Source organism: Nerophis ophidion, linkage group LG23 (assembly GCF_033978795.1).
Source record: "Nerophis ophidion isolate RoL-2023_Sa linkage group LG23, RoL_Noph_v1.0, whole genome shotgun sequence".
Taxonomy (NCBI): domain Eukaryota; kingdom Metazoa; phylum Chordata; class Actinopteri; order Syngnathiformes; family Syngnathidae; genus Nerophis; species Nerophis ophidion.
Window position 1 is genome coordinate 225,787 of NC_084633.1, and position 144,179 is coordinate 369,965.

At 39.0% G+C, this 144,179-nt stretch overlaps 2 protein-coding genes and 1 long non-coding RNA gene across 4 annotated transcripts in view; 1 reads left to right on the forward strand and 2 right to left on the reverse strand.

Annotated features, from left to right (window-relative positions):
• Positions 1–5,893: 5,893 nt before the first annotated feature.
• LOC133541457 (uncharacterized) lies at positions 5,894–8,338 on the forward strand. Its single transcript, XR_009803881.1, has 2 exons — positions 5,894–5,942; positions 7,985–8,338. It is a non-coding gene; the product is annotated as an uncharacterized LOC133541457 (long non-coding RNA).
• Positions 8,339–9,699: 1,361 nt separating this feature from the next.
• Positions 9,700–118,752, reverse strand: LOC133541584 (transient receptor potential cation channel subfamily M member 5-like). The gene is made up of 28 exons (XM_061885072.1): positions 118,640–118,752; positions 97,592–97,653; positions 90,695–90,881; positions 82,590–82,770; positions 77,813–77,982; positions 73,034–73,211; positions 65,609–65,673; positions 63,386–63,619; positions 62,383–62,482; positions 58,508–58,626; positions 55,892–56,194; positions 53,432–53,533; positions 53,203–53,334; positions 48,263–48,392; positions 45,955–46,100; positions 41,736–41,848; positions 37,050–37,160; positions 36,928–36,974; positions 36,611–36,846; positions 28,675–28,790; positions 25,014–25,146; positions 23,761–23,935; positions 19,459–19,624; positions 19,184–19,365; positions 15,819–15,951; positions 12,915–12,987; positions 11,492–11,585; positions 9,700–11,402 (listed from the first exon to the last, which is right to left on the reverse strand). Exons 1-28 carry the CDS (start codon positions 118,703–118,705, stop codon positions 11,386–11,388), a joined length of 3,771 nt encoding a protein of 1,256 aa, XP_061741056.1. The 5' UTR covers positions 118,706–118,752; the 3' UTR covers positions 9,700–11,385.
• Positions 118,753–135,551: 16,799 nt separating this feature from the next.
• Positions 135,552–144,179, reverse strand: part of LOC133541052 (protein arginine N-methyltransferase 1) — a 9,771-nt gene continuing 1,143 nt past the window's right edge. Inside the window, exons 2-10 of one of the 2 annotated variants that reach the window (XM_061884116.1) lie at positions 142,144–142,239; positions 141,897–142,052; positions 141,740–141,803; positions 141,491–141,633; positions 141,208–141,295; positions 140,231–140,346; positions 139,994–140,144; positions 139,431–139,552; positions 135,552–137,328 (exon numbers count right to left, since the gene is read on the reverse strand). In XM_061884116.1, the coding sequence (XP_061740100.1) occupies positions 137,245–137,328; positions 139,431–139,552; positions 139,994–140,144; positions 140,231–140,346; positions 141,208–141,295; positions 141,491–141,633; positions 141,740–141,803; positions 141,897–142,052; positions 142,144–142,239 (1,020 nt within the window). In that variant the 3' untranslated portion in view covers positions 135,552–137,244. The remainder of the gene's footprint in view (positions 137,329–139,430; positions 139,553–139,993; positions 140,145–140,230; positions 140,347–141,207; positions 141,296–141,490; positions 141,634–141,739; positions 141,804–141,896; positions 142,053–142,143; positions 142,240–144,179) is intronic. The other variant, XM_061884117.1, reaches the window with a different exon arrangement.

Genomic DNA, 144,179 nt, shown 5'->3' on the forward strand with positions numbered 1-144,179 from the left:
AATTAACTCATGTTATGTTTTGCATATGGTGAATGTTTATATTCATCTTGGAGAAAGCAAACCACCAATTTTAGGTAAGTAGTGGTAGTTCCGTGTGGTATGCGTTCGTTACGTCTCTTCTCGATTACTGTTACGTATTATTTTCCGGTTTCCCTATGTCTAGCATTAAAAGATTACAGTTGGTACAAAATGCGGCTGCTAGACTTTTGACAAGAACAAGAAAGTTTGATCATATTACGCCTATACTGGCTCCCCTGCACTGGCTTCTTGTGCACTTAAGATGTAACTTTAAGGTTTTACTACTTACTTATAAAATACTACACGGTCTAGCTCCATCCTATTTCGCTGATTGTATTGTATCATTTGTCCCGGCAAGAAATCTGTGTTCAAAGAGATTCCCAGAGCCCCCAAAAAATTCTGCGGGCTATAGAGCATTTTCTACTCGGGCTCCAGTACTCTGGAATGCCCTCCCGGTAACAGTTAGAGATGCTACCTCAGGAGGGATCCCCACATTTGGGGTCCCCTCCAAGTTTTCTATTTGCATCCCATTGGGTAGAGGTTTTTTTTTGCCCTGATGTAGAATCTGAGCCGAGGATGTTGTTGTGGCTTGTGCAGCCCTTTGAGACACCCATGATTTAGGGCTATATATACAGTAAGTAACATTTTATATATTGATTGATTGATTGATTGATTGATTGATTGATTTCAATTTGAGCAGATAATAAGATGAAGCCCCTTAGTTGGACATTTGCAGGTGGATTGGATCACTTCACGAAGGAAATAGGCTCTAATTGGGACTTCGGCATGCAAAAGTGATAGACCTATCCTTGAGAAGAGACTACAAGTTCTGCTCAACGTCAACATCTAAGTTTTCCAGACACTTACACACAAACATCTCCTTTTATGGTCAGGGTGTATTCTGCTGACTTAGCACACACCCAGAAACAGGAAGGAGGAATATAAAAATGATGGTTTGGATTGTCCAAGAGAGGGGAGACAGAATTTTTGATTTTACGTCCTCCAGGTACTGCAGTCCTGTATAATGACGCTTGCTTGTAACAAAGCGACTTTTAGTTAAGTAAAGTGTCTCCGACGTCTCTTTTGATCCAGCCACACTGCCGTGTCACCCTTCTGTAGGACGAGGATGACAAGACCAGAAATACACATCAATGGCAACATTGTCCCCCATTGCACTTTATATGCAAAGGAAAACGGTTAATCTTTTTCAGTATGCAGATTTTCTCGAGGGTTGTGTTTATATATAAATTACTTCTTGGACTGGTTCCCCCTTATTTGTGTTCTTTTGTGTGTAGAGATTCCAGTCTCTACGGCGTAAGGTCGCAGATCATACTTAGAATGTTTGTTCATAAAGATAACACAACTCTTGGAAAAAAAAAGTTTTGAGATATGCTGCTCCATGGTCATGGAATATTTTACAGAAGGATGTGAGGTTACCTGAACTCATCACTTTGGGGGAATTTCAGGCCATTTTAAAAGATCGAGAAACTGTTTCTATTGGGGATTGTACTTGTCTCTACTGAAACATTTTATACATTGTTTTGACCTATCACATGTTTTTATGTTTACATATGTAAGTAATTGAATTTTTTAAATGTGGTGTGTGACTGTTGCTGTTTTTGTTGTTCTTATATGTATTCTGTGTCACTTTGTTTTGCTGAATACAAACGTTAAATAGAAAATATAAAGCTGGTGAAGGCGTGATGCGGTTGGTAGAGTGGCCGTGCCAGCAACCTGATGGTTCCCTGGTTCGATCCCCAGATTCTACCAACCTATTCACGTCCGTTGTGTCCTTGAGCAAGGCACTTCAGCCTTGCTCCTGATGGGTGGTGATTAGCGCCTTGCATGGCAGCTCCCGCCATCTGTGTGTGAATGTGTGTGTGAATGGCTGATTGCGGAAAAAGTGTCAAAGCACTTTGAGTATTTTGAAGGTAGAAATGTGACGCTTGTGTGGCATTGTAATGCCGGATTGGTTCTTCCGGGGATGCGTCGAAGCGATGAACACAACAAGGTAAGTTATAAATGGATTTATTAAATAATAAAAGGCTAGGAACAAAAACACTGCTGTAAAGAGAAGGCAAACCAAAAACAGAAAAACAATTCCTCAGCATGTGAGCTGGAATCAACAAATGGCTTAGCGTAAAAGCTAGCGAGAATATACATACAAAGATGCAGGTCGAGAGTCGTCACTGTTGCGCGTGGGCAAATTAGGATCCGAGACTGAACAAAGAAAAGAGGAAAGCTTATATAGGGAGAAATCAAGGAGAACCAGGTGTGTAGAAAACGAGGAGCAGGTGAAATCAATGTGTAACCATGGTAACGGACTAAACAGGAAGTAAGTGGGTCAGAAGAGAATGAAACAAAGATGGAAAAATAAACATGTGAAGATCTGAGTCACAGATCGCAACAGTATTCCCCCCCCCAAAAAGACAGATTCCAGATGTCTCAAAGAAAACAAAAACAAATAAGAAACAACTTGAACCCCCTCCCCAAAACCAGAAAGTCCACAAACGAAGGGAGGGCGGAGGGAGGCCACGGTGGAGGGTCGCCAGATCGCATGTCCCCGAATCCACCGAGGACACATCATGTGGCGGCGGCGGGTGGAACGCTGCTGCCGAACAAGTTTTGGCGGGCGACCTCGAAAAGGCCACATTAGTGGCCGCCTCGCAGGATGAGGTGCCCGGCGAGGCGGACGACCCGGGCACGGCCACATCCGTGGCCGACATGGAGGAGGGAGTGTCTGGCGAGGAGGATGACCTCGCAGAGGCCACGCCCGTGGTCGACGTGGTGGACGACGCCTCAGCACCGAAATCCCAGCAGGCTTGGAAGCAGCAGACGAGGGTGCGGGGACTGCAGCCAAAGCAGGCCCGAGTGCAGCTGGCGAGGATGATGCGGGTGCTGCAGCCGCCGGAGTCGTCGGAGGCGGCCTGGGAGCCGCCGGAGTCGTCGGAGGCGGCCTGGGAGCCGCCGGAGTCGTCGGAGGCGGCCTGGGAGCCGCCGGAGTCGTCGGAGGCGGCCTGGGAGCCGCCGGAGTCGTCGGAGGCGGCCTGGGAGCCGCCGGAGTCGTCGGAGGCGGCCTGGGAGCCGCCGGAGTCGTCGGAGGCGGCCTGGGAGCCGCCGGAGTCGTCGGAGGCGGCCTGGGAGCCGCCGGAGGCGGCCTGGGAGCCGCAGGAGTCGTCGGAGGCGGCCTGGGAGCCGCAGGAGTCGTGACTGGTGTGAGCTCCAGCCTCATCGTCGGCGCCGGTGTGGGCTCCAGCTTCTTCGTCGGCGGTGCTTGGCGGCGCGGAGCTGGTACCGGCGCTTGGCGGCGTGGAGCTGGTACCGGCGCTTGGCGGCGTGGAGCTGGTACTGGAGTAGGCTCCAGCTCTGGAGCTGGTACTGGAGTGGGCTCCAGGCTAAAGTCTGTAACTGGTATGAGAACCAGTTCTGGGTCGGAGGCTGGTGTGAGAACCAGGTGGGAGTCTAGTGCTGGCTTGAGAACCAGGCTAGCAACATTTTCTGGTGTGAAAACCAGGCGAGAGTCATGTGCTGGTGTGAGAACCAGACTGGGAGCAGTGCAGAACACCGGTGGTGGAGGACGTGCTGGAGGTAATGACCTCGCGAGTCCGAACACCGGTGGAGGAGGTCTACAAGGCCGTTGAGACTTGGCCGGGGGAAAAACAGGTGGAGGAGGTCTACAAGGCCGTTGAGATTTGGCCGGGGAAAAATCAGGTAGAGGAGGTCTACAAGGCCGTTGAGACTTGGCCGGGGGAAAAACAGGTGGAGGAGGTCTACAAGGCCGTTGAGACTTGGCCAAGGGAAAAACAGGTGGAGGTGGCCTAGGAGGAGCTAGCGGTTTAACGGGCCGAAAAACAGGTAAGGGTGGCCTCATAGGAGGTTGCGGTTTGACAGTTTTAAGAAATGGTAGCGTCTGCGCTACCTCCGCAACACAGCTATAGGCCATAGCCCCCCCCTCCAGACGGGAATCCCAGACCCGTTCCCTGTGGTCAGGGACTGACCATAAGGGAGGGTGGTGGGAGGTTTGGAGGCGGGCAGACTCCTCCCCTCTATATTGTCCAGAGTGTCCCTTTGAAAAGGGAGAAAAAACCTTGGACTTGGGCTGGGAATGAGGTTTTACAGGTGGAGTTGAAAAAGCAGATGGTTGGGATTTACCAGAATAATAAAAAGAAAAAATGTCCTGGAAATTCTGTATTTTATTATTAATGTTATTGTCATTTGAAAATGGATGAGAAAGAGAATCTTCCAAAAAAAATTCCTCATTGATGATGTCATCAACGGAGGACGGGTTTGCGTTACCGGGAGGCGTCGACGAAATGACGTCATCTGCGCGGGACACAAGTTGAGAATTTGCCCAGTCGGTAAAACTGTTAGCAAAGTGTGTTATTGGGTCCCCAAACAATGGTGTAGGGGTTTTGTATGCGGACTGTAGGTTGCTGTGTTTATGAGGAGGGAGGCATGGAGTGGGAAAGTCACTGTCACGGGACGAAGCCATCGTTCGCGGCTTCCGCCTACGCGGACGAGCGCGAGCGCTGCGGGAGGGAAACTCACCGGACCGGGAAACATCGATGGGGATCAGGGTTCCATCCGGACCCCACATGATACTTTCATCCGGGTTGCATCGGAGAGTCTCTGCCTCCATCGCCCGAAACATAATCCATGTACCTTCATCGAAGGCGTCCTCGTGGTTGCCAGACGCGAAGGAACCATTCTTTGCTCGGATCCTACTGTGACGCTTGTGTGGCATTGTAATGCCGGATTGGTTCTTCCGGGGATGCGTCGAAGCGATGAACACAACAAGGTAAGTTATAAATGGATTTATTAAATAATAAAAGGCTAGGAACAAAAACACTGCTGTAAAGAGAAGGCAAACCAAAAACAGAAAAACAATTCCTCAGCATGTGAGCTGGAATCAACAAATGGCTTAGCGTAAAAGCTAGCGAGAATATACATACAAAGATGCAGGTCGAGAGTCGTCACTGTTGCGCGTGGGCAAATTAGGATCCGAGACTGAACAAAGAAAAGAGGAAAGCTTATATAGGGAGAAATCAAGGAGAACCAGGTGTGTAGAAAACGAGGAGCAGGTGAAATCAATGTGTAACCATGGTAACGGACTAAACAGGAAGTAAGTGGGTCAGAAGAGAATGAAACAAAGATGGAAAAATAAACATGTGAAGATCTGAGTCACAGATCGCAACAAGAAAAGCGCTATACAAGTATAATCCATTTAAATAAAACCTCGGCCTCATTTTTAATGAATACTTAGGCCCTACTGCACCATTGTATTTCGATGTCGGTGGTTTTTGGAGGGCCTAGTGTTTTCTGAGGTCGTATTTGGTGGAAAAAAGCTTGAGGACCACTGGCATACAAAATCCTAAAATTATTTTTTATTAAATACTGGAAAATAACATTTGTTGCCTGCCTTGCTTGTTAAAATTAGACTTCACCATTCAATGTAAAATAAGTACCAAAAATCTTTTTTTTACTCCTTATCCCACCATATACTTATGTTGATGTTCCTTAAAAAATACTATTTAGGTAAAAGTTGAATCCTTGAATTTAGTTGCTTTTTGCCTTTCTGTCATTTGCATGTTATATTCTGCACAGCACTTGGGTCCACGGTGGTTATTTTGAAATACATGTCCTAAATATCCAGTACCACCCGGAGACATCAAATATCTTCATCTCTTTATCTCCATCGCTCATTACCTTCAACCCCCCCCCCTCATCTCTGGTGTTTGTTGTGAGCTTCCTGTCACAGAGGAAGTGCCTCGCCCGGCAGCCTCGCTCCCTATTGGCTGCAGCGCTGATCAACATTGATTCTGACCCACTGAGGGGTGGGGGGTGAATGAAGATAAAAAAAGGGGCAGAGGCAGAAGACGGTTCAGAGGGGACGAGGCTGCGGGCAGAGGAAACACCTCAAGGAGGTAAGAAGACAACCTTGGTGACTTAGAAACAGGGAAATCCTTTTGTGATATTCATAGTTTTGCTTATGTTATTGCACTGTTAACTTTTATTGGGGTTTACTGAAGTGAATTATGTTTATATAGCGCTTCTTTCCAGAGACTCGAAGCGCTTTACTTAGTGAAAATTGTTATCTACATCTTTAAGCTACATTTAATCCAACAGGTGGGTAAAGTGTCTTGCCCAAGGACACAACGGATGCGGGGATCGAACCTGGAACCATCAAATTGCTGGCACGGCCATGCTACCAACCCGAGCCACGCCGCCACATTGTACCATTTTTTTCTTGTTACGTAATATACAGTACAGGCCACAAGTTTGGACACACCTTCTCATTCAATGCAATGTTTTCTTTGTTTTCGTGACTATTTACATTGTAGATTGTCACTGAAGGCATCCAAACTATGAATGAACACATGTGGAGTTATGTACTTAACAAAAAAAGGTGAAAAAGCTGAAAGCACGTTTTGTATTCTAGTTTCTTCAAAACAGCCACCCTTTGCTCTGATTACTTTTTCGCACACTCATGGCATTCTCTCCATGAGCTTCAAGCACACCTGTGAAGTGTGCAGTGATCCGAGCAAAGGGTGGCTATTTTGAAGAAACTAGAATATAAACTATGTTTTAAGTTATTTGCCCTTTTTTTGTTAAGTACATAACTCCACGTGTTCATTCATAGTTTTGATGCCTTCAGTGACAATCTACAATGTAAATAATCATGAAAATAAAAAAAACATTACATTGAATGAGAAGGTGTGTCCAAACGTTTAGCCTCTACTGTGTATATTCTTTTTACCTTGTATATTGTTTTAATGTCGTTTATTTGGCTTTCAGGAACTTTTATTTCCAAGGAAACATGTTTTTTTTATACTGTGCACATGATTAAGATCCGATAAAACATGCCGCACTCAACAAATTGTTTCGCTTTCCTACATAAAGTACTGTCACAAATACTGCTAAAGTAGTACCTCAGTTTTTGCGCGCCCCACTTTTTGCATATTTCGTTTTTTGTAAATGTTTTTGCCAACTTCATCCAAAATGTATATCTATTTTACATTTTTTTTTTACATGTCAAACTATATATTACTCTTATTTTTTCATATTTTTGTCTGAAAGAGATTCATTTGATTTAATTTATTTCTTATAGTAATTAATTGCTGCAATTTTTAAAGATATTTTTTAAGATATTTTTTTTGTGAGGAACAGATTAATCTTATTTTAATTAATTCTTATAGTAATTAACTGCTGCAGGTTTTGCCTGACTTTTTTTGGACAACTGAGGTATCATTGTACTAATGTGTATATAATAATAATAATAATGTTTGTTTTATAATAATAATATAATATGATATAATATAATATAATATATATGTATAATATAATATATTATATAAATAATATAATATAATATATTGGCCCTGCGATGAGTTGGCGACTTGTCCAGGGTGTACCGCGCCCTCTGCCCGATTGTAGCTGAGATAGGCACCGGCGCCCCCCGCGACCCCGAAAGGGAATAAGCGGTAGAAAATGGATGGATGGATATTGGCCCTGCGATGAGTTGGCGACTTGTCCAGGGTGTACCGCGCCCTCCGCCCGATTGTAGCTGAGATAGGCACCAGCACCCCCCGCCACTCCAAAGGGAATACGCGGTAGAAAAAGGATGGATGGATATAATATAATATGATATAATACAATATAATATGATATAATATAATATCCATCCATCCATCTATTACTACCGCTTGTCCCTTTTGGGATCATAATATAATAATATATGTGAGTTATTCATTTGAATTAGGATGGTCAGAAAAAACCTCTTCAACATAAATATGCTTGAATTAGCACAAAAGCCAAATTGCATCCAATGTACTAACCCAGGTAGACAAACACAACATGGACACAAACGACCAAGAGAGAGTCCAAGGAGAGATTCATATATGATTGTATTATTATTGCATTGACTGACTATAGAAACTGTAATCCCTGACTTGCTGTGTTCTTACAGGCTAAGCACGTCTTGGTGCGGTTACTCCCAATCCTTGTACCAGTGTCTGGTTTTCCATGCTGACGCTGGACTGGTTTGGGGGAAGCAGTGCCAAGTACTAACTGCCGGTGAGAAGTGCAGCTGCGCAACAACCCGCTTCTTCCGGGGCGGATAAAAGCAATTAAACGAATGATTTGTTGACAATCTGAGACGACGGAATGAGAAAGTTCACAAGGGCAATATGTTGTGCTAGAATGTGAACAAAGCAAAAATGCCGGACTGTACATTGTCATGTTGAAAAAAAGCCTGCTAGAACTTGTGCTTATTTTTCACACACAAGTTTATTAATGCAAAAATAAATAGTTTTGCCTGAAATCCTTGTCCTTCTGTGTTTTATTCTGGTTGTGTTCCTGTTTGACAGATTAAAGGCACAATTTAAATAACATTTAATTAACCTAAAAGTGTTCTACCATGAATTGATTAACGTGGACCCCGACTTAAACAAGTTGAAAAACTTATTCAGGTGTTACCATTTAGTGGTCAATTGTACGGAATTTGCACTGAACGGTGCAATCTACTAATAAAAGTTTCAATCAATCAATCCTGTGACAAAGTATCCGTGTGTGTATTGAGAATACTGACCCTATATTTACAGTATGTACTGTACATGTTGTTCAATTAATGCCAAAATGTGCGGCATATATATATATATATATATATATATATATACATACATATACATATATATATATACATACATACATATATATATATATATCCATCCATCCCATCCATTTTCTACCGCTTATTCCCTTTTGGGGTTGCGGGGGGCGCCTATCTCAGCTACAATCGGGCGGAAGGCAGGGTACACCCTGGACAAGTCGCCACCTCATCGCAGGGCCAACACAGATAGACAGACAACATTCACACTCACATTCACACACTAGGGCCAATTTAGTGTTGCCAATCAACCTATCCCCAGGTGCTTTATGCATATACATACAGATGTCCATGCATTAAAAAATTATGCAGTTTATACATTTTGTTTTATTCAAATTAAAAAAAAATAATTTAAAGCTAACACATTTTCCCAAGTAAGTAACAATAAAGTAGAGCATCTTAATTCTCCTGTATTCCTTTGTAGTTTTTGCTCTTGTTGACTTTTTTTTTGCATTATTGACTGTACAACACTTTGTATGAAATTATAAGGAATAATTTCATCATTTTGTTAAGGTGACATTATATTGTTTTCATGTGTTAATTATTAAAAACGTGTAATACCCTCATATGCCCTGTGTTTTGTTTGATTTTAATCATGTACAATATATTAAGAAAATTACAAGTAAAAAGGTTCGGTATCAGTATTGGCAATGCTGGCACTGTAATTGTTTGGTATCGTATGAATACCAAAATGTGCCGTATCACCCACCTGTGATTTTAATGTCTGTGTTTAGGCATTCAGGAGCAAATAGGACGTAGATCCTGTGAGTCATTGGTTAACGACGCTTTTCAATCAATCAATCAATGTTCATTTATATAGCCCTAAATCACTAGTGTCTCAAAGGGCTGCACAAACCACAACACAAACCACTACGACATCTTTTGAGTATTTCCAAAGTTACCTCAATCGTATGACGGGAGAGTTGTGTTGTGAACACCTGCATTTTGTATTTCTGGTTTGGTGCAACTCTCCTCATTCTTGCAAGTAAAACAAAACAATTCAACAAAGAATACAATTGATGTTTTACACAGTTTATTTGAAATCATCTCTCACAACATTTTCTCAAAAATCTTCTCATCAAGAACAACAGTGTTATCGGCAAAAGCAATGATTGGTTTCGGTTTGGACCCCGGGATGCAGAGACTTAGGCAGCATGTGCAAAAATTACATTCTTTGGTTGACAAGCTAAGCAGAGCAAATGAAATCATTAAAAATATGACTAAGCGGGTCGCCACTTGGACAAGCATTCACCATACTGAAGCAGAATGAGTCTAATGCCAGCCATGAATGTTTAGATAATACATTTATCCCTGAAAATACAGAAATGTTGCTGATGGCGTGTTTGACGGAGAAGCAGCTTAAAGTAGATACTGTAGAAGTGTGCTCCTCAAGGTAAATGCTGTACAATATTATTATTATTATTATAAGACTTCAAAAAATAGTGTAATTATTTCCATAATTCTTATCTAAATGTATGGCATGTTGCGTGTTAAAATTGTGCTGTTTTGGGGGGAACAAGCCCCAATTAAATTCATTTCATGGTTAACTTGAGTGTTTTGAGTTAGGAGGTCCGTCACAGATCCAAATTAAGGTTGTCAGTTGAGGCATCTTATGAGGAAACAAAAGACGGACAGGAAATGCAGGCGGAAACAGGAAATAATAACAAATAAACAAAACCATGAACACAATTAGGGAAATACAATTTTAACTCAAACATTTTATGTTGAACACATTGTTGCATGTCAACATCAACCCAACTTAAAGAGCAATTTAAATCATACTTGACTCTTGAGTACACTGTGTGTGTGTGTGTGTGTGTGTGTGTGCAGTTGTATTTCCACCCTTCTTGAGACATCAACAAGGAAAAGTACCTTCGATATGAGGACTGGTGAACAAGTTAGGACCGAAATCATGGTTCCAATACAGAAAACCATTGCATCTATTAGAGAATGGTGATGAAATCTATCAAAATTAGGGTGGTCCCAAAAAGGTGGGATTTTTCAAATTGACTGTCGGTTTTTAAAAGTGCATGGTCAATATATGAAATAACAAGTGTGTGTAAAAATCTGAAGTGGCCCCCCCCCTCTGGCCATCATATGTAATAACAAGTGTGTGTCAGAAATTGAAATGCACCCCCTTTGGTCAAAATGTATTTAGAAAAATAAATAAATATGTACAGTATATAGCGACATACTGTAATAAATTGAAGTAAATATCCATCCATCCATTTTCTACCGCTTATTCCCTTTACGGTCGCGGGGGGCGCTGGTGCCCATCTCAGCTACAATCAAGCGGAAGGCGGCGTACACCCTGGACAAGTCGCCACCTCATCGCAGGGCCAACACAGATAGACAGACAACATTCACACTCACATTCACACACTAGGGCCAATTTACTGTTGCCAATCAACCTATCAAAAAATGAAGTTTAAAAACCAATTACAAACAAAAAATAATCAAATAAAAAAAATTCAACTAAAAACTTACGTTTTTATATTTGCATAGTATGTATATATTAGTAATATTGTAAATAAAAATCTTTATAAATCTAGAAAGGTTGTTCCTAAAGAGGTAGGCCTTTTTCGGCGGTCTCAAGAAGGTAAAAAATACAAGATTGTGTGTGTGTGTGTGTGTGTGTGTGTGTGTGTGTGTGTGTGTGTGTGTGTGCTCACACATGTCTCTGTGAGGAGAGTTTAGGAAGTTCAGCTTGGAGACAGGTCTACACAAGAGAGGAAACAATGAAGCGGTAAGTATGCGTTCCTATAAAAAGATGGACGTACACGTGACAAGGTGGGAAGGATCATTTACCTCTTAAGACTGGAGGGGAGCGGTTGGCTTTGATGATGTTACTCTGAGACATGGCCTCCATCATCCAGGAGAGGGAGTTGCAGCAGTACTCCATCTAGGAGCGAGGTGATAGAAAAAATTCGAAATATATTTTTGTAAAAAATAAATTGACTCAATGAGAATTTGTGACATGTTGTTCCCACTTGAGAGAAGCTGATTCATCGTCTTTGGTCACAGTTTTTGATCTACTGCTTCATAGTTGGGTACTTATTTGCAGGATGAATACTTTTTTCCAAGCCACAGTCTTTTATATACAGATACAGATATTTAACACTTCATTCATTAGACTTAGGCAAACTTTATTGATCCACAAGGGAAATTGTTCCACACAGTAGCTCAGTTTCTAAGGATAAAATGTACCATAGTAGCAATATTAAATATAACATACAGTGGGGCAAAAAAGTATTTAGTCAGCCACTGATTTTGCAAGTTCTCCCAATTAAAATGATGACAGAGGTCTGCCATTTTCATCATAGGTACACTTCAACTGTGAAAGACAGAATGTGAAAAAAAATCCAGGAATTCACATTGTAGGAATTTTAAATAATGTATTTGTAAATTACGGTGGAAAATAAGTATTTGGTCAACCATTCAAAGCTCTCGCTGATGGAAGGAGGTTTTGGCTCAAAATCTCACGATACATGGCCCCATTCAATCTTTCCTTAACACGGATCAATTGTCCTGTCCCCTTAGCAGAAAAACAGCCCCAAAGCATGATGTTTCCACCCCCATGCTTCACAGTAGGTATGGTGTTCTTGGGATGCAACTCAGTATTCTTCTTCCTCCAAACACGAGTTGAGTTTATACCAAAAAGTTCTATTTTGGTTTCATCTGACCACATGACATTCTTCCAATCCTCTGCTGTATCAATCATTTATCCATTTTGGTATTCAACCATAAAGCCTGCAATACTGTATGGGTGTGATTTACTAAAGGTGTGCGTGTATTAAAACATGTGCATACTTAATAGTGCACGCAAAGCAGATTTGCTGAGCTTGTGCGCAGATAATTGCGTCTCTTAAGTGAGCAAATTAAGGAACATGATTGCGATTTGATATTGTGGAAAAAAGGAGCAGATTATAGATGAATGCTGCTTGTTCAACATCATTGCAAAACAGGCCAAGTTGGGGAGCATGATAACATGAATGAGGAGGGAAATAAATGTTTCTCTGGGCACATAATGCAAGAAGTATACACAAAAACCTCATTTATATAGGGGGGTATGCACCACTTTTTCACTTCTAATCATTTGTAAACGCAGTCGTAGTAGATCCTAGTCCCCCTTATACTAGTCGCAACTTTATCGTTTGCACATGCTGTTTAGCGGGTGGTATTTGGATCCTAGTCTGAAGTGAATATGGAAAAGAATTGATGCAGTACAGACCTCTGTCTCCAGGAGCTGCAAACGTTGGTCGTGGTCATGATGTGCGTTCATTTTCTTCAGCACATTGTCCACCCTGCAAACAAACACATCAAATTATTATTTGTCAAATGTGTGAAAAACATCATGCAACACATTAAAACCAACAGTATATTTTATGCTAAAGTCTAACATAACTCAATAGGGAAGGGCGATTCGGCATACTTGGTATCAATCCACGTTATTAATCTAGTATCGACTAAATACAGGCCCAGTTTTGCCGATACCAATATCGGTGGCAATATTTATTCTTGCAATTTTTCAAGATCATTGAATGATTTTGTGGTTTTGCCTCCATCTTGCTGATCGTGATCATAATCAAAATAATAAAACATGACAAAGATTTTTAAAAGACGTTTTTGTGAACAAATGAACAATGTGTACTGTAAAAACAGCAAAATAAGACAATGTGACGATAACAACAAAATAATACAGTTATCGTGGTTGCCTTGGTTTTTGTACGCCCCGCTTTCCGTATGATTTGGCCTGATGAAAACTTTCGATGTGTTTGAATTGAGCATGACTGCAAAAAAATCACTCTTAAAAAGAAAGTGGCAAACATTGTTGAATACAAGAAAGAACTCGCAGCAATTTACGACCCTTCACTTTTCTACTTAGCTCACAGCGTTTCCCAATGATTGACAAGCTATTTGTGACAGTGGGGCGACGGGGCAATATGATGTCATCAATAATTTTCATGATTGGCTGTGATGCATGTATTTTCTTTTAAAAGGCTAAAAAAAATGTCTACATATACTTACAGACAAATCTATGGTTAGTGTCAGAAAATATGTTTGTTCTTATTATATATTGTTTTGCTCTATTTTTCAATTGTTGGTGCTTACATATTTGCTATAAAAATATATATACATATACACACACACACACATATATATATATATATATATATATACATACAGTATACACATACATATATACATATACATCTATACATATATATACATATACACATGAATACACACACATACATATATATACACATATATACATACACATATATACACACATATAGAATATAGATATATATATATACAAATATATGCATATATATATATATATGTGTAACCAGGGACGGCGTGGCGCAGTGGGGAGAGTGGCCGTGCGCAACCCGAGCGTCCCTGGTTCAATTCCCACCTAGTACCAACCTCGTCACGTCCGTTGTGTCCTGAGCAAGACACTTCACCCTTGCTCCTGATGGGTGCTGGTTAGCGCCTTGCATGGCAGCTCCCTCCATCAGTGTGTGAATGTGTGTGTGAATGGGTAAATGTGGAAGTAGTGTCAAAGCGCTTTGAGTACCTTGAAGGTAGAAAAGCGCTATACAAGTACAACCCATTTATCATTTATTTATCATTTTATATATACATATATATACACATATATATATATACACACATATATATATATAAATATATATACACACATATACAAATATGCATACACATACATATACATATATATACATAAACATATATAAATATATAAATATATATATATATATATATATATATATATATATATATATATATATATATATATACATACATACATACATATACACACACACACATGTATATTTTATTTTTAACTTTTTACGGCTTGTAAAAGAAAATGAATCCTGTAGGAGGCAGAAAGGTCATACATACATACATACATACCTACACACGTACGATAGATAGATAGATGGATAGATGGATAGATAGATAGATAGATAGATATACATATACACACAAATACATATATATATATATATATATATATATATATATATATATATACACTTTTATAAATATATATATTAGGGGTGTGTGAAAAAAAACATTAGAATTTGAATCGCGATTCTCACGTTGTGCGATTCTGAATCAATTCTCTCTCTCTTTTTTTTTAATCAATCCAACAAAACAATACACAGCAATACCATAAAAATGCAATCCAATTCCAAAATCAAACCTGACCCAGCAACACTCAGAACTGCAATAAACAGAGCAATTGAGAGAAGACACAAACACGACACAGAACAAACCAAAAGTAATGAAACAAACATTAATATTATCAACAACAGTATCAATATTAGTTATAATTTCAGCATAGCAGTGATCAAAAATCCCTCACTGACATTATCATTAGACATTTATAAAAATAAAAATAAAGAACAATAGTGTCACAGTGGCTTACACTTGCATCGCATCTCATAAGCTTGACAACACACTGTGTCCAATATTTTCACAAAGATAAAATAAGTCATATTTTTGGTTCGTTTAATAGTTAAAACAAATTTACATTATTGCAATCAGTTGATAAAACGTTGACCTTTACAAATATAAAAGCTTTTTACAAAAATCTACTACTCTGCTTGCATGTCAGCAGACTGGGGTAGATCCTGCTGAAATCCTATGTATTGAATGAATAGTGAATCCTTTTAAATCGGGAAAAAATCGTTTTTGAATCGACAATCGTGTTGAATTGAAAAAAAAAAAAAATCGATTTTGAATCGAATCGTGACCCCAAGAATCGATATAGAATCGAATCGTGGGACACCCAAAGATTCCCAGCCCTAATATATATATATATATATATATATATATATATATATATATATATATATATATATATATATATATATATATATATATATATATATATATATATATATATATATGTATATATATGTATATATATATATACATATATATGTATATATATGTATATATATATATACATACATACATATATATTCTTAGGTATGGAGTATATTATATACATACATATATATATATTCTTAGGTATAGAGTATATACAGAATAGGGTATTGGATGATATAAAAAAATAAAAATTAAAAAGAGTACTTACTTGAAAGATGTACGCTTGAGGCGTTCCGTGTCACTATCTCGATGCCGCTTATTCTCAGCTGAGAGGAGGTTTTCTTTCTGGATCGCCTCCCACATGTTGATCTGGCTGGCTTTGATGTCCGGCAAATCCAAAACTGACAACAGAGACAACGGTCATTCAAGCATCTAACATTGTTCTTTTTGAGGTGCCATGTCTTAGCCTGTGTAATTTTAACATGGAACTGCAATGTAATCAACGGTAGAGTGGTGCCAGGATTTTTAGACACCAGCCGTCTCTCCGATAATTGGCGTGTTTTCAGTCACAAGCAAACATTTTTGTTGATTTGTTGGCGTAGAAAATGTGACAGTGAACCCCATAGGAAAGCTCAAACACAGGCGCACTCTTTAGCTTGGAAATTACGGTGAACAGCAGACATTTATCAATTTAAAAAAATGGGAAAGCTGCGGATGGTATGTTTGACGGAAAAGCACATTCTGTGGAAGCGCAATCTCCAAGGTAAAAGCTGCACATTATTATTACATTACTTCATAAAACTTTTGTAGTTGTTAGTAGTGTCATTTTGTTTTCATCCAACATTTCACATCTAAAAGTTAGTTTTTTTTTTTTTAAAAGGCATGTTAGATGTTAAAATGTTGCTATCTTAGCGGGCAACACCAATTACATTGATTTCTATTTATTTAAATGTGAGCCTTTGAATTGAGTGTTTGAGTTAAAAAGGACTCATTATGCAAAACCAACTTTTCTTACCTATTGGTATCGGTTTTTGTGTGTTTAGGATCTACATAAGTCCCGAAAATTTAAATTCAAACCATGGAAGCATGGAGTCTTGCCGTCCTTCATACTTCCTCCTAGTGTTGTCCCGAGACCAATATTTTGGTACCGGTACCACAATTATTTTGATACTTTTTAAAATAAAGGGGACCACAAAATATGGCATTATCGGCTTTATTTTAACAAAAAAATGTTACGATACATTAAACATACGTTTCTTATTGCAAGTTTGTCCTTAAATAAAATAGTGAACATACAAGACAACTTGTCTTTTAGTAGTAAGTAAACAAACGAAGGCTCCTAACTAGTCTGCTGACGTATGCAGTAACATGTTGTGTCATTTACCAATTTATTATTTTGTCAAAATTATTAAGGACAAGTGGTAGAAAAAATATTATTACTCTACCTGTTCATTTACTGTTAATATCTGCTTACTTGCTCTTTTAAAATGTTCTATCTACACTTCCGTTAAAATGTAATAATCACCTATTGGAATTGGGGGTCAAATAAACAAAAATGATTCCCGAGAGCGGCTACCGCTGAGCTCACTGCTCCCCTTACCTCCCAGGGGTGATAATGGGTGATGGGTTAAATTGTTTGATTCTTTACATCAGTTTTGGATGATACTTTTCATTATGGTACTTTTCAGAGGCGGTATAGTACCGAATATGATTAATTAGTATCGCGGTACTATATAATACTGGTATACCGTACAACCCTACTTCCTCCATTTGCCCAACTAGTTTTACCCAAAGATCTTGTAGTCAGTAAGATACTTATTTTTCTCTTGTTGTGGGGGCAGACTGGCTCGTACATGCACATGAATCCTCCGCTGTTGTCATTTCTAATACAAAGTATTATATAGTTCAAACTTATATCTGTGTGTAGATTCGCTATGGAATTGCTCAACTACAACATGGCTGAGGGGGAGAGGACGCTGTCGAAGTGGAGGCATGAACGTAAGACCACCCACAAAACGGCGCATCCTGAAGAGACGAAAAGGAAGAGGCTTGAAGATGGTATGTAAAACATAATCTTTGCCACATTTTGAACAAAGAACCACTATTACATGTTATGTAAACTGCAAAGAAGTGTTTAAATATGGAAAAAACAATTACACAGAAGCAACTAAGCTTTTAAATTAGTTACCACTGCACTTTAAAATCCGCAGTGTACCGAGACAGCAGTAAGTAAACCGCAAAGTAGCGAGGGATTGCTGTATTAATAATTAATGGGTGTGTGTTTGTTACAACGAAACATCGTAAAACAGATCAACTGTTTTTATAGAAACAGATCAACAGGTGACCTCGTTAGGTGTCACATTTTATGTTAACATCAACTTAAAGGGGAACGTTATCACCAGACCTATGTAAGCGTCAATATATACCTTGATGTTGCAGAAAAAAGACCATGTGTTTTTTTTAACTGATTTCCGAACTCTGAAAGGGTGAGTTTGGCGATTTAAACGCCTTTCATTTGATAGGCCTGTCGGAGCGATGACATCACAACGTGAAGCGGATCCGCCATTTTTTCAATCTCATTACACGCACCAAGTCAAATCAGATCTGTTATTTTCCATTTTTTTGACTGTTTTCCGGTACCTTGGAGACATCATGCCTCGTCGGTGTGTTGTCGGAGGGTGTAACAACACGAACAGAGACGGATTCAAGTTGCACCAGTGGCCAAAAGATGCCAAAGTCCCTCGTTTGTTCTGCACACTTTACCGACGACAGCTATGCTACGACAGAGATGGCAAGAATGTGTGCATATCCTGCGACACTCAAAGCAGATGCATTTCCAACGTGCATGAATGCACAAAGGTGAGTTTTGTTGATGTTATTGACTTATGTGTAGTGTGCCAATCAGACATGTTTGGTCACGGCATTACTGCAAGCTAATCGATGCTAACATGCTATTTAGGCTAGCTGTCTGTACATATTGCATCATTATGCCTCATTTGTAGCTATATTTGAGCTTTCCCCTGCATTCACATTTAATGCCAACCAAACACATACTAATCGTTGGTTAGAAGGCGATCGCCGAATTCGTCCTCACTTCCTCCCGTGTCGCTGTCTGTCATGTCGGTTTCGCTTGTATACGGTTCAAAGCGATATGGCTCAATAGCTTCAGTTTCTTCTTCAATTTCGTTTTCGCTACCTGCCTCCACACTTCAACCATCCGTTTCAATAAATGCGTAATTTGTTGAATCGCTTGCGCCGCTGAAATCCGAGTCTGAATCCGAGCTACTATGATAGCACCTTTCTGTGCTATCCGCCATGTTTGTTTCTGGTGGCTTCACGCAGTGACGTCACAGGACAATAGACGGGTGGATATAGCGATGGTGTAAATCAGGCACTTTGAAGCCGTTTCTCGGGATATTGCCTGATGGGTAAAATTTTTAGAAAAACTTCGAAAAATAAAATAAGTCACGGGGAACTGATTTTTATTGGTTTCAACCCTTCAGAAATTGTGATAATGTTCCCCTTTAAGCGGATAATTTTTAGGAATCAGAAGAGTTGATCAACTACGACTTGTTGGCAGGTTCCGTTGTATTAACTACTCATTATTGTTTTGGTGGATAGTGCTGCTCTCACCAAAGTGTTTTGTCTTTTCCGAGGGTATATGGCGGACGATTCTCTTGATGAAAAGAATAATATGTGAAATGATGATGAATGGCGGCGCCATGGAAGGCCTGGAGTGGTATTCCACGATCAAGTTGTAACGTTGGAATTTCCAGTAGATGTCACTGCGCTCCTGAACTTCGTTGAAGGTGAAACTGCGGGCGGGAAGCAAAAAATAATTTTTTGGGTTTCTCGTGTCAGCAGGATTCACTCACAAACATAGCTGAAAGGAAGGATTTTGAGCGCACCTGAACATGGCGATGAGGAGATTGATTAGCAGTATGTTGGTAACCAGCAGATAGATGACCAGAAGGACGATAACCAGCCAGTTGACGTCGGCGTTTGTGCAAGGCTCGTGTCCCGCTTCGATTAGCGTCACATTGTTGGTACAACTCTTGTCCCCGATCAAATCAGCTGCATGGAAAAGTGAAGTGAAATGTGAAGTGAATTACATTTATATAGCGCTTTTCTCTTGTGACTCAAAGCGCTTTACATAGTGAAACCCAATATCTAAGTTATGTTTAAACCAGTGTGTGTGGCACTGGGAGCAGGTTGGCAAAGTGTCTTGCCCAAAGACACAAGGGCATTGACTAGGATGGCAGAAACGAGGATCGAACCTGGAACCCTCAAGTTGCTCGTACGGACACTCCACCAAACGAGCAATGCATGCTTTTACACTGAAAAATCCTTCACACTCTAGAATTTGTCAGCGTTCATGACACGCACACTGAAGTCCCTAATATGCTACCTTGTATAATCCCTACAAAGTGATCGTTAAAATGGTGCTGAAAAAAAAAAACGCAATTATTTTGTATATATGGCAAGTTTTATCACATGTTTAGTCTGAGATACAACAAATACATCAAAATAGGAATCTAAAGGTTGAATTGGTGTCATGATCTGTGGTCTAGATCATGTTTTGTTTAGTTATGTTCTGTTAGTTTTGGACTCTATTAGTTCCTGTTTTTGTGCACTCTTGTTTGTTTTAGTTTCCATGACGACTCATTAGTTCAACCTGCCTCATGTGTTCGGATCACGCACCTGCTCTAATCAGAGACTATTATATAAGCCTGTTTGCCAGTTAGTCGTCCTGGCGACATTGCTAGTTTTCATACGAGACCATAGTTCTTGCTGCTCCTTTCACGCTTAGTTCATGCTGCTCCGTTTTGATCGTTTCATGCCATAGTTCATGTTGTTCGATTCATGCCGTGTCCACGTACGTTTTGTTAGCTTGCCAATAAGTCTTGCTAGTTTCATGCCGCAGTTCCATGAGTGTTCCAGGCCATAGTTTAGGCTAAGTATTTAGCTTCAAGTGCGATTGGCACCTTGTTCCTTCGCCTTGTTTTCCATTTTTTGTAACTCTTTGAGTTTTTGTTCAAGATTAAATCATGTTTTTACCAGAATACTTTGTCCTGAGTGATCCGTTTGCATCCCGGGGGAACAAACCTTGCATAAAAATGCGATCCAAACATGACAATTGTGACTCTAACCATGTGGGCTACCTCTATTAAAAACATTTTTTTACATGTCTTTATTTAATTGGAGCAATTTTTATACTTTTTTAAATCAATTTACTGTTCTTTAAATCAGGGGTGTCCATTACGTCGATCGCGAGCTACCGGTGGATCATGGAGGGCGTGTCAGTTAATCGCCAGCCAGGCATTAAAAAAATGTACCTAAAAATTAACGATCATTAATTTTCATTCTGACGTCACTTTCGTCACTTGATTGACATTCACAGCACCCGAGGGTCTTGTGAGGTGACGCTGGCTGCTGCAAGCTCATTATTAAGAAAAAATTACCGACAGGAAGGCGAGAAACACTTTTTATTTCAACAGGCTCTCGCGCTATACCTGCCGTCAAACCTCTAAAAACCGACTGCACAGTTCCTGTTTTCACAATAAAAGCGCTGCTTCATCCTGCCTGCACTAATAAAAAAAAAAAGAGTTTCAGAAAACTGGCATGCTCAAGCTAGCAAGCTACAGAGTTTGCCGCCAATTAATTTCTTGTAAGTGTAAAAAAGGAGTATGAAAGCTGGACAAATAAAATGCCAAAAACCAACCACTTTCATGTGGTATTGGACAGAAAGGAGGACTTTTATCTCTTAAATTAATAAATGTGGACATTATCAGCACTACTGTCTGATTAAATCAATGCAATTTATCAGAATCAGGTAATACAACAACTTATAATTTTTTCTTCATGAAAGAAATGAATCTATATGTTAAACATATTTGTATTATCATTAAACACCTTTAACTTGTAACAAAAACGTATCTTTCATAAACAAATAAAGATAAATTATATATGCCCGCGACCCCAAAGGGGATAAGCGGTATAAAGTGGATGGATATATGAAGGAGGTAGATCCCCTCTACTTTACCAATTGAAAAGCAACTTGCCTGCAGAAAAAGTATGGGTACCCCTGCTTTCAAGCATTTTTTGTACTAAAAGAAATTGTTCAGTAATTTATGTTTCTCGTCCTAAATAAAACATTTCCCAATAAAAAAGCAAAGTTGTGCATGTTCCTGGCAGCGCCCTGCAAGATGCGATCCCTGTATGTCAAAAGTACCAGCCCAGCACTAAGGCTATGCACTCGAGATCGACTGATAGTTTTTTTCAGGGCCGATACAGATACTGATTATTAGTAGTCAAGGAGGCTAATAACCAATATTTGGAGACAATTTTGCAGAAAAAGTTAATTAAACATGAATATTATATTTGACAAGGACTTAAGTTATTTTTTTAACATTATTTTTTAGGAAATGTCAGACCAGTAGCGACCTAATGTTTAATGCGGCGCTAATGTTGTGGTTAAAAAACACCAGAGGATTTCTCAAACACCTTTATTATGGGAGTCTAAAAATTTGCATTTCAAAATATGGGAAAATTGTTTAAAATATGTGATTTCTCTAGATGGCAATAATTCGCCATTTACTCGATTGTACACAATTTTATAGCACATAGACACGAGGAAACCTGAAATATTGCGAACAATTCTGGGCTCCTTCACGTCGATTATAGTTGATACCTGTTTCAAGCTGGCCGACATCCTCTTGTACGTTACAGAAAGTATGAGAATGTGAGCTGCTGCCTAATCTTCTTTACTTATTACTGCAGTGACAAAAAAGAGAATTTTTCCCATGCACAGCAAAAAGGGCTGGTGCTTGAGCAGTAGTTATTACTACTATTACTTCTACTTTACTAATTATTTATTTCTTAAAATACTAATTACTGGCATCATATGTGTATATATTGTATCTGTTGATGCAGTTCTGCTGTAGGTGACGAAAAAATGACAAATGTCTATACATGCACCATGGGAGACGATACAAGCAATCTGAAAACAAGCCATTATATCATTATCATTGACAGAACAGTAAGGGGCTGGGAATAAGTTTGCAGTAAAATTTCCGTACTATATGAAGCACTGTCATTTTTTATCGACATTTGAGATGCACTTGTCATGCAAAATGGGGCACCTCACGGACCGTAGTACAGCTCGTGTTTTGCCTATAGGTAGGGCACACTAAAAAATTAATTTAGGACCATTCTGCTTTAAAAAAAAAAATGTAAACAGGCTTAACCGATACTTAAAAAAAACAAACAACTGGCATCTTGTGTTATATAGGTGACAAAGCATATTATTATATCATATTAGTATTAATTTTAAGCCTTTTTGCACATTTTATGCAATGCATGTATTCAAAAGGTCAAAGCTGAACCACGTCAACACTGTTTTTAGAATCACATAGCAGTATTGAGTTATTGTAAACACATTATTCTGAGCAAATTGAGTTATGTAAACCCAGATAAATGTGATAAAATGTTGTTCAGAGGAAAATGGATGTTATTTTTTAAAGTTTAACTATGGAAAAGTACAGAGATTCAAAAAGTGTCTACTTCTTCCCATTACCCTTTTGAGATATGTTTAATTCAGTTGTATTTTCTCAATTTAATGTTATTGTCTTTATTTTGTGAAATAACAATAATATTGCCATTAAGCACATGATTGTTTCCTGGAAATATGTATGTATATTATGTATCACATGTAAATTATGGAACTGACTATAAAATACTCAATAAAATAAACTGAAATTGATTCCCTACCTTTCAGATTATTGTGCTGTAGGAAAAATAAATGACTTAACCACAGTGTCACTACTACAGGTGGGGGAGAAATATGTGATTTTTTGATGCATCGCAATTCGGACATGGACGAAAATCGATTAGTAAACGTCAATGATCGATAATGGATTTATTTATTGTAAAAGAAATGCAGGGGAGTGTAATGTATTGTAGGGCACTTCTGTTCCACACATTGCACACATTTCCATTAATGTAATAAATGTGATTGGAATTAATTTAACTGAATCTTTTTACAAAGGCACCGTTTTTTAAAAGTTGCAAGTGATAGACCATTATTTAGTGAAAAGAAAAGAAATGTAAAACTGCATCAACATACATAAATTAAAGATGCATTAATAATTGATTTTTTATCAAATTGAAGCTCCTTTATCGTAATTGTAATCCAATTGTGAGCCACTTACCATCCACTTCTTGTACGTCAATGAGTCCGAATATATACAGGTAGGGTCTGTAGAAGACCCGGCGAAATATCCAGTTGGGACGTGGATCGTATGAATAGAGGAGCGCCTGGTTGGCTACTCCGTAGGCGATGACCCACACAGTCAGGAAAAAGAGGAAGAAGAAAATGTCTTTCATCTGAAGGAAGCAAACAAATTATTGTTTGGATTTGCTCTTGTGTCAAATTCAAACACATTTTGTAAGTGTCTATCTTAGTTGTATTAGCCTACTATCAAAATGACTTTAGAAGTCATATATAGGTGTTATAATGAGGACAAAACATGATGTAGGTGTCTATATTAGTTATATTAGCCTACTATCAAAATGACTTTAAAAGTCTTTTATAAGTGTTATAATAATGGCAACACATAATGTAAGTGTCTATATTAGTTATATTAGCCTACTGTCAAAATGACTTTAGAATTCTTATACAGGTGTTATAAAGAAGACAACACATGATGTAAATGTCTGTATAACTTATATTAGCCTACTATCAAAAAGACTTTAAAAGTCTGATATAAGTGTTTTAATAAAGGCAACACATGATGTGTCTATATTAGTTGTATTAACCTACTGTCACAATGACTGTAGAAGTCTTATAAAGGTGTTATAATGAAGACAACACATGATGTAAGTGCCTATATTAGTTATATTAGCCTACTATCAAAATGACCTTTGAAGTCTTATGTATGTGTTATAATGAAGACAACACATGATGTGTCTATATTAGTTATATTAACCTACTCTCAAAATGACTTTAAAAGTCTTATATAAGTGTTATAATGAAGACAACACATTAAGTAGGTGTCTATATTAGTTATATTAGCCAACTATCAAAATGACTTTAAAAGTCTTACATAAGTGTTATAATAAAGGCAACACATGATCTAAGTGTCTATATTAGTTATATTAGCCTACTGTCACAATGACTTTAGAAGTCTTATAAAGGTGTTATAATGAAGACAACACATGATGTAGGTGTCTATATTAGTTAAATCAGCCTACTATCAAAACGACTTTAAAAGTCTTATATAAGTGTTATAATAAAGGCAACACATGATGTAAGTGTCTATATTAGTTATATTAGCCTACTATCAAAATGACTTTAGAAGTCCTATATAGGTGTTATAATGAAGACAACACATGATGTAAGTGTCTATACTAGCTATATTAGCCTAATATCATCATTAATTTATGGTGTGATTGTGTGAGTCACCATTTTGCCAACGATAATAATCTTTGGCCCGAGTTGCTTGTGGGCGGCAAAGATGTGGATCAGACGCAGCGTGAAGACCATGAAATCGATTGCCATCAGCGCTCGGCCGAACTTGAACGACTGCGGGAACATTCTGAAAAACAAAATGCTAATGTCAATGCAATAAATGGTATATAATGTGCAGCAGCAGCATGTATGTGTCTAACAAAAGCATTTGACACAATTAATCATAATATCTTAATTAATAAATTACAACAATGAGGCACCTGAGGGATGGTCAGGAAGCTACTTAACCAACAAGAAGCAATTTGTGAAAATAGGTGATCGTACCTCAACAGCACTGGCAATATCTTGTGGCGTGCCCCAAGGATCAATACTGGGACCAACATTGTCTAAGGTTTGTATCAACGATATTTGGAAAGTTACAAGGACTTAAAGTTAGTATTATTTGCCAATGATACAACTGCTTTTTGTTCAGAAGGAAACACACAGAAGCTAATACAAATAATAACATAAGAAATGAACAAATTAAAAAGATGGTGTGAAAAAAACAGACTCTTTGAATCTCAGTAAAATTAAAATAATACTATTCAGTAGAAGAGAAAGTCTAACAAAATACAAACGGACGGAATATATACTGAAAGGGTAACAGAAATAAAAAATTTGGGTATATTAATAGATGATAAAACGAACTTGAAATCTCTTAAAAATATACAACACAAGGTAGCAGAATATTACGTCAATAATGAATAAAGCAAAACATGTTCTAGACCAAAAATCACTCAATATTATCTACTGCTTGCCAGTGTTACCATATCTGAGTTATTGTGTAGAAATATGGGGAAATAACTATAATAGTACAATTTATTCATTAACAGTATTAAAAAAATATCAATCAGAATGATACATAATGTTTGATACATCCATCCATCCATCCATCTTCTTCCACTTATCCGAGGTCGGGTCGCGGGGGCAACAGCCTAAGCAGGGAATCCCAGACTTCCTTCTCCCCAGCCACTTCGTCTAGCTCTTCCCGGAGGATCCCGAGGCGTTCCCAGGCCAGCCGGGAGACATAGTCTTCCCAACGTGTCTTGGGTCTTCCCCGTGGCCTCCTACCGGTTGGACGTGCCCTAAACACCTCCCTGGGGAGGCGTTCGGGTGGCATCCTGACCAGATGCCCGGACCACCTCATCTGACTCCTCTCGATGTGAAGGAGCAGCGGCTTTACTTTGAGTTCCTCCCGGATGGCAGAGCTTCTCACCCTATCTCTAAGGGAGAGCCCCGCCACACGGCGGAAGAAACTCATTTCGGCCGCTTGTACCCGTGATCTTATCCTTTCGGTCATGACCCAAAGCTCATGACCATAGGCGAGGATGGGAACGTAGATCCACCGGTAAATTGAGAGCTTTGCCTTGGTTTGATATAGAGAACACTAAAACCTTTTGTTTGCGCCTTGAGTGGGAAACGTTGCTTGGATTGGGGCATGTAAGTGAATGCTGTGCTATGTTTCCTGCAAAGTAGAGTACATTGTCATTGACCGGTTTCACTCACACTGTCCACAAAATAGCTGCAGATTTATGGCAATTTCTGTTACTTAAAATAAAACTGTTGGCACCGCGTGGGCCAAATTCCTTATTAAAATTGTGACGCCTCGAGGGGCCCCACCAAGCCTTCGTACTGTCCGATATTTCCTCCGTATGGGTAGTTTTTCCTTGCCGCAGTCGTCGAGCGCTGGTTCATGTGGGGCTCAGTTTATGTTCTCTGTATTGTATAAGAAGCATGGTTCTCGAGCTGCAGCATGTGTAAAGTGCCTTGAGATAACTTCTGTTTTGAATTGGCGCTATTGCAAACAAAATAGTATAGAATTCTTGCTAATGCACGCAAACGTCAATGTTTAACATGACAGTATTACAACACAGATTTTTCCTATAATGACCCCTTTATAGCCAGATTTTATGTTGACGACAGCAGTCAACTGTCTGTTGACGTCGGCTTAAGCAGGCACTTGTTTGTAGTAAGATGGGACTTGATAAGTTATTACTTTAACTTTTTGATGCCTATTCTGTACAGTACCTTAAATTTTTTATCTTAAGTTAATCCTGCCGTCTTTATGCTTGAAAATGCTTAATTTAGGTTAATAACCAAATTTGCTCTAATATGCATATTTTACACTAAGAATAGGTCATAGTCCAACCCAAAACCTATTTCTTCATGAATATATTTTTGAAAAACCTCAATAGAATAAAGCCTCAAAATATGAAGTACAAAGTGGTGTACTTAAATATAAATAAATATTTCTCTATTGCTGAATCGTCCAAAACTGTGTTCATGATCAACTAATTTGATTGATTGATTGAAAATGTTATTAGTAGTTTGCAAAGGAAGAGAATACATTATATGAAACAGTACAGTTTACACAGTACAGTTCATATTCTGTACAATTGACCACTAAATGGTTACACTTTATTTTCAACTTGATTAAGTCGGGCTCCACGTTAATCAATTCGTCATACAAGTTATACAAGTATATACTGTACATGTGATTATTTATAATCCGGGGAGGTGGGATGTGGCGGGGGGCGGGGGTTAGGCTAGGGTTGTAGCTGCCTGGAGGTGTTCTTTTAGTGCGGTTTTGAAGGAGGACAGAGATGCACTTTCTTTTACACCTGTTGGGCGTGCATTCCATATTGAGGTGGCATTGAAGGAGTATGAGTTAAGACCTTTGTTAGATGGGAATCTGGGTTTGACGTGGTTTGTGGTGCTCCCCCTGGTGTTGTGGTTAGGGCGGTCATTTACGTTCTGGAAGTAGTTTGACATGTACTTTGGTATTAGGGAGGTGTAGCGAATTTTATAGACTAAGCTCAGTGCAAGTTGTTTTACTCTGTCCTCCACCCTAAGCCAGCCCACTTTGGAGAAGTGGGTAGGAGTGAGGTGGGATCTGGGGTGGAGGTCTAGAAGTAAACTGACTAGCTTTTTCTGGGATGTTTGGAGTCTTGATTTTAGGGTTTTGGAGGTGCTAGGGTACCAGGAGGTGCATGCGTAACTGAAAAAGGGTTGAAAGAGTTCCCACTTCATGGTGTTTTTGTTGACCAGAGACGAGATTCTGTAGAAAAATCTTGTTCTTTGGTTGACCTTTTTGATTACCTTAGTTACCATTTTATCACAGGAAAGGTTAACCTCTAGTTTGGAACCTAGGTAGGTGACCTCATCTTTCCTGGTGATAATAATGTCACCCACTTTAATAGTGAAGTCACTGACTACACTATAGGTTGATTTGGGATCCAAATAGGACTGATTCCGTTTAAAATGAAAGGCGACATAACAAAATCATTCAATATTCCTCAACAATTGTAATACAACGTATCAGTATTGATACCACTAATGCTGATCCTGTATTTACTTGGTGTTTGATCAATACAAACATTGGCAGGTTCGTCCACAAAGTTCCTTTACGACTGAAAAAAAAAATACTACAGGAATACTTGGCGATATGCGATAATCATATCCACCCATCCATTTTCTGCCGCTCGTCCCTTTCGGGGTCGCATGGGGTGCTGGAGCCTATCTCAGCTGCATTCGGGCGGTAGGCGGGGTACACCCTGAACAAGTCGCCACCTCATCACAGGGCGGGATAATCCAATATGTTTTGCAATTCATTCACCTGCAGCCAAGAGCACAAATGAAGATTGTGATGGCTGTGACGTCACACTGGTTCCAAATATCTTTGATGTAACTCTTCATCCCCTGGAGCATAAAGTTGCTGGACACAAAAAAGATCTGTCAATCAGAGAGAGAAGAGTCTTATGAAATATTACTTCATCAAATGGGTCTATGACACATCGTCGCATTTTAATACAAGAACGGTAGAGTGGAACCCGTTCAAGTTGACGCGCCTCGGAGTGGCTGATTAATGTCCACATAAGCGGTTGTTGACGTAACCAGAACCAAAATTGGCATAGCTTGCACATTTACTTGTGAGCAAATACGTAAGAAGAGTTTGTGATACAACTGATTTTCTACAGTTTGTTGAAAAAAGACCCATTGTGCAAAACAAACTTGTTTTACCTATCAGTACCTGTTTTTGTATATTTGGGATCTGCATAAGTCCCGAAAATGTGGAATCAAACCGTATTCATAAAACAATCTTGCCTTCCTTTATACTTCCTCCAAACAAGTCGTTAAGATTTGCACAACTTGAGACGTTATTCCAACATGCGACGTCAGCGGAGATCTCCTTATACGGCAACGTTTTACCCAAAGAGCTTTGTGCAAGTCCGCCATTGAAGTATGACATTGTATTCGCTAAGTTCCTTTTTTTCCCCTTTTTCCTCTTGTTGTGGGGCAGACTGGCTCGTACATGCACATGGATCCTCCGCTGTTGCTATTTCTAATATAAACTAGCATACAGTTCGAACTTATATCTGTCAGTAGACCCGATATGAAAGTGTGAACAACTACAACATGGCTGACGTGAGAAGACGCTGTCAAAATGAAAGCGGTTTGAAGACGATCTGTAAAACATCATTTATGCAACATTTTCACCAAAGAACCATTATACATGTGCGTCTCCTATAACAGTGTGACCTCGGACTATGTTAAGGTAACGTGTGGAGTTCCCCAGGGTTCGGTCCTTGGCCCTGTACTCTTCAGCATCTACATGCTGCCGCTAGGTGACGTCATACGCAAATACGGTATTAGCTTTCACTGTTATGCTGATGACACCCAACTCTACATGCCCCTAAAGCTGACCAACACGCCGGACTGTAGTCAGTTGGAAGCGTGTCTTAATGAAATTAAACAATGGATGTCCGCTAACTTTTTGCAACTTAATGCCAAAAAAACGGAAATGCTGATTATCGGTCCTGCTAGACACCGACCTCTATTTAATAATACAACTTTAACATTTGACAACCAAATAATAAAACAAGGTGACTCTGTAAAAAATCTGGGTATTATCTTCGACCCAACTCTCTCCTTTGAGTCACACATTAAAAGCGTTACTAAAACGGCCTTCTTTCATCTCCGTAATATCGCTAAAATTCGCTCCATTTTGTCCACTAAAGACGCCGAGATCATTATCCATGTGTTTGTTACGTCTCGTCTCGATTACTGTAACGTATTATTTTCGGGTCTCCCCATGTCTAGCATTAAAAGATTACAGTTGGTACTAAATGCGGCTGCTAGACTTTTGACAAGAACAAGAAAATTTGATCATATTACGCCTGTACTGGCTCACCTGCACTGGCTTCCTGTGCACTTAAGATGTGACTTTAAGGTTTTACTACTTACGTATAAAATACTACACGGTCTAGCTCCAGCCTATCTTGCCGATTGTATTGTACCGTATGTCCCGGCAAGAAATCTGCGTTCAAAAGACTCCGGCTTATTAGTGATTCCTAGAGCTCAAAAAAAGTCTGCGGGCTATAGAGCGTTTTCCGTTCGGGCTCCAGTACTCTGGAATGCCCTCCCGGTAACAGTTCGAGATGCTACCTCAGTAGAAGCATTTAAGTCTCATCTTAAAACTCATCTGTATACTCTAGCCTTTAAATAGACCTCCTTTTTAGACCAGTTGATCTGCCGCTTCTTTTCTTTCTCCTATGTCCCCCCCTCCCTTGTGGAGGGGGTCCGGTCCGATGACCATGGATGAAGTACTGACTGTCCAGAGTCGAGACCCAGGATGGACCGCTCGTCGGGACCCAGGATGGACCGCTCGCCTGTATCGGTTGGGGACATCTCTACGCTGCTGATCCGCTTGAGATGGTTTCCTGTGGACGGGACTCTCACTGCTGTCTTGGAGCCACTATGGATTGAACTTTCACAGTATCATGTTAGACCCGCTCGACATCCATTGCTTTCGGTCCCCTAGAGGGGGGGGGGTTGCCCACATCTGAGGTCCTCTCCAAGGTTTCTCATAGTCAGCATTGTCACTAGCGTCCCACTGAATGTGAATTCTCCCTGCCCACTGGGTGTGAGTTTTCCTTGCCCTTTTGTGGGTTCTTCCGAGGATGTTGTAGTCGTAATGGGGGTAAACTTTATGGCTGGCTCACATCGTGGTCACTCCGTGATCACGTACGACCGCCAGACACTTCTGGGTGTGGACGAATCGGGCCGTTTTGGACTGATAGACACTTGCGTGCTAGACTTGCTAACTAGCATGGGAATTCATCGGCGGCTACATCCAGCGGCCTGTGAAGCAGGGGAGTATAGTAGCAGCGGGGGCCGTCTACGGAGCAGACGCCAGCGGTGTGATCGGAAACGCGGATGCCGAGCGGGGCTAAAAACAAAGCAGAAGGCTAATCCCCACAGAACACCACTTTCCTCCATCCCGAAGACGGATTTAGATGGAAAATGCGAGACTACTGGTCTGGGTAAGGAGTCTGTTAAATTAGAACAAGTTTTTTCTGCTTTGAGTGTTTCAGAGTTGGACATGTGTTTTACTGAGGTGGCTAACTATGATGCGTGCAGTTTATCAAAGCAACAAACAAACAATCGAAAAATCCCCGTTACTGAGGTGGCTAGCCATGATGTGTGCAGTTTATCAAAGCAACAAACAAACAATCGGAAAATCCCCGTTACTGAGGTGGCTAACCATGATGCGTGCAGTTTATCAAAGCAACAATCAAACAATCGGAAAATTCCTGTCGTATCAATTCCTAGATATGGTCGTAACAATACTAAATGCACTGGGCATAATAAACACAACATTATTAATATTGCTACTACGGATAATTTGATCAAAAACTCCCTAAAACAGCCCACTACCTATAATATAGGTTTTTTAAACATAAGATCATTGTCTCCTAAAACGTTGTTAGTTAATGATATTATCAGAGACAACAATCTTAACGTCATCGGTCTCAGCGAAACCTGGCTTAAACCAAACGACTTTTTTGCGCTAAATGAGGCATGTCCTCCTAACTTTGCACATGCGCATATTGCCCGTCCGCACAAAAGGGGTGGGGAGGTCGCACTAATATACAACGAAAACTTTAACCTTAGTCCTAACATAAATAATAAATATAAATCGTTTGAGGTGCTTACTATGAGGTCTGTCACACCGCTGCCTCTACACCTGGCTGTTATCTACCGCCCCCCAGGGCCCTATTCGGACTTTATTAATGAATTCTCAGAGTTCGTTGCTGATCTAGTGACACACGCCGATAATATAATCATAATGGGGGACTTTAATATCCATATGAATACCCCATCGGACCCACCGTGCGTAGCGCTCCAGACTGTAATTGATAGCTGTGGTCTCACACAAATAATAAATGAACCCACGCATCGCAACGGTAATACGATAGACCTAGTGCTTGTCAGGGGCATCACCGTTTCCAAAGTTACGATACTCCCGTATACTAAAGTATTGTCCGATCATTACCTCATAAAATTCGAGGTTCAGACGCATGATCGTCAAACTAATAATAATAATGCCTGCTATAGCAGCCGCAACATTAATACAGCCACAACGACAACTCTTGCTGACCTACTGCCCTCGGTAATGGCACCATTCCCAAAGTATGTGGGCTCTATTGATAACCTCGCTAACAACTTTAACGACGCCCTGCGCGAAACCATTGATAACATAGCACCGCTAAAGTTAAAAAAGGCTCCAAAAAAGCGCACCCCGTGGTTTACAGAAGAAACTAGAGCCCAGAAATTATTATGTAGAAAGCTGGAACGCAAATGGCGCACGACTAAACTTGAGGTGCACCATCAAGCATGGAGTGATGGTTTAATAACTTATAAACGCATGCTTACCTTAGCTAACGCTAAATATTACTCAAATCTCATCCACCGTAATAAAAACGATCCTAAATTTTTGTTTAGTACGGTAGCATCGCTAACCCAACAAGGGACTCCTTCCAGTAGCTCAACCCACTCAGCTGATGACTTTATGCAATTCTTTAGTAAGAAAATTGAAGTCATTAGAAAGGAGATTAAAGACAATGCGTCCCAGCTACAACGGGGTTCTATTAACACTGACACGATTGTATATACGGCGGATACTGCCCTCCAAAATAGTTTCTCCCGTTTTGAGGAAATAACATTAGAGGAATTGTTACAACGTGTAAATGGAATAAAACAGACAACATGTTTACTTGACCCTCTCCCTGGGAAACTGATCAAGGAGCTCTTTGAATTATTAGGTCCATCAGTGCTAAATATTATAAACTTATCACTCTCCTCGGGCACTGTTCCCCTAGCATTCAAAAAAGCGGTTATTCATCCTCTTCTTAAAAGACCTAACCTCGATCCTGACCTCATGGTAAATTACCGACCGGTGTCTCACCTTCCCTTTATTTCAAAAATCCTTGAAAAAATTGTTGCGGAGCAGTTAAATGAACACTTAGCGTCTAACAATCTATGTGAAACCTTTCAATCCGGTTTCAGGGCAAATCACTCCACGGAGACAGCCCTCGCAAAAATGACTAATGATCTATTGCTAACGATGGATTCTGATGCGTCATCTATGTTGCTGCTCCTCGATCTTAGCGCTGCTTTCGATACCGTCGATCATAATATTTTATTAGAACGTATCAAAACACGAATTGGTATGTCAGACTTAGCCCTGTCTTGGTTTAACTCTTATCTTACTGATAGGATGCAGTGTATCTCCCATAACAATGTGACCTCGGACTACGTTAAGGTAACGTGTGGAGTTCCCCAGGGTTCGGTCCTTGTCCCTGCACTCTTCAGTATCTACATGCTGCCGCTAGGTGACATCATACGCAAATACGGTATTAGCTTTCACTGTTATGCTGATGACACCCAACTCTACATGCCCCTAAAGCTGACCAACACGCCGGATTGTAGTCAGCTGGAGGCGTGTCTTAATGAAATTAAACAATGGATGTCCGCTAACTTTTTGCAACTCAACGCCAAAAAAACGGAAATGCTGATTATCGGTCCTGCTAGACACCGAACTCTATTTAATAATACAACTCTAACATTTGACAACCAAACAATTAAACAAGGCGACACGGTAAAGAATCTGGGTGTTATCTTCGACCCAACTCTCTCCTTTGAGGCACACATTAAAAGCGTTACTAAAACGGCCTTCTTTCATCTCCGTAACATCGCTAAAATTCGCTCCATTCTGTCCACTAAAGACGCTGAGATCATTATCCATGCGTTTGTTACGTCTCGCCTCGACTACTGTAACGTATTATTTTCGGGTCTCCCCATGTCTAGCATTAAAAGATTACAGTTGGTACAAAATGCGGCTACTAGACTTTTGACAAGAACAAGAAAGTTTGATCACATTACGCCTGTACTGGCTCACCTGCACTGGCTTCCTGTGCACTTAAGATGTGACTTTAAGGTTTTACTACTTACGTATAAAATACTACACGGTCTAGCTCCATCTTATCTTGCCGATTGTATTGTACCATATGTCCCGGCAAGAAATCTGCGTTCAAAGGACTCCGGCTTATTAGTGATTCCCAAAGCCCAAAAAAAGTCTGCGGGCTATAGAGCATTTTCCGTTCGGGCTCCAGTACTCTGGAATACCCTCCCGGTAACAGTTCGCGATGCCACCTCAGTAGAAGCATTTAAGTCTCACCTTAAAACTCATTTGTATACTCTAGCCTTTAAATAGACTCCCTTTTTAGACCAGTTGATCTGCCGTTTCTTTTCTTTTTCTTCTATGTCCCACTCTCCCGTGTGGAGGGGGTCCGGTCCGATCCGGTGGCCATGTACTGCTCGCCTGTGTATCGGCTGGGGACATCTCTGCGCTGCTGGTCCGCCTACGCTTGGGATGGTTTCCTGCTGGCTCCGCTGTGAACGGGACTCTCGCTGCTGTGTCTTGGATCCTCTTTGGACTGGACTCTCGCGACTGTGTTGTATCCATTGTGGATTGAACTTTCACAGTATCATGTTAGATCCGCTCGACATCCATTGCTTTCCTCCTCTCTAAGGTTCTCATAGTCATCATTGTCACAGATGTCCCACTGGGTCATTATTGTCACCAATGTCCCACTGGGTGTGAGTTTTCCTTGCCCTTATGTGGGCCTACCGAGGATGTTGTGGTGGTTTGTGCAGCCCTTTGAGACACTAGTGATTTAGGGCTATATAAGTAAACATTGATTGATTGATTGATTGAATGATTTGTGCAGTCCTTTGAGACATTTGTGATTTGGGGCTATATAAATAAACATTGATTGATTGATTGATGTTATGTAGACCACAAGGAAGTGTTTTAAAAATTGTCTTTCCTCAATTTTTTTTTACATATTTTATATTCTTCTCTAACACAGCTGGCGTGGTAATTTTGTTGTTTTTCTTGACTACAATGACAATAAAACTTCCGCTTTTGTGGTAGATTTCAGGTTAATACTGCCATGCTTTTATTTTGAACCATACTTTTCGCTGAACAGGTTTTAATGATGTGTAAATAGACAGCACCATATTTTTAGTACTATAGAGCGCACCGGATTATAAGGTGCACTGCCGATAAGAGGGTCTTTTCAGGTTTATTTTCCTACACAAGGCGCACCAGATTATAAGGCGCATTAAAAGGGTTATATTATAATTTTTTTCCAACATTTACAAACTTCCTTGTGGTCTACATGCATGTAATGGTGGTTCTTTGGTCAAAATGTTGCATAAATTAGGTTTTACAGACCATCTTCAAGTCGCTTTCTGCGCCGTTTTGTGGCTCCACTTTGACAGCGTCTTCTCCCTGTCAGTTTTGTTGCAGCGGTAGTTTGCGGCACTTCCAATGCGAGTGTACTGAGAGATGTTAGAACTATTTCCTAATATTAGAAATGGAAACAGTGGAAGATGACCGTACCGCAACAAAAGGACAGAGAAAAAAAAAGGATCTTAACATTTTCGGGACTTATGCAGATCCCAAATACACAACAGCAGGTATCAATAAGTAAGAGAGTTTGTTTTACATTACAGGGCGAAACAAAATGCCAGATAATATGCCTCTTAATAGGTGCCATTTTGGGGTCCTTATACACACACCATAATAAAACCTGTATGTTGAAGCACGGTACGTCAGAATACTGTAGCCGCAATGTGCCAACATTTCAACAAGCGTTTCGCATTTTGACAGATTTTTGAGCACCGGGTGTAATGTTCTATATTCTCAATGAAACATCAAACGTTTGGTGTTGCTTGCTTATGGGTGCTTGCTAGTGCCATTTATTGAACAGGCGTTAACCTGCAGTCCACATGTATCTCTCATGTGTGACTGCCATTTACTGGTCACATTTATCATTACATCAGGTACCAAATAAAATTGCTACGAGGTCAGTAAGCACAACCAAAATTAATCTGTACATTAGATTGAATTTATTAGTGAGAAAATAAAAGGATTTTAAGTGCACCTTATAGTTCGAACGTTGCTTTTGTCATTTCACATTATTTGGCAATTATCGTTAGCAATGCGACATAATTTTGACATTTTTGGAACCATTCTTTGTACAAATGCCTCTTTTGGCTCTCAACTTTTATTTCGACTTTGCATGTGGATATCGACCTAAGCGTGCACAATTTAGTAATAAGAAAAACATGTTGGACCTGGACCTAATAAGGACCAATTTAAACGGGTTCCACGGTATAGTTTAAACTTCTTAAACACCAACCTGTCGGATTTCTTCACAAACTAATGTAAAAACCCAAAAGTAAAGCACAAATTCCAGGGAAGAAGGGCCTTTTGGAGGTGGGGGCTTGAAATCCACCAACAGGATGTAGGCGAAAAGGCAGAGAAACAGGAAGTACATCAGCACGTTGCCCAGGAAGGTGGTGACGGGGGCGCCGCAAAACTGTCTCCACCGCGTCACAATGAACGGTGGTGTCCTGATGTCGGATGTTGAAGAGGCTGAAATAAAGAGGTAAAAGCAAAATAACTGGGATCACATCATAACATGGTGAGTAATCAACGTTGTCTTTGCAAACCCACATGTTAGGTTTTCTTTTAGAGCCTGGGACTCATCCGCCTCTTCATCCCTAAAAGCCGACACAAGGAAAAAGGTTTGGGAAACGGTTGTAAACATAATTGGGATTAGGATCAACTGTATGTACTTGTGTACAATATCAGCAAGGGGGAAGACTACGCCATCATTGTCCTCCAGAATGTCAGCGTCTTTGAGGTTGACCTGGACAACTACCGGATTATCCTCGTCTTCCTGCTGCCTGCAACACACACGCACACATGCACACACACGCGCACACACACGCACACACACACACACACGCACACACACGCACACACACACACACACACACACACACACACACACACACACACAATTACTTAAGGTCTGGGAATCTTTGGGCACCACATGATTGAGGGTAACGATTCGATTCAGAATCGATTCGATTCAAAAGGATTCTTGATTTAAAATCAATCCTGTTTTAATAACATTGGGTTTTTCATATAATGTTCAGTGAGCAGGTTGTGTTGACCTTTATGTTGCACCATGACTAGGGAAGGTTGTTTGGATATTGTCCTATATGTAAATGCTTTACTATAATTTGAAAGCACTTTCAAGGTTCATTCATCTGATTTACTCACATTGTCTACAAGATGGCAGCAAATGTGTAGCATTCAGAAACCGCCTGGTATTTAAGATTACCCAATTTTTCTGACCATAGAGAGCACCGGATTAAAAGGTGCACTGCCGATGAGCAAGTCTATTCAGGTCTTTTTTTGATATACTAAAGGCACATTAAAGAAGTCATATTATGATTTTTGTCTAAATTTAAAACACTTCCTTGCGGTCTACATAACATGTAATGGTGTTTTTTTGGTGAAAGTGTTGCATAGATTATGTTTTACAGACCATCTTCAGGTAGCTTTCTAAGCGTCTCTTCAGGATGCGCCGTTTTGTGGGCGGTCTTATCTATGTGGCTCACCTTCGACAGTGTTTTTTCCCCGTCATCTTGCGTGCAAGGATGGGAGTGGAAGACGTGTCAAAAGATGGAACTAACTGTTTTAAAGACATTCAGACTTTACTTAAATCAATAACGGAGTAGCATCTTCTCATCCGTGGCTTAATGATGCAACAACAACGCCGGAAATGTGTCCCGTAAAAAAACGTCCGAACAGACCTCTCTTATAACAAAAGTTCTATGGGTGAATTATGTAAACCCACTACAGTTTTTAGCGCTTTGATAGCTAGTCTAGTGACATATATAAGTAAGAACTTTACACTACTTTATATTAGAAATGGCAAGAGCGAAAGATTAATGTCCCATAAGAAGGTAGAGAAAAAGAAGAAGCTTATAACTACGGTGTCATCACGGACTACAATTGCGGACTTGTGCACTTTTTCAGGACTTACGCAGATCCAAAATACAGATCAACAGGTACAAGAAGGTGAGGAAAGTTGATTTTGCATAATATTGCGAAACAAAACGGCAGGTAGTATGTCTGCTGATAGGGGCAATTTTGCGGTCCTTATACAAACATCATAATACTTGTATGTTTATTGTGCCAACAATCCATCAAGCGGTGCAGCTTCATAGCTCACCGAAGTCATACTAAAAACATTTTTGACAGATTTTTGAGCATCGTGTGTAATGTTCTATATTCTCAATGGAGCATTTCAAGTTTTGGTGTTGTTTATCGCCATCATATTGCAGTCTATACGTAACTCTTATGTATGACTGCCATCTACTGGTCACACCTATTATACCATGTACCAAATAAAATTTCTTCAAGGTCAGTAAGCACAACCAGAATTATGCCGTGCATTAGGCGCACCAGGTTCTAAGGCGCACTGTCGATTTCTGAGAAAATCAAAGGATTTTAAGTGCGCCTTGTAGTCCGAAAAATAAGGTAATTTGAAAGCACTCCAAGGTACGACGTCTCGTGGACCAAATTCAAGACGTTGGCGGGTCATATGCCCGCGGGCCGCAGTCTACACATTCCTGATCTTCCTCAACAATATGATTTGCCTGAGTGGCTGGACACGACAGATAAAATATATATATATATATATATATATATATATATATATATACACACATATATATGTGTGTGTTTATGTATATATATACATATACATATATATGTATATATATATACACACACATATATATACACAAATATATATACACGCATATATACACACACATATATATATATATACATGCACACACACACATATCTATACACATATATATATACATATATATATACACATATATACATATATTCACATATACATATATATATACACATATATACATATATTCACATATATATATATATATATATATATATATATATATATATATATATATATATATATATATATATATATATATATCCCTCCGGGTACTCCGGCTTCCTCCCACTTCCAAAGACATGCACCTGGGGATAGGTTGATTGGCAACACTAAATTGGCCCTAGTGTGTGAATGTGAGTGTGAATGTTGTCTGTCTATCTGTGTTGGCCCTGCGATGAGGTGGCGACTTGTCCAGGGTGTACCCCGCCTTCCGCCCGATTGAAGCTGAGATAGGCGCCAGCGCCCCCCGCGACCCCGTAAGGGAGAAAGCGGTAGAAAATGGATGGATGGATATATATATATATATATATAGTGAAGAAAATAAGTATTTGAACAGCCTGCTATTTTGCAAGTTCTCTCACTTAGAAATCATGGAGTGGTCTGAAATTTTCATGGTAGGTGCATGTCCACTGTATGAGAGATAACCTAAAAAGAAAAATCCAGAAATCACAATCTATGATTTTTTAACAATCTATTTGTGTGATGAAGCTGAAAATAAGTATTTGAACACCAACATTAATATTTGGTAGAGTAGCCTTTGTTTGCAATTACAGAGGTCAAATGTTTCCTGTAGTTCTTCACCAGGTTTGCACAGACTGCAGGAGGGATTTTGGCCCACTCCTCCACACAGATTTTCTCTCGATCAGTCAGGTTTCTGGGCTGTCGCTGAGTAACACAGACTTTCAGCTCCCTCCAAAGATTTTCAATTGGATTTAGGTGGGGAGACTTGCTAGGCCACTCCAGAACCTTGATATGGTTCTTACAAAGACTCTTCTTGGTTTTCCTGGCTGTGTGCTTTGGGTCATTGTCATGTTGGAGGATCCAGCCACGACTCATCTTCAATGATCTGACTGAGGGAAGGAGGTTTTTGGCCAAAATCTCACAATACATGACTGTAGTCATCCATACAGTACAGTCGTCCTGTCCCATGAGCAGAAAAACACCCCCAAAGCATGATGCTACCACCCCCATGCTTCACAGTAGAGATGGTGTTCTTGGGATGGTACGCATCATTCTTCTTCCTCCAAACACATATAGTGGAATTATGACCAAAAAGGTCAATTTTTGTCTCATGTGTTCACAAAACTTCCTCCCATGACTCCTCTGGATCATCCAAATGGTCCTTGGCAAACTTAAGACTGGCCTTAACATGTGCTGGTTTAAGCAGGGGAACCTTCCGTGCCATGCATGATTTCAAACCATGACGTCTTAGTGTATTACCAACAGTGACCATTGAAACAGTGGTTCCAGCTCTTTTCAGGTCATTGACCAAGTCCTGCCGTGTAGTCCTGGGTTGATTCCTCACCTTTCTTAGCATCATTTTGACCCCACCAGGTGATATCTTGTATGGGGCTCCACTCTGATTGAGATTGACTTTCATGTTTAGCTTCTTCCATTTTCTGATGATTGCTCCTACAGTGGACCTTTTTTTCACCAAGCTGCTTGGCAATTTCTCCGTAGCCCTTTCCATCCTTGTGGAGTTATACAATTTTGTCTCTGGTGTCTTTGGACAGCTCTTTGCTCTTAGCCATGCTGAATGTTTGGGTCTTACTGATTATATGAGGTGGACAGGTGTCTTTATGCAGCTAACGACCTCACACAGGTGCATCTGATTCAGGATAATACAGTGGAGTGGAGGAGGACTTTTAAAGGCGGACTAACAGGTCTTTGAGGGTCAGAATTGTAGCTGATAGACAGGTGTTCAAATACTTGGGGCGGTATAGCTTGGTTGGTAGAGCGGTCTTGCCAGCAACGTGAGGGTTGCAGGTTCGATCCCCGCTTCCGTCATCTTAGTCACTGCCGTTGTGTCCTTGGGCAAGACACTTTACCCATCTGCTCCCAGTGCCACCCACGCTGGTTTAAATGTAAAAATTAGATATTGGATTTCACTATATGAAACGCTTTGAGTCACTAGAGAAAAAGCGCTATACAAATATAATTCACTTCACTTCACATATTTTCAGCTGTATCACACGAATAAATTGTTAAAAAATCATAGATTGTGATTTCTATATTTTTCTTTTTAGGTTATCTCTAATACAGTGGACATGCACCTACCGTGAAAATTTCAGACCCCTCCATGATTTCTAAGTGGGAAAACTTGCAAAATAGCAGGGTGTTCAAATACCTCTTTTCTTGAGTGTATATACATACACATATATGTACATACAGTGTACACATACTGCATATATATGCATACATACATATATGTATGTATACATATATATGTATACATACATACATACATATATATATATATATATATATATATATATATATATACATATTAAAAAATGTTTTTCATTTATTAAATTTCTCTCTCTCTTTTTTTTAATCATGACAAGTAAGAATCGTGATTCATTCAAAAAACTTGTGTTTTTACACTCCTTACACACTTACATTAATGAGCCTCTGAATCTAAAATTCCCTGGCAAACTCAAACATCTCAGAATGTAGAATTTTGCGCGACACTAACCTGAAGCTGATAAAATCTATGAAGATGAGAGGGGGCATGAAGAAGGCGATCACCAGCTTCCACGCCTCGGTAGTTCTGTCCATGCTGCCCCACCAGATCTGGGACAGCAACGACTAGAGAGAAATAAATCAGCATTAACACAAAAACACACACTGTTACTCTGCACCAGTGGTTCTCAAATGGGGGTACTTGAAGGTATGCCAAGGGGTACATGAGATTTTTTTAAAATATTCTAAAAATAGCAACAATTCAAAAATCCTTTATAAATATATTTATTGAATAAAACTTCAACAAAATATGAATGTAAGTTCATAAACTATGAAAAAAAAATACAACAATGCAATATTCAGTGTTGACAGCTAGATTTTTTTGTGGACATGTTCTATAAATATTGATGTTAAAGATTTATTTTTCTGTGAAGAAAAGTTTAGAATGAAGTTGATGAATCCAAATGGATCTCTATTACAATCCCCAAAGAGGGCACTTTAAGTTGATGATTACTTCTATGTGTAGAAATCTTTACTTATAATTGAATCACTTGTTTATTTTTCAACAAGTTTTTAGTTATTTTTATATCTTTTTTTCCAAATAGTTCAAGAAAGACCACTACAAATGAGCAATATTTTGCACTGTTATACAAATTAATAAATCAGAAACTGATGACATAGTGCTGTACTTTACTTCTTTATCTATTTTTGTCAACCAAAAATGCCTTGCTCTGATTAGGGGGTACTTGAATTAAAAAAATGTTCACAGGGGGTACATCACTGAAAAAAGTTTAAGAACCACTGCTCTGAACAATAAGCCTGTTCAGTCTCATCTAAAACGGAACTACTGGACAGTAAAACACATTTAAGTCGGCCCTGTTTTTGTCGATAACTCGTCCAAGTCGACGTAATGAAATCCTGGTCAATCGTGTTCTTCTTATAACTAAAAAAAACACACGCTTAAGTCGAGATCGACATCCATGGTCAACTGCTTTTTTAACATAAAATTTCAGAGCCAAATGGATAATTTCTGTGAAAAATAGGTCAGTTAATAAAGACATTTATTCTAATTTTTGCTAAGCAGCGTGAAAAAATAACAGAAACATGACTAATGTTACATAGCATTAAAAGAGTGACTTCCTAAATAAACTTCAAAATAAAAGAATGACAGTATTTACCGGGATTTAACCACAGCAAAAAAAAAAAGATTTCTATTTTTACATTGTCAGTTTAAAAGCAGTGGTCCTCAACACCTGGTCCGCGGATTCACACAGAGCTGCAAATAAATATGTTTGAAATGACATTCATTTAAATTTTGTCTTCCAGGTATCTTATTTAGGAAGAATGGCCCCTATGTCACACTGTACTATATTAAGCCTTCTCTATTATTGCACACAGTTACGGTAAGCTAGCAAAAAGAGTTGCAGGGAAACAAGGACAAGGGTCTTAAGATGAATTTCTTTTGGTGTAATAATACTGTAGTAATTGTGTGAAAAGCGTAAACTGTACAAGCACAGCTTGAGCATTGGGCTTGTTTCCCTGGCGCTCTTAGATCTCCCCTTTTACAAGGCAAAATCCTCCCAGGTTCCTCCAAATTTGTCTCTTTCCTGACTCCTCTTCTCCCCATCAAAACTAAAGATACTATGGGCCTAATTCACTAAAGGTTTGCGTGTACTAAAACAAGGTTAAACTTGATAGCACATGCAAAGCTAATTTAGTAAACGTGTGCAAAGTAGATTGCGTCTTTTAAGTGAGTAGAATAAGGTATGCAATCAATTTTGGGTCTCTGTCTTGATTAATATAGAAACTATATGTTGATCGTCAAGGACAGCACGGTGACACAGGGGTTAGTGCATGTGCCTCACAATACGAAGGTCCTGAGTAGTCCTGAGTTCAATCCCGGGCTCTGGATTTTTCTGTGTGGAGTTTACATGTTCTCCCCGTGACTACGTGCGTTCCCTCCTGGTACTCCGCCTTCCTACCACCGCCAAAGACATGCACCTGGGGATAGTTGATTGGCAACACTAAATTGGCCCTAGTGTGTGTATGTGAGTGGGACTGTTGTCTGTCTATCTGTGTTGGCCATGTGATGAGATGGTGACTTGTCTAGGTTGTACACCGCCTTCTGCCCGAATGCGGCTGAGATAGGCTCCAGCACTCCCCGCGATCCCAAAAGGGTATGCGGTAGTAAATGGATGGATGGATGGATGGATGGATGTTGATCATCAAAACGCACACAATAATGGGAGGATAAAATAAAATAAGACAAATGAATAATTTAGCACACGCAATGTGAATTGTCAACACTCATCACCGTTTTGCGAGCACTATTTTGCGTTTTATTTCGCACGTGTGAGAGGGATGTGCAAACTGACAGTTTCACACACAAGGATTAGTGGACAGCTAGGTTGAACCGTGTCCCGAAGCGGTCACGTGGTACAACTTGGCAACGAGGCTTCACATGTCATCGTTTTCGGCTCCTCCGGTAAATGAAGCAAGCCTCGATACGCACTTCATGGAAACGGCCCCTCCGTAACTCGACACACGCCTCAAAGACTTGGCACATTTGGTCTCATCACTAGAAGATGGAAGGATCAGTGTTTGCATATAAACTTTCCATAAAGACCACAATAAATATGACTAACATCTACTGTATGCATCGATTGCCATGCTGGAACTCCATGTTTAGTGCGTCATCTGTCCACTTTGACAACCACTTGCTCCGTTCTTCCCTACAGAAGCAATGCGATGAGAACCAACACCTTTGTCATCTTGAGTACGTCTGACTATGCTGACCTTCGTCCATATAGTGGACTGGTAAAGTCCTTTCCATAACATAGTCTGCCTACTCATTGTGTCCCATGTTCATGTGGCTATACTCTCAATTGAACAGTATTTTACATTTCAGCTACTTAAAATGGTGAATAAATTAGGCTGACCATATTCTGAAATCCCGAAAAGAGGACACATATATGCGTGCCAAGGCAGGAAGCACGCCAAGGCCGGGACTAGGTGAAAATTTGCCAATGATACTTGAACTTGCTTCATAAATAATATATTTATTTAAATAAAGGATTTTTTCTCCTCTGTTGACAGCAGTGTTGGCGCTAGGAATTTTCAAAATGGGGTCGCATGGACACCATCAAGTCATTAAAATGGGGTCCCACAGTAAATTTTTGGGGTCCCACTATTTCTAAACGTTTTGAAAACAAATGATAAACATATGCATTATCCTGTTATATCTCACATTATATATTGTGTTTTGGAAAAAGGTTGTCATAAACAGTACCTAATGTATTAAAATAAGTAATATTAAAAAAAAGACAAATTTGTATACATATGTAAATGTATTCAGTTATAAACATTCATTCACTTTCTTCTTTCCTTTATGGATCTAAACTTAACCGCTCCTAGTAGTTTTTTCAATGTTTTTATTTAATAAGGTGTAGGTGTATTTATTTCAGTATAAAAATGTAAAAAGTGTTTTTCTTCGGTCATGAAATGATAACGGTGTGCCAGGGCATACATACATTTTATATTTAACGCTTAAATCTCTGGAGTCTACATCAATTTCAGATCCATTCCTCATTTAAAAATGTTTGTTTTGTTTGTTTGTTTGTTTGTTTTCCGCCCTTTTTTGGCAGACACAACTATGTTTTTTATGGCAAACACAAAATATGCAAAATCTTCCACCAAAAATATTTTTCAAAGTGGAATATCTGATGTGACGTAATCGGGGTTGAGGGGGGGTTAGGGGAGGGTGTATATTGTAGCATCCCGGAAGAGTCAGTTTTGCAAGGGGTTCTGGGTATTTGTTCTGTTGTGTTTATGTTGTGTTACGGTGCGGATGTTCCTCCGAAATGTGTTTGTCATTCTTTTTTGGTGTCGGTTCACAGTGTGGCGCATATATGTAATAGTGTTAAAGTTGTTTATACGGCCACCCTCACTGTGACCTGTATGGCTGTTGACTAAGTATGCCTTGATTGACAATCTTATCACTACCTCACTCTCTTGCTGTCTGCCCCTCCCTCACGAATGTTGTTGCGTGCATACACCTTCACAATTTGTTTGTTTTTAACGCCTCTTAATCCTGTACATACATTGAAAATACACGCAACCTTGACACAAAACGCAATCCCGCCCGGACACCCCGGACAGTCCCATAAAAGAGGACATGTCCGGTGAAAAGAGGACGTATGGTCAGTCTAGAATAAATCACAATAGTGGGGTACCTGAACGCCGTCATGGCTGAAGAACAGGCGAGCATCAGCCGCAGTTGCCATCTGCAGACACGTCGCTCCAACCCACACTGGAGACTTTCTTATCAGGAGGGTGAAGGAGCGCCTCTCGCTGCTCTGGTAACATTCTCCAAATACATCTGAACAGCACAGACACTTGATTGTCAGGTAGAAAAGACGGAGGTAGAATGCTAAGCTAATTGCTGCTCAGATACAGAAGATCTAGATATTGTACGGGGTTGCGTCCGCGTCACTAGATAAACAAAAAAAGGCCTTGATTTACTAAAGTACTAAAACGCGTGCAAACATGATAGCACACGCAAAGCTGGTCTACGAAGTGTGTACAAAGTGGATTTTGTCTCTTAAAGTGTTTACAAAGTACAAAGAAGAACAACCATGATAAACATTCTGAATGTATTTCAGCCATCCTTTTTTTTATTCTCAAAATAATCTTACTTATCTCATGATATGAAATATGACTTACTTCACCAATTATTATTTATTTATTCATTTTTATTGTGATTACTAATGGAGTATATTGTGAATAAATTAAAACAGGAAGTGAACAAAAGTTTAAGCAACTGTTATGTAAAAGAAAAGGGGTAGGATTAAATAAGCTCTGCTTCTTTCTATTCCTTTTCAAACATGTTGAAAAGAGAAACTGGAAATTGTGATGTATCATGATGTATGCTTGCATATTTGAAATAAACTCAAACTCAAAGGGGAAATGCACTTTTTTGGAATTTTGCCTATTGTTCACAATCATTATGAGACAAGAACACATTAAATTTATTTTACAATTGTTAAGGTGATATAAAACACTGGAAAGATGCGGCTAATGGGAGCCACCGTTGTAGTCTTCAAAGCCCTCTAAAGCAACTTCAAAACCCTCCATCAACGTTTCATATACACACACACACATATATATATATATATATATATATATATATATATATATATAATGTAGTAACAGACACCTTCAGAACAATATGTCATATGTACAATATTTACAGTTTTTTGATGATTTCCCCGGACTGATTTCTTCCGCACATTGATTTTTTTTTGCATAGCAACACAATTTCTGACTTCTGCCCACAAGTGTGCTCCTACTTCCGGAATCAAACACAAGTCTGTTTTCTAATCATTGCAGACTTGGTAACAGACAACTAAGACGACTATGAACTTTCTTTTTTTTTAAGCTGAATATACTGCTATAGAAGCGTGCAGGAAGGAAGTGTGAGACATTAGAGCAGACGGAAGCCGAGAGAGGGTGATGAAAGCAATTTTCACGCTATAAATATGCAACTTGGAGCCAAGCTATTTCAACATAAATGGAGTGCTTACCCAAATAAACCGGAGTAAAATGTCCCTGTCCAGCTGGACCAGAAAGACAACTGTCCATTGACTGAGTAACTTTAATATCGATAATGATACACACAGCACATTATGCGTGTTAGTACAACTACAGTTCATATGCTGTCTGGCTCGCTAGCTGTGTAAAAAAAAAAACATGAAATGTGGGCCAATATTTTACAGATACTGTAATATGCTTGTTCATGTTTTTTCAGTCAGTACAAATTAGTGTCGTATAAAAAGTGATGTGCATTATAAACCCAAACGTATTTTTGATTGATTGATCGATTGATTGAAAATTGTATTAGTAGATTGCACAGTACAGTGCATATTCCGTACAATTGACCACTAAATGGTAACGCCCGAATAAGTTTTTCAACTTGTTTAAGTCGGGGTCCACGTTAATCAATTCATTGTATTCATGGCGTTTCATGCTGTCGCTTATCGCTTGCCGTAGTTAGCTTCTATGGCTAATACCATAGCACGCCGACATGTTACTATGCTACAAAAAGAGTTCCTCAGTATTAGCTCTTACAATAACAATGTTGCTACAGTTTGCTTCTTATGCAGGTTAAGAAACGTAAATAAAGCATTGTTGGCGGTTTTTGAATGCATTTTTAAAGTGATTTAGAGGTGGAATTGATTGCTTCCATTAACTGCATTGCTTGCTACTTAGAACGAGACATTTTTTAAGTTAGAAAGCGAACAAAAAAATGCCTTTGTCTCCTTGTTGCTCATAATGGTTGTGAACGATAGAAAAAATTCCCCAAAAAGTCCAGTTCCCATTTAAAGGGGTTGTTTGCCACAGAACCCCCTCATCTGGCCCCTCTCAATGAGGAGGAAGAGACTTGACAAAACAATCATTAGTTGCAGCCTTCATCCAGATAGGATTCTAGCAGCCTCTCCACGGTCTGCAACGAAACTCTGGGATCGCCCTTATCCCACTCACCGTGTGCAAGATCCTCAAACTTCTGTGCCAGCTCTTTCATGGCCGCTTTGCTCTCATTCTCACTCTCCAAATGAGAAAGTTCCCTCAGTAGCTTGCAACCACCGAGGGCACACATGACCGACTCGCCAGCCTGACCACCAAGGGAAACACAATCGATAATATGTCAGTCAAGCAAAAACCTGTGGAGAACAATCATTTTGAAAGTGTACAATAATTATGAACAGTCAATGAACGTTATAATAGTTTATAGGGGTGTAACGGTACGCAGTGCCGGCCCGAGCCTCCATGGGGCCCTAAGCAAAATTTGATTTTGGAGCCCTCTATTTCTGCCAATAATATTGATTGATGATCATTCACACACCTACCATAAACTCATTGCGGCTCTGGCAGTGTTGTTTACATTATCCTATTGTCAGCCTGGCATGTGCCACATATGGTTCCTAATATTAAAATGTAGAAAACATTAAGCTACAAGAGTGGCCTGGGGTTGAACAGTCCAAGTGATAAAGCTTTGTATTTACAGTAAAAGTGTCATCTTGTCTCATCAGTCTTGTACATATTAGTCTTTAATTACTAGTTTATATTTTTAGTTAATTGTTCATATTTAATGTTTACTTTGTACAAAAAGAGTGCAGTCTACTGAAGTTAAATTCCATGTGTGTTAAACATAACTGCACAATAAAGCTGATTCTGATTCACTTTATTATTTTTGGTAACAAAAACCTGAAACAGCAATGTGCAAAAATAATTCGTAGTGCAAGAAAAACAATAAAGTGCAACAATAAAATCACTTACATATATATAAAAGGGAACAAATTCAATTGTACAAAAATCAACATAATTAAATTAAATATCAAGCAAATACTTAAATAATATTAATGAACAGAATTACCAGATCAGCAGCAGCACTCTGTTGACAGAAAATTGTGTTTTTGTACAATAATATATCTTTGATCATTTAGAAATAAATCATCAGTCAGACTCGTACATGCAAAAAATAAGAATTTTTTGTTAATTGCTTTTGGGGGCTCCCTGGCGGCCGCGGGGCTCTAAGCAAGCGCTTAGTTCGCTTATGCCTTGGGCCGGCTCTGACGGTACGTGTATTTGTATTGCACCGTTTCAGTACGGGGGTTTCGGTTCGGTTTGAAGGCGTACCGAACGAGTTCCACACGGAAATAATAAGTAGCGCACCGCACGTTGTGTAAACAATGCACACCGAGGCACCATGAATTGATTAACGTGGACCCCGACCTAAACAAGTTGAAAAACTTATTCGGGTGTTACCATTTAGTGTTCAATTGTACGGAATATGTACTGTACTGTGCAATCTACTAACAAAAGTTTCAATCAATCAAAAAAAAACAATACACGGCATGCTAGCAGCGACCGAGCTACGATAGACTGACCATACCTCCTCTTTTTACCGGATATGTCCTCTTTAGCGGGGCTGTCTGGGTGGAATTTCCTAAATGCCTCAAATGTCATTTTAAGTTAGGATTGTGTGTATTTTAAATGTACGTTCAGGGTTAAGAAGGGGTTAAAAACAAAACAAATTGTGCACAGCAACATTCGTGAGGGAGGGGCAGAGACAGAGAGAGCAAGAGAGTTATGATAAACGCGAATGTGTCGCCAGGTTCTGCTTTTTACCCATAGATTTATCAGATTTAAATTTTTATTATCTATAGCAGAGGTGTCAAAAGTGTGCCCCGGAGGCCATTTGCGGCCCACAGCTAATGTTTTAAAGGCCCACGGCACATTCTAAAAATACTATTAAAATAAACAAAAACATAAACAAAAGTGAAATAAAAAAGCTTAAGGACTTAATGTAATTTAGAAAAAGTTGCAACATTGACTAATAAAACAAAGCTGTTTTTAATTTATTTCAAACTGTCATTGCTCAAGACATAATATCGAATCAAAATCAATGTTATTATGAATTATTGACCAATGCAAGTTTCCCATTACTTCACATCAACTATTCCACTAAGAAAAATATTTTTGGTGGAAGATTTTGCAAATTTGGTAAATAAATAACCAAAAAATTAATATTTTGTTGTTTTCTTACTGTACCGAAAATGAACCGAACCGTGACCTCTGAACCGAGGTACGTACCGAATCAAAATGTTTGTGTACCGTTACACCCCTAATAGTTTACCATAAAAGAGCGAGACCAAATAAAAAATAAAAAAAACACACACAAAAAAAAACAGGAAGTTTCAGCATGCTGTGATGATTTAATCCAAATACACAAGGCAAAACTTACGAGAATCTTGATGCTAACTTAACATAGTGTAGCATGGAAACTAATAAGCATAAACTTAGGGCTTAGCATGAAGCAAAACATAAGCGATGGCGTAAGGCGAACAAGAAATCTGTAAAGACTGTCCGGGCAAGATGGGTATAAATAAGGGACATCATTGCGATTGGATGTGTTTAAATCAGCGATCCATGTTTACCTCTGGTTTCTAGGGGCGGTGATTTGGACACACCGGCCTCTGTTAGTTGATCGGGACACGCACTTCTGCCCAATCGCAATCATGCTCCTAAGAGAAATAAACCTACGCTTAGGAGAGGAACCTAAACAGGATATAACCTGCAGGGACAGGTCATAACAGGAAGAGACTTCACCCGTCGTTAACAACAAAGATGGCCTCATGACGGAAAGAGTGGCCACTAAAAAACAGTTTTGCCACCAGGAAGGTGAACGACCTATTGTGATGTAGGACCAGAACCAGGGTGCTATGTGGTTGTTTAGGGCCACAACCACTAGAAGGGGCCACATCATTATGACGACCATTAACGTGGTCATCGTGCTCTGCAGAGGTTTACTCATTACTACTTTGACGAACGGAACTGCCTCATGTTTCTGCTGAACATGTATTCAGCGTTGAGTCAACCTTTGTAATAGTTGTAGTTCAGTTTAGCAGCATCAAAGCTGTGTCCATTCTAAGGCCGTCAATGTAATTGCTAATTTAGCATCGACTCGAACACCATCATGGCAACCGTGTTTCTGAAACGACCGTACTATTTACGTTTGTATTGTAAGGTGAGAGATTATCATCACAACCTCAACATCTCTCTTATTGTAAATAAGAAAATGTTCTTTATTAATCGACTAACTCTGAATAAATAAACCTTTAATACATATATAAATAAATATAAACTTGGAAGTAAATGTTCATAAAGTTAAAGATACATGTGAGGGCCACAATTGTGCCATTTGTATATGGATATATACAGTATGTCATATATGGAGGTTAATTTGTATCTTTATTACAAAGGTTTTTTTGACATCCAATTTAGATGATTGAATTTTTTAAATCAAATTATGCGGACAAATTCCTTAAAAAAAAGGCTGTTTAGGGTTAGGTTTGTTCAGTGTTTAAAAAAATCAGTGTATAAATATTCAGTGTACAAATATTCAGTGCTGAAATAATCGCTGCTTCGAAACGCAAGAACCACTTCCTCCAAATTAGGACTAAAGCAGTCGATCCTGTCTCAAAACCAGCCAATGAGGTGTCAAATTTGCAGTCACGTGACACGGGTCATAAAAAAAGGCAGGTAATGCAGCATGACATGCTACAGGCTATATACTGTAATCTACTGTATGTGCTTGGGTCCCTTTTTAGGAACACTTCAAACAGAGGAGGTTGCCATGCATTAGTGAAAAAATCCCAAGATTTTATGAAAACGGATAAAAGCTGATCATCACACAATAATGACTGATATGGACCGTGTCAAAAACAATTCAATATTTGATCTTTACTGAATGAGACACCCAGAATGTACATGAAAATACAGGTAGTGGGATTTACAATATTAACTATGCACAATAAAACACTGAATATTTAGAATATATGAACGCTGTTCCTTTACTACGGACCACCTCTTCAATCGATATATTTTATAATCGAGCAAGAATAACAAAAATGCAACAAACACGGCAAAACATAAATGCAAAGGGTAAAAAACAACCACATGTTCAATATAATATCACTGTTCTGCAGAACTTTGTTGTAGAAATCTGCCTTCGTCTGACACTTCCTCTCAAGCAGCAGGGCTTCCTATGGTTACCGTAGTAACCCGTATGTCACTCAAAAGTGCAGATTCTAACCAGTGGAATCATTTATGGAGTTTGAAAATATGCAGCAGGCCACATTTGTTATGTTTATTATGTTGCTTTATGCCCAGGTAACTGCCTTTTTATGCTGTCACCTAACTTCAAACTTGACACCTCATTGGCTGGTTCTGAGACATGATCTTTTAATTTACCGGAAGTGGGTCTCTCATTTCGAAGTTTTTTAGCACTGAATTTTGCTACACTTAAATTTAAAACACTAAAATTTTATTAGCTGAATTTTAAGACACTGAATTTTTAGACACCGCCTTGTTAAACAGTAATTTTGTATATACTGCACATTTTAAGACTTAATTTTTTATACAATACATTTTTAAAGACTGAATTTTTAGACAAAAATTTTTTATATACTGAATATTTTAAGATTTAATTTTTTTACAAAAAAATGTATATACTTAATTTCTTAACGCTGAATTTTTATACACTGAATTTTGAAAAGTGATGTAAAAAAATTCAGTTCGCAAAATTCAAACGCAAAAAATTCAGTTACATAAATTCAGTGTAAAAAAATATATTTCGTAATAAAGACACAAAATTAACCTTCATAGTTATATACACTTTTCTGTTCCTGCTTTGTTTACGCAAGGAACAAATATAAGTTTTAAATTAGACAATAGATGCATGCATATGAGCGCTGATTGGCCAAAACGTGCGGTAAAGTTGCAGTCATTGGGCAAACATGTGAGACCGCGCATAATTAACAGGGATTGATTCATTTGATTCCTAAAAGGACTGACGTTCAGTCTCTCACAGTTTCAATAAACCGACCATTAATAGGTCTATTTTTTTTCAGGTGTCTCACCATTTCCCAGAAATAAACAGCCATCTCACTGCGGTTCTGCAAGATAGCCCAGATGTAGAGCGCTGCCCATGGCGAGTGGCAACGTTGGTCCCGGTACGCACAATTGCCCCCATGCAGCATCTTGTTGACTTGCTGAGAGATCAACAGCAGAGATGTTAGTGTCTTCATGTTTGTATGGAAGTTTAAGTATTGAGCGAAAGTTTTAGTGAGAACAGTGATGGCTACAGACTCTGAGGGCCTTTGAAGAGCCGATCTTGAAGTCCAGACCAAGGGGCTCATAGTAGAAAGGCTGACAGACATCTCCCAGCAGGTCCCACAGAACACGTGATACCTGTATCAACAAAAAAACTCAATAAGAAACTAGAAGTTTATTTGATACTTGTCTTCAATTCAGTGGTGTAAATGTGAATTATTTCATGCAGTGGAAACCGTTTATGTTGACGCCCCGTTGACATACGTGAGAGGTTACCAAAATTAGTCATTGTTTGTGAAACTGTGGGCACATTGTGCAGTCCATCACTGCTTGATTACAATGACAATAAAGCTTTTGAACCTAAAAAAACAAACTTAAACGGGTGAATTTTCTTAGCTGCTAGGTTAATGGTGCCAAGGTTTAATTTTGAAGATAACTTTGTACAGAACATGAAGTGACTGTGTGCACATTTGTATGCCATGATGATTACGTATACAATATATAGTATATATTAGTCATTGATGCTATAGGGATATAGAGAATACAATACCATCGTCATATCGTGACAATGCATGTTGATGACACGTGTGTGCCGCAAATTTGACAGCAACAAACAACGCAAGGTCGAGTCCTCGTTAGCGGCTATTGTAACTCCACAGTACAGCTCCTAAGTCACTAACCCTTGTCTTTACAACGACAAAAAAACATTTTTTCTTACAAGTATCATCACTGGAGGACAAGGGATCGCTAAACCTGCACACTGTATGTATTTATTTTAGTTTAAGGTTTTTTTTCCCCCACCCCTATAAGGTTATTCATTTTCTCCATTAATTGATTAACGTGGAAGCCGACTTAAACAAGTTGAAAAACTTATTCGGGTGTTACCATTTAGTGGTCAATTGTACGGAATATGTACTGTACTGTGCAATCTACTAATAAAACTCTCAATCACGCAATCAATTCTCTGCCTACAGTAATGTTATAATAATCATGTATATATATTATCACACAACTTTAGTATGCTTAAAGTCCGTTGCTATAGTTATTAGCTGTTGTGCTCAAGCTGCATTTTTTCTATCTGTGCAAGGACAAAACGTCTTGTCTGAGAGGTGGCCTCAGCACAGATGTTATCTTTGTTTTAGCCCGCTTACAGCCAAGGACTTCAAGGACCTCAACAAAGATAAGTTGACAGCACAAAGACGAAGCAGAAACAAGGAAATCACAAAGCCCAGCACATTCCATCACATATTGTGCGTACTGGACCTGCTTTGCATAATACAAAGTATACGTGACAACTCCTTTTAGAGGTGGCCTCAGTGATGTTGACTATGGAACTCCTGAATAAGTAGAGGGTTGTGGGAGCTGAACCTTAGAGCGTAGGGCGAGACTGTGACTAAGTACGCAGTTCCATGCGTTCTCCTCATGAGCTAAATTGTCTCTGCATGGTTCCTTGCTTATTGTCTGTTTAATAAATGTCATCAGTAAAAAGTCACAAGTAAAATGACAAGTAAAAACAACTAAAAACTAAGGTTTGGGGCATTGTTTTTTCTAAAGGCAAGGAGACGCATCATTGTGGGTTTCCTGCACATTGTCTTCATCACGAAAAGAAAATTGTAATCCGCAGGAGAGAATCTCTATGCCGTTTTCAAATATGTTTATTTTTATTTTAGAGTTGTCAGTTTGAAGCATCCCTCTGTCTCTGACTGCCTCATCGTCATGTGTCCTGAGTGTGTGTTTGTTATGATTTTGCTTACTAGTTTTGTTGACCTGCTTTATTTTTCTGAGGGAATTCTCCTGAAGAAATTAATAAAGTACTGTCTATCTATCCATCTATCTATCTATCTATCTATCTATAACCAATCATTATGGATGTTCACTGTATGTATGGATGTTATCATTCATCCAGGTCTTTGTATTTTCTCTGAATTTTTTTGCCTATATTTGCAGTTCATTGTCTCTCTTTGTAGCTTGCAGTTTTATGTAAGATACTTCGCTGCATGGGTGTAAAAGTAACTACAAGAAAAGCTACTCCTTTAAAAAGTAGTGAAGCTACTTCTCTAAAAATTAGTAGATCTACTCGTTCAAAAAGTAGTTGAGCTACTTTTTCAAAAAGTAGTGAAGTTACCGCCAAGCTACTGGGAAATGTAGTTAAGCTACGTTGCAACGCTGCATGCATAAAATCAAAATCATCACCCTGTATATCGTTATCGCAATAGACTGCAATATATATCTCGATATACATTTTAGGCCATATTGCCCAACCCTAACTACAAAACATGTTGACATAAACTGACTGATTTTTCACAGCAATTACTCTCTTGGGTCTCAAATATAATGTCAACAAAGGCCATCTACTGAATGTCGGTATCAACTTAAGAGGGCATAATGCAGGATTTGATGACTTGGTCCCGCATAGACAGGTTTTCGATATAAGACGGACCAAATTAAACATGTATAGTGTCATATTTTGCAGGAGGCATATTGTCATGAACACACCTCAAACAAGCTGAGGTCATTCCCTGAAGCAGGTCCGGATGTTGCACTCTGTGTGCTCAAGCGCGGTGCCCCTATGACTCCGTTCAGACTGGGTCGAGATCCATCCAGACTCAGACGGTCACTCAGGCGCCTCTGCAGTAGAACGTAGGCCACGCAGCTGTCCGAGAGCGAGCGATACAAACTCTCCAAGCGCTGGTATGTCAGGTAGTCCAAAATATTCAGACCGTTTTCACAGAAGAGCCGCACAAACTGAGGCTTGTCGTTGACGAGAGCATCTGTCATTGAACCTTCCAGGTCATCGTACTGAAAATACAATCACCCTGTCAATATTGGTAAAGCACACATATCCCGTGTTTCACCAACTACACAAAAAAACATTTAAGTAGTGCTGTCACATGAATGTTGTCATACAGAAACCATCTACCCGTCCATCCATCCAATATCCGCCGCTTATCATAGTCCGGGTCGCTTTGGCAAGAGTCCAAGCAGAGATGCACAGACTTCTCTATCCCCAGCCACCCAGGTGGGTGGGACACAAAGGCATTCCCAGGACAGCTGTTAGACCGTCCCTCCAGCGTGCCCTAGGTCTTCCCCGAGGCCTCCTCCCGTTCGGACATGACCGAAACACCTCACCAGGGAGGCATCCAGGAAGCAGCCGTACGACATGCCCGAGCCATTCCACTCCTCTTGACGTGGAGGAACAGAAGCTCTACTCTGAGTCTCTCCCGGATGACCGAGCTTCTCACCCTATATCCGAGGGTGATCCCAGAGATCCTTCGGAGGAAACTAATTTCTACTGCTTGTATTTGCGAACTTGACATTTCTGTCATTACCCACAGCTTGTGACCATAGATAACGGTAGGAACGTAGACTGACCCATAAATCAAGAGCTTCCCCAGCAGGCACAAGACATTAAAACAACGTTGAGAATTTGTTGAATTAGGTCCTGACATTGAACAACTTAAACAGAACGTTGGAACAAGATGCTTTTTGACAACATTTAATCAATGTTGGGTTCTGACGTTGATTTCACCATTGAAATTTGGTCTTTTCCCAACCAACAATGTGGATCCAACGTTGAACATCAAAGTTGTTTCAATTAACAAATACAACTATTTTGCAACGTTGCTCCAAGTCATCTCAGGGCGTTGAATCGTTCGCAACTGAACTGCTCACTTCCTGATGTAGCATACTGGTCAATGAAGGTGATCAGAACTCCATTTGTTTACAACTGAACTGATTCCGACTATTTTGGACTTGTAGTAGTCGATCCACAGCGAAGTTACACTTCAACGACTGTCGTTGGCCTTGACAGTTATGACTGCTCGTTTGCATTGCAACGGTTGATTTTTTCCTCACTACGATTGGGCGAAACCATCCTTGCCCAGGTACACCATCCTGGTTTTTGGAGTATAAATATTTGGGGCTTTGGCACCAGCCGCTGGACAAGATATGACCAATCTAAGTCTATGAGCACAAACTAATGAAGCCCTGAGATGACCATGACCTGGATAAATGAGAACCTTCATAGGGTGGTTTCAAAGTCAGTTTTAAAGGACATGTATGTATAATCAATGTCTTGTGCCTGCTGGGTCGCCTTCTGGCTCAGTTTTCTCTTCCTCACAACAAACCGGTACAGTGACTGCATCACTGCTGACGCTATTTCGAGCCGTCTGTCAATCTGGTGTTCCGTTCTTCCCTCACTCGTGAACAAGACTTAAACTCTTCTACTTTAAAAAAATAATAATAAAATGCTTTACTTAATTTATTTATTCAAAACTTACTTACAGTTTTATCTAAGCCACACGTGGTTGTATTTTGAAGTGAAATATGTTAGCGAGCAGAACAGTCAGAGTCTGCACAGAGTTTGTATGCATTCACCTGATCACTGATTGTATGGCAACACACGCCACCTTTCAGGTTACTATCCGCATTTAAAGTAAATAATTGTGTTACTAATCTGCGTATACACATTAATCAATCAAATTTTACTTGTAAAGCCCTTGATCACAAGTGCCTCAAAGGGTTTCACAAGAAACCTTGAGAAGGGATCGCAGATATAGGGACATACCCCCCCTTGCAGGTTGACCGACTGCAATGAATCTCAAGTGGTTGTAGTTGTTGAATCGTTGAATTAATATTATCAGATTAATTGATAAATTAATAGATGTAGTGGAAATCTAGTCTATCGGGCAACCAGCTGATAGTCATTTTCTTTAAAGGCATGTACATTTACAGGCATATACATGATTAATGCGATCATTTTTTTGAAAAATCACATGACATTTCTACATTAAGGCAATCTAACTACTTATCTTGGTGCTAAAGTAAAGGAGACTTTGAGGGTTACTGTAGACCGGGGTGTCAAACTTCAATTGCACATGCAGTCTTAGTAGATCACACGCAACACGCCCACACATGCTATTATATAGATTGCACAAGGTATATAGATCTTAGGACACGTAAAACTCAGTGTTAACCAGGCCATGAATCACCAACAACTTCAACTAATCCACTGGACTTGACAGGATGGAGAAAGAGAAAATAAATCTATAAAAATATTACCAGATGTTAGGCTAAAAGTTGACATTTTTAATAATAATAATCCACTCTGACCTTCCACAGTATGTTCCCGGTGAAGAGTTCTGTCTTGGCGATGTCCACTCGGTTCCAGGCCACAGCCAGTTTCAACTCTTCAGTGTACTCACTGGCGTCGCTGGACAAACGTTTGCTAGCTTGACAGAAGACACACAAACAAACACACACTCTCATGGTAAGAGTGATAGCTAACATGTTCAAGTAGAGAATGAAACATATTAAGAAGCTTTGATAATTTCAGAGCTAACAGAATTCAAGACATTGGCAGACGTAAAGAACAGAGTTAAAGCTGAACTGCAGAAAAAAAGACACAGGTGGGAGAACGCAGGCAGATTCTGAGAGCTAGTAAGCTAGAAAAAAAGAAAACAAAGAAGGACGCAGGAGGGTAGATTAGTATATAAAGCAGCAGAACGCAACATGTTGAGAACCCTGACGACCAAACCTGGAGATTTAGTTCTTTTATCATAAACTACATGAGTGTTCTGAGTGTATAATCAATCTTGTATTACTTTTTTATACCATTATGTTATTATGTGTACCTGAGGGTTAATTATATTTTAATGGTATTTATTAGGGATTTTTGAATGAAACACAATTCTTATTTGTAACTATTTTAATCGAATAAATAAAAATAAAAATCTATGAATTTTTATATTATTTTGAACTGTCCTGTCCAGCCACTCAGGTAAATCATATTGTTGTTGTAGATGCCCATATCCGCTGTACAGATTTCCTTTGGAAAATAAAAATGAGGGACACTTATCTAGTTGCCTTGTTGACTTTATTAAAGGTTTGGATAAAATAAAAAATAAAATTAAAAAAAGTTATTCAAAAATCTATAAAAGCTGTTCGTCTATTTTGTTGTTAATCATAGAACTGGCACCCATTGTTCTTAAAAAAGAATACATTTTTAATCGAGAATCGTTCTGGATTGAGCAATTTTCATTCTGAATCATATCGCTACCCCAAATTATTGAATCGAATCAAATTGTGTGATGCCCAAAGATTCACACAAGTGTTTTGCATGTATAATTCAATCTGGTTTTACTTTTTTATACTATTACATTATTATTGTATGTACCGATACCTGAGTGTTTATAGTATTTTAATAGTATTTACCAGGATTGTGGGGAAAAATCGATTCGAATACGAATCGAATCTGTTGTGCGATTCAGAATCGATTCTGATTTTTTTTTAATCGATTTTTTTGTTTGTTTGTTTTTTTATCAATCCAACAAACCACTACACAGCAATACCATAACAATGCAATCCAATTCCAAAACCAACCCAAAAGTAAAGAAACAAAAATGAATATTATCAGCAACAGTATCAATATAAGTTATAATTTCAGCATAGTAGTGATTAAAAACCCCTTATTGACATTATCATTAGACATTTATAAAAAATTAAAAAAAAGGAACAATATTGGGTTGTACTTGTATAGCGCTTTTCTACCTTCAAGGTACTCAAAGCGCTTTGACACTACTTCCACATTTACCCAATAGTGTCACACTTACATCGCATCTAATAAGCTTGACAGCACACTTTGTCCAATGTTTTCACTTAAAAAAATAAGTCATATTTTTGGTTCGTTTAATCATTAAAACAAATGTACATTATTGCAATCGGTTGATAAAACATTGTCCTTTACAATTATAAAAGCTTTTTGAAAAAAAATCTACTACTCTGCTTGCATGTCAGCAGACTGGGGTAGATCCTGCCGAAATCCTGTGTATTGAATGAATACAGAATCGTTTTGAAACGGAAAAATATCGTTTTTGAACCGAGAAACGCGTTGAATCGGAAAAATCGATTTATTATCGAATCGATATTGAATCGAATCGTGGGACACCCAAAGATTCGCAGCCCTAGTATTTACTAGGCCTGTAAAAAAAATAAATTTTTGAATGAATAACGATTTTTATTTGTAACAACTCTTAATCGATTACAAAAATAAAAAAAATTGATGTATTTATTTTAATCTGTCCTATCCAGCCACTCAGGCAAATCATATTGTTGATGTAGAAGCCCAAATTTGTTGTACAGATTTACTTTAGAAAAGAAAAGTTTAAGATACTTCTCTTGTTGTCTTGTTGACTTGATTAAATGTTTGGGTAAAGTAAAATTGATTAAAAAAAAAGTTTTCTCTTAAGTTATACAAAAAACTACAAGAGCTTTTTGTCTATTTTTGTTGTTAATCATAGAACTGGCAACCATTATGGTTAAAAAAAAGGTATACATTTTGAATCGAGAATCGATTCTGAATCAAATCGCTACCTTAAAGAACTGAATCAAACCAAACTGTGTGATGTCCAAAGTTTGTGTGTATAAGTCAATCTGGTTTTACTTTTTTATGCCATTATATTGTTATTATATGTAACTGAATGTTTATCATATTTTATTAGTATTGATTAGGTGTGTAAACATTTTTATTTTTGAATGAATCATGATTTTTATTTGTAACAATTCTTAATCAATTGAAAAAAAATAAAAAAAATTGATGTTTTTATTTTAATCTGTCCTGTCCGGCCACTCAAGCAAATCATATTGTTGATGTAGATGCCCTTATCCGCGATACAGATTTACTTTAGAAAAAAAAAGTGTAAGATACTTCTCTTGTTGCATTGTTGACTGTATTAAATGTTTGGGTAAAATAAAATACATTTAAAAAAAAAAAAGTTTTCTTTTAAGTTATAGAAAAAAAAACTATAAGAGCTGTGTGTCTATTGTGTTGTTAATCATAGAACTGGCACCCATTGTTGTTAAAAAAGAGAATCGATTCTGATTCAAATCGCTACTCCAAAGAATTGAATCGAATTGAATTGTGTGATGCCCAAAGATTCACACAAATTTTCTGCATGTATAATTCAAGATAATTTTACTCTTTTTATACCATTATATTATTATTTATGTACACGAGTGTTTATTATATTTTAATAGTATTTATTAGGGGTGTAAAAAAGTATATTTTTGATTGAAACGTGATTCTTTTTTGTAACGATTCTTAATCGATTAAAAAAATATATTTATTTTAATTTGACCTGTCCAGCCACTCAGCCAAATCTTATTGTTGATGTAAATGCCCATAAATGCTGTTCAGATTTACTTAAGAAGAACAAAGTGTGGGATACGTCTCTTCCTTGTTGACTTTATTAAATGTTTGGGTAAAATTTAAAAAATCAAACAGTTTTTCTTTACATAATACACAAACATATTAGAGCTGTTTGTCGATTTTATGGAGGAATGTAGTTAGTCATAGAACTGGCCCCAATTGTTGTTTAAAAAAAGTATAGATTTTGAATCGATAATCGTTTTGAATCGAGAATCAATTCTGAATCAAATTGTTACCCTAAAGAATTTAATCGAATCGTGTTGTGTGATACCCAGAGATTCACAGCCCTACCATTTATTATTTGTATACGATACAGGCAAGGCTCGCTTGCATGCTTTCATCAGCTAATTCATTCATATTATGTCTTTATTACATGCGAATGTGCCATGTTTTTGATTGGAAATTTTTTTTTTTTGTCTTTCTTTCATAAATGTTCCTCACCTTACACGGGAGAGTTTTCTCATAAAAAGTGGGCATTAAAAGTTTCTTTGAAGCAAAACAAGACAATGAAGAGTCTAAAAATAAAAAGAATACAATTGGACCCGTTGGAAGTTGGTCACGTTTACGTCGATCAATTAATCAAGTTCCATTCCGCAATATATTTATCCCTAAAAAGCGCCTGTTTAAGTCGACATATATCGTCAACCACTTTCGTTGGAAAAATTTTACGAAAAGTATAGCTCTGTTTCGACATGTGTATTGTTAACGTCATTAAATCATCACTAATAGAACAAAAATGTGTTCATGAGCTGCATTACAGTATTGAACACACAAAACATACCTCGAACAAGGGCTTTGAGGAGTACATTATCAAATTCATCAAGTCCCTGCTCCGCGTGGAACACAGTGATGAGCTCTCTGTTAAAAAGAATAGTCAGAGCCTGGACACAAGGAAAAGAAAAAGTGTACATTTATTTTCCACGGCAGTCACCTATCACACATTTTTGTATTCAATTATTATACATGAATGCAACTATTCTGTTGACTTGTGGAGGATTGATGAGCCTTTTGTTTGCTTTTGTGCATCGTTGCACCGTGTTGGAACGTTTGTAAATGTAATGTGTGGCTTTATATTAATATTTGCCCGTACTTATTTGACCTATAGAGGATTTGATGGCACATTTTTGTTACAAAAAATAAAATAAAATAATATAAATAAAAAAACAGAGGCTGTTTCGCAGGTTTCTTTGCTCTTTAAAAAATTAAAAATTAAAAATTCCCTTGAAGAGCAGAGAAACCTGCGGAATAGGCTTGTAAGGATGAAATAGTCTCTGTGTTTTGTCATTCAATGCATTTTCTTTATTTTCATGACTATTTACATTGTAGATTGTCACTGAAGGCATCAAAACTATGAATCAACACATCTGGAGTTAGGTACTTAACAAAAAAATGTGAAATAACTGAAAACATATATATACTATTATTATTATTATATTCAAGTTTCTTCAAAATAGCCACCCTTTGCCCTGATTACTTTTTTGCACACTCTTGGGATTCCCTCAATGAGCTTCAAGAGGTAGTCACCTGAAATTCTTTTCACTTCACAGGTGTGCTTTAAGCTCATCGAGAGAATGCCAAGAGTGTACATTAATCATATATATATATATATATATATATATATATATACACATATACACACGTTATATTAGTGGGGGGTTGTATTTCTGTTAACTGTGTGTCAACAAAGACTTCAATAAACAAATGTTTACAACAAAAAAAAGCAACTGTTTTCGTAAACCTTTTCTGTAAGACAAACACACAGTTATGGGTGACATCTAACTCACGCTGTCCACCAGTTTGTCCTGGTCACTTTCATTTGGAAAGTGTTTCTGGATCTTGTCGTGGATCCTGTCACGGATGTCCATGCAGATACAGTCCATATCACCCGCCTCGAATGAAGAGGGGCTTATTGCGATGCAAGGAAGAGTCATTAGAAGCTCACTGATCAGGTTTGCAGCTGGACCAGTGTTGGCAAGGACAAGCCAGGGAGTGGATTTATTCAAAGAATTCTCTAGTCTCTGCACAATAGAACAGACGTGCACCAAAGAAAAGTTAGGACATTTTTATCGGAGTGACTTCATCAACAAGTAGAAGGAATCGGTGCCATTTGGGTATGATAAATTAACTGTAAAGTTTTTTTTCAATTCAGCAAAGAGTCTTGGACATAGATTTGAATGCGTATTTAACAAATATAATTTCAAAGACTTTTTATCTACCTTAAACACAGAAAAAAAGTCAAAAAAAAAAAGGGAACAGTGCCTACGAGCGGGGAGATTGCTTGCGCTTTTAAAAAGCTCAATAGTCAGCACGCTTGTCTTTCACACCGACGACCTGGGATTGCGCCCCGTTCGGAGTACTAGGGAAAAAAACAACGCGGGTCGAGAAAAGGGGTAAAACAATCGCTACTCGAAGCAGAGTTGATAGCCATAAACATCAATCATTGCATTGCGCCATCAAACTTGGGGGCCCCTGATTGGGAATGGGCCCGCCCAGGTAAGCCCGTGCATTAACTGACTATTTGATGATAGTTAATAAAAACTCAGCCTAGTGATGTAACATAACGTAAATTATATTTTGATCATTTTGTGTACTTTCGTTCATCTACTTTTTTTGTGTCTAAATAATTAAGGATGGGGTTTGATAAGATAGTTCCGATTCCAATATGAGTTTTGCTTGAAAATGTGGTTCTTTACAGAGTCCAAAAGGGGTAGAAAAATTGTTTGCAAAAATTTCAAATCATTCGCCGATTTGCAGCACTGGGAACAGTTCTCAATAAGATTTAGTGTTGAAGAAAGAAAAATAAGTATATTTTGAGACAGTTACAACAAACAAATGGCACTGATTCGGTAATATGAGCCTGAAACATGCTTGATCGAGTTTACCCAACAATTATATACAGTTTTGGGGGGCGCCCAAACCCCCTCCTAAACAGCTGCTCTTCTGCAGTGCACAGAAAATATAGCATAAACACATTTAAAAATGTTTTTTCTTACTTTGTGGATTAAATTAGTCTTTCAAGTGCTGCCGGTTAGGGTCCGGCAGATCGATAGAACTATAGATAGGGTTTGGGCTAGTACAGGGGTGTCAAACGTACGGCCCGAGGGCCAGACCAGGCTCGCGAACAGGTTTTTTACGGCGCGCGGGATGAGTTTCCTATGTACAAAAATTAACCTTAAATTTTTGAATGAAATAAACAGCTGTTCTAAATGTGTCCACTGGATGTTGCAATAGCATTTTTTTTTCTCTGTAGATGATGCTACAAATGTATAAAATAAACCACATGGTGTACATCAGTCGAGGAAAATTATCCAACTACATAAATAACATACTGTAATTTGATTTTGATATTATTTTTTTATCATGATAGATTGAAAATTTACACCAATGAGTTGACTGATGAACATTATCACATAATTTATTCAGAAAATGTAAATAACGACAAATAAAGATAAAATACTATTAACCTCAACATGTATGTGTAAAGAAAACATGATTTTGTACAATTTCAGAATGTGCTCCTTCTATTTTAAAAAAAAAGAAGGGGTAAAGGTATGAAGAATTCACTGACTTTAAAATTGTACTGTTTCGACTTGCACCTTTTTTCTGTATATGTGAAAAAGTAAATAAAAAAAAGTTGGATTAAAAAAGAAAATAATCTGAACTTGTCTTTATTTTTAGGTTATCGTGCCGTGATTTTACCAGTCCGGCCCATTTGGGAGTAGAATTTTCTCCTTGTGGCCCCCGATTAGTTTGACAGCCCAGGGCTAGTATCATTCGGCTCAACACCAGCACACACACACGTGCTTCCCAAATCTGTACATTTATGTTTGGCTTACGGCAATCTGGTATGCAGTTTTTAGTGGAGTACAAACAGAATCTGTTCTCTTATATTTTTCTTCTTTTTAAAGTAACATTTTAAAACGTTGCGATCACTAGCTTGTATCGTTTCAATTGCTGCTATATGCAATAATGTAATCTTATTTTTGAGAAACCAGTCCACTTCTTACTTTCAGCATGCTGGCGTCTCCTGAGATGAGCATACACAGCACTGGGATTTCAATGCTGCCACTACCTGTTGGAGAACAACAAATATCAATAACAATGGCAAAAAGATCTCATCAAGCGCAAAACGTTGGTGCCAGTCAGTCCTTAAGATCATCAAAGTGCAGTTATTAATCATGTTTTTTTGACAATTTTTATTTAAAACGGTGGTGGCTGTCATGAACACTGTTTATCGTCTTCTCTTCCTTAAGGTACTTGAAGTCTGTCCTCAGCTGTTTAGCAGGCTGGAAGATAGAAACTGTTGCTGCGAGACAACTTGCAGTGGAAGATAACAAGTTGTGTGCCTTTGCACGGATAGAAAAGTACAACTTGAGCACAATAGATAATAACTACAGCAACGGCCTTTAAGCATAAGATATGTGTGATAACTTATACATAATTATTCTAACATACTGTACACCCCGGTAGCTACAATATGCAGTATCTTGGAGAGATTTTTAAGAAACATGGAGTGTTTTATCACTTTTATGCGGACGACTGCCAAATTTATATGCCAATTTCAAAAGGCCACGGTCCCTCACACCCATTCTCAATTGTCTATGCGACGTCAAGGCTTAGTTAGCCCAGAATTATTTAATAATGAATGAGGGGAAAACGGAAATTTCAGTTTTTGATCCGGCCCTCACTGACATGGGACCATTGCAAAATTATGTGCGTCCCAAAGTCACCAGCCTTGGCGTCACTATAGACAGCGATTTTAAACTTGATAAACAAGTCAATGGCGTTTTAAATTCGTGTTTTTATCACCGTCGTCTTTTAGTAAAGGTTAAACCGTTTTTATCTTTTAACCTTTTTGAACAAGTCGTGCATGCTTTTATTTCAAGTCGCCTGGACTACTGCAATGCACTTTATGCTGGCATTAGCCAAAAAGCTCTCTCCCGGTTGCAGTTAGTCCAGAATGCAGCAGCACGACTTTTAACAGGGACCAAGAAACGCCATCATATAACCCCAATTCTTCAGAGTTTGCACTGGCTCCCTGTTCATTTTAGAATTGATTTTAAAACATTGCTGTTTGTTTTTAAAGCTTTACATGGACTGGCACCTCATTATATCTCAGACCTCATCCCAATTTACACTCCTGCGCACACTCTGAGGTCCAAAAGCCAGCTCCAGCTCGTGGTGCCCAAGACGAGACTTAAAACCAGGGGAGACAGGGACTTCTCTGTGGTCGGCCCTAAGCTCTGGAACACTCTGCCCTTCCATGTTCAAACTGCTTCCACAGTGGAGTGTTTTAAGTCTTGTCTTAAGACCCACTTTTATTCTTTGGTTTTTAACACTACCTGAGTTGTGTGGTCCTCTGTCCTCTGTGTTTTTTATACATTTTTATTTTTATTTTAATGTTTTAATTGCTTTTACCTTTTAAAATTGTTTTTAATCATATTTATTTTTATATTGGTTTTATATATATATATATTTTTTTTTATTCAGTCATTGGTGGAGCATAATATTGTTTTTAATAATGTTTTTAACATGGCTGTGCAGCACTTTGGAAACGTTCTTGTTGTTTAAATGTGCTATATAAATAAAGTGGATTGGATTGGATTGGATGAAAAACTCAGACATTGAACATTATGGAAAAAGGCGCAAAGCAATATATAGCGTAGCAAGTGTATTCCAAAAAGAAGAAACAATTGAATAAATGGTAAATGGCTTATACTTGTATAGCGCCTTTTTACCTTCAAGGTACTCAAAGTGCTTTGACACTTTCACACATATTCACCCATTCGCACACACATTCACACACTGATGGTGGGAACTGCCATGCAAGGCCCTAACCACGACCCATCAGGAGCAAGGGTGAAGTGTCTTGCTCAAGGACACAACGGACGTGACGAGATTGGTAGAAGGTGGGGATTGAACCAGGAACCCTCAGGTCACTGGCACGGCCACTCTCTCAACCGCACCACGCCATCCCCGTTATAATAACAAATTCCACCAAGTGAGCTTGCGTTGCAGCTGCATGATTACTGCTCGGCAAATACTGCTCGTGTCATGACCTGTCTTGTCTGAGTTGGACTTTGTGGGGTTTTTTCCATGTTCATTTTTTGTGCTCTTATTTTGTAATCTTTACATCCTGTTTTTTTGTGTCCTGCAGCATCTTGACGTTGATTACCAGAACACCACTTCCGTGTTTGTAATCAACGCTGCGTCACATTTAGTAGAAGTTGGACGTCGGAGCTCGGAATGACATCACAGCCAAGTTATGAGTGTTTCGGTTACGAGTTCGGAAATCAAGATGGCCACATTGTTTTAAATTTTTCCACCATCCATCCACGAAAGCTATTTTTGCACTTGTCTAGTCTGAATATAAACAATTTATGGGAAAATATCGACTTTTTCTACAACCTTCAAGCTCGGTTGTCAATATTGCTAGTGACTTACAGCGTGTAAACCACATGAAATAAATGTAGTGTACAATACAGTTACGTTACCGTGTATAAACTTACAACAATATATTGTACATAAATGGCTGATTAACTACAACAAAAACTAATCAGAAGTGCTAATAGCGGATATTATAGAAGCGCATACATATCATTGTTCATATTCAGAGCAGCCATCTTTAAAACGAACTCGAGGGGTGGTGATAATGCTCCGACTTTCCGAGTCGCAAATCCAACCTCGAGGGGCGTTCCAGTTAAATTTCTGACTCGGAATTCGGTAATTCCGACTTCTTAGTACAAATGGAAGACACCACAAGAATGTTCAGCTACTGCTGCTGGCTGGTGTTGGGACACTGCAAATTGTTTTCCTTGTGGACACTCACTTTTACACGCGGTAAGTCTTTGCTGTCATCCAGCATTTTGTTTATTTGGGTGCTTGTCCTTGCGGCACTCGTCTTTTGTTTGTTTGTTTAGTCTTGCAATAAATCTCTTTTTACCTGCAAACTTCCGGCTATCTTCTTCTGCATCCTGGCATTACGACAAGCGTCGCTAACAGTACGTTTCCTCTCTATACATCAGCAGGGGCGCACTGGGACAAAAATTTTTCCATGGACATTTTGGTGCTGATTGGCCCACTGCATTTCCCAGAAAGCCCAAGTTTTTTATACTACTTGACTCTTAACCTGAATTTGTTTGACGTAAGTTTTTGAGTACTACAAATAAAGTATATTGATAACAATTTTTTCAATTTAAATAACAAAAACAAATTAAAACAAAATATTTTTTTCACTGTGGGCCTTATGCCATCGATTTTACTTTCTGACACAATCCTGACTGCATATAGATCTCAAGCGCTCTGCTTCCAAAATCAGCTCCTAGGATTACCACTGTAACACAGGACACTAAAAAAAAGGGTGAAAAATCCACTTAATTGTGACAAAGCAGGGAAGTGCTATGAATATTCAAAAATTTAACGTAAGCGCCCTGACATTTTTTATTTGACATTAAAAGCTATTATTGGTTGTCTGGCATGTCTCACGTGCCAGCAGCAGCTTGTCCCCGGGCCAGACTGTCCGAGTTAGTGTACTTACACCAAGGCAAGGTGCAGCAAATAATGAATACATGAATAATAAATAAGCGGCCATCCGTCGATCGGTCCCTAATTGATCAGCCCACCGGGAAACCTTTTTTTTATTATTATGCGAGCAAGAATTTCATACCTGTGTTTGATTCAATTTCAAAATAAACTTGTATTTTATTGATGGGGACATATTTACTAAACAGACTAACCAAATTTCTTTCATCTTAAGTTGTCAGACTTGAAGTGGAACTGCACTTTATTGGAATTTTGCCTTTCATTAGCAATCATTATGAAAGACATGACAGAGGGATTTTTTTTTTAATGAATTCTAAATATAGTTAATGGGAGCCGCTCTATTTTGTCTATAAAGCCCTTAAAAAACATTCAAACATCTTCATTAAGGTACATGATGTAAGTATATTTGTAATGTAATAACGAACACATTTATAATAACATTTAATATTTACGTATTTTGATCATTTTAAGCAAACACGGCGCATTATTTAAAAAACAAATCACAATGTTTGCTTTATTTTTTAACATTATCACTGATTATTACTCACTGCAGACTTCATTAGGGGGCCAACAAACATACCATACCATCACTTACTGCACAAGGTCTGCTGTTATTGGGATGCCAACTGCTAGGATGTTGATATATTCCCATTTCAATGAAGAATGACTTATAATCCTCAAGAAGAAAAGGTAGGTGGAGCCAAGCATCTTTTCATGTCGTTCTCGCCATTTGCGGTTCTAAATTGGCTGTCAAAGTGTATCAACTTGTCGTGGTATGTCCTCAGCGTTTTTCTATCCAGGTGAGAGGCATGATTTATGATCTACAATAAACTTCCAGGGAGCAAAGACGCGAGAAAACAGCCGACCACTCGATGAAGTATACATTACACAACAGCTTGTGATCAAAAGTTTGTCTGCGTTGGCGCTTACAATAACAATATCACTACTTGTTACGGCCACTCTGTCGTTCCAACGTTTCGAAAAAAATAAAAATAAGGATTGCACAGTAGCCTTGAGGAGGAGGTTTTATGACGCACTAAATTCCTAATAAGCACTCGCGGAGATACTTCCAGTTTCAAAATGTTAATTTATTTTCACAAACAAAAAATATTCACCGTGGTTGACTTTCTATATAATACAAATAAACTTATTTAGTGGTAAACAAACAATATCACTCCTCACTCCTTCAGTATGACAGACAGACAAAGGCTGCGCCCAGCTGTGCTGTCCTCCTAATTATAGGAGGAAGTTGCCCACCAGGAGGAGCGTGAGCAGCTGAAAACAATCAATCAATCATAATTCATCCAAAACATCCAATAAATAATCAACATTTTCATTGGAATTATTGAATTAGATTGTCAAAACAATAAATAAATAAATAATATAAATAGGCTCCAACACTACTATTCGGTTATTATTCAAGCCACGAAATCTAAACAGAGTATTGCTGCAGCTTTTCGGATGGTTATTTATTGAATTTCATGGGCGGAATAGAGGACCTACCTTTGTCTCTACGGTAAGCAGACTTATTTACGTTTATTAATATTTTGAATACATTTTAAAAAATTAATTCATTGTCATGTCTTTCATAATGATTGTGAAAAATAGGCCAAATTCCCCAAAAAAGTGCAGTTATGTTAAATTCCAGGTCAATTGGCAAAAGTCCAGTCCAAAGTCATCAAAATTGCGACTCAGTCTACACCTCTGTGTCTATCTATCAAAGCCATATTTAAATTAAATGCCCGCATTTTCTCAGTTCTGCGAAATAATCCAGGTTAATACTGTTGTGTGTAATGAAAAAAATATTATTTTAGTAATATTTTGTTAAAACCACAATTTTAGTTTAAATTAGGAGCGTAACGGTATTGTAGTTATCGCGGCATTAATATTTCAAAATCATCACAAAAATTCCGCGACGTCTGATGGTATGAAACAAAAACCTAATGAGTGTCGTGTTTTCTGCCCCTTTCGCATTGGCTGGTCTAAAAATAAACTAGGTCTGCTATAATCCACCGCGCAGCACAGGACCCTCAAGCAGGACCGGAAGATGGGAGTGTGGAACGCAGTAAAGGGGAGAGTGGCGTGGCGCAAAACGAGCGTCCCTGGTTCAATTCCCACCTAGTACCAACCTCGTCACGTCCGTTGTGTCCTGAGCAAGACACTTCACCCTTGCTCCTGATGTGTTCTGGTTTGCGCCTTGCATGGCAGCTCCCTCCATCAGTGTGTGAATGTGTGTGTGAATGGGTAAATGTGGAAGTAGTGTCAAAGCGCTTTGAGTACCTTGAAGGTAGAAAAGCGCTATACAAATACAACCCATTTATCATTTATTTATTTAAAAGTAGGAAGAGATAAGTGTGATCGAGTGGGTAAGAAGAATTGATTTAATAGATATTTCCTGTACATTTCTTTAAAGTCCATCCATAACATTTTAAGTTATGTCGCTAACAAACAAACAAACTCAGGCGAAAACATAACTTCTTTGGCATAGGTCTTCGTTTTATACACTGTGGCATTTTAAAGTAATTTTTTTCCATGATGATATCGTACCGTGATGATATCGTATTGTAAGATTTTTGATATCGTTACATGCCTAGTCTTAATGATTTTAGAATAGAATAGAATGCATTTTATTGTCACTATACACAGGTACAATGAGATTAAAAGCAACTCCGGTATCGGTGCGACAGACTACAAATATGCAAAACATAGAGGGAAAGAAAAGAAAACTAGTTCAAAGGGTGGTAAGGTGCACAGTCCAGTCCTGTTGTTTGAATATTAAATATTATACCATATACAGGTACATACATACAGAAGCATTCAGACTGTGGGTAGAAAGTACAAATTGCACGCAGAGAGGTAATAAACTATAAAATCAGTGCCTATGAGAGTTCACCGTGGGAATGGCTTCATAGTGGTTTCATCTCGTCAGCTGCCATTGCTTGGGTTTTGTCGGAGATAAGACACTTCTATGAACCTTTACGCATTCTTGGGGCTTGCTGCGGATATCTCTAGATCCCCACTTTCTCCAAAGCCAAAGACTGCTGTGATGTTGATCGATCACTAATTTATGTTGTACTTGTATTTAAGTCAGAAGGTTACTCTCCAAACGTTTTTTTTTTTATGATTGATGTCAACTGCCTTATTCAGTGCTTAACCAAAACATTCCTGGGTTTTGCTTTTATCGCAATCAGTCTTCTGCTTTTCTCTCTCACCCTCCCAGGAGACAGGACATTTTTGCCTAAACCCCTCCCTCGTCTCTTTGAAAGTGCTCTCACTTTACTCTCTCTCTTTCTTCTTTATTTCCTTAGCAGAATTAAACCATTCTTCTTCATAATACTATATAATTTGACTACTCAAATACTTAAAATTACCTTGGTTTCTTTTGGACATTTTCTTATGGATTAGGAAAAGTTTCAAAACACATGCTTTTATTTTGAAGCTTACTTTGCACTTAACAGGTTTTAATGCTTTGTATTACTGGCAACATAATGGAGTTAAAAATGATAATACTACAAACATAAGCAGTAACATGGACATAAGCAATTTTCATAGAAATACATTTAATGTCGACAAAAGCAGTTTACTGTATATGTGGACTAAAGAGTGCACTTCAGTAGTAATTAGAAATTGGTGGATCAGGACTTGATGGGTTGGACGGAGACGGGATACACTGAAACAGGTTTTACCAGGATACTGTTAAAACACGCCTAATGTGATGCATGTGACGCGTGACAAATATCTTGCATGTATTGATCCTTTCCTAGGTTAAAGCAATGTTTTTGCATGGGTCTCTCATGAGCTCCTATTAGTTCTTCAGGACTCCATTATGAACTGATGGTATTATGTGAGTTACCCAGTCAATAGTCACGTGAATCAAGTGTGGATCTTACCCAGAATGCCAGTGCGCTGGTGAGAGATATGACCTTCCAGACCTGCACGAAAGGCTGTCTCTCCTCCTCTTCGGCCGCTACTCCCATCATCCACCAGCAAGAAAGCTTGATGGTTGTTGTCCAGGAGACACGAGTCATGTGCCGTGTTCTGGACGTAGTAGCGAGCAGGGAAGCTTCCCTTTAAATGGATGACAGAATAGTTGGTCAGAAGTCAGGAGAGACAACCCAAACTAATTACGGTAGGAAGGGGATTCATATGGTTTACCTGACACATGAAACCTGACGAATTTGGGGAGTGCACTATCCACTTGAGCCGCCAGATGGCAGTAGAGTGTAGAATATTTTGAAATGTGTTTAATGGCAATTCCAACTTTGACCACAGCATCAGTTGCTATGTAGAGCGCCAGATGGCAGTAGAGTGTAGAATATTTTGAAATGTGTTTAGTGGCAATTCCAACTTTGACCACAGCGTCAGTTGCTATGTAGAGTGGTTCTTTCCATCATTTTCAGCAGACTGAATTGCAAGACTATTACTAGTACTTAATACTTCCTTACATGGAGCCATATAAAACCTTTCCTGACTGTATTACTTTAATAAAATTGTAGGAAAACAACTTTTCAAATTAATAGATCTCACTGATACCCGGAGCAAACTAAGTCAAGAACAAGGTGCTAGTAGGAGTGGTATCAATCCGATACCAAGAAAATATAGAGCCAATATTCTTGATACTGATACTTTTTGCTTAACATTTTTAATCATTGAATGATTTTGAGATTTGGAGTTTAATTTGTTGATCATAATTACAATCAGAACAAAACAAAAGGCAAAAGACAAAATAAAAAAGGGAACAGTTTAACTAGCTATAAATTGGAGCTGTTCTGATCAGGGTTTTATGGTGGCGATTCCTATACCGATCATCCATGAGTGAGTTCAACCAATACCGATTGCATGTATTGTACACATATTTCCAGACTGCATGAAAATAGAGAAAGTAACTTCACTCTAAAAAATGAAATGAATCAGGATTTTTTAATTATAGGCCGGTATCATTACTTTCACAGTTCTGGAGAAGTTATTTACAATTACACAGAATACATTTCTAAATGAATTTATGATTTTAAGTTCGAGCCAGGGTGGGCAACACGGTGGTAGAGGGTTTAGTGCGTCTGCCTCACAATACAAAGGTCCTGAGTAGTCTGGGGTTCAATCCCAGGCTCGGGATATTTCTGTGTGGAGTTTGCATGTTCTCCCCGTGACTGCGTGGGTTCCCTCCGAGTACTCCGGCTTCCTCCCACTTCCAAAGACATGCACCTGGGGATAGGTTGATTGGCAACACTAAATTGGCCCTAATGTGTGAATGTGAGTTTGAATGTTGTCTGTCTATCTGTGTTGGCCCTGCAATGAGGTGGCGATTTGTCCAGGGTGTCCGCCCGATTGTAGCTGAGATAGGCACCAGCTCCCCCCTCGACCCCAAAAGGGAATAAGCAGTAGAAAATGGATGGATGGAAGTTCCAGCCAATATGGGTTTCGACCTAATCATTCAACTGCTACAGCAATCATGGAATTAACTGAATAAATCAGCAATGCAATAGATAAAAAGCACTATTTAGTAAGCAAAATAAAAGCCACAACCACCATCAAAACCCTGCTGACCAAGGTTTACAGTTCCCCTCGGACCAAACATGAGCGCATGGAGAACACAGACAAATGGTCACCTACAAAGCTCAGTTCTAGCTCCAACACTCTTTAACCTCTACCCAGCACCGAATCCCGTAAATTAATCTACGCAGATAACATCTGTCTGGCATTCCAAGTACCATATTTCAATCATCTGGAACGGGTGCTCACTGAAGACTTCACTAAACTGGATCAGAACTTCACAACTTGGCATCTGAAACCAATCCCAGCAAAAACTGTTTCCAGTGTATTCACTCTCCACAATGCAAATGCTTCTAGAGAACTCAACATCTATCTGAGTGGGCTTGAATGTAATCATGCCCCTAATTCAACCTACCTTGGAGTGACCATTGACAGGACCCTATCCTTCAAGGAACATATACAAGAGATGGCGGATACCGTAAATTGATCGCATTCCTTCAGGCCAAAGACCAGGGTCTCTGTAAAAACCACACCCGTTGAGCAGCACAGTTGCCCCTGTAGAGTATGGTTTAGTCTCAGGAATCACAGCTGCCTACAGGCCCAGGCTCCATGTCTGGAACAACCTGCTCTGCAGCTCAACACAACCATGAGAACCATAACCAGAACGATTCGCACAACAGAACTCCCCTGGCTCCCTGTCCTATCAAACATTGCACCACCCAAAGGATGCTTCAACAGGTTGAAAACTCACCTCATCTACCAATCCACAATGACATCCTCAACCCGCCTACTGCTTGACTCCCATTCAGACACCCCATTTTGAAGAATTTACTTCACCATCCAATCAGCTTGGGAGAAATATCGGGCGTCCAAGGAGGTCCCCAATAAACATCTGGTGTCAGACCCTTCCCAACAGGTCCCTGGCAATGACCTCCCAAGGAGACAGTTGTCGACCATCATCAGATTCAGTACTGAACGTGACCCGTGCTTGGCCAGCCTTCACAGATGGGGCAGTAGAGAGGAGCAGACAACGTAACACATCATTGAAGCCTGCCCTCCCCAAAGACTGAGAGGCTGAATAGTCACCCTCCACACAGCAGAACAGGAGACCACAGCCTGGCTTAAGGAAAGACTTTACGTTCACTATAAAAATAAACAACATAGAGTCTTAAAATTGCAACATAATTTGCGAAGTACCTCAAGCATCCGTCATAGAACCTATACTTTTTCTTCTATACTGTATGTAAGTGAAATTGTGACTGTGTCTCGGTTACCGAGGCAACCATCATGTGGCCCGCCACGTCGTTTTCTTCGGTCCGTCACATTATTTTTAATATGACCAGCCACATAATTTTACGTGGCCCACAAGGAAATCTGTGTGGCCCGCCACATATTTTATGAAGCTTGCCACATCATTTATGTGGCCTACGAGAGCCTGGAAATTATAATGCACTTTAAGGCTAAATGTATTTGTTTTTTAAATTTTGACATAAAACATTACTATATGCAATTACATACGTTCTATATTTTAATATCATCTGTTATATTACCCTTTCGCTAAACTCTTATTGATCTACTTGTTAATTTCCTTCTAATAGCTGTTTATTTTTGCGCTGTAGCGGTTCTATCTATACTTCTTAAAGGGGAACTGCACTTTTTGGGGGAATTTTGCCTATCATTTACAATCATGATAACAGACAAGAAGACAAAAGTTTTAGGGGTTTTTTTGCATTCTAACATGTACAAATAGGCTTGTTAAAGGTAGCTAGCAGTGTAGCTAATCGGAACAATCAATTCAACTTCTAAATTGCTTTAAAAATGCATTGAAAAACCGCCTGCAATACTTCATTTACGTTTCATAACATGTATAATACCCAAACAGTAGCAAAATTGTTACTATAGGAGCGAACACCAAGGAACTATTTTTCTAGCATAGTAACACATCAGCGTGCTACGGTATTAGCCATAAAAGTTAACTACGGCAAGAGATAAGCTAGCTTCTACCTCAGCACGAAACGCGTTGGAGATTGTAATGCATAACACACTACGATAAGTCACCAATCTGTATTGACTGAAAAACATGAACAATCATATTAAAGTATCCGTAAAGTACTAGCCCACATTTCATACTTTGTTTGTACACAGCTAGCCAGACAGACTATGTACTGTAGTTGTACAAACACGCATGACGTGCTGCGTGTATCATGATTATATAGTGTGACTCACTCGATTGACAGTTGTCTGTTTGGTCCAGCTGGCCGGGGACATTTTTTCTGGTTTATTTGGGAAAGCACTCAATTTATTTCAAAATAGCGTGGCTTCATTTTCCACATTTTGCAGCTTCGAGCCACTTTCACTTCACTCTCTAGGCTTCCGAAGTATGAGCAATAATAATATGGACTGCTTGCTTTGCAAGCGTCCATTCACTGCTGCTTGCAGCATGTGAATGTGCGCTGCCAATGCAGCGGGCCTAAAGTTTTTAAAAGTTGACGTATGAGCAATAATAACATGGACAGCTTGCATTGCAAACATCCATTCACCACATGTGAATGGGCGATTGCATTGCAGTAGGCCCATAATAAAAGTTGAAGTATGAGCAATAATAATATGGGCTGCTTGCATTTCAGCAGGCCTATAATATTGTAAAAATGTGAACAAACAAAAAAACTAAGACAACTGAAAAACAAAAAAAATCCCTTGGTAGTTATCCTGTTTGGATCGATCCACCCACCCTCAGTTGTGAGGAGAACAAGACCATGGAATGCCCTCCATCCATCCATTTTCTACCGCTTATTTCCTTTTTTGGGATCGCGGGGGGCGCTGGCGCTTACTCAGCTACAATCGGGCGGAAGGCGTCGTACACCCTGGACAAGTCGTCACCTCATCGCAGGGCCAACACAGATAGACAGACAACATTCACACTCACATTCACACACTAGGGCCAATTTAGTGTTGCCAATCAACCTATCCCCAGGTGCATCTCTTTGGAAGTGGGAGGAAGCCGGAGTACCCGGAGGGAACCCACGCATTAACGGGGAGAACATGCACACGCCACACAGATAGATCCCGAGCCTGGGATTGAACCCAGGACTGCAGGACCTTCGTATTGTGAGGCAGATGCACTAACCCCTCTGCCACCGTGAAGCCCGTTCATGGAATGTACAGGGCTTAATGAGTACCTCTGCATTAACGAGCTGTTGTCTGTCGAAAACAATGCCCCAGGGTGCGATTCCCACGGCTATGACTTTCTTCTTGGAGAGCTTCGAAGCTGCAGCGCTGTGATCCCTCACCGCCTCGCCGACACAGCGAGCCACGCCTTCTCGTAGACCGCCCGTAAAGATCCAGGCCCCTGGGTGAGAGAGGGGGTGTGATTTTGATGGGTTTTTCAAAACATTAAGGATATACAGTAAATACCAAAATATAATATGTTGCAATTTCAAGTTTCTAACTCCTCAAAGAGGAACTTCACTTTTTTCCCTATGTAAGACAAGAACACATGTGGTTTACTTTTTTTTTAATGTATTCTAAGTCGTAAAATGTGGCAAGGACGAGGTGGCTAACAATGGAGATAATGGAAGTCCACTATTCAGCCCATAAAAAAACTGCCAACAATACTCCATTTACATCTTCTGACCTGAATACTACCCAAGTATTAGCGATATTGTTAATATAAATGCCAGTGCAGACAATCTTTTTAGCGGTGCCGTGATCACAGAGAGCTAACAAGCTTAGGCTACTATATTGACATATTGAGTTGGTGAATGTTAATTCATATTTCCAATTATAAATCATGCCTCCTGGTTGGTTACGGAGGCAAACTAAATCAAACCGTTATCTCTTGGGGCTCTGGTTCAATGTAACATTTACTCAACATTCGCTGTTACAAAAAATCCAATCATAAAAACTTGGGTTCAGTTCAAGCGCTATTTTGGTTTCCAGACTATTTCTAGTCTTGTACCCATCACTGCTAATCATGCTTTCCCTCCCTCTCTTGTCGATAGTGCCTTTTTAAGGTGGTCAAGTCTGGGGATCAACAACATTAAAGATGTATACATTGACTTTTGTAGAACTTAGTGCTAAATTTTCACTCCCTAATCAACACTTTTTTAGATTTCTGCAGATCCACAGTTTTGTTTGTAATACTTTCCCTTGGTTCCCAGAGTTACCGACTGACACAGTTTTAGATGCGTTTCTGACACTGCTTCCAACTTTAAAAAGGTTTTTTGATTGATACTTTTATTAGTAGATTGCACAGTTCAGTACATATTCCGTACAATTGACCACTAAATGGTAACACCCGAATAAGTTTTTCAACTTGTTTAAGTCGGGGTCCACGTTAATCAATTCATGGTAAACTATATGTATTTATAACCACATTTGTTTTTTACGCCCAGAGTCTCTAAATTCAAAAAGTCACTTTTGAAGGAGGATTAGGGGTGACCTAATCCTGATAACTGGACAGAGATCTTAAAGGCCTACTGAAACCCACTACTACCGACCACACAGTCTGATAGTTTATATATCAATGATGAAATCTTAACAAAGGAACACATGTCAATACGGACGGTTTAGTTTACTAAATAAAAATTTCAAATTTCCCGCGGAGTTTCCTGTTGAAAACGTCGCAGAATGATGACGCAATGATGACGCGTGTTTGTGACGTTATTGGTTGGAGGGGACATATTAGCTAAGCACCACTTACGGCTAAAAGTCGTCTCTTTTCATCGCGCAATTACACAATATTTTGGACATCTGTGTTGCTGAATCTTTTGCAATTTGTTCAATTAATAATGGAGAAGTCAAAGTAGAAAAATGTAGGTGGGAAGCTTTTAGCCTTTAGCCACACAAACACACGGTGTTTCCTTCTTTAAAATTCCCGGAGGTGAAGCTTTACTATGGATAGAGCGGTCAAGCGAACATGGATCACGACTACATGTCAACCGGCAGTTTTCGTTGAGAAAATTGTGGAAATAAGTCGCCTCTTACCGGAGATCAGCGGAGCCAGCGTCCTCCTGCTGCGTGACTTCTCTCAAAGACTCTGGCGTCAAAACACCCGTGGCCACACCCCTCCGACTTTAATTTAATACATATGTTTTGGTTCTGTTCGTCCCTAAACAGCTATTGGATGAAAATGTTTAACACTTTGTCTTTGGTCTTTCGCAAAAGGATTGAACCAAATCCTCTCAGTGGACTTGCATCATTCATTACTCTGTTACCTAGAAGAATCAATGTGTGAAATTCGAAGGCAACAGCACCTCCTTGCCAGACCCGCTGGATTAAAGATATTCTGTACTTTCTCAAACTAGAGAAGATTAGGCCAACATTGAATGGTTGTTCTGCAAACTTTCAAGAACTGTAGGGTGCTTATGTAGGAAAACACTGCCCTCCAAATTAACCTTGATTGAAACACAATTGAAATGTGGGTTGTTTATGAGCCTTTTGTATGTTTTTTATGTTGTATCTTTCTGGGGCTATTAAGGAATGCAGAGGTCTGTGGATTTATGTTGATATCCATCGATGTATGCTTTTTTGTTTTTTATTCGTTTTTCCTAATTTATTTATTTAAAAAAGTATCAATATTATTAGTATGATTGTTTAGTTGTTGTTACTTGTTGGGGGTGGGTGTAAAAAATGAAAAGCATGTGATGTGTTTGTCTGTTCCTGTCAATTATGCATCTTAAAAAACGATTAAAAAAATGCGGGGATTAAAAAAGTATTTCTGTTTTTTTTTTTAATTAAGAAAGCATGCCTCTCACCTGGATAGTACAAGGATGTGGCCATAAACCAAGAAGTTGGTCAACTTTGACATCTAACTTGAGATGGCAAGAAAGACACGATAAAACGCTAGTGTGCGGCACCCTTTTTTCCAAACTTGGGTGAGGATTATGATTAAAGATTAAACTAAATGCATTAACTAGTAGCCACGTTCAATACAGTGGTAATTAAAGTAGTCTAATGAGTAACAACTTGTAATACAAACAAAAACAAAAATTCCCACAAGAAAAACGTGGCTTGCCATTTTCAACCCCCGGCATTTTGTAGAAATATAATCAATTCATTATTAATGGGGTTTATTGTTATAGGTTACAAAATTTTGCTTTGTCATTTACAACACAAATCTGAGATGTTTTGTTCAAAAAGCTTAGCATATATTGACATAGTTTGTAACGCTTTTTAGCATCTTTTAATATACAAAATTAATAAAGTGGCCTCACATTCTTTTTTAGTGTGTGACCATCAATAGGGAAAGGCTTGGACCAATGTTCCTCTTAATTTTTCATGTGTCTGATCAAAACACACCAACTTCCTGAGCATTTCTTGGACTACATGTGACCACATGAGAAGTGCACACCAAACCATGAACCTTACCACAAACAAAACCATCATTAAAGCGTATCATTACACACCTGTTTACTCATTTTATCAATCCTAGGTAATTCTCATTAATAGGTGTGAGCTTTTTTAACACTGTGAGAAGTTTCAAACGCTACTAAAAGCTGTCAAACCACGAGCCACACCTACTTCATTACCCAACGTACTTTTCCATTTACCTGCCTTTGTTCTCCTTGCCTGCCACATCCACCCGGGCTTTACCTCGGCTCCCAAATCTAACTAACCCCTGCCTAAATACTTTGCCACTCCATGCTTTTACTTTGAAGTTTATTTTGCACTGAAACAGTAAGGCACCTGAACATGGACAACATTTATTCAATCGGATCCCCATTCGGATTAGAACGTTACCGTGTACATGGACCCTGAAAAGAATTATCTGAAAATGACATGCATTTGCCTGCATCACACCTTAAATCGGAACACTTTACTTTGACTTCGGAAAGGAGTTTTATCATTTGTGCAATGGCGTCATCTTTTGGACGAGTTTGCTCACTGCAGGTGCTAAATAAGCAGTAGACTTCCACTGTAAACGGACAAGGCTTTGTGCATTTCCTTGCCCACTGGGTGTGAGTTTTCCTTGCCCTTCCGAGGATGTCGTAGTCGTAGTGGTTTGTACAGTCCTTTGAGACATTTGTGATTTAGGGCTATAGAAATAAACATTGACTGATTGATTGATTCTGCTAACCCGACGTTGTTACAGTATTTATTTGTATATATTTTTTCCTTCTGTTCACTTCTTTTGTTTTACCTCTCTTTTTAAAATGGAACTGTTCTGTGCTTTGGCCCTGCGATGAGGTGGCGATTTGTCCAGAGTGTACACCCCCTTCCGCTCGATTGTAGCTGAGATGGGCACCCGCGCCCCCCGTGACCCCCAAAGTGGTAGAAAATGGATGGATTGATGTTTTGTGCTTTATATGTTGTGATTATGTACGGGTCTTCATGTTACAACATTCTGTGTATGTGTTTTTGGCTAGCAGTTAACAAATTATTTTATTGGTACATCGACACATGACACACCAGACCATACTTTTGTTTTTGCTAGTCTCGTTTTAAAGCAACAAACTCATCAGTATATAATGCTATGTCTGTACACGGTGACTGGGTGGGAGAGACAGCAGCAAGACGATCGCTTTATTCCGAGACGATTAAATTTAGTCTGACATTAAAGACGTGCGCAGTAAGGATCAATCTAACCCGAATTACGGAAAATATGTTTTAATGTGCTCCAATCCGAATGACTTTCGGCATGAAGAACCGGTCTCATGGAAAGAAATTTTGATCCGAACATGTGTGATCGGGTCACAATATTCCAAAGGGCATGTTTACACGAAGCATTTTTATCCCGGTTAGGCTTTTATTCCGATTAAAAGGGTGCAGTTGCCTGAATGCTGTGTAACTAGGCAGTATTTGTTGTTGTTGTATCAGACTGCTAAGTGTTTATAATAAAGTTAACCACACATGTCAACATAAATGTACCTATTTTTTTGTACAAGGGAGAATCTTGAGTCTCAAATTTGATGTTGACAAAAGCGGTTGGCCATGTATGTTGCACGGGACTCTTACCTGTACTCTGTGCAACTCGAACCAGCCCATTCCTCAGGACATCTCTCACCCATGTTTTGATCGTCTCACGTCCTTCGCCTCCCACCACTGACACCACCAAATTGGGTGAGGGCAATCGCCAGTGTGTGGTCAGCAGGGTGTAGATTTTTTGAGGTGGTGTGTCACATGATAACCGCAGAAACTACAAAAAGACCAAAACGATCATTTGGGTATCTTCGAAAACAAACGTGGAAGTGGTAAACAACAGTGCAGTGTTACAGTACTCAATCGATAATTTTTCTTTTTTTTTGATAACCAATTCCACTGTAAAGACCTTACATTTGTTTTAAAAGCCAGGATTTTACCTTTTAAATTAAAATGTCAGCCTTTTAGTATTAAAAAAAAGTGTGAACGCAGACCTAGGACCTGACCTACTAATTAGCGTGTGAAAATTAGGAAATTGCACGTACTATTAGTGGCCCTCTTGCCAGTGATCTACTAATACGATACACGCGCCTGTAGCTAGGTTGCAGCAGTATCCTATGTAATTAATAGAGTCCCTATTCTACCCAGTAGAAGTAGAAAGCACTTTATAACAAGTGCAAAGTGGCTGTGCCCATGGAGACAATCATTTCCTGCTGTAGTGGCTGCTGTAGGCAGGAGCTCTGTGCTCTTGCATCATCCTTTTGTGTTTCCCTCTTGTTTTCATGTGTTATTATATTTTTTTGCCTTTTGGTCCGGGACCCTTTGGGACTGTGTGACAAGGGGTGTCACTTTCGTGACCTCTGTGGTGCTTTTTTTGTGGACTTCTGGATCTGCCTCCCGGGAGCCTTTTGGCCATGGAGACCAGCTGCTGGGTCTCTGCTACACCGGAGTCGGTTTGGAGGGACTGGAGGAGATGCGGATGAGGGGACAGGGCTGCGGAGCTGGCACTGAGCGCTGGGACGGAGAGGCTTCGCGGTGTCTTGGCTGGGTGAGCAGGTGTCGGACACCTCAGTCTCCTTGGACGTCCATGCGGACTGGACACTGGCCGAGAGTGGAGTCGGCTGTCTTGGTTGCTTTGTTGGGTCTGCTCCTGTCTCTGGCCATCCTCCTTCCACCCCAGCGGACGATGGCGTGGAACACCGCAGAGGCCACCACAGTAGATATGTTTCTTTTACTTTTTATTCATAGCTGTATGTAGAAGTGTCTGGTTGTATCTGCTGCTTTAATGTCTTTAATGTCATATGTGTTCTTTGATGTTTGATGTTTCCCTGATGTGTACTATGGCTATGAGTTGTTGTTTTTTCCCCTTGGCCTCAGTCTGCACCCCCTCTCCAGGGCCCAGGCTAAGACTGATTTTTTTAATTTTATTTTAATCTTCAATTTTTTTCTCCCCCCCTTGTTTACCTGTATCTCATCTTTTTTTGTAAGGGGCGCTGGAAGCCGGCAGACCCGTCAGCGATCCTGTTCTGTCTCCCTTTAATGTTTGTCTGATCTTGAATGGGATTGTGCTGAAAATTGTAATTTTCCTGAAGGAACTCTCCTGACGGAATGAATAAAGTACTATCTAATCTAATCTATCTAATATCTATGACATCGTGCTCCGACCTGTGCTGTTTTGCCATGTTGCGGAACATGCAGCACACAACTATATTCTCTGACATTTGTTCTAGGCAATAAAGAAAGGGCAATCTATTAGGGGTGTCCAAAAAAAATTCTGGATGAATTTCGATTTTTATTTATGAATATTCTTAATTGATTCCCCAAATTTTTTTTTTAATCTGTCCTGTCCAGCCACTCAGGAAAATCCTATCTTTATATCTTAGAAAAGACAAGTGTTGGATACTTCTCTGGTTGCCTTATTTGTATTTGGCTTTATTAAATGTTTGGGTAGAATTTTTTTAAGCAAAACCATTTTTCTTTTAATCAATATAAAATTTAAATCAGAGCCGTTTATCTATTTTATGAAGAAATGTAGTTAATCATTGAACTTGCACCCAATATTATTCAAAAAAAGTATTGATTTTGAAACGAGTAGCGTTTTGAATCGAGAATTGATTCCTAAATAAATCGTTACCCCCCAAAAATCTAATCGAATCATGTGGTCCCAAGATTCGCAGCTTTACAATCTATTCTACAAAACTCAAGAAAGTCAGAGTTGCCTGATTTGCTAAGGGTTTGCTTGTGTTGTGTTTTCCTCCAGTCGTGGGCGGAGCCTCTCTCTTACCCCTTCGGGTGTTTAGCAATTTGGCCTTTTTAAGCCCTGCTCACCACCACAGCCAGTGCCAGTTATTGACTATGATTTACTCTGCTGCAAGGACGTTTCCACTCGCTTGGCTCCATTAGGATCACCTCAGCCAACACTTACCTCTTGTGGCATCATCCTGGTACAGTTGTGTAGCTTATTCTTCACTCCATTTGAGTGTGCCTTTTGTTTATTCCCACTACTTATTGGTATTATTCATTAACAATAATGCTATTTCTATTGGTATTTTTATTGCTCCAATTGTAGTGCAGTAATGCTCATTGTCATTTCTGTGTTATTAATATTTACTTCACCAACTGTGTCTTTACAAAAATCCTATTTGTACATATTGTATTTGCCAATGCTATTCTGTTTTTGTTGTTGTTGTGATTGTTGTCTTACTTCCTCTTGTCCCCGGTATGTCCCCATCTATTCCTTTTTTTCTCTTTCTATCCCCACCTGCTCCAGTCCGGCTGCACCAAACATTAATATAAATCCATTCACTAAAGTCAAATACAAATAAGACATCGCCTCATTCTCACAGCCCTTTGTGCGTAACTGTGCCAGTTTGCGCATACCTCTCAACCCTGCTCTATATAGACTCAAAAACAGACTAAATGATTATATTTGCATCTTCTCATCCGGGTATTGTGGATATTCTAATAATAGGCATATATTCTGCATATAAATAAATATAGACACGATGAAAGGATTCTGCTTGCTATTTTTCTCAATTAAGAGACGCAATCCTCAGCCCACAAGCTTCAGAGATCAGCTTTGCGCGCGCTATCAAGTTTGCACTTTATTTAGAACACGCAAACCTACTGTTATTCTCAAACTGTGGTCCACGTACCACAAGTAGTACGCAGGCTCTCGCTAGACGTACACCAAAAAAAGCCTATGATTAAAGTACAGTGTTTTATTTTCCTATCTTTAAACATAGTGTTACTGGTCAAACTGTGTGTAATGTTACAGTGGCAAAAAATATTGAATATACTTGTTAAATAAAACGGTCTACTACACTACTGTTTTTTAATGTTGGTCATTATGGTGGTACTTGGAGAGAGAAGTGTTTTCAGGGGTGGTACTTGGTGAAACAGATTTGAGAACCACTGCTTTAGTAGATCAGTCCCTTATCTCTGGACCACAGTCCTCATGTATAATTTTATACACACTGTACGCTACCTTTATATGCACACAATATTTTTGTAATAATCCGGATGTTCTTTATACTTTCAAAACTTCTGAGAAACACCTTTTCAGATGCCAATTCACAATCAAAGTCATTTTCAAGGTAGCAAAAACCATGGCACATGCCTGTGTGAATCTGAAAATTGGGTCATATACCTAATATGCTCATGTATCACAAAGGATTGTGGGATTTGTTATTCATAGTATTATTATTTGTAAAAGAAAATGTATTCGAGAATTGTTATAGCTGCTTTATAATTAAGTTAGTTTTAAACGAGAAAAGCAATAGTAAAAATGTCCAGAATCCAGACGGTGATGCGGATCAGCCCCAAAATGTAATCGTTCGAAACTCTCCCCATAACCTTTTGAGCCATCGACAGCGGAATGAAAAAAAGTGTGTGAGGCCATCTGGCATACATACAGTAGGGTTATCCCGATACCAATATTTTGGTACCGGTACCAAAATGTGTTTCAATAGTTTTCAAAATAAAGGGGGCCACAAAAAAACAACAAATCTTACGATACATTCAACATAAGTTTGTTATTGCAATCAAAGAACAATGTTGACATGAAATGAAATAGTGAACATACTAGACCAGTGGTCCCCAACCTTTTTGTATCCGCGGACCGGTCAACGCTTAATAATTTGTCCCGCGGCCCGGGGGGAGGGGGGTGTCCTTTTTTTTTTTTTTTTTCCTTCTTTGTCATGAAAAAGGGACGTTTTTGTCATGAAAAAGGGAGGTTTTTGTGGTTGGTGCACTAATTGTAAGTGTATATTGTGTTTTTTATGTTAATATAATAAAACAAAAATAAAAAAATTCCTTTTTTTTTTTTTTTTTTAATAAAAAATTCTTCTGCGGCCCGGTGGTTGGGGACCACTGTACTAGACAACCTCTCTTTTAGTAGTAAGTAAGCAAACAAAGGCTCCTAATTTACAGTATCTGGTTGACGTATGCAGTAACATATTGTGTCATTTTCCATTCTATTATTAATCTACAAGGGATGGCGTGGCGCAGTGGAAGAGTGGCTGTGCGCAACCCGAGGGTTCCTGGTTCAATTCCCACCTAGTACCAACCTCGTCACGTCCGTTGTGTCCTGAGCAAGACACTTCACCCTTGCTCCTGATGGGTGCTGGTTAGCGCCTTGCATGGCAACTCCCTCCATCAGTGTGTGAATGTATGTGTGAATGGGTAAATGTGGAAATAGTGTCAAAGCGCTTTGAGTACCTTGAAGGTAGAAAAGCGCTATACAAGTACAACCCATTTATCATTTATTTACTTGTTAATTTACTGTTAATATCTGCTTACTTTCTGTTTTAACATGTCATATCTACACTTCGGTTAAAATGTAATTATCACCAAAAACTTACACCTGGGCATAGGTTGACTGGAAACACTAAATTGTCCCTAGTGTGTGAATGTGAGTGTGATTATTGTCTGTCTATCTGTGTTGGCCCTGCCATGAGGTGGCGACTTGTCCAGGGTGTACCCCGCCTTCCGCTCAAATGCAGCTGAGAGAAGCTCTAGCACCCCCCGCGACCCCGAACGAGACAAGCGGTAATAAATAGATGGATGGACTTATTCTTCTATTAATTGGATAAGTTTTGGGTGATACTACAAATTCTGGTATAAATCTAATAATAAGTAGTTACAGGATCATACATTGGTCATAATTAAAGTTCTCATGTGTCCAGGGACATATTGTCTGACCTTATAAACAATAAAAAATGAAAAAAATGTTGTGATAATACAAACTATCCTTGTAGTATCGACTGTATACGGCTCTTGTACTTGGTATCCTTACAGTCGATGTCTGTGTAGATCCACCCATGGCATTTGTTTACATTGAAGAGCGCTAGCTTGCTATTAGCTGTTAGCTCTTGTATCTTCCTACGGTGTGTAGTCAAGCATGTTTAGCTATTCCCCGTCCTGCAGGGATGATACTTGTAAGAAGCACACTTTATTTGTCGCCATGGAGGCAAGGATTAGTGATTTAGAAATAGCTAAAACACTGCTGACTGCGGACGGACGTTATCCGCTAGCTAGCTATGTTTTAAAGTACTTCTTGTAGAGCGGCGCTTCAGTGTTTACAGCTTTATCTTTTTTGTAAGTTTTTAAGCCAAAATGCGTCCATTTTCCCTTTTCTGTTTCCACACTGTGTCTGCTTGAAAGTACTCCGTGCGTGTGCATTGCCTAGCATGCGCCTCTGCTCGTTTTACCAGCACCGTCATATCCGGAGGGGGAAAAAAAAAGTACCGGTATTTTTCAGAAGTTTTTCATTTATTAGTACCACGTTAATTTTAGTACCGGTATAGACTTAGACCTAGACCATATCGAACAACTCTAACACAAACACACAGAAATGTTAACGTAAGGTAACGCAAATGTAATCAGTTGTTTCTTAACCCATTTCGGACATTTCCTGAAAGTCTCATGAAAATCCGCAAAAAAAATGTTGAGTTATGTTTCTAACTATTTAACTAACTGTGAAACCAACAGCAACTATTGCATAACTTTGTGGCAGAAGTAAAAGGCCTTGAAGCCGTTTACACAAAAGAAAAGCAGTTTTTTATTTTGTTCCCTTTGTCTACCCAAAATGACTCCAACCATGACCTTAAAACCAAGGTAAGTACTGAAATGTGATAATGCCGTACGGTTACACCCTTATTACACTTGCACAATTTCAGCCTTCTGCAACGGTGGTTCTCAAAATGTTTTCACTACGTACCACTTCAGAAAAGACTTGGCTCTCCAAATACCACCATAATGACCAACATTAAAATACAGAAGCGTAGTATGCCTAAGTATTCATTAAAAACGTGGCAGAAGTTTTATTTGACAAGTTTATTTTATATTTTTGGCCATTGTAACATTACACACAGTTTGAACAGTAACACTGTGTTTGAATACAAGAAATAAAAACACTGTACTTAAATAATGAATAAAATAAAATTAATTGCACACAAAAGTGTGGGATACCCCAAATGGAACCTGCGTACCACTACAGCTTAGTCAGTGTTCTACAATAACCAGAAGTTAAAGTTTGCACCGGAGGCTAATGTATTGTCCTCAGGTGTGAATAGATACAGTCGTGGTCAAAAGTTTACATACACTTGTAAAGAACATAATGTCCTGGCTGTTTTGAGTTTCCAATCATTTCTACAACTCTTATGTTTTTGTGATAGAGTGATTGGAGCACATACTTGTTGGTCACAAAAAAACATTCATGAATTCTGGTTCTTTTATTCATTTATTATGGGTCTACTGAAACTGTGACCAAATCTGCTGGGTCAAAAGTATACATACAGCAATGTTAATATTTGGTTACATGTCCCTTGGCAAGTTTCACTGCAATAAGTCGCTTTCGGTAGCCATCCACAAGCTTCTGGCAAGCTTCTGGTTGAATTTTTGACCACTCCTCTTGACAAAATTGGTGCAGTTCAGCTACATTTGTTGGTTTTCTGACCTGGACTTGTTTCTTCAGCATTCTCCACACATTTAAGTCAGGACTTTGGGAAGGCCATTCCAAAACCTTAATTCTAGCCTGATTTAGCCATTCCTTTACCACTTTTGACGTGTGTTTGGGGTCATTGTCCTGTTGAAACATCCAACTGCATCCAAGACCCAACTTCCAGGCTAATGATTTTAGGTTGTCCTGAAGAATTTGGAGGTAATCCTCCTTTTTCATTGTCCCATTTTCTCTCTGTAAAGCACAGTTCCATTGGCAGCAAAACAAGCCCGGAGCATAATACTACTACCACCATGCTTGACGGTAGGACTGGTGTTCCTGGGATTAAAGGCCTCACCTTTTATCCTCCAAATATGTTGCTGGGTATTATGGCCAAACAGCTCAATTATAGTTTCATCTGACCACAGAACTTTCCTCCAGAAGGTCTTATCTTTGTCCATGAGATGTTAGTTGAAACAAAAATTGAGCCATTTGGCCACAATACACAGCAATATGTTTGGAGGACAAAAAGTGAGGCCTTTATTCCCAGGAACAATAGAATGGCCTTCCCAAAATCCTGATTTAAACGTGTGGACACGAAGAAACAAGTCAATCTCAGAAAACCAACACATTCAGCTGAACTGCATTTTGTGAAGAGGATTGGTTAAAAATTCAACCATAAACTTGTGAGTGGCTACCAAAAGCGCCTTATTGCAGTGGGAGGGGGACATGTAACTCAATATTAACATTGCTGTATGTATACTTTTGAAACAGCAGATTTGGTCACATTTTCAGTAGACCCATAATAAATTCATTAAAGAACCAAACTTCATGAATGTTTTTAGTGACCAACATGTATGTGCTCCAATCACTCTGTCACATTACTGTAGAAATTATTGGAAACTCAAGACAATCATGAAAATATGTTCTTTACAAGTGCATATAAACTGTTGACCACAACTGTACATTTCGGAATAAAATGTTAATCCCCAAATGTAAAACTACAAAAAATAGAATGCTGACTTAGTAACTTTCCTTGAAAGTGTTCATACTGTAGATACTCTAGCCATAAGTGTGTAGACACATGCAACAGCCATTGCAAACATGCTTTGAGAACCAGCTTGCTGGCAAACAATAGCCGATCGAGTTGCTGTGTCAAGGTTGGGCTTGCCATGTGGGCGTGGTTTAAAGTCCTGCTTCTTGCTCCTTGAAATGTGACTGCAGAGCCGCATGCTTGTGTGAGAGTGTGCTAAGGACTCACATAACTGTGCCTGCAACTGGCGCCAGCAAACTCGAGCTCTCCGAAGGCATCGGTGGGACACTCTGTGGTGTGCTTGCTACTGTCCCACAGGTGGACAGCATCCGGGGACTCCTCGGTCTCTTCTTTCTCCTCAGGGAAAGTGTTATGCAAGTTCCGCACGCCACCACAAAGACACAGCTCTCCATCACTGACAAAACACACACACAAGGATTGTCATCCCACGATTTTGAATGTCTCTGTTCCATTGCCAACCTTGTCTCTTCATTATTAGGTAAAAACGCTAATGAAGTGTAAACCCTATAAGATAGGATCGTTCATCAACTAAAAAGTATGTTTCATACATCTTTGAGTTTTTCTCTGGGTGGGCGATGAGGCAAACTTTGTAAAGTAAATACAGGGCCACCACTAACGATACTGATGTTTGTTACGTCTCGTCTTGATTACTGTAACGTGTTATTTTTGGGCCTCCCTATGTCTAGCATTAAAAGATTACAGTTGGTACGAAATGCGGCTGCTAGACTTTTGACAAGAACAAGAAAGTTTGATCATATTGCGCCTATACTGGCTCACCTGCACTGGCTTCCTGTGCACTTAAGATGTGACTTTAAAGGTTTTACTACTTACGTATAGGGATGATGTTTGATAAGAAATTATCAAGTTTGAGCCCATTATCAAATACTCTCATCGAACCGATTCCTTATCGATTCTCTTATCGAATCCAGATAGGTTGTTGTATATGAAGAAAAACACAATATTTGTTTTAACAAAAGCTCACTTTTATTTTATAAGAAAAAAGTTAAATAAATATTGACTGTTACCCATCTAAAAAAATATATGACTGTTGTTACCCAAAGTATATTAAGTGGGATTTTTCAGAAAAAAATATATATACAGTAACACAAAAACAACCTGTGTCTGTGATCACTTTAGGTGTAAAAATAATAATATAGTGTTAAATAAAACCAGTCCTTTGGGCACAAAACTGAAAATAATACCGCTCTCCTAAAAGTGAGCTTCTGCTGCTATTGGAACATACCAACTACACACACTATGACACTAAGAACACCACTGTCATCAATCAACAATTATTTCCCCCTTACATGAGAGCGAAGCCTGGCAATAATTGCATAATGCCTGTTCTGCCCTCACTATACGTGTTGAGGTTATACAGCATGGCAGACAGCTAACAAACAATCCAAAGCAGATTAATCCATTTAGGCTCTTTATTGTTGTTGATCTTGCTTTGTCTTTTCCTATCTTTACTTTTATCTTGCACTTTTTTTTAAACTGAAATACACACAATAACACATGTATAAGCTATGTGATTCAATTAACATACTGAAATGTAATACATAATATGTAAATATTAGCTTCACACAAATATACATTACTATCATCAAACAAATACTTCTGAGTGTTGAAACTATTTCGATGGTGGATATATATGACTGGCAGCCATCTTAAGTCCTCAAAACATCCATTGAAATAGTGCATAAAAATCGTTTTTCAATAAACATCTTAGTATCAAATTTAAACAGTTTACACCTTAATATTGAGTTACATAAACAAGTTAAACAGTTTACTTACAGACTTATCTTTTCCAAGGCTTGTAAGAGTTAACACAACTTGTCTACTTCTCAATTGTCTCTACCCGGAAGTGCCCAGACTAATGACGCGTAGTATTTTCATATCGCCACAAGGTGTCAGTAAGAGTCTACAATCAAATGGGCATAACATTGCAGGTTCCACAGGGCATTTCCTGTACGTGGGAAGGGATTCGTCCCTAAGGATTCGAATAAATAACCAACTATTTTTCTTTACTATAGTGCAGGGTTTTTCAACCTTTTTTGAGCCGAGGCACATTTTTTGCGTTGAAAAAATACAGAGGCACACCACCAGCAGAAATCATTAAAAAACAAAACTCAGTTGACAGTAAAAAATTGTTGTCGCAATTGTTGGATATGACTTTAAAGCATAACCAATTATGTATCACTATAGATCTTGTCTCAAAGTAGGTGTACTGTCACCACCTGTCACATCACACCCTGACCTATTTTGACTTTTTTGCTGTTTTCGTGTTGTCTTGCGCTCCTATTTTGCTGGCTTTTTGTCTTTTTTTGGTATTTTCCTGTAGCAGTTTCATGTCTTCCTTTGACCGATATTTCCCGCATCTACCTTGTCTTGGCAATCAAGAATATTTATGTTGTTTATATCCTTCTTTGTGGGGACATTGTTGATAGTCATGTCATGTTCGGATGTACATTGTGGAGGCCATCTTTGCGCTGCAGTAAGTCTTTGCTCCACAGTTAGTCTTTGCTGTCGTCCAGCATTCAGTTTTTTTTACTTTGTAGCCAGTTCTTTTTTTGTTTCGTTCTGCATAGCCTTCCCTAAGCTTCAATGCCTTTTCTTAAGGGCACTCGCTTTTTGAATATTTTTGGTTTAAGCAATAGACACCTTTTTACCTGCACGCTGCCTCCCGCTGTTTCCCACGTCTACAAAGTAATTAGCTACCTGCTGCAACCTACTGAGATGGAAGCGTATTACACGGTTACTCTGCCGAGCTCTAGACCACACCAACACTCAACAACAACACATCATCTGCAGACTAGAATTACTGGTTTGCAAAAAATTATTTTTAACCCACATCAGTGAAATTAGATAATCTCCCACGGCACACCTGACTGTAACTCACGGCACAGTAGTGTGCCGCGGCACAGTGGTTGAAAAACACTGCTATAGTGGCCTCGATAACAGGAACCGGTTCTCAAAAAGGGATTCGAGTCCATGGAATCGGTTCTTTTCTTATCGAACAACCGGGAGCACCGATTTCGAACATCATCCCTACTTACGTATAAAATATTACACGGTCTAGCTCCATCCTATCTTGCTGATTGTATTGTACCATATGTCCCGGCAAGAAATCTGCGTTCAAAGAACTCCGGCTTATTAGTGATTCCCACAGCCCAAAAAAGTCTGCGGGCTATAGAGCGTTTTCTATTCGGGCTCCAGTACTCTGGAATGCCCTCCCGGTCTGGAATGCCCTCCCGGTAACAGTTAGAGATGCTATCTCAGTAGAAGTATTTAAGTCCCATCTTAAAACTAATTTGCATACGGTAGCCTTTAAATAGAGCCCCCCTTTTAGACCAGTTGATCTGCCGTCTCTTTTCTGCTCTGCCCTCCTCACCTCCGTGGAGAGGTTATTATGTTGACCACAGATGATGCACTAGCTGTTCAAAGTCGAGACCTGGGGTGGACCACTTATCTGTGCATCAGTTAGGGACGTCTCTGCGCTGCTGACATGTCTCCACTCAAAGTGATCCCCTGCTGCCCCCCACTATGGACTGAACTCTCATACTAATATGTTAGATTCACTATGGACTGGACTCTCACACTATTAACTAGTTCCACTCAACGTCCATTGCACCGGTCGTCCAGAGAGGGAAGGGGGTTGGGGGGGCATCCCCACATCTGCGGTCTCCTCCAAGGTTTCTCATTGTATCCCATTGTGTTATGACACACGCACGTTCCGTTTTTCCATCTTCTGCGGTAGCACTCAACAGTTTCACTCTGAGCGCGTCCAGACACGCACCCAAACAACGCTCCCACACACAGCAGGAGAGATTCATCAATCAAGACACCTGGCACTGATTTTGGACGACAGCATAAAGAGCCTCGCCGCTGACTCCTCGTCGTCGGAACGTTGCTTTTTGCTTGCAGTAAGCCTTTCGTATCTGACTCTCCACCAGTGATCCTTTCCTGTGCTTGTTTTCCTCCTACCTTGTTTTTGATCTCCTTCGTCTCTCCTTCATCCCACAGTCCCTGCCTCCATTCCCGCTGCCATACTCCCCGGAACCCTGATTGCCTTCCTGATTCCCCGACACATTGCCTGGACTTTGGACGCTCTGTCCTACAACACGACCACGCCTGGACACCGGACTTCTTTGCCTTCTCCCTCTGGATTTGTATTCCACCATTCAACACGCATGACAACATTCTTTACGGTATCTTCATATGTTAATTCCAGCACATAGTTCACATTCAAACACATAGTAGCATACACACCCTATGTAATCATAAATCACTCAATAAATATTGAGTTTGCACTTCCGTTGTTGTGCCGTCTCCTTCCCCCGTCTTCGCCTTAACACATTGGGTTGCGTTTTTTCTTGCCCTGATGTGGGATCTCAGCCAAGGATGTTGTTGTGGCTTGTGAAGCCCTTTGAGACACTTGTGATTAAGGGCTATATAAATACACTTTGATTGAGTGATATCAATACTTTTTACTTAAAATCTGTCAAGATCACTGAATTTTTTTGACTTTTATCTGCTGGTCGTGGTAATACCCAGAATAGGATTTTAGGCAAACATACAACATCCATCCATCCATTTTCTACCGCTTATTCCCTTTGGGCTCGTGGGGGGCGCTGGTGCCTATCTCAGCTACAATCGGGCATATTTGTGAAAAATGTATCAAACAAAAACATTTTTTCTGGGCCAAGACCGATTATTTGTAGTCAAGGAGGCCCTTAACTGATATTTAGAGCTGAGGCACAAGACATTGATACAACGTTGATTATTTATCTTAAAGGTAGAATATATGTAGAATATATTTATACTATTCATATATCATACATTATATATATAATATTATATTATTTATTATCATTATTTATTATTATCATTGTCTATTGTGAGGGAACTGTGGTGCTGAATTTCCCCCAGGGATCAATAAAGTACTTTCTATTCTATTCTATACATACATGTCCTTTAAAACTGACCTTAAAACAATGTTGCAAAATGCTTGTATTTGAAAATTGAGAACTTTGGATCCATGTTGCTGGTTGGGAAATTACCAATTTCAATGGTCAAATCAACGTCACAATCTGACATTGAGTAAACGTGATCAAAAAGCATGTTGTTTCAACGTATGTGTGTTGTAAAATATTGGTTGGAAAATGACCAAAATTCAATGGTCAAATCAACGTCAGGACCAGACATTGATTAAACGTTGTAGAAAAGCATGTTGTCCCAAAATTATGTTTGATTTGCTCAACGTCAGGACCGAATTCAACAAGTTCTCAACAAAGTTTCAATGTCTTGCGCCTGCTGGGAACTGAATGTGGCGTGGCACGATGCCACGGCATTTTTATTACCACCACACCTTGAAAATGAGGTTGTTGTTTTTTACCTGAAAACTAAATTAAAGTAATGTATTATATTGTATCCCCCAGAAGAAATCACAGAAAGTAAACAAGCACACACATTACTACTGGACCTATCAATGATAATGTAAGATTATGAACATCCCAACAAAAAACTATTGTTGTAGCGTAAACGTAAGGTAATGGAATGGAATTTATCCGGATCAGCGTACATGCCAGCCCTCCCGGATTTTCCGGCAGACTCACAAAATTCAACGCCTCTCCCAAAAACCTCCCGGGACAAATTTTCTTCCGAAAATCTCCCGAAATTCAGGCTGAGCTGGAGGCCAGGGGTCCTCCAGCTCCATGAGAACCTGACTCAGCAATGTTGTGACCCTCTTAAACAGGAAAATACTGCCATCTACTGTACATAGAATAGAATAGAATGTAAATATATTCTACATTTAAGTGCAGTCAAGGAACATGCATTAGGGAGTCTGTTCTGAAGCCCACAGTAAAGAGACGTAACTTCATCACATCGCCTGGTTATTGACTCCAACCCAATATATTACACCATCGACGAGCAAAATGAAGAAATACGCTTGCAAGTTCCAGAACGATTGGAAACAAGAATTTCAGTTTATCCAGGAGAGTTCGAAGGGGAAGGAGTATGTTGCCTGTAAATTTTGTAGAACAGACTTCTCCATTGAACACGGCAGCCGAACGGATATACTCGGCCATGAACGGTCAGCGAAGCACAAATCGTCCGCAGCGCAGCATTGTTCACAACCCAGTATTATGGGCCACCTTGCAAAATATAGACCCGATGGTGTAACTTATGCTGAGACAAGGACGGCTCTGCTGATAGTTGGAAGCAACATCCCGTTCTCCTATGCGGATGTCTACAACAAATCCGTGATATATGTTCCCGGATTCGGAGATCGCTCGCCAATACGCAAATGGAAGAACAAAAGTTACTCAAATAGTGAAAGGTAAGTGTTGTTGTTGTTTTTTTGTAACCAGTAAGCACAGTACAGTTAGCAGAACAACTGTGTTTTTATTACTGTGTATTTGATAGGTGCCGTCGGAAATTCAACTATTTCTTTCATTTATATATATAATAAAATCAATATATATAGCTAAAATTCACTGAAAGTCAAGTATTTCATACATATATATATATTTATATATAGTTACATATATATATATATATATATATATATATATATATATACATACATACAGGTATATATGAAATATATATGAAATACTAGAGTTGGTGAATTATACTCCTCCCCTCTTAACCACGCCCCCTCCCCAACCACGCCTCCGTCCCACCCCTGACCACCCCTCCACACCCACCCCCACCTCCCAAAATCGGAGGTCTCAAGGTTGGCAAGTATGCGGATCAGACCCCAAATCTCTACAAATATTAGTTGTTTCTTATCCCATTCTGGACACTTCCAGAATGTTTTATGAAAATCTGCCCATAACCTTTTGAGTTATTGACTAACTAACTGACTGACAGACAAACCAACTGCAACGATTACATAACCTTCTGGCGTAGGTAGTAACAAGTAGTATTGACGATCACAATAATGGTTGCTTATTCAGAAACAAGGTCCGAACCTTTGATAATCCCAGACCGGATCATTTAACAAGAACAAATACTTAGTCAAAGACAAATGATCACTAGATACTGTAGTTGCAACGTGTGATGAAAGTTGTTTTTGCATTGATATTTTCAGATATTTACCTGGACGAGTCTTCAACAAAAGCGGTGCACACTCGCTTCTTGATGATGTTGGGGATCCAGCTCTGAGCAGAAAATTGGTCTTTGTTAGCAAAAACATTTACAGTCTGCAGTTAAGTTAAGTCATATGCATCAACCTCCAAACTCAAAATCTCTTTTTGAGTTTGTTTGTAAATTGTGTTTGCCTCATAGTATCAATATTTGCATATCCTAAACTGCACACACTCGGGTCGTCCCGATACCAATGTTTTGGTACCTGTATAAGTACCAAAATGTATTTCGATACTTTGATACTTTTCTAAATAAAGGGGACCACAAAAAATGGCATTATTGGTTTTATTTTGCCCCAAAAATCGTACAGTACATTAAACATGTTTCATATTGCAATTTTGTCCTTTAGTAAAGTAGTGAACATAAAAGACCTTTTTTCTTTTAGTAGTAAGGAAGCATACAAAGGCTCCCAAATTGTCTGCAGACATATGCAGTAACAAATTGTGTCTCTTATTTAGTCCAAATTATAAAGGACAAGCTGTAAAAATTGATTATTAATCTACTTGTTCATTCACTGTTAATACCTGCTTACTTTCTCTTTTAACATGTTCTATCGACACTTTTGTTAAATTGTAACAAACACTTATTCTTCTAATGTTTGGATGCTTTACTTGGATGATGCCACGAATTTGGGTATTGATCCGATACCAAGTAGTTACAGGATCCTACAATGGTCATCATTTAAGTCTTCAAGTGTCCAGGGACGTATTTCCTTAGTTTATAAGCATATTATACATTAAAAAAAAAAAAAAAAAAGATTTTGTGATGCGAAAAAATACTTATCGTTAAACAATCCCAGTACTTTTTAGAGGCGGTATAGTACCGAATTCTTTCATCTCCGTAATATCGCTAAAATTCGCTCCATTCTGTCCACTAAAGACGCTGAGATCATTATCCATGCGTTTGTTACGTCTCGCCTCGACTACTGTAACGTATTATTTTCGGGTCTCCACATGTCTAGCATTAAAAGATTACAGTTGGTACAAAATGCGGCTGCTAGACTTTTGAGAAGAACAAGAAAGTTTGATCACATTACGGCTATACTGGCTCACCTGCACTGGCGTCCTGTGCACTTAAGAAGTGACTTTAAGGTTTTACTACTTACGTATAAAATACTACACGGTCTAGCTCCAGCCTATCTTGCCGATTGTATTGTACCATATGTCCCGGCAAGAAATCTTCGTTCAAAGGACTCCGGCTTATTAGTGATTCCCAAAGCCCCAAAAAAGTCTCCGGGCTATAGAGCGTTCTCATTTCGGGCTCCAGTACTCTGGAATGCCCTCCCGGTAACAGTTCGAGATGCCCCCTCAGTAGAAGCATTTAAGTCTCACCTTCAAACTCATTTGTATACTGTAGCCTTTAAATAGACTCCCTTTTTAGACCAGTTGATCTGCCGTTTCTTTTCTTTTTCTCCTATGTCCCACTCTCCCTTGTGGAGGGGGTCCGGTCCGATCCGGTGGCCATGTACTGCTTGCCTATGTATCGGCTGGGGACATCTCTGCGCTGCTGATCCGTCTCCGCTTGGGATGTTTTCCTGCTGGCTCCGCTGTGAACGGGACTCTCGCTGCTGTGTCAGATCCGCTTTGGACTGGACTCTCGCGACTGTGTGGAACCATTATGGATTGAACTTTCACAGTATCATGTTAGACCCGCTCGACATCCATTGCTTTCCTCCTTTCCAAGGTTCTCATAGTCATCATTATCACCGACGTCCCACTGGGTCATTATTGTCACCGACGTCCCACTGGGTGTGAGTTTTCCTTGCCCTTATGTGGGCCTACCGATGATGTCGTAGTGGTTTGTGCAGCCCTTTGAGACACTAGTGATTTAGGGCTATATAAGTAAACATTGATTGATTGATCGATTGAATATTATTTGTTAGTATCGCCGGTATTATACGAGTCCCGGTATATCGTATAACCCTATTACACACTTATATTTGTGTTCTGGCAATGTGCGCTAAATAAAAAGGAGGAAAGAGTGCAGAGAAACTACCCTTAAGACGACCCTGTTTATTAGGGATGTGAATCTTTGGGCACAAAACGATTTTATCCGATTCTGATTCCTGGGGTGACGATTTGATTTAGAGACCCATGGGCAACGCTTACTCCATATAGCATAGACAGATGTGTTTGTCGTCATCGACTGGAAGAATCGCCAGGCACACGACCCTCCACTTCTCCCAAGAGACCATTCAATAAAGTCAAATACCAATAAGACATTGCCTCCTTCTCACAGCCATTTATGCGTAGCTGTGCCAGTTTACGCATACCTCTCAAACCTGCTCAATATAGACTCAAATACTGACTAAATGATTATATTTGCCTCTTCTTCTCCAGGTATATCTGGCAGCAAATGTTTCATCAGAACATACAGGTTCACCCGAATCCGAACCTCTCGTCCAAGAAACCTTGTCAATTTTGTTTCGAGACCAGTTGGTCAATTCTATTGTTTAGATTTTTGAGAGCAATGCAAAAAAGGGTTCCAAGACAGTTAAGACGAGATGAGACAAAGTAAATAACGCAGAGTGAAGAGAAGCAGTACCAGCTTTCAAAATGTCCTTTTTAGGGTTAATTAATTGGATTCTTGCGTGTGTGTCAAAAGGCTAATCTGTCTCTACTTTTGGATGGTAAGAAACATTTTAATGACAAAATGCTAAAAAAAAATTGCACCTTTTCAAAAACCTATATTGAATATTTATTTATTTTAGATCTCTTTCCCTGAATTTTTGTCCAAGCTCGATACTTGGCTACAGCTTCATAAATTTTTGGGGTAAAATTCTGTGCCCTAGAGACTCTCATGATGGATTGCAGGTTTTCATTTATGAGATGACTCTCATGCAATGTTTCTAAAGATAGTATATACTGTACAGGCCAACATTTTGCACACACCTTCTCATTTCTATGCCTTTTCTTTATTTTCATGACTATTTACATTTTAGATTGTCAATGAAGGCATCAAAACTATGACACCTGTGAAGTGAAAACCATTTCAGGTGACTACTTCTTGAAGCTCATCGAGAGAATGCCAAGAGTGTGCGAAAAAGTAATCAGAGCAAAGGGTGGCTATTTTGAAGAAACTAGAATATAAAACATATTTTCAGTTATCTCACCTTTTTTTGTTAAGTACATAACCCCACATGTGTTCAATCATAGTTTTGATGCCTTCAGTGACAATTTACAATAATCATGAAAATATAGAAAACCCATTGAATGGGAAGGTTTTTCAAAACTTTTGGCCTGTACTGTATATCATGGCCCATCTAATATACGTGTCACTATATTGATGAACAGATGTGTTCTGGGCCAGTCATCTGTGGCCGTTTTTTTTCCTGTCCTGGACTAAATCTGCATAACAGTTTTTATGTAAACTCCACTCGCGTGGATGGACATTTTGTTTAACAATGGTGTGGAGGAAATGTGAATTCAAAGGGGAACTGCACTTTTTTTGGAATGTTGCCTATCGTTCACAATCATTATAAGAGACAAGAACACAGATGCCTTTTTTTTTTTTTTTTTAAAGATAAAGATCGGTTTGAAGATGTGGCTAATGGGGGTCACCGTTGTAGCCTTCAAAGCCCTCTAAAACAACTTCAAAAAACCCTCTATCAACATTTTATATACACAATGCAAGTATATACTGTATATAATGTAGTAACATACACTTTCACAACAATGTAATATGTACAATATTTACAGTATTTTGGTCATTGTAATCATTGACTGATTTCTTTAGCGCATTTATTTCTGTTTCCATAGCAGCTCACTTCCAACTAATGGCACCAAATGTGTGTTCCTACCTCCGGAATGAAACACGAGTGTGTTTTAATCATGGCAAATTTGGTAACAGACAACAAAGACGACTATTTTTGGACAAATGAGGATTCACAACCTTATCTTTTTGAAGCTGAATATACTGAAGATGAACTGCTTGTTATAGAAATGAGCACAAAAGAAGGGTGAGACGTTGGAGCAGACAGAAGCCAAGAGACTGAAAGCTGTAAATGTGGAATTTGTAGCCAAATTATTTCGACGTGGAATGCTTACCAAAATAAATCGGGGGGAAAACGTTCCCGGTCAGCTGGACCAAACAAACAACTGTCCATCGAGTGAGTCACTCTGTCATTCATGAGACACACTACACGTCATGCGTGCTATTACAACTACATACGCGTTCTGGCTAGCTGTGTACAAACAACACATGAAATGTGGGCTAATACTTTACAGAAACTGTTCATGTTTTCAGTCAGTACAGATTGGTGTCTTACTGCAGTGTTGTGCATCATAAACCCAAAGGAGTTTTGTGCCGACGTTGAAGTTAGCTTATCTCTTTCTGTAGCCAGCTTTAACGGCTACAGATGTGTTACAACGCTAGAAAAACAGTTACTCAATGTTCGCTCTTTTAATAACAACGTCGCTACAGTTTGGGTATTATACAGGTTACAGAATGTAAATGAAGTATTGACGTTTTTGTAATGCATTTATAAAGCTAATTAGAGGTAGAATTGATTGCTCCCATTAGCTGCATTGCTAGCCACCTAGAACGAGCCAATGTTTACAAATTTGACTGAAAAAAAAAATGTTTGTCTTGTTGGCTCTCATTGATGAATGGATCATAGGCAAAAATCCCCCCCGACCCCCAAAAAAGGGCAGTTCCCCTTTAGATAACCGTTGCAAATGTTTGCCTTAAAGTTGTATTTTCCGACAGTTTGAGAGTCATTGAATGTGTTCTGTCTTGTGATTGAAATGGAAAAGGAGGGCAAGACTTAAAGCCCCTGTTGTGTGCTTTAATGAAGTTGTAAATGTTGATTTGGCTTGATTGTTCCTTTAAATAAAGTGATGGTTGGTCGACCACGTCCTCGTCATCCTTTAAACATGCGGGGCAAAAGCCACAATATCTTGTATCTACACAAAAACATCACAATCCAGGAGATTCGTAACTAATATCTGTGAGTCTGCCAAAGTAGTCCCATACGCAAGTGATCCCCAACCACCGGTCCGGGGACAAGGCACCGGTCCCTGAAACATTTGCTACCGGGCCGCACAGAGACATTAAATAATTTATAACCGACCGTATTTTCTCATACTTAACTTTCGGCAGTCCCAGCAGACACACCAATAAGCTTGATCATAGATGTATTATAAAAATCCTTATACGAAGTCGCCATTTGCTATATTTGTTACATCTTGGTTACACAGGACAATGCACATTAATAAACATACAATGTAAAGGTGCCAAATCGCAGCCAAAAGTTAGGTTCCATCTTTAGTCCGCGGCATGTCGATGGCTTAAGGATGAGGGCAGATCAGGAACAAAGTGACCATGGTAGTAAAAGTGCATACGGCAGATGGAGAAATGCTAAATTGTTGCATATAACAATTGTCCTGAAGGAACAAAATAAAAATCTCCTTTGGTCTAGTAATTTAAAGTATACTTGGCAACCCTCCCGAATTTTTCGGGAGACTCCCGAATTTCAGGGCCCCTCCCAAAAATCTCCCGTACAACCATTCTCCCGAATTTCTCCCGTTTTTTAGCCGGACCTGAGTAAGGACAGCCTGTCGTCACGTACACTTTTCCTCCATATAAACAGCGTGCCGGCCCAGTCACGTTATAACATCTACGGCTTTTGAAGAGTGCACAAGTGCACACACAACAAGAAGGAGGCTATTATATATTTTAATTTTCCTGAGGGAACTCTCCTGAAGGAATCAATAAAGTACTAGCTATCTATCTATGTCTCTGTTATCCATAGGTTTATCTATAACCCACAAAGTAAGCAGGCACAGAGCTATTTCTCAGTGTGTGTTTATTTCAGCCAGCACGTTAATTCACTGACACACAACATCCGGAATCACATCATGCATTGCTTCAAAACTACGGCAAGTAGTAATGCTCAGAAAAAGATAGTGACAGAGAATAGAACGAGGATGGACAATCCAACCCTGAACTAACTCCTTTCCTGCAAATTAAATTTCACAGATGCTGCCCATACCTATGCTCCTTTAAAGGATGTGCTACTGGCTGCAAAGCATTGCACTTTCAAATACAACGATGAGTAGAGAGGAGTTTTATGTATTTATTTTAAATATGTACATATTTCTTATATATATATATATATATATATATATATATATATATATATATATATATATATATATATATATATATATATATATATGTAACGGTGTAGAAAACAGAATATCCTTATGCTTGATTGAATTATGAATGAAGTGTTGCAACAGCGCCTGTTGCTGGCGAGAAGTGGTATGTAGGGTCACCTGTGGGAAGTGCTCAGAACTGTGACGCCTCCAAACTGGTGAGACACGTTTTTGTATTGTCCGGGATTGATTACTAATTAGTGAATATTGACTGTTTATATTTTGATTACGACTTTGTAACAGACACATAAAAAGTTTTGCTAATTGGTATTGACCAAAACTGTATCCTAGAGTGATATTTTAAAGACAATAACACACTTTTACTGTGTAAACTAATTGGTGATTATTGATGTGTTATTTAGAGAATCCCGTGACCCAAGTGGACTCACAATCTCACAATTTGCACTGTTTTACAGGTAATATTATATTTAATGCCACTCTGTTTGTTTGGCTGTTCACATATTTGTCCTCACTTATTTTTATGATGCTAATGCTAGCATGGCTAGGCCGCAGCCTGGTTTATCAACCGCATGGTTTGAAGCAGCCATTTTGGATGCGAGGTGTGTTTAGGGACATCCTGTAAAATGTAGTTTCTGTAAATTTACAGTGTATTTTGCAAATAAAAAGAAAGGATTATTGTTAATTTGAGCACACCATTGTCAGTACATGTGAAACCATTGAAGAAATTAATATGATAATTAGTATAAAGACTTGGTATAAACACTATACGATCACACCCAAATGTAACATGTTTTTTGTACAATGAAACTATGATTTGTTATGTCAAACATCAGAACTGTGACGCCTCCAAAATGAGAATCCTGTGACCCAAGTGGACTCACAATCTCACAATTTGCACTGTTTTACAGGACACTGTAATTAATGAAATTCATAATCCACCTGGTGCCAGTGATATGTTGAAGCGACAGCAGTGTGGAGCTGCATTTTGCCACATACAGTTGTGGACCGTCACATTGGTGCCGTGACCCGTCGAATTTAGCTCTTCACATCGGACCGGATCCATCTTTCTGGACAGCTTCTTCATTACGCCATCAGGTGGACAGGGTTCAAGCTGTGTGCACGGTGTCTGATTTGAGTGTTTTATCTGTGTTTTTTTTTGGTATCCATATTGTGAGTTTTATGCTATTTTATTTTGATATTTCAAAATGAGCTATTTAATGTTTGACACTAGTACACCTTTACATAGAAGTGTTGGCAGAGGTAGAGGGATCCCATTGGTGTTGCAGTTTGACAGTCCTGTTCAAGGGGATGTAGCTCATGTGGCGGGGGGTAGACAGGTTCCAGTAGAGGCTCACTCGGATAGTGGAGACAGGGTTCCTTCTCAGAGCCACCACATGAATACTACATTGAACACACAGGTTACTGCTACGCCAACAGCAGATCCCACTTTACAGTCACACGATGTAGTCAGCCAGATGAGTGACATTATAAGGCACGTTGACCAGCAGCTAGCTGACAGTATAGTTACACATCTAGGGCCAGCTCATACTATGCCGACACCTAGTGCCTCAGGTGTTTGTGACACGCCCATTAACACACTAACACAAGGTCAAGACTCCTCACAAGTGCGTCAAGTATCACACAGGAAGGTGAAAGAACCTCCGTCCTTTAGGGGAGATGACACGGACGCGGTGGATGTGCACGAATGGGAGGACCTGATGAGGAACTACATAAGGAGGTCTGACATCAACATGGAGAATCAGGCAGAAGAAATGCTTGTCCACCTCAGAGGCAGAGCAAGAGACATTGTGAAATTTGGCATGAGGAATAGTGGCATTGATGTTACAAAAAATCCAGATGCGATCTATAGCCTTCTTCGTAAGCATTTTGCTGCTGTGCCCTGCTCACCTCTTCCCCTGGCAGACTTCTACACAACGTTGCCGAAGGCAAATGAAGGTGCATACGACTACTGGCTGAGACTCAACCAAGCTGCTGACATTGCAGCTGACCGCCTCAAGGAACAAGGCAAGAATTTGGACTGCTCCGCCATTGAGGTGACACGAATGTTTATAAAGAATTGCCCCTCCAGAGATCTTTCCATGACATTCAGGTCAAAGACGATTGACAAGTGGTCGGCTGTGGAAGTCCAGGCTGTGCTGGATGAATATCACACAGAGTTGTGCTCAATGAATGCTGCTGAGATGAGTAGGAAGCCCAATGAATGTGTGTATTTGAACAATGTTGATATGCTTCACACTGCAGTTGGTCGTTCTGACACTAAAGAGGCTAACATGGCTAAGGGTACAGACCAGAATGCCTTTGAACGTGTCATAGCCATGTTAGAAAAGATTTTGCTGGAGCGGTCTGCTCAAGCCCGTACCCCTGTGGCCAGACCACCAAAGACACGGTTCTCCAGAATTATGGGTCTGGATAACTCGCCTTGTGCTCTTTGTGGTGACATGGCTCACTCTGCACTTTTTCACTGCCGTAGGGATGGACTCTGTTTTCAGTGCTATTCACCTGACCACGCCATGCGCGATTGTCCTGCTCAGGCGAGGTTCACGCCAGCTGCACAGTCGGAAAACTGATTGATCTGCACCAGGGGGAGGTCGGTGTAGATCCTCTTAATGATCCTCCCAGTAGTTTTTCTGATGATTTAGAGTCTATGTTTGAGTCACTCAGTTCCGACATACCCCCAGATAGAACAGTTGTTTTCCAAGGCACACACAGAATTCAGAAGTCTGATAGCTTGTTCTATACTACTGTCACATCAGGTGGTATTCCCCTGACAGCGATGATTGATAGTGGGTCTACAGGTTCCACATTAAGTGAGCGTGCTGTAGCGCGGTTGTTGGAGCACATTCCAAACATGAAGCGACACTCAACTGATGGTGTTGTCATTATTGGATGTGGTGGCCATCAAGTGACCCCTTCAGCTGTTTATGATGTGGAAGTGGTGGTGTATGAATGCAAGTTGGCTGTTCCCATGTTTGTTGTGCCTGGACAGACAGACGACATGATGCTGGGCAGTAATGTCATAAAAAAGATTCTTCAACTGATGAGAGGGACTGAGAGCTACTGGCGACTCATGTCAGAGCCTAGCACCGTCATTGATGAAGATTGCCACCGGTTCTTCTCTCTCCTTTCTAACACAGAGAAATGGAGGGGTGAAACTGTGCCTGACAAGGTTGGCACGCTGAAGCTTCAGCAATGTGTCATGCTCCAGCCGATGAGTGAACACCTTGTTTGGGGTAAGCTTCCTGCCTCAGCACCTTTGTCAGTTGGCAGCACAGTGATGATCAAACCGACCCAGTCACGGTGTAGATCAAGGTTGGTAGGGTGATTTCACCAATGTGGGGTGATCGATGCCTGCCTATGAAAATCATCAACCCCACCAGTGAGCCTGTGATGCTTAAGAAAAACTCAAAGCGAGCAGATGTGTTTTCCTGTGTTGCTGTTGAAGATTTGTCTCAGCCTGACCACATCCAAGTTCACTCCCAAGTTGTGTCTGCTGCTACAGAGGTAAAGTCTAAAGAGGACATCAAGGCAGCGCTGCACAGGCTTGGTCTGCAAGATCTGGATCTGGATGCTTGCGCTGTCTCCGACCTTTGGAGAGACAGGCTTTTCCGGCTCATCGAGAGACATGAGACAATCTTTTCGCGCAACAAGATGGACTGTGGGGAAGCATCTGACTTTGTGCACAAGATACATCTGGTGTATGAGAGGCCTTTCCGCCTGCCCTATCGCAGGGTGCCACCAAATTACTATGAGAAGCTAAAAACCGCTCTCAGTGAGATGGAAGAAAAGGGCATAATCCGGAAATCCACAAGTGAATATGCATCACCTTTGGTTCTTGTTTGGAAGAAAGATGGAAAATTGCGCATCTGCACTGATTTCAGATGGCTCAATGCGAGGACAGTGAGAGACGCACACCCACTGCCTCATCAGGCTGATGCTCTCGCCGCACTTGGAGGAAGTGTCTTTTTCTCCACCATGGACCTCACGTCAGGATTCTATAATGTACCTCTGTTTGAAGGACACAAGAAGTACACCGCCTTTTTCTCCCTCTTTGGTCTTCATGAGTACAACCGAATGCCACAGGGTCTCTCGAACAGCCCAGCTACATTTATGAGGATGATGCTCTCTATTTTCGGGAATGAGAATTTCACTAGCCTCTTGTGCTACCTTGACGATCTCATGGTCTTTGGTCCAACAGAAGAGATAACGCTTGAGCGGTTGGAGATGGTTTTCTCCCGCTTGAAGGACCACAACCTCAAGTTAGCACCAAAGAAGTGCCACTTTCTCAGGAGATCAGTGAGATTTCTTGGCCATGTTATATCTGAGTCAGGAGTCCAAACAGACCCTGGAAAGGTTGAAGCCATTTGCAGAGTGCAGGCATCTGACTTGATGGATAGTGATGGTGTAACTCCCTCTCAAAAGAAGATTCGATCTTTCTTGGGGATAGTGTTGTATTATCAACATTTTATTGAGGATTGCTCCATTAAGGCTAGACCCTTATTTAAGCTCATCTCGGGTCAGAAGGCAATTGGTAAGGCCAGGCGAGGAATGAAATCTAAATTGAAGCGGTCGAGTTGTGTCAAGCTGTCAGCAGAGGACTGGACAACCGAGTGTCAGAAAGCCTTTGAAACTTTGAAATGTGACCTGTCCCCAAGGGGTAACACGGTCATCCTGACTTCGGAAAGCCTTTTATTCTTGCTGTGGATGCTTCGTTTGATGGCATCGGAGCTGTTTTGTCCCAGCTTAGTGCTGGCGAAGAAGTTTCAAGGCCAGTCGCACTTGCTAGTAAAACGCTGTCAAGAGCCCAGCTGAACTATCCAGCTCACTGGCTGGAATTTTTCGCTTTAAACTGGGCCATTTGTGAAAAGTTCTCCCACTGGCTAAAAGGGAGGCACTTTACTGCATGGTCTGACAACAACCCCCTGACCTATGTCTTGACAAAGCCCAGGCTGGATGCCTGTGAACAAAGATGGATTGCAAAACTGGCAGCTTACGATTTTGACCTGAAATATGTGCCAGGGCCCAAGAATACAGTGGCTGATGCCTTGAGTCGTGAGCCCTTTGTGCAGTCTTGTGTCAGTCATCGTTTGGTAAAGGAGCCATATCTGTCCTTTTTGGATCAAGTGAATGAAGTTGTGAATGATACTGTACAACATGCTTTACGTTTGACCACCAACTGTCAAGCTGTTTGATCTACAGGAGGCCAATCGACCGAAGGACAAGTTTTTTCTCAGTCACCTGGAGGTGCAATTGCTGCTGGAGAAGTGTCCGCAGTGTTAGACGCACACCGGACTGGCGGTGTCTCTTTGCTGCCAGGAACAAGCCCAACATCGCTACAGCTGCCCAAAGAAGATTCATCTGTGGTTGTCCCTCACAGTCAACTACAAAATCTTCAGCAGCAGGACCCCACTATTAGCAGCGTTCTCTTCTATGTGAACCGACACAAAAGACCGTCAAGACATGAAAGAACGACTGAGTCGAGCTGTGCGCTCAGATTGTTGAGACACTGGGATAAGTTCAAAGTACGTGGTGGAATTCTATATCGAGTGAAGAAGGACCGCTTCATGAACAAGAAAATCTTTCAGTTGGTCGTTCCAGACTCGCTGAAGAGACAGGTCTTACATGACGTTCATGACGCAGCTGGTCATCAGGGCCGCTCTAGGACATTTTCTCTGGCCAGTGAAAGATTTTTCTGGATAGGAATGGAAAAAGATATCTTGAGACATGTTGTCAACTGTCAGAGATGCATTTTGAGTGAGACACCTGAACCAGAAGCCCGTGCACCTCTTGAGAACATCCGCACTTCGGCTCCCATGGAATTAGTGTGCATTGATTTTTGGACAGCGGAATCAGGTGACAATAAATGCACTGATGTCCTGGTTGTGACAGACCATTTCTCGAAGTTGGCTCTTGCATTCCCCTGCAGAAACCAATCAGCAGAGCAAGTTGCCCGGTGCCTGTTGGACAAGTTTTTCTGCATCTATGGATTCCCTAAAAGGATTCATTCGGACCAAGGAGCTAACTTCGAAATTAGGCTTATCAAGGATCTTCTTCAGATGGCGGGAGTGCAAAAATCCCACACGACTCCATATCATCCAATGGGCAATGGTATTACTGAAAGATTCAACAGAACTTTTGGATTTATGATTTGGACCCTTCCCCCGAAATCGAAGTCCAGATGGCCACAAATGCTCCAGACTCTGACGTTTTGCTACAACTGTACAGTGCATGAGACCACAGGCTTTGCCCCATTTTAATGCCTCAGACAGGAAGTCTCTCCAGAGAGTGGTGAGGACGGAGGAAAAGATTATCAGGACTCCTCTTCCTCATATCCAGGAGATCGCAAAAAACCGCTGCCTTACCACGGCTCAGAAAATCTGCAAAGACTCCTCCCACCGCCACCAAGGACTGTTTTCACTGCTGGACTCTAGGAAGAGGTTCTGTAGCCTCCGTAGCAGACCCTCCAGGTTCTGTAACAGCTCCTTCCCTCAGACCGGAACACTCTTGAACGCATCATAATTAAATTATCCCCCGAACTCCACCCATAACAGATTAACTTACTGGAATAAAAAAGAAAATATAACATACATCCATAAACATGGACGCATGTGAAAAAGTGCAATGTATTTATCTGTACAGTAATCTATTTATTTATATCTGCACCTTATTGCTTTTTTTTTTATCCTGCACTACCAAGAGCAAATGCAATGAAATTTCGTTCTTATTTGTACTGTAAAGTTCAAATTTGAATGACAATAAAAATGAAGTCTAAGTCTAAGTCATAGTCCTATTACACATGTAGTTAGCAATAACAGATGTATTTACGCAAGGAAAATTGGATCATAAAAAGCAAACATTAGTGTATTTACGTATGAAATATTGCACAAAATATGGATACATAACTTTTAGAATGGAAATAGAAATCCACAGAAATATATTGGAACTAATGGCAAGTATTTTCTAGCTCAGGGGTCGGGAACCTTTTTGGCTGAGAGAGCCAAAAAGCTAAATATTTAAAAATGTATTTCTGTAAGAGCCATATAATATTTTTTTTAACACTTAACACAACTAAACACGTGCATTTTTAAGTAAGACCAACATTTCTAAAGTATAATAGGTCTCTCATTCTTTGTATTAACATTGTTATTATGAAGCTAACTGTGGAGGGGTCGTGGCCTGCGGGTCTGCAGCGAAGCGGGGTGTTCCCAGGACTGGCCTCGAAATCAGCCACAGGTGTGTTAATGGCCCACCTGGGCCTTGTTATCTAATCACATGTCGCTCTGTTATACTGTAAGCATCAGCCAGGAGGAGAGACAGGGTTGTGGCTGGAGCCAGAGCGTGAGCGCGAACCAAAGAGAAAAATACAATTGCTGGAAAGCAACTGAGAGACTTATTGAAAAATAAAACAATATTGTAACCCTGAAACAGGCTCCCATGTCAGAGCTTGGTGGTCTGAAGAACCCCCAGGAAAGCAAGCCCCCACACTAACCAATAATAAAAAAATAACTTCTTACCATTAACGCAACTTCTTAAACATAAAAAAGCATGAGAATGTTTTATATATTGAACATTATTTTTAATACTGTGATTACAAGTGGAATTATTCATTACTTATCGTGTTAAGCAATGTCAGCTCAGATGTATCTGAGAGCCGGATGCAGTCATCAAAAGAGCCACATCTGGCTCGCGAGCCATAGGTTCCCTACCCCTGTTCTAGCTTAATTATATATCCATGCTCTTGTCCATGAATGTGATGTATCACCTATAACCCATCAGATACTAAAGCCAACAAAAGCCTACTACTAGCAAAAACTAATAAAAAAACAAAAGTCTACGGAGAGTTTTTTTTAGCAAAGGGAAAATAGAAAATGGACTCCCACTAATTCAACGTTATGATGAGTTTTTTCATGTATTAACTTTTCATGCACTATTTGCTATATTTCGTGAAAACAATGCCTACATTAAACCGGTCCCTGGTGCAAAAAAAGGTTGGGGACCTCTGCCATACGCCACAAATGAATCCTCGATAACGGTGGTTCTGAATCTTTTTTCACGGAGTACCACCACAGAAAACACATGACGAAAAAGATTGATATTAATAAATGAAGATGGAAGGGTACAAACAAAGTTTGACCGCCAAAAAGCAAACACAGCATAGCAACCGTGACAGCAGAATAAAGTGTGGCAATTGACGACGTTGCTTTTCAAGAAACGCTTGGGATGGGCATTTGACTACATTCTCTTGATCGCCTAAAGCAAACCTGGGCAAATTAAGGCCCGGGGGCCACATGCGGCCCGTTAAGCTTTTCAAACTGGCCTGCCGGACATTCAAATCTAATTAGTTACTATGGTCATCTAATTCGTTACTATGGTCATCCAATTAGTTACTGTGGTCATCTAATTAGTTACTATGGTAATGTAAGTCACAGCAGCTCAGACAAGGCACCAAGCAGTGTGGGTGGGGAGTGTTTCCACAGAAGGTTTCCAGAATCTAAAATGTGGGTGTCGGGGACAGACGTGGAAGGAGATTTTTACAGCAAAGTTTTAAAGCTTAGTGATTTATCACATATATCAGATTGTAGGTGTTTTTTTGTTTTTATTTACCCTTCACCTTCCTATTTCACTGTTTGTTGCGTTTGTAAAATATGTGGATGGAGAGGGGGGGTGACGTTCATATGTTGTCAATATTCAGTGTTTTATCCTTCATAGTTAATATTGTAAATCCCACATTCTTTATTTTCATGTACATTCTGGGTGTCTAATTCAGTAGAAAATGTAAAATTCCATTCCGTTTTTTAACGTTTTTAACATTCAATAAGACGTTATGGTGAGGTTTTGTATTAGTGTTCCTAAAAATAAATATACCGGGCCCCAGACACATTTTTTTCTCTAAATTTGGCCCCCGGGTTAAAATAATTGCCCAGGCCTGGCCTAGAGGGAAAATGAGCAAACTCATTACTATTATTTTCACATTAGTGAACTTCTATGGAGCGGCATAGCTCGGTTGGTAGAGTGGCCGTGCCAGCAACATGAGGGTTGCAGGTTCGATTCCCGCTTGTGCCATCCTAGTCACTGCCATTGTGTCCTTGGGCAAGACACTTTACCCATCTGCTCCCAGTGCCACCCACACTGGTTTAAATGTAACTTAGATAGTGGGTGTCACTATGTAAAGCGATTTGAGTCACTTGAGAAAAGCGCTATATAAATATAATTCACTTCACTTCTCTAGGATTGCCAGTGTTAAAGTTGTTATGTTCTGCTCTGTATATTCTATTGGTTACCCTCTTCTCGTGTTATTTTGGGTTTCTTGTGTCTATCATGCACACTGACAGCCGCTCGGTAATGAGTGTTGTGTTCAAGGCAGGAAAACACAGTATTGTACTTTATTTTCCACTTCCAAGTATGCTCTTCAAAGTTTTTTGTTCTTTACACATTTTGTGATTAACATGTTTTTTACTCTTCCCCTGCTCGCTTTTTTTTTTTTTTACCTGGTCCCAGCAGTCTTTTTTATTGTAGTTTTTTTGGGGGGAACTCCTCATGTAACGAGAGTTGCATGGCGATCCTACTAAAAACAGACGTAAGTTAATATCCAGAAAACTACGTACGCTAGTAAAAATTACTTTACCCTTTCAACGTTTAATCAGTGTTGGTTTCTGATGTTGATTTGACCATTGAATTTTGGTAATTTTACAATACAAATGCATCGTGGAAACATCATGCAATTTGATGATGTTTAATCAATGTCAGGTTGTGACATTGATTTGACCATTGAATTTTTGTCATTTTACAACACAAATACAACATTAAAACAACATACTTTTTGACAATGTTTATTCAATGTTGGTTTCTGACGTTGATTTAACCATTGAATTTTGGTCATTTTACAACACAAATACAACATTGAAACAACATGCTTTTTTGACAATGTTTATTCAATGTTGGTTTCTGACGTTGATTTAACCATTAAATTTTGGTCATTTTTCAACATAAATACGACGTTGAAACAATACGGTTTTTGACAATGTTTAATCAATGTTGGGTTGTGACGTTGATTTGACCATTGAATTTCGGTCATTTTACAACATTACAACATTTAAAACAACATGCTTTTTGACAACGTTTATTCAATGTCAGGTTGTGACGTTGATTTGACCATTGAATTTTGGTAATTTTTCAACATAAATATAACGTTGAAACAACACGCTTTTTGTTGATGTTTAATCAATGTTGGGTTGTGACGTTGATTTGACTATTTAATTTTGGACATTTTACAACATTACAACGTTGAAACATCATGCTTTTTGACAACGTTTATTCAATGTCAGGTTGTGACGTTGATTTGACCATTGAATTTTGGTCATTTTTCAACATAAATACAACGTTGAAACAACACGCTTTTTGTTGATGTTTAATTAATGTTGGGTTGTGACGTTGATTTGACTATTTAATTTTGGACATTTTACAACATAACAACGTTGAAACATCATGCTTTTTGACAACGTTTACTCAATGTCAGGTTGTGACGTTGATTTGACATTTGAATTTTGGTCATTTTAGAACATTATAAACAACATGCTTTTTGACAACGTTTATTCAATGTCAGGTTGTGACGTTGATTTGACCATTGAATTTTGGTCATTTTACAAAACAAATACAACGTTGAAACAACGTGCTTTTTAACGATGTTTAATCAATGTTGGGTTGTGACGTTGATTTGACCATTGAATTTTGGTCATTTTACAACACAAATACAACTCGGAAACAAAATGCTTTTTTTATCGATGTCTAATCAATGTCAGGTTGTGACATTGAATTGACCATTAAATTTTGGACATTTGAGAATATTACAACGTTGAAACAACATACTTTTTGACAACGTTTATTCAATGTCAGGTTGTGAAGTTGATTTGACCCTTGAATTTTGGTCATTTTAGAACACAAATACAACATTGAAACAACATGCTTTTTGACAATGTTTATTCAATGTTGGTTTCTGACGTTGATTTAACCATTGAATTTTGGTTATTTTTCAACATAAATACAACATTGAAACAACACGCTTTTTGACGACTTTTATTCAATGTCAGGTTGTGATGTTCAGATCTGTTAAAGTGTGTGCACTCACAAAGCCATATTTATTTTTTACATCGCAATCAACTCACAAAAGGTTTTAAAGGAAGTATTATTTGCAGATGGTACGACTGTGTTTTGTTCAGTAGAGAACACACAGAAGTTAATACAAATAATTACAGAAGAAATGAACAAATTAAAAAGATGGTTTGAAAAAAACAGACTCTTTGATTCTCAGTAAGACTAATACAATGCTATTTGGTAACAGTAGAAGAGAAAGTCAAACACAATCACGAATAGAGTAAATATTTAAGGGGTAAAAGAAAACTGATTTTAAGGTGCAATAATAAATGATAAAATGAATTGGAAATCTCATTTAAAAATATCAAACATAAAGTAGCAAGAAACACATCAATACTGAATAAAGCAAAACATGTTGTAGACCAAAAATCACTTCATATTCTTTACTGCTCACTAGCGTTACCATATCTGAGTTATTGTGTAGAAATATGGGGAAATAACTACAAATGTGCGCTTCATTCACTAACGGTGTTACATAAAAGCTCAGTTAGAATAATACATCATGTTGGATAAAGAGAACATACAAACACTTTATTTATTGAATCACAATTATTGAAATTCAACGATTTAGTGCATTTGCAAACAGCTAAAATTATGTTCAAAGCAAACTATAACCTGCTACCCAAACATGTACAACAGTTCTTCACAACTAAAGAGGGGACATAACTTTAGAGGAAAATCTAATTCAAAACATGTGTATGCTCGTACAACACTTAAAACCTTTGGCATAATTAAATTATGGAATGGATTTACCAAAGAAATCAAACAAAGCACCAATATAATTCTGTTTAAGAGACTGTTCAAACTACAAGTGTTCACAAAGTACACAGAACAACAATTATGATGAGAATCTTGAACCCTTTTTTTTTTAGATAATGACTACTCATTAAATATTTGTTTACTTACTAAGGTATATTATTTATTTATTATCTATTTATTCACTATTCTTTTACAGAGCACAAGGAAATGGGATAACATTGTTATGGTATGAAAAGGGGCAGGATTAAATAAGATCAGCTTCTTCCTACTCCTTTTCGGACGTGCTGTAATTAAACAACTGGAATTATTATGTGATGCATTACATCGTATCGTATGCATGTTCCGAATAATCCGAAACTGAACTGAACTGAACTGAACTGAACTGAACTTGAAATTGGTCCCAGATGTCAGTGAGACTTGTCACACCCGCTCATGAATACACAAATTATATTTAAAGTAGCTACTGTGCGTAAGCCAGTCATTGTTCATATGTCTCTAAAGCGCACATCAATCAGTCTGAGGGGTAAAAGTTGGCACTTTTTTATGCCAAGGATGAAATGTACGTACAGCAGCCATGAAGTTGCTGTGAGGCAGTGCACATTTCCATGTCAACGTCGGTCTTGATACATTTCATCTTTGCCGTGATAGACGACATGCGCCAGGTTTTTGTGCGTACGCAAGCTTTGTTACATGAGGGCCCTGGTACATTCACTGTGCTTCTTTTGTTTGTTTTATTCCAGGGGTGTCTAAACTTTTTTACTTGGGGGCCACATTAGGGCGGCATAGCCCGGTTAGTGGAGTGGCCGTGCCAGCAACTTGAGGGTTCCAGGTTCGATCCCCGTTCCCGCCGTCCTAGTCACTGACGTTATGTCCTTGGGCAAGACACTTTACCCACCTGCTCCCAGTGCCACCCACACTGGTTTAAATGTAACTTAGAGATTAGGTTTCAATATGTACAGTAAAAGTGCTTCGAGTCACTAGAGAAAAGCGCTGTATAAATATAATTAACTTCACTTCATATTGCGCAAAAAAAACAAAACAATCGGACTGCATGTAAAGTACTAATATATATAGCAGGCCTGGGCAATTATTTTGCTTTGGGGGGCCAAATATAGAGAAGAAAATGTGTCTGGGGGCCAGTATATCTAATTTTAGAAACCACCAATACCACACAATAATGTATGTCTGAATGCTAAAAGCGTTATGACAGACCGCCTGAAAAAAACTTAATGGAATTTTACATTTATTTACTGAATGAGACACCCAGAATGTACATGAAAATAAAGATTGCGGGATTTACAATATTAACTATGAACAATAAAACACTGAATATCGATCGACATATTTTACAATCAAGGGAACATAACACAAATGCAATAAAAACAGGTAAATATGAACATGAAGGGTAATAAAAACACCTACACTCTGATATATCTGATATATCACTAAGCTCTAGAACTTCGTTGTAAAAATCTCCTTCCGCATCTGTCCCTGACACCCACATTTCAGGCTGACACTCTGTGGAAATGCTCCCCACCCACACTGCTTGGTGCCTCGTCTGAGCTGCTGTGACTTTGATTACCATAATAACTAATCAATTACCATAGTAACTAGTATATCATGCAAAAGCGCAGATTCCAACCAATGAAGTACTTTGTATAGTTCAAGACTTATGGTCATTTGAAAACATCACTGCACATCATAATCGCAGCTACAGTTTCCATCTTAAAGATCTAAAAAAAATTATTAGGGACTATTCGGCGCCATTTACCCTGGTCTGATACAAAGCCTATACATATTCATCAGTACATATTATACTAGTATAATGGATATATAATTCGTAATTAACATAATTAGATATTAAAAATATGTGAAAATTCGACTTGTACCTTTTTTTTTACTTCCGTAACGACCTCCCTTAAGTTTTGTAATCAATCAGAAATATCAACCAGCTACAATGAGTGTTTTGCATTTGTCCCATCATGCATTGTTGTGAATTTTGAATTATCTGTGGTGATTGGACATGCACCTGGGGATAGGTTGATTGGCAACACTAAATTGGCCCTAGTGTGTGAATGTGAGTGTGAATGTTGTCTGTCTATCTGTGTAGGCCCTGCGATGAGGTGGCGACTTGTCCAGGGTGTACCCCGCCCACCGCCCGAATGCAACTGAGATAGGCTCCAGCACCCCCCGTGGACCCTAAAGGGACAAGCGGTAGAAAATGGATGGATTGGACATGTTTGTAATATCCACTAAGTGCAGTGAGCAGGTTGTGTTGTGTGTCAACGTGTGTTGACTTTTTGTGTAAGTTGCATTTTTTTTGTTTGCGCCATGACTAGGGAAGGTTGTTTGGATTGGGTCATATAACTAAATCAGGTGCTTTTAGTCCCATTTCATGGTCAATGGGCTGATTTACTTTTGTTTTCTACATGAAGTTGGCAAATTTGCGGCAATCAGACGGCCTTAAGAAACAGTTCAGTGTGCCATTCAAGTGGAAGCAAGTTGTGCGGCCTTAATACAAAAGTTGTTAAGCGTATTTAATGAGCAATGACTGACTGGTTTGACCTGTTTCATTGTTGCCGCCTTGAGCTCCCTTTTCTTTACACACAACGTACTCATTCATATACTTAACTGACTTTACCTTGAAACTACTATTGTATTACCACCGATGCAACAATAACTTATATGACTGGTATTTTATATTAAAGTAAATGTCTTATTCATTCTCTACCATTTTTTGAGTCTTAGTAATGATTTTTAAGGTTACTCTTTACTGTAATAGTATGCCAATGCTTACAAAACAACTTATTGGTTTACTGCTTCATGACTTCTAGAAATCATTTGACAGTATGTGAAAATGCAGGATCTGTGCTGGATAAGTCTCTGTTCAATGTTTGTTTTAGTCTCGAGGTGACACAAGGCAGCAACGTTGCCAAAAAATGTTCTCACATACCTGATCCTTCTCTTTCTTACTCGGAGACTTGACAAGAACTTCTTTCTGCTTCTCCGCCGCCTTCATCCTGTCTTCTCTGGTGAAGCGCCTGCCGGACTCGCTGCTTAAGAGGGTTGGGCGGAACGACCCAGATACTGTATTGACTGTGTCGATACCAAGCACAGTCAGTAGCACAATGGGTTAGGCAAGTTTTCACAAATGTGTTTTATTTTGTTCTTCTACAGTATATTGTTGATGTACACTGTTGAAAATTACCGTAAAAACTACGGCAAGCGATTGTTAAATAGCAACAGTAAAACACCGGAAAATCTAAAATAGTGTTTCCCAGTAGTAAATGCAGTGCATTCCTGCAAAACCAAAAGGCAGTAGATAACCTAAATTACTATGTTTATAATTCATAAAAATCACATGACTTTACTGTGGGAATAATGACAATTTTAAAGCATTAGCCTAATTAACTTTTGGCTAACAATGTTTTTTGTGGCAAGTGGTTTCCGACATTGAGTGGTTATGTCTTTGTGTTTCATTACCAGCAGCTATCTAACAGCATTTAAGGCTTATATTTAATAGGTCACTTGAAGGAACCGTGTCGTGTGTTGTCCAGTGAAATGTTGTACAAATACTTTCAAGTTCAAATCCTCATGTACCACTCACATGTCTCGGGAAACACATGCATTTTGCAGATACTAGTGATGGTGACAGAGCAGTGGATGGCGTTCGTGCCTCACAGTAGTTCTGTGTTCGATCCCCGGGCTATGGGTTTTTCTGGGCGGAGTGTGCATAGTTGTTCCGGGTCATCCCACCTCGAGCACAGTCGAGCACTATTGAGCGCTGTCAAACGCTGTCAAGCGCTGTTTAGCGCTGTACAACGCTATTGAGCGCTTATAAACGCTGTTGAACATCGTTAAATGCTGTCGGGCGCTGTCGAGGGCAATTAAGCACCGTTAAACGCTGTTGAACGGTGTCGAACCCTGCCAAACGCTGTTGAGCGCTGTCCAACGCTATTGAGCGCTTATAAACGCTGTTGAACATCGTTAAACACTATCGAGCGCTGTAGAGGGCAATTGAGCACTGTTAAACGCTGTTGAACGGTGTCGAACCCTGTTAAACGCTGTTGAGTGCTGTTAAACGCCGTGTAACGCTGTCAAACGCTGTTGAGCGCTGTGTAACGCTGTCAAACGGTGTTGAACGATGTTGAACGCTGTTGAGGGCAATTGAGCACTGTTAAACGCTGTTGAACGGTGTCGAACCCTGTTAAACGCTGTTGAGTGCTGTTAAACGCTGTGTAACGCTGTGTAACGCTGTCAAACGCTGTTGAGCGCTGTGTAACGCTGTCAAACGGTGTTGAACGATGTTGAAGGCTGTCGAGCACTGTTAAACGGTGTTGAACGCTGTGTAACGTTGTTGAGCACTATTGAGCGCTGTATAACGCTGTCAAGCGCTGTCAAACGCTGTCGACCACTATTGAGCGCTTTTAAACGCTGTCAAAAACTGTTGAATGTTGTTGAGCGCTGTGTAATGCTTTGTAACGCTGTTGAGCACTATTGAGCGCTGTTAAAACGCTGTCCAACACCATTGCGCGCTTATAAACGCTGGTGAACATGGTTAAATGCTGTCGAGCGCTGTTGAGGGCTAATGAACGCTGTTGAGCACTGTGTAACGTTGTCGAGCGCTTTTGAGCACTGTTAAATGGTGTTGAACGCTTTGGAGCACTCTTGAGCGCTGTGTAACGCTGCCGAACGCTGTGTAACGCCGTCGAGCGCTGTCGAGCGCCTTCGAGCACTATTGAGCGCTCTCAAACGCTGATCTCTTGTTTAAGACTTCCAAGTACGTATGTTCCCAAGTAGTCTGAGGTTTTTTTGTGCATCCCCAAGCGCATTACTGTTTGTTTGGCGTGCATTTTTAAGACTCTTAGTGTTTTTTTTGTCTTTGTTTGTATCAAATACCTTGTATCCACACCCCGTCTCCTGCTATCTGCATCGTGGATCAAATAATCGCTATCAGGCAACCAAAGCGTGACAGTTTTCATTTTCTTAACATTTCAAATTTCTGGAGGTGACATCATCGTGGAAATGGTCTCATTTCTTTATGGAGTTAATATAAGACTATTTTGCAATATTTCAGTGTTATTAAAGATAAACAGTTGCAGAAGTGACGTCACAAGCCAACCTGAAAACAGTCTAATTTATGTTCCAAACAATAACAAAATCGTCTCATTTGTTCGTGCTGGTTTGTGCAGTTGAAATGATCGATTACGCTGCTATAAATTGAGTTATTACAGAGTAGAAATAAATAATGATAAATGGGTTGTACTTGTATAGCGCTTTTCTACCTTCAAGGTACTCAAAGCGCTTTGACACTATTTCCACATTTACCCATTCACACACTGATGGAAGGAGCTGCCATGCAAGGCGCTAACCAGCACCCATCAGGAGCAAGGGTGAAGTGTCTCGCTCAGGACACAACGGACGCGACGAGGTTGGTACTAGGTGGGGATTGAACCATGGGTTGCGCACAGCCACTCTCCCACTGCGCCACGCCGTCCAGATTAACATTTCCAGAAGTGCCAATGATTCCAATAATTTTTTTTTTTTTTTTTGCTTTTGTTTAATAATTGTGTGCTATTGAGTTTGTTTTGATCAAACAATTGTGTTTAATAAAACAGAATGAGGAGATACTTTTTAAAACAATGTGTTGATATTGTCAATGTAGCACTCACCATAAATACATGGGGAAATGTACAGTTAATACATGTGATCGGTATCAGCCGAGTTCACTCATGGATGATTGGTATTTGAATCAGCAGCATAAAGCCCTGATTAGAACATTCCTATTTACTTTTATTTGGCACAATCAATTGTGTGTGGGCCTTCCACCTAATACCCCTTGTAATAAAAGTGAAAAATGCATTGTTGTATTGATACTGCTATCCGTCTTAAACTGCTGACTTGCAATATTTGTTGGCCTAAAATATGTAATTATAATTATTATCAGCTAATTTTCGGCAAAATCAGAAGATTGAATATTAAAGTAAAAAGTTGCCATATCGACGCATTACTGGCCCCGCGATTACTTGGTATCAGGTCGGTGCTATAATTTGCTGTATTGGCCTCCTCTGCTTAACCTTGTGGCCCCGCCCATGCTGACGTCATCCCTTTTCCCCATCTGCACTCTACCTTTATGTGGTTCCTCGCAGGTAATTATAGCGCCGTCATCGTGGCGTGACAAGGTTGTGCGAGGTAACGAAAGTATTTACCTCCTCTGCTTCTTACCCTGACATTGTTATGTAAGAGTGAAGTACAAGCCACCACTTGTCCAAAGTGCGGCCCTAAATAACATGTTTTAACCCCTCAACACTTTCAATGCCCGAACATGTGTCTTAGCTTTATGCTTGACTTCAAAGTCATTAAATCTGGAAATACTATGTTGGAAATAGTATATCAGAAACCCTCTCTAGGAATTAGGCAAGCTTCCAAAAGCTTTTTTTTTTGGGCTGTTAAAGCAGGCACGACAAAGGTCCTGACATTGAGCAACTCAAAATGCTTTTAGACAACGTTTATTCAATGTTGGTTTCTGAGGTTGATTTGACCATTGAATTTTGGTCATTTTACAACACAAGTACTACATTGAAACATGCTTTTTGATGACATTTAATCAATGTTGGTTTCTGACGTTGATTTGACCATTGAATTTTACATTTTACAGCACAAAACGATTACAGTTGGTTCAAATACATGCACTTGAAGTGAGTAACTGCTTGCTGACTGCTCACTGACTGCTTTTGTTGCAAAATGCTAAGTATCGTTCTATCTTTGTGCTTTTAACTGTTTTGTAGCTTTTTTTACAACTTCTCGAACATATTTAATTGTTCCATTTAACTTGCAAATCATCGCGATTTCTGTCTCACCACTCCGCCCTCAGCTAGCTAGCTGCTAAGTAACGAGGCTAGCGGAGAAAGGCAGCGCCGGTCTGAAAGAAGCTACTCCCCCGCCACCATGACCACTGCTTCCCGAAGACAGCTGGCACTCCATTCGGCGACAGAAAGTTCTGTGAGTATGGCTTCCTGCGCTTCGTGGACCTTACTCAGGGATAGGTTGGCTCTGCTAGAGAGCCGTGTCCGCCAGTTAGAGCGGTGTAATTTCGTAACTTTAGATGCTGCGGACACATCTGCTAGCGTTAGCTGTAGCGAGCTAACTAGCGGTGTACCGGTTGAGACACATAATAGATTTAGCTCTTTAGCTAGTCTTACACCCCAGTCTACCAGGCACCACACTTTAGTCATAGGAGACTCCATCACCCGAAACATAAAGCTTAGCAAACCAGCCACAATTAAGTGTATTCCCTGGGCCAGAGCACTTGACATTGAAGCTAATCTTAGGGAGCTAACTCACAAGAGGCCTAGTAAACACGTACGACAGGCTAATCGCACCACTAGTTATGCGAGCATAGTTGTACACGTTGGCTCCTGTGACGTTAGGATGAGACAATCAGAGATTACAAAGAGAAACATAGCCAGGACTTGTGATCTCGCTAGAAAGATGTCCAGGCATCGAGTAATTGTCTCTGGCCCCCTGCCTGGAAGAGGCAATGATGAGAGATATAGCAGGTTAGTCTCGCTTAACAAGTGGCTGGCTAGCTTCTGTTGACAACAGGGACTAACGTTTATTGATAATTGGCCCTCTTTCTGGGGCAAACCTGGCTTGCTGTTGAGAGATGGCCTTCACTCTAACCGGGAAGGCGCTATCCTCTTGTCTCGGAACATAGATTTCTCTTTGAGCCACATTTGACTAACTGCACTAGAGCCTGCTAATCTGGGTGAGGAGTCAGTTAAATTAGAACTAGCCAGCGCCAGGCTGGATAATCCCTGTACACATAGCGATTTTCTTACAATAATACACAACTCACATAATGTTTTTTCTGCTATGACTATGTCAGAGTTAGACATGCGTTCTACTGAGGTGGCAAATTATGATGCGTTCAGTTTATCGCAGCACCAACTAGACAGTCTGAAAATTCCCGTCAAATCAATTCCTAGATATGGTCGGAATTATTTTAAGTGCACTGCGAATAATAAACACAACATAATTAATATTGCTACTACGGATAATTTTATCAAAAACTCCTTAAACCAGCCCACTACCTATATTACGGGCTTTCTAAACATAAGATCATTGTCTCCCAAAACTTTATTAGTTAATGAGGTCATTAGAGACAACAATCTTAACGTCATCGGTCTCAGCGAAACCTGGCTTAAACCAGACAACGTTTTTTGCGCTGAATGTGGCATCTCCTCCTAACTATACGAATGCACATATTGCCCGTCCCCCTTAAAAGGGGTGGGGGGGAGAGGGGTCGCACTAATATACAACGAAAACTTTAACCTTAGTCCTAACATAAATAATAAATATAAATCGTTTGAGGTGCTTTCTATTAGGTCTGTCACACCGCTGGCTCTATGCCTGGCTGTTATCTACCGCCTTCCAGGGCCCTATTCGGACTTTATCAGTGAATTCTCAGAATTTGTTGCTGATCTAGTGACGCACGCCGATAATATAATTATAATGATGGACTTTAATATCCATATGAATACCCCATCGGACCCACCGTGCGTGGCGCTCCAGACTATAATTGATAGTACAAATAATGAATGAACCGACGCATCGCAGCGGTAATACGATAGACCTAGTGCTTGTCAGGGGTATCGCCGTTTCCAAAGTTATGATACTCCCGTATACTAAAGTAGTGTCCGATCATTACCTTATAAAATGCTAAGTTCAGACTCATGTTCGGCAAGCTAATAATAATAATAACTGCTAGAGCAGCCGCAACATTAATACTGCCACAACAACGACTCTTGCTGGCCTTCTGCCCTCGGTAATGGCACCATTCCCAAAGTATTTGGGCTCTTTTGATAACCTCACTAACAACTTTAACGACGCCCTGCGCGAAACCATTGATAGTATAGCACCTCTGAAGTTAAAAAGGGCTCCAAAGAGGCGTACGCCATGTTTTACAGAAGAAACTAGAGCTCAGAAATTATTATGTAGAAAGCTGGAACGCAAATGGCGCACGACTAAACTTGAGGTGCACCATCAAGCATGGAATGATAGTTTAATAACTTATAAACGCATGCTTACCTTAGCTAAAGCTAAATATTACTCAAATCTCATCTGCCTTAATAAAAACGATCCAAAATTTTTGTTTAGTACAGTAGCATCGCTAACCCAACAAGGGACTCCTTCCAGTAGCTCCACCCACTCAGCAAATGACTTTATGAATTTCTTTAATAAGAAAATTGAACTTATTAGAAGGGAGATTAAAGACAATGCGTCCCAGCTACAACTGGGTTCTATTAACACAGATACGAATGTGTATATGGCGGATACTGCAAATATCCAAAATAGTTTCTCTCGTTTTGATGAAATAACATTAGAAGATTTGTTACGACGTGTAAATGGAAAAACACAAACAACATGTTTTCTTGACCCACTTCCTGGGAAACTTATCAAGGAGCTCTTTGTATTATTAGGTCCATCAGTGCTAAATATTATAAACTTATCACGTTCCTCGGGCACTGTTCCCCAAGCATTCAAAAAAGCGGTTATTCATCCTCTCCTTAAAAGACCTAACCTCGATCCTGACCTCAAGGTAAACTACCGAAAATCCTAGAAAAAATTGTTGCAGGGCAGCTAAATGAACACTTAGCGGCTAACAATCTATGTGAAACCTTTAAATCCGTTCAGGGCAAATAACTCTACGGAGACAGCCCTCGCAAAAATGACTAATGATCTATTGCTAACGATGGATTCTGATGCATCATCTATATTGCTGCTCCTGGATCTTAGCGCTGCTTTCAATACCGTCGATCATAATATTTTATTAGAGCGTATCAAAACACGAATTGGTATGTCAGACTTAGCCCTGTCTTGGTTTAACTCTTATCTTACTGTCAGGGTGCAGTGCGTCTCCCATAACAGTGTGACCTCGGACTATGTTAAGCTAACGTGTGGAGTTCCCCAGGGTTTGGTCCTTGGCCCTGCACTCTTCAGCATCTACATGCTGCCGCTGGGTGACGTCATACGCAAATACGGTATTAGCTTTCACTGTTATGCTGATGACACCCAACACTACATGCCCCTAAAGCTGACCAACACGCCGGATTGTAGTCAGCTGGAGGTGTGTCTTAATGAAATTAAACAATGGATGTCAGCTAACTTTTTGCAACTCAACGCCAAAAAAACGGAAATGCTGATTATCGGTCCTGCTAGACACCGACCTCTATTTAATAATACAACTTTAACATTTGACGACGAAACAATTAAACAAGGCGACTCGGTAAAGAATCTGGGTATTACCTTCGAACCAACTCTCTCCTTTGAGTGACACATTAAAAGCGTTACTAAAATGGCCTTCTTTCCTCTCCGTAATATCGCTAAAATTCGCTTCATTTTGTCCTCTAAAGACGCTGAGATCCATCCATGCGTTTGTTACGACTCGTCTCGATTACTGTAACGTATTATTTTCGGGTCTCCCCATGTCTAGCATTAAACGATTACAGTTGATTCAAAATGCGGCTGCTAGACTTTTGACAATATCAAGAAAGTTTGATCACATTATGCCTATACTGGCTCACCTGCACTGGCTTCCTGTCAGAGGTGGGTAGTAACGCGCTACATTTACTCCGTTACATTTACTTGAGTAACTTTTGGGATAAATTGTACTTCTACGAGTAGTTTTTATGAAACATACTTTTACTTTTACTTGAGTATATTTATAGAGAAGAAACGCTACTTTTACTCCGTTCCATTTATCTACATTCAGCTCGCTACTCGCTACTTTTTTTATCGATCTATTAATGTTTGTTTTGGTTAATGACAGAGCTTCAAAGTAGAATCCACGCATGCCTGCGTTTCACCAATCACATGTAGTCACTGGTGACGTTGGACCAATCAAACATAGCCAGGCGGTCACATGACCCGATTTAAACAAGTTAAAAAACGTATTCGGGTGTTACAATTTAGTGGTCAATTGTACGGATTATGTACTGTACTGTGCAATCTACCAATAAAAGTTTCAATCGTAGAGTGTATAAAAACGAATATGGAAGCTGGACAGATGAGATGCCAAAAACCAACAACTTTCATGTGGTATTAGACAGAAAAGAGGAACTTTTTTCTCCTCCATTTGAAAACGTGAACGTGTGATTCCAATCATTGCAAGTCATCAGAATCAGGTAATACACCAACTTATATTCTTGTCTTCATGAAAGATAGTTACCTATATGTTAAACATGCATGTATATTCATTAAAACACCTTCAACATGTGAACAAAAACGGCAAAATAAATAAATATAAATTATATACTGTATATATAAATGTATGTATCTATATATATATATATATATATATATATACATATATGTATATATATATATATGTATGATTTGTGTGTGTATGTATGATATGTGTGTGTATAAATGATATGTGTGTGTATGTATATATGAGGTAGATCACCTCGACTTGGTCATTTACTAAGTAATTGATAAACGTTGAAAAACTTATTGGGGTGTTACCATTTAGTGGTCAAATGTACGGAATATGTACTGTACTGTGCGATCTACTTTTACAAGTTTTAATCAATCAATCAAATCAATAAATGCCTACTGAGGCTATGGTGCTGTTAAGTTATTGTGGCTCAATGTGCCATTTTTTAAATTTTATTTTAATGTATTATTATTTAATATATGATATTGTTTTTGTTGCTTAAGAGATATTCCTGGCTCTGAATTTGCTCATTGCTATTTTTATGTTTTTGTGCATTATTTTTTGCCGTAATCAGGTTACTCATCATTTGGCCAGTACTTAAGTAGTTTTTTCACAACATACTTTTTACTTTTACTCAAGTAAATATTTGGGTGACTACTCCTTACTTTTACTTGAGTAATAAATCTCTAAAGTAACTGTACTCTTACTTGAGTACAATTTCTGACTACTCTACCCACCTCTGCTTCCTGTGCACTTGAGATGTGACTTCAAGGTTTTACTACTTACGTATAAAATACTACACGGTCTAGCTCCATCCTATCTTGCCGATTGTATTGTACCATATGTCCCGGCAAGAAATCTGCGTTCCAAGGACTCTGGCTTATTAGTGATTCCTAAAGCCCAAAAAAGGTCTGCGGGCTATAGAGTGTTTTCTGTTCGGGCTCCAGTACTCTGGAATGCCCTCCCGGTAACAGTTTGAGATGCTACCTCAGTAGAAGCATTTAAGTCTCACCATAAAACTCATTTGTATACTCTAACCTTTAAATAGACCTCCTTTTTAGACCAGTTGATCTGCCGCTTGTTTTCTTTTTCTCTTCTGTCCCCCCCTCCCTTGTGGAGGGGGTCGGGTCCGATGACCATGGATGAAGTACTGGCTGTCCAGAGTCGAGACCCAGGATGGACTGCTCGTCGGGACCCAGGATGGACCGCTCGCCTGTGTATCGGTTGGGGACATCTCTACGCTGCTGATCCGACCCCGCTTGGGATGGTTTCTTGTGGGCGGGACTCTCGCTGATGTCTTGGATCCGCTTTGAACTGAACTCTCGCGGCTGTGTTGGATCCACTATGGATTGAACTTTCACATTATCATGTTAGACCCGCTCGACGTCCATTGCTTTCGGTCCCCTAGGGAGGAGGGGTTGCCCACATTTGCGGTCCTCTCCAAGGTTCTCATAGTCATCACTGTCACCGACATCCCACTGGGTGTGAGTTTTCCTTGCCCTTATGTGGGTTCTTCTGAGGATGTCGTAGTCGTATTGGTTTGTGCAGTCCTTTGAGACATTTGTGATTTAAGGCTGTATAAATAAACATTGATTGATTTCTGATGTTGATTTGACCATTGAATTTTGGTCATTTAACAACACCGATACAAGAGTGAAACATGCTTTTTGATGACATTTAATCAATGTTGGTTTCTGACATTGATTTGACCATTGAATTTCGTTCATTTAACAACACCGATACAAGAGTGAAACATGCTATTTGATGACATTTAATCCATGTGTGTATCCCGCCTTCCGCCCAATTGTAGCTGAGATACGCTGGAATAAGCGGTAGGTAATGGATGGATGGATTTCTGACATTGATTTGACCACTGAATTTTGGTCATTTTACAACACAAACATGTTGAAAAAACATGCTTTTTGATGATATTTAATCAATGTTTTCTGACGTTGATTTGGCCATTGAATTTTGGTCATTTTACAACACCTATAAAATATTGAAAAATGCTTTTTGACGACATTTATTCCATGTTGGTTTCTGACGTTGATTTGACCATTGAATTTTGGTCATTTTACAACTCAGATAGATCAAAACACTTTTTAATTACATTTAATCAATGTTGGTTTCTGACGTTGATTTCACCATTGAATTTTGGTCATTTCACAACACGAATGTAACGTTGAAACATGTTTGTTGACGACGTTTATTCAATGTTTGTTTCTAACGTTGATTTGACCATTGAATTTTGGTCATTTTACAACACAAATACAACGTTGAAACATGCTTTTTGATTACATTTAATCAATGTTGGTTTCTGACATTGATTTGACCATTGAATTTCGGTCATTTAACAACACCGATACAAGAGTGAAACATGCTTTTTGATGACATTTAATCAATGTTGGTTTCTGATGTTGATGACCATTTATTTTGGTCATTTTACAACACAAATAGGTTGAAACAACATGCTTTTTGATTACATTTAATCATTGTTGGTTTATGACGTTAATTTGACCGTTTAATTTATCTTTCTACAGCACAAATACAACGTTGAAACATGCTTTTTAAATACATTTAATCAATGTTGGTTTCTGATGTTGATTTGACCATTTGAATTTTTTTAGATTTCATTTAATCGATGTTGGTCTCTGACATTGATTTGACCATTGAATTTCGGTCATTTTACAGCACCAATACAAGATTGAAAGATGCTTTTTGACGACATTTAATCCATGTGTGTACCCCACCTTCCGCCCAATTGTAGCTGAGATAGGCTGGAATAAGCGGTAGATAATGGATGGATGGATTTCTGACATTGATTTGACCATTGAATTTTGGTCATTTTACAACACAAACATGTTGAATAAAACGGCTTTTTGATAATATTTAATCAATGTTTTCTGACGTTGATTTGACCATTGAATTTTGGTCATTTTACAACCCCAATAAAACATTGAAAAATAGATACATTAAAATACTTCTTAATTATGTTTGATCAATGTTGGTTTCTGATGTTGATTTGACCATTGAATTTTGGTCATTTTACACCACAAATATGTTGCAACATGCTTTTTGATGACATTTAATCAACCTTGGTTTCTGACATTGACCATTGAATTTTTGTAATTTTACAACACAAATACAACGTAGAAACACGCTTTTTGACGACATTTTTTCAAAGTTGGTTTCCGATGTTGATTTGACCATTGAATTTTGATAATTTTACAACACAAATACAACGTAGAAACACGCTTTTTGACGACATTTTTTCAAAGTTGGTTTCCGATGTTGATTTGACCATTGAATTTTGATAATTTCACAACACAAATACAACGTAGAAACATGCTTTTTGACGACATTTAATCAATGTTGGATTCTGATGTTGATTCGACCATTGAATTTTGGTCATTTTACAACACAAATACGTTGAACCATGTTTTTTGACGAAGATAATCAATGTTGGTTTCCGACGTTGATTTGACCATTGAATTTCAGTCATTCTCCTGTCCAATAATGGCGGTGACAAACTCCAAGATGCCAAGATGGCAGGCTTGATACAGGAATACATGATTTTTAATGTCCAAAAAATGCAAGAAAAACACAAACCAGGAACCAGGAGACAGGAAACTGCATACCAGGTGAACTTGAAACAAGAAAACTGGAGACAGCAACTAGTCCACAGCATATAGGAAACCGCTCACAATACTCCAGCCTTAACTGGAGAGCAGGCAAGGAAGGTATAAATAGCAACCGCAGTTTAGGGGAAACAGCACTCAGGGAGACAAGCAGGAAACTGAACAAAAATCAGAGCGCTGACAGGAAATGAAACAGAGGAAAAACCAAAACCAAACAAAACAAAACCGTCAATGACAAGCCTGACAGTAGCCCCCCTTCCGATAACAGACACCAGACGTTCGAGATAAACAAACAAACAAACAAAAAGTCCAAAGTCACAGGCTGATGGAGGTAGGACAAGGCGGTGGACCGCAACCAGCGGCGAAGAGTCAGTCGGCGAGGGCGGGTTTAACAATGTTGGTTTCTGATGTTGATTTCACCATTGAATTTTTGTCTTTTCACAACACGAATGTAACGTAGAAACAACATGTTTGTTGACGACGTTTATTCAATGTCAGGTTGTGATGTTGATTTGACCATTGAATTTTGGTCATTTTACAACACAAATATAACGTTGGAACAACATCTTTTTTGACGACGTTTATTCAATGTTGGTTTCTGACGTTGATTTGACCATTGAATTTTTGTCATTTTACAACACAAATAGAAGGTTGAAAAAACATGCTTTTTGACTAAATTTATCCAATGTTGGCTTCTGACGTTGATTTGACCATTGAATTTTGGTCATTTCACAACACAAATGTAACGTTGAAACAACATGTTTGTTGACGACGTTTATTCAATGTTTGTTTCTGACGTTGATTTGACCATTGAATTTTGGTCATTTTACAACACAAATACAACGTTGGAACATCTTTTTTGACAACGTTTATTCAATGTTGGTTTCTGACGTTGATTTGACCATTGAATTTTTGTCATTTTCCAACACCAATACAACATTGAAATAATTTTTTTTATATTTGACGACGTTTACTCAATGTTTGTTTCTGACGTTGATTTGACCATTGAATTTTGGTCATTTTACAACACAAATATAACGTTAGAACACAATCTTTTTTGACGACGTGTATACAATGTTGGTTTCTGGCGTTGATTTGACCATTGAATTTTTGTCATTTTACAACACAAATACAAGGTTGAAACAACATGCTTTTGGACTACGTTTATTCAATGTTGGCTTCTGAGGTTGATTTGACCAATGAATTTTGGTAATTTCACAACACGAATGTAACGTTGAAACAACATGTTTGTTGACGACATTTATTCAATGTTTGTTTCTGACGTTGATTTCACCATTGAATTTTGGTCATTTTACAACACAAATAGAACGTTGAAAGAACATTTTTTATTTTTGACTATGTTTATTCATTGTCAGGTTGTGACGTTGATTTGACCATTGAATTTTTGTCATTTTACAACACAAATACAAGGTTGAAACATGCTTTTTGACTACTTTTATTCAATGTTGGTTTCTGATGTTGAATTTTGGTCATTTCACAACATGAATGTAACGTTGAAACATCTTTTTTGACGACGTTTATTCAATGTTGGTTTCTGACATTGATTTGAACATTGAATTTTAGTCATTTTACAACACAAATACAAAGTTGAAACATGCTTTTTGACGTTTACTCAATGTCAGGTTGTGACGTTGATTTGACCATTGAAATTTGGTCATTTTCCAACCAATATCCTACAACACAAATACATCAACATAGTTTTTTATGACGTTTATTCAATGTCAGGTTGTGACGTTGATTGTCAGGTTGTGACGTTGATTTTACCTTTGAAATTTGGTCATTTCCCAATACTTATTGAACGTTGGACATCAACGTTGTCTCAATGTACAAATACAACTATTTTGCAGTGTTGTTTCAAAGTCTGTTTTAAAGGGCATGTATCAAATCAATGTTGTATCAATGTCTTTATTGTGCCTGCTGGGAATGTAAAAATTCTAAGTCCTTGATATTGTCTCAAATCTTAAAATGTAACTGTTATAAGTATTTGATCAATACAAAATAAACAAGGAAAATAATGCTACCACAAATGTATATTTTTTCAATTGAATACATTTTTTTAAAGACGTTTTTAGGCCACCTCTATGCAACCACAAGCTTTGTTAATCTGTGACCTATTTTGGGAAAAGTTTCATCATAATTGTTTTACTAATTATTGCAAGAATTTGTTTGAATCGATTCTCAATCGAATCATCATCCCAGGAATCAGAATCGGATCAAACTATTAGATGCTCAAAGATTAACACCCACTACTCAACAGAAAAGTTTAACTTGTCACGTGGCGGAACGGAACTAAAAATACTTGTATCGTAAATCGATTTTTCCCCACTGAAATGAATTTAATGGCTATTAATTTGTTCCATGCACCCCAAAAACAAGTCATGTAGTAATAATTTACAGCATTTACCTCGCAGGTTATTCTTTTTGGACCCCGGCTTTAGAAAGATTATGAAAGACTATACTTGATCTGTTTCGCCAAGTGGGCAAAACGCACACCTCGGTAGTGTTTTTCGATTATAGCTAATGCTAGCGAGCAAGACACTCTGACGAATCTTACGGGGTTCACTCAGACGTTCGCTAGACCAAAGTATCTGAAAATGGCTAATAGTTAAATTTTTTGTTTGCAACTTAAGAGCAAAAAATTTGGTTACGCGAAGGCTTGTTTCTCAAAAAATTAACTAGCAAGTAGAGTATTTTGAATGAACATATGCTTCTCGAGAAGTTAATTTGGAAGTACATTTGTGGTATTAAGCACAGAATAGTCAATGCAAGACTTAGCATGACATTTATATAAGTTAATTCATTTAAAAAAAAACTAAATACTGGTCTTTGAAGTAATTGCACCAAAACAAATAACTCAGAATAATACAGCCGGCAGTACTACATAGTAATGCAGGGGGCGCCGGTGAGGCATATGTATCACAACAATAATTTTGAATGTCCACACATAGCGGTAAAAGACAGGAAGTTTTGGGAAATTTACGAATATTTGCAGTGGAAGATTGGATAGTGTGTATTACTCGGGCTGTGTATCTTTGGGTGCCCCACGATTCAATTCAATATCGATTCTTGGGGTCATGATTCAATTCAAAAGCGTTTTGTTTTTTTTCAATTCGACACGATTCTCGATTCAAAAACGATTTTTTTCCCAATTCAAAAGGATTCCTTATTCATTCAATACATAGGATTTCAGCAGGTTCTACCCCAGTCTCCTGACATGCTAGCAGTGTAGTAGATTTTTGTAAAAAGCTTTTATGATTGTAAAGGGCAATGTTTTATCAACCGATTGCAATAATGTAAATTTGTTTTGACTATTGAATGAACCAAAAATATGACTTATTTTATCTTTGTGAAAACATTGGACACAGTGTGTTGTCAAGCTTATGAGATGCGATGCAAGTGTAAGCCACTGTGACACTATTGTTTTTTTAAATGTCAATGAGGAATTTTTAATCACTGCTGCTAGGTGTGTTGGAAAAAATCGATTCAAATACGAATTGCGATTCTCACGTTGTGTGATTCAGAATCGATTCTCTTTTTTTTTTTTATCTATTTTTTTTATCAATCCAACAAACCACTACACAGCAATACCATAACAATACAATCCAATTCCAAAACCAAACCTGACAAAGCAACACTCAGAACTGCAATAAACAGAGCAATTGAGAGAATACACAAACACGACACAGAACAAACCAAAAGTAATGAAACAAAAATGAATATTATCAACAACAATATCAATATTAGTTATAATTTCAGCATAGCAGTGATTAAAAATCCCTCATTGACATTATTAGACCTTTTTAGAAATTTAAAAAGAACAAGTGTCACAGTGGCTTACACTTGCATCGCATCTCATAAGCTTGACAACACACTGTGTCCAATGTTTTCACAAAGATAAAATAAGTCATATTTTTGGTTCGTTTAATAGTTAAAACAAATTTACATTATTGCAATCAGTTGATGAATCATTATTCTTTACAATTATAAAAGCTTTTTACACAAATCTACTACGCTGCTAGCATGTCAGCAGACGGGTGGATCCTGCTGAAATCCTATGTATTGAATGAATACAGAATCGTTTTGAATCGGAAAAATTTCATTTTTGAATCAAGAATCACGTTGAATCGAAAATAATCGAATCGCGATCTCAAAAATCGATATTTAATCGAATCATGGGGCACCCAAGTATTTGCAGCCTTAACTGCTTCTGGAATTATAACTAATATTGATACTGTTGATATTCATTTTTGTTTCACTACTTTTGGTTTGTTCTGTGTCATGTTTGTGGCTCCTCTCAATTGCTCTGTTTATTGCAGTTCTGAGTGTTGCTGGGTCAGGTTTGATTTTGGAATTGGATTGCATTGTTATGCTATTGCTGTGTATTATTGTGTTGGATTGAATAATTAAAAAAAAATATTTTTTTTAAAATGAGAATCGATTCTGAATCACACGTGAGAATCGCTATTCGAATAGATTTTTTTCCCCACACCCCTATATATTACCACTAGAGCAGTGCTTCTCAAACACCAAAAAATTACTTATATTAAAACAGTCTTAACGTTCAAACTGTATGTAATCTTAGTGGCCAAAAATGTTGCATTACCGTAAAAAACAGAGTTTTAATTAAAATTGAGGCATACTTCTCTACAGTATTTTTAATTTAAGGTTTGGTCATTATGGTGGTACATAAAAAGTTATGTTTTCTGAGGTGGTACTTGGTAGAAAAGTTTAGAAACCACTGCACCAGAGGATTACAAGAATTTTTACCCCACTCACACAAAAATTAATTACTGTCCAACTTAACGCCAGGCAAGAGTGGGAAAAAAATATCTGCTTGGTGCAAACATGTGTCATGGAGAACTGACTAGAGGTCCCAATGTGATAATTTTTCCATGGAGCCCCAGAACTCTTGGCAGCAACCCTGCATTTTGGACACTGAAAATATAAAAAAAAAATACTGGTAAAACATATTTACATAAGGGCAGGAGTTCCCAGTCTTTCCAATGTTTTTAATATAGGGAAGTTTCATTACACAGCAACAAACAAAACGGTTTTATGAACAGGTGGATGTGAATACATGGCGCGTTCTCATGGAAGAACATCGCTGGCATAGATGAACAATTTCCTCCATTTGTGGAATTCTTAAAACTGCATTTCTTCCTTTGTTTTAACTGTACAACAGTGTGCTTCTGTAGATTGTTTGGGGGGAAAAACAGATGTGGTTTTGATGCTGGGATAGTTTGCAGGGGTTGAGAAATTTAATTTTAAGACCAGTTCTCTATTCATTTTAATGGGAATTGTTAAATGCTGGGCAAAAAAGTTTTCAGCTGAAGGCAAACACCCATTTTAATTTGCAATGGTTTGAATTAGATGAGAAATGCAGAGTTGTGAAGTCTCCACATGAAGTGGAAATCATTTGCCAACAAATATTGGGTATTAAAAAAGCTGTAGTTTTCCATAACATTACACAAAATTTATTGAACCTGTTAATAAATGGTGTAGGAAAAAAAAAAGGTTTTTTTAGTCCAGAAAATGTTAAGAATGTGAAACAAGCCAGGATGTAATGAATGAGCTCAAACTTTAAATTTCAATGTTTGCAAAAATTGAATCTATTAGGTTGGAAAACACTGCCAAGATTAATACAGGACACTTTGAATGCTCATAAACCTTACAATTTCAGAAAACATCCAGACTAGAACTGCTGCAAAACAAGTTTAATTTACAGGTTTAGTTTTATTATAAAAAAGCAGCAGAAGAAAAAAAAAAATACAAAACAAAGTCAGTGTGGCCAGTCATGTCTGTTGAGGCCCAACTTAGTAAGTTCAGTTCAAATCAACTCAAAGAGCCTCAGACACAATACTAATTGTGCGAGAACACACAAGCTCCAAAGGAACAGGTGTGGAGCCATGTGAAACAGCTGGAACCAGTCAGTCTTCTTCCTTCCTTCGTGCCCAGCAGTTAACACTTGCATTATGAAAACACTAAAACAACTTACTTTGAATCATGACATTTGGTTCTCAAAATGATTTGACCTGGTAAAAGTAATATCAGGGAGGACGGCCTGCTTGGTGATGGACACCACTAGGACAGAACCTACAAGACCTACTGTCACCATTATGGGACAAGAGAATAAGGCAAGCTCGCTACACATTGACCATGTTCTTTAAGATGATTTCAAATCTCTATAAAGTCAATGTGATCGTAAGACAAAGCCTCTTAACTTGGAGTGCGTCTTATCAGTTTGGGTTTAATACTAGCTAGTTACGTTTCCATAAAGAATCTAGGTTGCTAGTTTTCTTAAAAAAAAAAAAAAAAACAGGAACCCACACGCCTACAGCTTTGACAAAGTCCAAAGAAATAAAAGACGGCAGTAAGTGACTCCAAGCAGATGTGTCATGGGGAGCTGTAGTGTTTGTGTCTACGGGTCTTGCATGTGCAAAGAATGAGAGAACAAAGTGAACCCAAGAGGACGTCGGTCACAAACACGAGATTGACTACTGCGCGAGTCGTACTGCCGTCTCACTCCCCAAATTGTGAAAAACCCTAAAGATGAACAGTATTTGAGCAAATGGTTGAGGGGAAATGTGTTTAAAACGTTGCTGCAGGGGAGTATTTAAACTGTTTCAACACTCCAAGTCGGCCTTTAAAGACAAATTAAACACCGAGAGATAAGAGAGGCCTCTAACGCATCCTGTACTCGGACGTCTTGGACACCTCACAAAGTTGACCCTTGAAGTCGATGTCGACGGTGAAGTCCAGGTCTCTCTGCAGAAAACATTGACATCAAGGAGTAACATTAGTGGTTACACTTGCTTGCATTATTTTTTAAGAAGACAGTTGACTGGTGTTTCTACTTTTAGTATTCACCGCTTCTTTAATTCTACACAGTAAGAATAAGATTTCAATTAAAACTACATAACAATTAAGATGTGAACTTGTAAATTGAGACTCATTCCCTATGAAAAAGGAAAATAGATAACCAAAATATACAGTGGAACCTGTTTATATTGACTGGCAAGCTGAAGTTGATATACCGGTAAACATTTAAATTTGCTGTTTCTTGAACATTTATTGTGACTTTTGGCAGAGACATAATGAGAATATGTTTTCCCACACATTGAGGTGTGGGAAAACATTTCGGGGTCTGTTTTTAATATACTTTTGACCGGTTGGAAATCAAGGACGACTTCCGCACCTGCGCAAAGTGACTGCTACCTCTGTGCAGGAATAGTAGTGAGCAAGGCAGTACACAAAGTTGATAGTTAAATTAGTTTGATAGATATTAAAATCATGAATTTTAATTCAGTATTGTACCATCAAAACTCAAATAAACTTTGAAATATCATTCAAAAGAAAAAAATTATATTAGTAATGAATAAATGGCAAGTAAAATAACCCATCCATCCATGCCTGTCTCTTTCATTAAAAATTGCAATAAAATAAATCTTTTGAAATTTTTGGAATTTGTTTTCTCACCTTTTACACTTATTTTACCACCAGCGCTTGATTTTGTGCCATATATTATTAACTACAAAATCCTCTCATTATTAATTAGTGTGTTTTTTTTTATTAATCATTAGGTGCTTTATACTTGTGTACGGTTGTTTTCTGAAACCTTTTCTTTTGTTAGCGCCGCACATCGCTGTTAGGGAAGTGTGCTGTTCTGTGTTAGACAAGTAAAGAGACAACTTGAGGCTGTCGAATAAAAAAACAAAAACGTAGAGCCTCTCATGTTGCGACAGCTTTCCTGTCTGTACATTGATCTTACATCGATGAGTTCGTTCACAGCAATGAAAGCAGGTGGGTTGTGACTGTATGGATTGTTTTTGCTTCGTAGTTTGATCGCGGTTGCAAGCGGCCGCTTCAACATTGTTTAGGCGGGTTGGTTGAGTGTTTTGAGAATGAATACATGATACCAGGAAACATTTTCCCAAAGAATAATCATATTCTCACAATTATAGCATTTATGTCAACTTCCTTGATATCATTTTATATTTTATCAGTAGATTCTGTTTTATTGGCAAATTATGTTACATCTGCCCCTACTTTTGTTGAGTTTAGTGATTGATTCGGCATACTAACACGATGTCAAAAAGTGGCAACTATGGTGAGTTACCAAACTTGTATTACACTGTCTTGTTTTCACTTGAAACGGTCACTTACTCCTGTTACAAACTCAGGAATTTGCATACACGCAGCAAGGCCCACTAATCGTTTTTTTTTTTTATTATAATAAATATTATGATCCTTACAAGCCAAAATCAAAAATATATAAATTTTTCAGTCCTTTGTTATATTAAAATAGTTGGAGAACTAGTTTGGTCATCGATTGGTTGTCTAAAAATAAACTTCACCATCAGCGACATGTTTCACCAGGAAAAATTAGATGTTTACATATGCTGCCATGTTTTATTTTAAAAGCTTGTATTTTTTTCAAAACAGCCAGTTGTGCACATTTTAAATGGACACTGATTATGTTGCCATTTTTGTCTTTGGGTGACTTCGAAATAAAGTAAATACTAAAACAAAGTAAAATGAACTATTTCTCATACAAATAACTGGTTTAGGCCTCAAATTTTGTCAAAAAAAGTAGCTGATCAGGTCTGCGTCGATATAAACAGGCAATTTTTAGTAATAACACAATAGACCATGACGAGATGACTTAGCCAAGAGGCAGGGTTGTCGACAAACAGGATCAACTTAAGCGGTTTCCACTGTATTTGACAAGAGCATGAAATCAATGATCCATTATGGCGTTTTCAATAAAATGACATCGATGACAATATACTCCAGATGAAAAGTCAGCCAGAGAAGATCAATATTAGCCAAATCAACACTTCTTCCCATTACAATGTGTCAACACTTACATTATTCTTGACGTTTGGCTTCATGCTGATGGTGCCCAAGATCTCTTCTCCTATCTTGACAGTCAGGTAATCATCCAAGTAGAAGACGGTCTGCTTCCAGTGAGTGTAGGGGGACTCTGGGCCTGTAAGAGGACAAGTTGTGTTGAATCCAAGAGACTATTTTAAACTAATGCTGTATTTAGTCGCATATAAAAACCATCGTAGGACAGGTACTGTCATGGGACCACGGGTGCAAAGAGGAATGGGCGAAACCACAAAGATAGGTGTGCCAAGCATGTGGTATTGTATTCGGAAAGACTAAAAGGCTGTAATTGCTGCCAAAAGTGAATCAACAAAGTATTGAGCAAAAGCTGCATATGCTTACAATAGGTACATGTTATTTCTTAGTTATAATACATTTGCATAAAGCTCTAAAAACTTGCACATTGTCATTATGGGGTATTGTTCGTAGAATAAGGTTGTAACAAAGAGTGAAGCACTGAATTATTTCCAGATGCACTGTACTTGAGACAGTGAGACGTGGTTTATGATAGTGTCAATATTTGTCGCAATTGGATACTCACTGGTAGAAAAGCCGGTCCTCTTGTGACAGCGAGTGAACTCGATGTTGAAGTAGGTAACGAGTGCATGGATGTAGTCGTTCTTCTTAACTTGCAGGCAGAATGGTGAGGTGAAGGTCAAGTCATCTAACTTCACTGTATAGATGTCCACCTCCTACAAACAGACGAAGTGTTAGTATTTGATGTGAAGTCAAGACAACACTATTGACAACTCAGACCAGTGCGAACAGTTTTACGCACTTTGATGAGACAGGCGCTGGTAACCAGCTGCTTGGGGTCTACCACATCAACCAGAGGTTCCTTAATGGCCACCTCCTTGATACAGGACATGTCAAATCCATACACGTTCTCCCACCCTGTAAGAAAAAGGAAAATATTTAAAAAGGGGCCCTATTTTGTAAAACCAACTTTTAATTGATGTGAGCTGCTTATTTGTATTTAGTATTTTTTTTTCTTCATGTAATCCAATCTTGATTAATATCAACATTTTAATAGTGTTTAACCTGCTAGTGTTAAAGTGTCTGTACTTAAATAAAAAAACTAGAGATTAGTCCAATACATTATGAGTGAATAAACCATAATATGAATTGTAGCCAAGATAGGCACCAGCGCCCCCCGCGACCCCAAAGGCAATAAGCGGTAGAAAATGGATGGATTTATGAAATAGCACAGTAATGTACATGCTTTCAAGTAAAAGAAACAAGGATGCAACAGTTATTTTAACAATGGTGTCTAAACTTTAGCATCAGAAGCAGTCAATTTTTAATTAACTCAGCGAAAAAATATAAAACGTGGCATTCGCCATCGCATCCACAACTGGCTAGCATTAGCAGGACAATGTTTTTCACACATCTTTGGAACATGTCGCCCTTGAAATTTGCAGTGAGGCGTACAAGTCATTTATTGTTCAGACCTAAGATTAAGTTTAATTCTGCAGTACATTGTAACTGGAAAAGGAGAAGGAAAACCTAGACTGATTGGCTAGTGTCAAGACACTTCTGCCATGTTTGATCAAGGTATTATGATCAACCTTAAATTTATCACGATCATCCATCATATAATTTTCCAGGCATAGGACTGGTATACATTTTTGTATATCCTTTTACATTTTGATAAATATTTGGCCATAGCTGCTTAGGGCAAAAAAAAAACAAAATAAAAAAAATACACACCTATTGATGTTTAATAAAAGATTGAATGGGCGACCAACTACTCACAGTGAATTTTGTAGTCCTTGTACTGTCGGTCTTCAATGGCAGTCACGTAAAGAGTTGCCCTGTCCGGGAAAATTAGTCCGTCTGGCTTCTGTTACAGCACAAGAAGGCGGGGGAGGGACAAATAATCAGATTAAGCACAAACACTTGTGTAGGCACTGCTAAAAGCAAGTGTGACATTTCAAATTAAACTACAATAATTCTGGAGTTGCAAATTGCTGTACTAGTGTATTTTAGCTGTAATGGTATATGTTTTCTTGATGGAAAACATGCAAGTCATACATACCAGCCACTTGTCCCGGGCATAGATGACTGTATTGAGCATAGACTCGTAGAAGAGACAGTAACCCATCCACTCAGATATAATGATATCTACTCCGTCCACAGGCAAATCCACCTCCTCCACCTTTCCTTTAATGATGGTCACCACTGAAGATTGGATTAAAATTATACAGAGTTTTATAACGGCTTACAGAATTAATTGTCTCACTTTAAAATAGTCAGTGCATGATTATAGTTTGAAATATCCACTCACCATCATCCATCTTATTGGCCTTCACTATTTTCACAGCGTAGTCTGAGATGCTGCTGCACTCAATCTATGCGGAAACACAAAACAGAGCAACGTTTGAAATCTATACCACCGCACCTTGTCCATGCACTCATTTTGGCGGGTCAACAGACAAACCTACCCCTATAACTTTTTTGGCTCCAGCCTTGGCAGCAAACATGCAGAGAATGCCCGTCCCACTGCCCACATCCAACACCACCTTATCTTTAAAAAGATGCTTGTTGTGAAACATTGAGTTCCGGTAGGTCAGCGTACGGACTTCATCTTTAAGCATCTCCTACAACATTAAGGGGAAAAAACATCAGAAGGATTAATATTATGTAATAAACAGACAACTGCATTTGTATAAAAAGCTGTTTTGTTTTTACCTCATGGATGCCAAAGTGTGCGTATGAGTCAAAATAATAATCCTTTGATGTCATATCTTCAGCAGCAGGCTTTGCTGTGTTAGCTCCCTGAGAAACCTCAACAAAAAGATGCACAATTACAATCTATACCTATCACAAATTATTAAAATAAACCAATTAGTTAAAACAAGGTGTCGCAATGCATCATTAGAAGAGTGAGTGTCTTTAGACATCTTTCAGTGTTTCCCATACATGCATTTATTTGTGGCAGGACTGTATTTTCGGTTTTCACCTTGTAATTCACTCTCGACTAATACACCATTACATTAAAAAACAAACATCAGAAAAATCAGCTATGTTATTACATTGTTCCATTCAGTCTGGTGGTAGACTGCAGTTTACCAGAGACCGATTCCTTATGTCTGCTGGTGTTTTACCTCACCATTTTGTAGCACTTAATATTTGTTTAAAACAATGTGGGTGGGGAAAACACGTTTTAAATAAAATATATACATTAGTATTTTCCACTATCTAACCTCAAAAATATTCAAAATGAGCTGTTCAGATTGAATCTTTACAAATAGTACAAATTAACTCAATTGTCTATACCAGTGGTTCTTAACCTTGTTGATGGTGCCGAAACCCACCAGTTTCATATGCACATTCACCGAACCTTTCTTTAGTGAAAAATAAAATGTTTTTTTTATTTTCAAATTCAAGACAAAGTTATTCTATTTTATTTTTTAAATAGTGCACAACATCACCTTGTTCATAGAACAAAACCTACACAGTGCATGAACTCACAACAAATTACACACAAACTAGATGTAAAATTAGAGGGACCATTGTTTGGGGGGTATCCATAATACTTAGACTTCCTTTTTATTGTCATTCAAATGTTAACTTTACAGTGCAGGTACGGCGATAGGGAGATGTTTTTAGTTACACGATTGATTGAATGAAACTGTTTTTAGTAGATTGCACAGTACAGTACATAATCCGTACAATTGACCACTAAAATGGTAACACCCGAATATGTTTTTCAACTTGTTTAAGTCGGGGTCCACGTTAATCAATTCCTGAGTCTGCTGTGTCTTGACCGCTGCGGAGGAGGCTCTGCCAAACCCCTGAGACAGAGTCACTGAACACCTAGGGTTCGATCGAACTCAGGTTAAGAACCACTGGTCTATACTTAACAGGATATTATGAGGAATAATTTACCACCACAATTATATCTTAAGATAAATGGGCAACATGAAAGTTTAACATCCATCCATTTTCTACTGCTTGTCCCTTTCGGGGTAGCGGGGAGTGCTGGAGCCTATCTCAGCTGCGATTCGGACAAAAGGCCTGGACAAGTCGCCGCCTCATCCCAGGGCCAAGACAGACAACATTCACACTCACACACTAGGGCCAATTTAGTGCTGCCAATCAACCTATCCCCAACCAATTGGAAATAACAGGAATGCTAGAACTATTTTATTCTAACTGAAGGGTCATTCATGTATACAAGCTTATATTATTTAACTGTGCACCATCTTTATTTATCCTTAGTAATAAATTTACCAAACAACATAGGTAGTGACCTTTGGATGGTCCTATTAAATTTCACTATTCAGATTTAAATATAAATCCAAATGAAAAACTAATTGATTTCAGTAATTTGAAAAACAATGATTAATCTCGAACATTTTTTTTTAATGTATAGAACAAATGCTGTCAGCTACGCACGTTATGCAATGAATGTATAGGTTAACACAGTGGTTCTCAAAGGTATGCCAAGGGGTAAGTGAGATTTTTTAAAAATATTCTAAAAATAGCAACAATCCTTTATAAATATATTAAAATATGGATGTAAGTTCATAAACTGTGAAAAGAAATGCAACAATGCAATATTCAGTGTTGACAACTAGATTTTTTTGTGGACATGTTCCATAAATATTGATGTTAAAGATTTTTTTTTTTTTGTGAAGAAATGTTCAGAATTAAGTTCATGAATCCAGATGGATCACTATTATAATACCCAAAGAGGGAACTTTAAGTTGATGATTACTTCT

Bases quoted from the DNA above. Each gene is read 5' to 3' on its own strand.
- LOC133541584 (XM_061885072.1), bottom strand. From the start codon at position 118,705: ATGAAGGCGGCGGAGAAGCAGAAAGAAGTTCTTGTCAAGTCTCCGAGT. The intron at 90,882-97,591 runs GTAAATATCTGA...GTGTTTTGTCAG, and splicing joins TTTGTTGAAGACTCGTCCAG to TGATGGAGAGCTGTGTCTTT. The intron at 19,625-23,760 runs GTAAGTGGCTCA...TTTTCCATGCAG, and splicing joins TGACGTACAAGAAGTGGATG to CTGATTTGATCGGGGACAAG.